Raw genomic sequence first — 121,896 nt, 5'->3', positions numbered from 1 at the left:
GCTGCATTTAGAAAACAGACTGAAAGCAGCAATTTTGTATGAGACAACTCATGCTGTACCTAACATAGTCCCAGTTTATGGTGGATAATTCAATCTGCTGTGCCTTGGGAATACCATAATTAACAGTGCAGTCCTATGCAGAGTGACAGCCCTCTGAGCCCATTGACTTCAGTGGATTTACAGTGCAATCCTAAAAACAGTTTCCTGGGAGTAAGCCCTATTGAGTAGACCTGAGTGGGATTCTGAGTAGTTTTACTTAGGACAGCACTGCCAGGTGGGTGTAACTCTTTTTAGGATTGGACTGGTAAAGATGGGTGTGTGTATGTTTGTGAGAGACAGAGACTGGTTGCAACATGTGAAAGAACTAAAGTGATGTCAGGTTCAAAATAACAATGAACAGGCAGGCAACAAGTTGGCCTTGACTAGATGGACCACTGATATAATCCAGTAGGGCACTTCTTATGTTTTATGTAAATTTTCATTGATACTATCCTTAATCAAGAGGAAACAAGTCAAAACCTTGCTCAGGTGGCTGATCTGAAGTTATGCCTGACCTTTGGGTTTTTTGGGCTACATACAGTAAGTGCCACTGACTGATGATGCCTTTGCAGTTGTAGGATCACCAGAACCAGTTCTGAGAGCCAGCCTTTATCACAAAGCTCTTCTGGCCAAAACCAAATGTTTCTCTGGGTTCTGCGCAGCTGTTGCATTCTGATATGCGGCTGCGGTTCATTTTCTACGCTCTCCCAGTCCAGGGGCAGCTGCACCTATGCCAGAAGGCACAGCATTCTTACTAATCAGGCAGCAGCAGCGTTCCCGTTCCCAGCAGAAGACTATAGCTATATCCCACCGAACCCACAGCGACAGCCTCTTTGACTTGCTAAAGGGCCACCTCCTTGGCCAGGCCACAACCCAACCCAGGATGCAGGTGGACTTTCCCTACCTACATATTCCGCATAATTCCCCTGTGCGTGCAACCCGGATCGCTCCCCACTCCCTCCGTTCGATTGTGTTGTGAGTGTCGTTGTCCGGCTATGCCTGAAATCTCCCGCTGAGGCCGTTCGTGCGCGCCTCCTTCCTCCAGCCGCCTTGCACTTCTTCTCTCGCCCCGGGCCTGAAGCAAGCTTCGTTGCAATGCGCGGCTGGAACGGCAGATGGAGCCGCCAGCCTGCCTTTGCTCGGCTCTCCAGCCTACGAGGAGGCAACTTCCCGGGCAGCTATCTGGGGTCCTCGGGCGCTTACCTTGCTCTCCGCTGACGCTTCCTGCACGGCTCCGGTTTCCCAATGGGGCGCACCGGCCGCTGCCGCCGAAGCTGAGCCCGGCACGCTCTCCTCGCCGCGGGGGTATGCCTGGCTGTGACGCGCAGGTTGTTACTGGGAGAAGCGACCTGGATTAGCCCCGGCCGAAGCGACGCTGTCGAGCTGACGCCCGCCTCGGCAGAAAAGCGATTCATGGGCTCGGCGGGGCAGAGGCAGCCGCTGCTTTCTGCCGCTGTTCGTCGCCGGCGCCCGCGGGTATGACTGGTGCTCTGCGGGGCAGGTGAGAGCCGCCGCGCCACCGACGGGGCATGGAGCAGCAGGAGGGCAACGACAGGAGCCTGGGGGGAGCCGCTGCCGCCTGTTCCAGCTCCCCGTCCTCCGCCAGCTCGGAGACCTCCATGTGTCTGGAGGCGGAGAAGGCGTCCGCGCTTGGGCGAAGGCACAGCCGCAAGAGGTTTACCGGGCTCAGGATCTTCGGGCGCAGGTAGGCGTGCAGTTGGGATTCGCGCTTGAAAAAGAGGGCCGGGTGGCGCTCGGAAGGTACGAAGCCCGTGGGGCGGGAAGCGACTGCTCTTAATGCAGAGGCGCCCCTGCTTCGTTCTGACCCGGGAGGTCGCTTGACATGAATTGGTCGCCTTGCCCTGCTCCCCGCCAGAGCCTCCCAGCGCTCTTGGGATGCTTTCCTCGAAGCAAGGGTTCCAGTCTGCGCGTGATTGTGAGCGCAGAATCAGGGCTGAGGAATGGAACGGATCAGTTAGCCGGGAGGACTTGGGGGGGGGGGGTTGGATCCTATACACGTGGTGAGAGAGGCGCTCAGGTTTCACTTCGGATTCCTGGTTATCTAAAGTTTAGATAGATCTTCCGGCTGTAAGCATCGGGATGATGGTCAAACCCGCCCCCCCCATTAACTTTAAATAAAGTATATTTAATTAATTCCTTGAGCTCATTGCGGCTCGCCTTCATTTTTCTTGTAAAATTGTGGAATACCTTCCAGTGGGAGTCAACCACTGATAGATAGTGGTCAAGTGCTTAACAAAAATATAGCCAGATGTTATTGTCTGTTGGTGTGAGAATAATCGCCTGTGAATTTGCACAGGCAAATGCCTCACTGTGACGTGAGGTAATCAGTGGGTGGGGTCAAGAGGAAATCCTAGAAGGAATTTGGCAGAATTTCTGACTGGGAGAAGGAGAAGGCGGCACGTGAGCAACTGTTTCTCAACAGCAGAGGGAAGCTGAGGCAATTTTCTGCTCGGATTTTCCAGAGACATTATCTGGATTTCCTTAGGACTGTCTCAGGACTTTGCTGTCTTTCAGAACACATTGTAGGTCTTCAGGTCCTGCACAACAGGACTGTGTGAAAAGAACTTTGATTTGTAATGTTTAATTGTGCAACTTTTATTGGGCATATTACATGTACAAAATAAATATAATATAAAAATGGATAGAATGGAGAGGCTGTGCTGCAGCAAGGGTTAAAATGGCACCTAGCAAAGAGTGTGGCCAGAGAACTGTGTGTGTAAAATTTAATTTAAAATGAGCATGAATGGTATTGCCTTAGCCATGTTTTAGGCAATGTATAGATGTGCATTTTGATTCTTATTTGCTACATGTATGTTTTCTCTGAATCAACCTTTATTTTCTCTCAGAGTATTTGTTGGTTTTATGTTGGATAGTTAGACATCTCTCTCTGCCTGCTTGCTCTGTGCTAATATGCAAGTTTTTGAAGAGAGTAAATGATGAGGTTAGAAAGGCCCAGTTATATTCACAGGTTATACACCAGTCATTCTTCTGATTGTGTTAATTTAGCATCTCTGCCTTGATATATGTATAAGGAGCTGGTGTCGTAGTTACAGTGATACACTAGGACAGGGGAAATGTGGCTTAAAGCTATACTCAGCAATGAACCTTACTGGGTGGGAACCTTCCCCTCTAAGACCAACTTACCTTGTATGATTGTTGTAAGGATATAATGGGGGTGTGGAACTATGTCAAGGTCACAAATCATCACATCATACCCACAAATGGGGCCAACGTTCAGCAGTCCTTTCAACAATTCCACAGTTAAGGTCTCCTATGCTTTTAACCCTGAACTCCTTGGAGGAAGTTAGGGATAAGCATGTAGTGTGTGTTTGAGTATGTGTGCCATCAAGTTGTACTCGACGTATGGTGACCCAGTAGAGCTTTCAACGCAAGATACATTCAGAGTTGGCTTGTGGTTGTCTGCCTCTGCATAGTGACCCTGGACTTCCTTGATGGTCTCCCATCTAAACACCTACCAGGAGTGACCCTCCTTAGCTTCCAGTATCTGACAAGGTTGAGCTACCTGGCCCATAAAGGTCAGGGCAATGTAATAAACATGTAATAAACAGATGCATATGGTAGTGGTAGCACTGCTTTGGATTCAACCACCTACGTGAAACTTAACTAGTTGCATTTGTCAAATCTTAAGGCGCCTTGAAGGCTGTGTGTGAAGATCTTGGTCCACTGGATGATCATCGATCTGTGAACCCTGGTAATTTGCTGCATTACTGATTTCTGTGCACCGGTAGATCCGATTCAGGAGCAGATAGGGGGTGGAGGCACATATGTTTTGTCTTATGGTTTGTCACAGCACAACATGAATCCAGCATGAAAGGGTGATTTTGGAGAAGTGCTAAGCAAATACTAAGCACACGCCACCAAACCAGCAGAACAGGTTCAGTTGTGGTGGGAGTTTTTAAAGAACAGTGCTTAAGACTTTCTCCTCTTTTCCCCTTCCTATTTCAAAAAGTATTAGGCTCTTTTCTCCTGTCTATATGGTAGATTTGATTGTCTGAGAATAACCAGAGTATCTATAATGACTAGGACAGAAGCAGAACTATTGGTGAAGCATTTCAGGTTAGGATAGTTCAAGAATGTATGTTATGCTATATATGCCCTATTGAGGGACATTACTTGTTAAGAGATTGAAGGGACACATTTTCTTTGTGAATCCTTGCAGTTCTAGTTTGCCTAGATTCTGAAGTATGTAGAATTTCAAACTCTTAATTTATTGCATTGGAGTAGTGATTCTCAAATAACGAGCATTTGTTGACTGCTTGTAGTAAGAGTTAACTTACATTTCACTAGCATTCTTGTTTTGCCATGTGTCAAGTTTGAACTAGAAGAGCTCCTCTCCGTATGCAGGCGTACCGAAGGAGGCAAAGTTGGCTGCAGCTGCCTGCTGTGTTTAGAAATGGCATCTTCCTTTTCTACCTGTACAGATGACAAACCATAATATCTGGCTAAAGCTACACTTGGAGGAATTAGTTGTAGGTGGAGGAAATATGGCTCCTAGATCTAAACAATAACAATGAGTTAGGTGGACATTTGTAGTAAAGAACAGAAACAGCAAAGAGATAAATTTCCAACAACAAAGAGCTGGTTAGCCATTTCCTGAGGCATAGCTAGATTTTTCCTTTTTGTCACATTCAAACTTAACCTTCATTTTTAAACTTAGACCTATCCCTTTTTGTCTAGACTCCCTCCTTTGAGGTTAACATGAGTTGAGAGAGCGCTCTTGAGAATTAGTTTCCTGTATAGGGACTATACTGCCCGTTCAGGTGCTCTCAAAGGATGAGAATTCTTGTTAAGTGTCTGTGATGCTGTGGATGGAAATCAAGGCCAGGCTGTTCTCTAGATAAAAATACATTTGATGTTGTGCTGCACAAGTGTTGCCTCCCTGGGCTGAACAGGGATCTCTGTGTGAGAAGCCATTGGTATAGATTGGAAGTAGGCTGTAATTTCAGCTCAGAGATGTCATTAGAGCCCCAGAAGACAGTGATGTGGTATCTGATTAAGCTGTCAACAGTATGTAATGGCAAATGCCTGGATTAGGTGGAAGTCTTGGTGCAGTTGGCCAACTTTGTGTGTAACCACACTGGGCAGTGTTTAAGCACAGGCTGAGCTCTGATCGCCATTGTGAATAGTGGGCAAAATACAAGTTAAAGTATTGGGTGGAACAGAAGTGCCATAGTTGTAGGTTGTGAGCCTTGTGCTAATCCAGCACATATCTTCCTATGAGAGTCCATTTCCAAGTTGATTATTAGTGTTGACCATTGACCAGAAGGTCCTGGTGTATCTATGAATCTCCTTGCAAAAATTTGAAGACATAATGGATGCTGGACCATTGATTGGAAGCTTACCCTGCCTGGCTGCATGAGTCTTCCAGCCTGTTTCTTGTCTGTAAGGTTTAAAAAAAATCATGAGATGAGTCCAGAAACCAGGAAGCTTTGAAGGTGTTGCCGACATTTCTTTATTTTCCAGAAACAAGCTTTTTGGATACAGCCAGTTCACTATCAACTTTAATTTCACAACCTTGAAAGCAGCCTTTAATGCATGCTTTTAAAAGTGGGGTTGTGGTGCAAGCTTGAACTGGTAGATTCATTAAGGAAACTTATTTGGCTAACCACCTAGGGCAAGTTTAATTGGACTCTGAATATATAGGGCCCATTTGATTATTTTTGAGGTCATTATGTGTTAATCTAATTGGATATGAAATAAAAACTTTTGATTATTCTCTCTAACAATGAGTGAGGCCTTTTTAAATTGCAAGTTGTCTCACACTGCTTTCAATATCGCAGGAAGGCTCCTTAGATTATGGTTTGGGCAATATGCAAATTCCTTTAAATGTAGTCTGTTAAATGCCAGTTGAATGATCAGATCAACTAAAAAAAATCTTTAATTGTTTGAGAGCCCTAATATTTCTTCCATCACAGCAGCAGAGTGTAGTATGGTTTGGTGGGGCATATTTGCTGTGGGGCCAAGCATGTGCCCTTCATCAGGGCCGTCATTTCCAGCTTATAATCATTATAGTGATGTCTGCTTTCATTGGGGTGGCTCTGTTGAGAAGGTAGCTTGTTCTTACTTGCTCCAGGGTTGTACAAATGCAGCCTTAAGAGGCTTAATTGATGGGGCAAGCCTAGCAACTGGCACTATATACTTCCATGGTTTGAGGTATAGGGAAAAGCTAGATGCACTGTTTCATTTTGGGGGGTGGGGGGGCAGGGAGAAGCCAGGCATGAAATCCATAAAAGGGAAGCGTGTCTGAGATATTGTACAGATGGTTTATGTTTGCATTTTGGAATGGCTGTTTGACATGGGTTTGGCAAGTTGGTTCCTTTAACAGTGGGTATTAGATAGTAGCTGTCCCTGGCACTAGCAGTCATCAATGCTGGTGTTAAATGCCCGCTGTGGTGTACTTAGGGTTATCATTTTATAGGGCCATGTACTCAAACTGGTAGATAAGATATTTTTCCCTTTTTTGCCCCTGCTACCTTGCAAGACTTAAGTATATATGGCAGAATTAGATAAACTGTCTCATGAAACAGGTTTGGGCCATTTCCAGTAAGGCTTTACAGGATTTACTTGGAAGAGCATGAACGTACTTCTGTGCATCAAGCACAAGGTAAAACACCATCTATGCCCTTTTTCTTGTCTGCTCATTTCTCTGGTTCCACTGTTGTAAACTGTGGCCATGCTTATTATACACTATCCTTTTCAGTTCTTTGCCAACTTGCTTACCTTTAGGAGTGCCACACTTTCTGAACACTGGTCTGTAAATTCATTCAGTTTTCTGTCTTGCAAAACGATCAACCAAAAATGCCAGCAGGCGATACCATAAAATGGCTGCAGGAGTGCTGATTACTGTGGCCTTCCTTTGCATATCTACAGACTTGGCCAAAGAGTTCAGGGAAGGTATTGGAAAAACAAGCTGGGCTAGGTGACAGATTTGGGGTTTGAGGTAGGTTCTTGATAAGCTTTACTTCTTTGATGCTTATCCAAAGATAAATGTGCAATAAGAAATTGTTCTGGAACCACCACCCTCTACGATAATTTCAATCAAGTGTATAAAATCATCTCTGCTAGAAATTCTGTTGGTAGGGTTGCCAGCCCCCAGGTAGTGGCTGGAGATCTCCCGGAATTACAACTGGTCTCCAGGCCACAGAGATCAGTTCATCTGGAGAAAAAGGCTGCTTTTGGGGGTGGACTCTATGGAATTATGCCATGCCAAGGTCCTTTCCCTCCCCAAACCGCACTTTCTCCAGGTTTCTTCAGATTTCACTCCCCAGATCTCCAGGAATTTCCAAACTTGGAGCTGGCAACCCTATCTGTCGGTCTTGGTACTTGGTTAGGAAAATGACTTGCTGTCATGTACAGTAAAATTGCTACCTCTCCTGAAATGCTTATTCAATCACTCTGGGGTGATTCCCTTCATCCCAAGGAATTTTTCACCTGCCTCTTTGTGCTGAATTCCAGACATATCTAAACAGCTGTGCTTTGCTTTGCTTCCCTCGAATCAGAGTGATAAAGTTAGAAGAGTTGTTTACTTTCTGTGAATGGCTGAGCATTTAAGAATGCCAGGCAGAAGTTACTGATCCCTGCAAGAAATACAATAGTGTCTCTGTACTAATGAGTAAGTGTCAATATATTTGTTACTGAGATTGCTAGATTAAATATGGAAGCAGAGCCTTTTCACCAGTTGAACTTAAGAGATTTTTGTAGCAATGGTTTATCCCTTCATGATAGCACTATAATAAAACAAGTTGCACTTGTTGAAATTCTCTTTCTATGAAAACTTATAAAAACTCTACTACCCAACTGAATCTGGCCATTTCAGACTACACAGGTTATGTGTAGTCTTGCAGTTTTTTTGCAAAACCCGTGGTGCTTCCTGCCTCTAAAGCTGTTCTTCCCTCCCTCCTGTCATTCACCTGGTCCCATGGTGTTGAAGGACAGCCAGGACAGTTACAGCACGATGATCAAGCCCCATAGATTCATCATACCTAAACAGCCCATTGAGAGAGCTTACATGACTGCAGAAACGGCAAAACCAACAGCGATGGAAGCAGAAAATGTGTCCACTCTGCAGGAATGAACAGTGATACATTCTAATAGCCCATTTCTGCTCTCTCTTCTGACTTTATGGAGATCACATAGCAGCTTTTGTGCAGGGTGCCTCCACCCCCCCCCCCAATTTTCTACTAGTTTTGTGGGGGAGGGAGTGAGAACAGCAGTAGCATGTGCCTCTGTGTAACCTGCTAATGTAATGCAGTGGATCAAGTTGCATGCAGTGGTGGTGGGAGCCCTTCTTTGGCTGCTTGGAGGCTATTTTTATTTGCCACAAGCAACAAGTCTGAGCTCCATATTTAATATTCTACAAATGGGCTACCTTGTGGAATGGCTTGCCTGAGGAGGTCAGGAGAGCTCCCACCCTCCTAGCTTTCCGTGAACAATGCAAAACTGAATTATTCAAAAAGGCTTTTGTATCGTAGGGTCTCAGATGCTTTGCCAATGAGTTAGGGACTATAGATTTCACCACTATGTTGCTGCTGTAGCACAGTGGTTAAGTGGTTCGGCTGCGAATCAGCACTCTACTGATTCAAATCCCACTACTGCCATGAGCTCAGTGGGTGGCCTTGGATAAGCCACTCCTTTCAGCTCCCTAGCTGTATTGTGGACATAATAATAACACCAACTTGTGGGGATAATAATAACACTAACTTGTTCACTGCTCTGCATGGGGTACTAATCTGTCTAGAAGAGTGGTATGGTGTAGTGGTTAAGAGCACGGGACTCTAATCTGGAGAGCCGAGTTTGATTCCCCACTCTTCCACTTGAAGCCAGGTGGGTGACCTTGGGCTAGTCACAGCTCTCTGGAGCTCTCTCAGCCCCACCCACCTCACAGGGTATTTTGTTGTGGGGATAATAATGGCATACTTTGTAAACCGCTCTGAGTGGGTGTTAAGTCATCCTGAAGGGCGGTAGATAAATTGAATGTTGTTGTTGTTGTATATAAGTGCAGTTATTATGTACTATCTGTTGATTTAAATATGTGCTCTTATAAGCTACTTGTGCTTGGCCGTGGTGGAGAGTGCCCTCAGGTTATAGCTGACTTATGGTGACTCATGTTGTCTAATGACAGCCCTAGAATTGCTTATGTTCTGTTTTAGCGTTTCTTCAACTCTGTATTGGATTCTTGATAATGTTATTTCTTTGTAAACTGTGTTATTTACCCTATGGCATTGTTTATGGAAATGCCCTTCATATTGACTGTACTAATCTCGCACTGTGTAATCCGCCTTGAGTCTCTGTGAGAAAGGCGGACTACAAATGACACATACAACAACAATCATCATCATCATCTGAAAGCTGGTGTCTTATACTAGCATCATGTCTCTGGTGCTCAGGTCTTCCTTGGTGAAAGAAAGAATTAATTGATGTAAAATCAGTTGGCTCCGGAATCTTTCCCATCGAGGCATAATCCAAGATACATGCTGTGTGCTGTCACAGCTCCAGGAGCCATAGGCTCTGCATATACCAGTTGAACTGCACAGTTATGTGATTAGGCCTCTACCTGTTAGGTAGATAGACATATGCATGCAGACAACAGTGTAGCAGACAGTTTTCTTCAGATTCATTCCTGACTCTGTCCTCATGGGCCACACAGACTACCAGTACCAGAATCCCTGTTTCTTCTCCGTTCAGACAAGGAGAGAGGGGAGAAAACACTTGGCATGATATCCCACTGCCATGGTAGCAGTGCAAAATAGCATCTGCGGTGCCCTGCTCGGGAAAACAATGACTCCTCTTCTGATTGAGAGATGAGGGTGGGTGGCAGGAAGAGGCAGCTTCCTCTAAACCCAGTGCAGCTGTAGGTTGGCCTCCTGTATTTTGACAACAGGCCTATTTCTGTACCTTGTAATTGTCCTAAGGCAAGTGTGCCATAATTGGCTCCAGCACTGATTGAGGGAAATGCATGGTGTGTGCATCTGGGTTGCAGCATGGTAATTCTTCTAATTGGGCTGATAGAGTGGCAGGTGGTGAGGATTAAATTGCTTTTTAGTTGGCATGGAGGTATATTATTTCACTTTAAAATAGGTACAGGGGGTGGGGGGCTTTTGTCTTTGAATGTATAAAATCATGGCATGTTGATGACCAGCACTGATAAAGCAGGTATTAGACTGAAGGGCTGAATACTAGCTTTGTATGGCTAGTTCTGAAGACGTGAGCTGTGACTCACAAACGCTCATACCCTACCACAAATTTTGTTACTTATAGGTGCTACTGGACTCTTGATCTTTTCTACTGCTACAAACTAACATGGCTACCCATCTTGATCTATCTCTTGTATGGGTAATAAGAGAGGAGGAGTTGGCAAATCTCTACATTTGCATTGATAACCTGAAAGTGAAGTGATTGTTTGATTCCCCAGGGGTATAGTTTAAATTATTGGAGGTACAATATTGATATGATATTGATGATAGCTTCTTACCTCCATCCAGTGCGGCTAAGAGTGTTACATTTGGATGTGGGAACCTCAGGTTTGAATGTCTGTTCAGCTATAGAGCTGAGTAGGCTGCCTTGGGTAAGTTGGTCTTCCTCTCTTTCGTTGCCCACCTCGCAAGGTTGTTGAGGTGAAAATAGCATTTGGAGCTTCTTAGGAGATGGACCAAGAGACCAGAGCTAAAACTATTATCTGAGCTTCTTTTCTTATGTCTTCATGTTGCTATAAATTTTCTTTCTTTCTTGGGTGCCCACTGTCACAAGGGAGGGCTCTTGCAGGAGAAAAGGACACGAATTGAACAAGAAGTTTGTCAGTGTAGCAAAGGCAAAGCTTTGTCTCCCTCCACTCCTTATTTACCTACATACCTCCTGCGATGCATAAAGTAATTTGGCTCTTAAGTGAAAGGTGGGTGGAGAACAGATATTCCCTGAATAGACCCAGGTTCCAGACAGTATTTCCTACTCCTGGGGTTCACTGCTGCTCATAAGGACCTAGTGAAACCAGAGCTAGATGTTGGCCTGGGAAAGAGAAAGGAGGAGGCAATTGCAGCCATACCTGCCTATTTTAAAATGTTGTGCATATAAGAGGAGGGTTGCAGCAGTTGCATAGTGTTTTCATGGCACATGCAGGGATCTTGAACAGTTGCATCTTCTGTGTAGACACCTTTTAATGTATGGTTTGTAATGGAAAGCAGGTGGATGAATAAGATGGAAACTCTGCACTCCATGTGCAGAGCTGTTTGCCAAGTTTGTTCTTTCTGCTCTGGTAGATTTCAGGCCTGACCTGCTACCATATTGCAAGGCTTTCTAGCAGGGTCATGTTGTCATAAATCGTACGGTGCCTGAGGATTAGATCTGGGCAACAACTCCTAAGCTACACTCCACACCCTTATTACATTTGCTGTGCTTTAAGGCACAAATGCAGCATGAGATTCAGAAAGGGAATATTATATGTGGCCCTAAAACACAAGACTATCTATACTTGCATCTGACTTGGCATGGCTGATACATCATTGGGACCTGTCGCTTGATAGGCATCTTTTACAGTGTGCTTCCTTTACGCTTGTGCACATTGTGGTCTAGATTGAGTGGCATGTATTTCTGCATATACATGAACCAGTAAAATACATTTTAAACTAATCATATATTTCATCTCCCTTAATTCCCTTTCCCTGTACCAATAGAATCTGGATTTGGCAAGCTTTTTTTTTTGCTTAATTCATCTGAATATTGGCCCATTTTATATAACTTATTCTGCGCGATTGTAAGGATTATGGGGCATGTAAAGGGCACTGAAACTCTACCCATGGACCATTGATCCACTGGGTTCAGGGAGGGGAAAAAAAGAAGGGAGCAGCCAAACCTGAAGCAAACACTTTGGATGGGGAGGTAGAGGAGGATTCTCTGGGATCAGCTGTGATATTAAAATCACATTCATGGTATAGTGCAACTGTCTGTGGGGGCAAAGAATAGAAAACAGTGGCTAGAGTTTTGTGGAAGTGGAAATTACTTTTCTGAACAGGCACTAGAAAAGGGATTGGAGGAAAACAGAAGTAGATTCTTGTGAACAACTTGGGTTTTGTACTGCACATTAGGCTGCCAATAGGGATGGAACAGTACGTAATTTTGAAAACAGTAAGGTGCTATGGTTCAGGCATGTGTGACAGTCATAGTCTGTGTGCCTCATCCTTAACTGTAATTTTTTGGTGTTAGCAAGTGACTCAGTAATGTGAGATATGTAGTCTGCATGCTTCTTTGTATGCAAGAAATGTCAGTGTGCATGCGAGAACCAGGAACTTAAGTGGATCACGTGGCTTCAAGGAAAGAGAGATAGATACAAAGGTTGTAGCCAGTGGAATAGTGGGTTTAAAGAAAAATACCTACAAAGCCTATGGATAGGAGGAGTTAGATCTATTTGTCTATTTATTTAATTAGGAAATTTATATGCTGCCTCTGCAGAGACCTGCTCAGGGTGGCTTACAAGTCAAAATGATACCACAATACCTCAGAAACAACAGGTTTGTATGCTGCCATTTTTCAAGGGAGACACAAAGAAAATGTGAAGGGTATGGGTTAGGGGCTAGAAGTGGAGGCCAGGAGCCTCGGGAGATGGGACCAAGTTTTACATATGTTTTTATATTTATGAGCCAAAACTTTAGCTGTTGGGTCACTAGTTGTGGTGGTGATGGTGTTGATGTTTTTTAAATTCAATATATATATAAAATTAAAAGCTTGCCATCCTCAGCAGGTTGAATTACACATCCAGCACCACATTCTGTTGCAAAGAACCCTGGGTATGCCATATTATGGAAGGCTGAACAGAGAGATGCCGTTAGTCATAGGGATCACATGCGAGGGAAGAGTGCTGTGTGTGGGCTGTCTCTGCGCCCCTCTGTATGACACACAGTGAGACGGTTTATAAGGAGATAGGGTGAGCTCTCTATATTTAGCCTCCAGCTCTACTCTTTTGGAGCTCCAGTTTCCTTTTGTGTTTGTGTTCCCAGGTGACCCATTGAGCTGACACTTAGCGCAACCTCCCCCTCCGCCTCTTCATTCTAGTTATGAGCTGAAGCCCTTCTGAAGGTTGTAGTTTCAAATGTGATCAGAGGGTGAATGTCATTGTCTCAGACAGCTATGCGTATCTGTCCCCTCGCCACACTTCCATATGAAATGGGTATGGGACTTTACCTCACCATATCCGCAGGGGTGTAGATAATGCTTGTGCATTTCATGTAAAAATTGTATCACTCACTACTAGTATGTGATCACTAGCCTTTGTGTCGAGAGCATTCAAGTAAACAAAAAAGGGGTTGGAGATTGGACCCAAGTCACTTTCATTTCAGCATTTAGCGAACAGCACAGAGATTGTGTATTCCATAACTATATTGTGTAAAATTACTCCTGAGTGCCAAACCACTGGAGTGTAGTGGCTAGAGTGTCTGACTAGAAACTGAGCAACTCAGGTTTGAATCCCCACTCTGCCATGCAAGCTTGCAGAGTTACCTTAGGTTCAGAGTTACTGGTGCAACCAACATAAGGTGGTTGTTACAATAAAATAGAAAGGGGAGAACAATGTTGGATCTCTGTTGTGGAGAAGAATGATGTATAATATGATGTCTAAATAATTCTGTGCGTTTTTTTTGCTTTTTTGTCCTGTAATCTGTATGCACAATTAACAAGTGTTTAAATCACTTCTTTTTTTCTCTTGGTGCAAAACATCTAAAATCCAGAGGTGTGAGCTCTTGCTTGATATGGGTAGTACAAAGGAAAATTTCTGATGTCTAAATTTTACTTTTGATTTAATGCAGGGTTAGATTATGGATCATGTCTGCCTGTGGAAGGAGATAGTCAAGTGGGATTGGATCATGTGAATCAATTCTGCAAACAGCTATCTTCCGTTGGTGTAAGGAATCTTTTGTGTTGGGGATGTTTCCTTGCACTGGTAGAAAGTACTGCTGCTAGCAAAGTGAATATGTGGGATCCAGCCAGTGTTCTCCAGGTTCTTGCAGTGGGCTAATCAGTCATTATTCACCATTTTGTTGTATTCTTGGTCAATATGCCCAGTGCATAATTTGACACAGACATCAATACTTTTTATACTTTCAAATGGCCCATAGCCAATCCTTATAGATCATTGAAAAACATGCTCAGAAAAAATGTATAGAAACCACTGTTAGTCCATAATCCAAATTCCAAAAACAAGTATAGTATCTTTTAATTAGAACTAATCAAAATACCCCCGTGGCGCAGAGTGGTAAGCTGCAGTACTGCAGCCCAAGCTCTGCTCACGACCTGAGTTCGATCCTGGCAGAAGCCGAGTTCAGGTAGCCAGCTCAAGGTTAACTCAGCTTTCCATTCTTCCAAAGTCAGTAAAATGAGTACCCGGTTTCCTGGGGGTAAAGTGTAGATGACTGAGAAAGTCAATGGCAAACCACCCTGTAAAAAAAGTCTGCCTAGAAAACGTCGTGATGCAACGTCCCCTCATGGGCCAGTAATGACTTGGTGCTTGCACAGTGGGCTTTTAATTGATTACACAGTATATACTGCTTGCCCCTTTGTTCTCTCTACTTTTATTTCTAGTTATGGTGGTGTTTGTTTTAAATTTGGGGAGGAGTATTCTGTTGCAACTTCTACTTTTTATTTTTTGTTTTAACTGATTATTTAAAACTTTTTATTGTTCACCTTGAAAGCTTAGATCAAACGGTAGGAAAAGAATATTTTAAATAAAATAAAAACGGGATTAAAATGTGTAATTTTAAAAAGTTGCAAGTTGCTATGAAATTTGGAGCTTCTTCCCTAGAATATGTAAGCCCAACTTGTGCTGCCTCCTCTGTGTGAGAAGCTTGTCCTTCTACTTCCTGTGATGTCCACTGATTGGCTGAAGTCTTATTTCCTGTGTTCTAAGACAAGAACCTTTCGTCAGGCTCATGTGCTTTGGAAAATGTTAAATATAGGAAAATCTGGGCATCCTGGGCAGACTTACACACCCCACTGTTCTGTCTCCTTTCCCATAATGGGTATATTTAGTGAGATGTTGTAATTGGTTTTGTATACTATTATTCTATTTTTTTCATGCTGTGTAAGTGCTCTCAAGGCTGGGCTTTTTTTCTGGGGAAAGAGGTGGGGGAATTCTCCCCTGGGGCAACTCCTGGCCAGAGGTGGCACCCCTGTCACTACATTCGCACATGCAAAGGGCACGCATGGTCCCATGACCGCACGATGACGTCACTTTCAGGAAGTGATATCATCTCGCATGGCGAGATACGGAAAGAAGGAAAGAGAGAGGGAGGAAGGAAGGAAAAGAAAGAAAGAAGGAAAGACATGGAAAGGAAGAGAAAGGAAGAATGAAGGAAATACATGGAAAGAAGGAAAGAGGAAGGAAGGAAGGCTTCAGCTGCGGAGGAATCCCCCTCCTTTCAGCTAAAGTTTAAAGCCCATTTTGGGCTTCCCCCAACCAGCTGAAGAGCGGGGGTTAAAGAGCTCCTTTCCCTCGCAAAAGCTGGTCAGGGCCACCTGAACACGTGACTACTTTGCAGAGCTGCCAGAATGCAGTTCTGGAGCATTCTTGCAGAAAAAAAGGCCTGTCAAGGTATTAACTCCTTAGAAAATTGCAGTGTATAGTTGATTTTGGATTGTACATCCAAATTTTGCCTTTTTTAAGAGTATGAATTTCAGCTCAAGCCTCCTTTTCTGATGAGGCATCTTTGTTAAAACTCTCAGAATTTCATTTATTTATTTATTTTAATTTATTTATATTCCATCTTTCTCTCCAGTGGGGACCCAAAGCAGCTTACATAGTTTTCTTCTCCTCCAATTAATTCTCACAACAACCCTGTGATGTAAATTAGGCTGAGAATGTATTACATGGTCACCCAACAAGTTTGCACGGCAGACTGGGGATTTGAACCTGGGTCTCCTAGGTCCTACTCCCGCACTCTAGCCACTACACCATGCTGCCTTTCATTTCATGCAGACAATGAAACAGAACTAATCATCCATGTTTTAGATAATTCTGTTGTGAGAGAGCCTGCCTCCTTATGCATTTATTGTGTAGTTTGGTAGGCAGTTGTAGAAAGTTGTATATTTCTTGTCGTTCTAAATCGACTGGTCAGGTTGTTCAGCACCAGAGTGGACTGTTCATTCCTTTTGATCAAAGAGCAGTGCTTTTGATTCAAGATCACTGCTAAAGATCATGACTGTGTGTTGTTGGAGTTAATCAGGCATTCCAGTTGTAGCTTCCTCTTCTCCCAGTCCCTACCATATGTCTGATGCTTACACTCACATCTGCTCCCCTTTTCTCTCGCAGACTTTTTGAAATGTTCTCTGTATGGCCTGCAGACCATCTCCTGCCATCACTAATGGTCGTTGCTGAGTTGTTAATGCACTTCTCTTTAAGCTATTCCTGGCAGTGCCAGCTAATGGCAAGCTTTAGTCATGATACAAATATGGTCAAAAACCTGGTCATGGGTGTATTCCAATAGACGCTGCCCTGGGGCCCTCTCCAGTGGGTGGAGAATGTTATCTAGAGGCCATTTCTTTTAATGATTCATCAGTGGGACTCTTCCAAGGTCTGGGGTGCAAACAGGGGACATATTTGTACTAGGAGTTTACAAGGGTAGGCATTCAAGCTGAAGTGGGCTTAATGCATATCTGACCTGCAGTACCCGTGCTGTAACACCTATCTCACAGTCAGCGTTTGGGCAAAACTGAAGGTGCTTCTCACTCAAGGAGCCAAAATATATGAGAACAGAATAAATTGTACATTCGAAATAATGTATAAAAGTATATTTTTATGTATTTTGTTTTAGTGTATTTTTTATATAGGTCTTTGGAGCAAGGACTGGATAAGTGGGAGATGCGACCCGCATGGCCGTTAGATTTGTCAGTGTGTAGAGCAATAAAAGAGGCATGGATCAGAGCATCAGGTCCCAGGCTCTTAATAAATGGATTGTTGTCCAGCTTGTTTCTGTTTTTCTAAACTTACAGTGGAGGCAGCTCAAACTTTTTATAGCTCTACAGCCACATGAACTAACATGAAAGCTGAGATTCACAAAATGTCACTTATACAGCGGTTATACAGATAAATAGCATACATGTCTTTCCAGGATATTAAGTGCTGTGATATAAAAATTAAATTGAGTTTTAGGGGGGCACCTTTCCCTGTTTCAGTTTAACTATGTTGCACTGCATGCAGAAGTGCCTGAATCAGTCAACGTATATGCTTCTTTATCTAAAAAAGGGGAGCAGACTCAAGTTGGCTAAATTTTAACGCATACACACTCTCAGACAGATTCGGCCTTTATAATCATGAGAACAGTAGTAGGAACAATTGGGTGGTAGGGTGCGGGTTAAAGGCAATTTTTGGAAGTATTTTTAAAAAATCTGTAGGGGAAAGACCTGAAAAGTAGATGGGAAGGTTGTGCATGGTGAAACAATCTGATTGCTCAAATCACATGCCCAAAAGAGGATGTGATTCTATAAGGAGCTTGAGAAGTCAATGGTCAGATGCAAAAGAGATGCAAACCGGTATAGCATCAAATAGAAACAGGTTAACTTGTACTATTGACATGGCCTCCTCCTATGTAGCTCTCAGGTGGAAATCAGTTTTGTATCCTAAATGTTAATCAGTGTTGCTCTGGGAAGACAGATGGAACTTGGAGTTGCAGGGGTGCAAAGGTCCCGTGGCTTGCCCCACTTCCTACACAGCTCACCATCCAAAGAAAGCCCTTGCCGTAAACAGCTCAGTTTGTTTACCTGCTGCTGGTGGTGACAACATCCCACTGAAAGTGCACTGAAAAGTCATGCAAATAGCCTTCCAGAAAGTTTGCCAGGGCTGGTGATTTGAACCTTAAATACTGCTCTTCCTCTGAGTAGGTTAAGATTTCTTGCATGAGGAGTTTTCTCCTTCAGGGAGGGTGCTCATGGAGAAAACTCTTTATACAGGAGATCTGAAAGGATTGTTGCTGCTTCTCTGATTAACAGTTTCATAGTACTTTTTTTAGAGTTGCCTCCTTTTTGAAGGCAGGGGGAGGGGGATTAGATTTTGATATTTGAGCTGCCTTGTTGTATGGGATGGCAGCTGTAGCCCCAATAGGCAACCACTTGCACGGATCAGAATTAGTGAAACTCTGTCTTCTCCAATCCTATTTGAGACTTCCTTATCTTCACTCTCCCTGGCCCCAGGAAATCCACTAGTGGAGTAGCTTCAGGCCTATGTGCTATGCTCTCATGAGCCAGCTCCTAGTGGTTTGAGGCCCTTGCCCTGAAGGAAGAGTGGGTGGGGGATGTCCCAGTATCTAGTACATATTTTTCTGTGTAGGCTGCCAAGTGTCAACCGCGTATACACTCACATGCTCCTCCAGCTCTTGCCCACAGCATAGGAGAGGGAGGGGAGCATGCCAAACCTTATTTTGCCTGCTTCATGTGAAAGTTCTCTCTCAGTTGGATTGTTAGTATTGTATCTTCTGTCAGTGGCTCTTGCCTTGAACTGGCCTGATTCTGCACTAAGCTTCTTTACTGTCACTATAAGGTCACCATCAAAAAGCATGGCTTACCCTAGAGTCTGGCTGAAATATTTGGCTTTCAGGCTCTTAGGGTGAAACAGAGTGTCTTTATCTGACTGTCTGTGAACTGGTGAAAGGCAGGTTTAAAGGCAGCATTGGTAACACTGGGGCAGCTCTAACATTTGAGAATTGAATCAGAATCCCTCTTAAAACAGTTCTCAGGGGGTCAGTGTACCTATATCCCTTCAGAGGCTGGAGGTGAGGTTGGTAAGGGAGTGAAAAGAGCTGTTTGCCAGGAGGCTCTGAAAATTAGTAGGACTTCTTTGATGCAGATGCTGTCCTATAGATAGTCTTCAGAATAATTAATTCTTCTGCACTGACCTTGTGTTAAGTTTTCATTTTTGAATAGTTCTGCTTCCTAGGGCATGTTTCTAAATAATCTGTAGAATTTGGTAGCAATGATTTGAGAGTTTTAAAGGAAAAGTGATAAAGCATATTGAAAATGGCAGCAGAGGATAACAGTTGAACAGTCCTGCTGGATCAGACCGGTGGTCCATCTAGTCCAGTATCCTGACTCACATAGTGGCTAGCTGATTACTCTGGAGAGAGAACAATGCATAAAGGCTGAGGCCTTCCCCAGTGTTGCCTCCTAGCAGTGGTATTCAGAAGTTGACTGCCTCTAAATGCGGAGGTTCCCTTCAGTCAACATGGCTAGTAGCTACTGATAGACATATCCTCCATGAATCTATTTAATTCCTTTGAAAAGCTCTCTCTGCATGGGACCATAACTGCATCCACCAGCTGCTCCCTTGAATGCAGGAAGCCTCTATTCATCACAGTCTTGGTTCTTATTCTCTGATAAATTCTTTGAGTGGGTCTGTAAGCTTTTTGACAAAAAACAATCAAAAATGTTCTGATTATGATTTATGCATTATTTTAGACATGTCTAGGTATCCAGGTTTCTGTATTAAATACGTTGTCTGTTTGGAAATTCTGCAGGCATGTCATTGATAGAATAATTAATGTACTTGCGGCTAGCTTTGCATGTGCTTGATAGATTTGACCACTTGGTCAAAACTGCTTTCAGAAGGCACCATCTCGTAGTGGCTGTGTTCCTATTGCAGCCCTGCTTCACATTGCACTGATGATGGCAGCTGACCAGGAGGAAGACAGGGAAATCACATTTTCACAGTAAAAAAAATTACTACATTTTGAGTGTTGGGAAATATGTTTTATGTTTACTTCAGTAGTCATGTTTCCTTCATTTATACCACACCGTTCTCTCCAGTGGGGAAGCAAAAGAACTTCCATCATTCTCCTATCCTCCATTTTACCCTCACAGCAACCTTATGAGGTAGGTTAGGCTGAGTGTTTGTGACTGGCCCAAGCTCATCCAGCAAGGACCCATGGCAGAGTGGAAAATCAAGTCTGAGTCTCTCAGGTCCTAGTTTAACAGTACACTACTCAGGTCGAGAACTAGGAGAATCACTACAGTTCTGCTGTCTGAGACAAAGACACATCTGCGTTCTGCCCACACCAGATGAATAACAGTTGTACATCCATTTTTAAAAGTCTGGAGATGCCCTGTAGCTATCCATTTAAGATCAACGTTTGCAAGAATGAAGCACCTATAGGGGGAGTCCTTTTCATGGCAGGTTGAAGAAAGATGGTCAGTGCCTCCCTCTCACATAATGCCTCAGCAATGACTGAAGTCTAGTGAGTGGGTATTAGGCCAAAACATTCTGGTATCAGTCGCCTTCAGAAACAGGCCTGTAAATTGCATGCAGGGTTATTTATTTATTTTATTTACATCATTTATAGTCTACCTTTCTTGCTGAGACTTAAGGCAGAGTACACGTGACTAAAGCTATTAGTCATCTTCTTGCACATTTTATGCTTTTATTTTTGTGTGAAGAATAAATCAGGAGTCCAGTGGACCTTAAAGACTAATAAAATTTATTCCAGCATGATAGCTTATCCTGCAATAAATTTTGTTCATCATTAAACTGCCACTGGACTCCAGTTTTATTTTGCTGCTACACACTTACATACCTATCCCTCTGGAATTAAATTTGCTTATGTCTAACTCCTGCTAGATGTTACTGTTTTCTGGTGGGATTCTGGAAACTAGTTTCCCCATAATAACTTAAAACCGTCACTCCTTTACTTTGTAAAAAGACTCAAAGATTGTTGAAAGCCTGGTCAGATGACTTTGTTTCTTGTGAATTCATAAAGCCAGATTTTTCCAAACATGCAATCTCTGGCAGCCTAGAAATGCCCTCTAGGTAATAGAGTGCCTTGACCATTTCCTCTACACTCATAGTGCAATCCTAAACAGAGTTACTCCAGTCTAAGCCCATTGAAACCAATGGGCTTAGACTGGAGTTACTCTGTTTAGGATTGCACTGTTAATCTCCTTGTGTGCTTTTCTTTTTGAGTCATTACTCTGCAGTCTTTGGAATGGTATACTTGAGTCTTTATCTTCTTTTTTTGCCCTTATAGGCACTGTTCTATCAGACAGGTGGTAATGTGTTCATTAGATCAATGGAAGATCCGCCTTTATGCACTGTTGCTTGCTTCACGGAGCGGGTGCCGGTGGCACCTTCACTGGATGCTCAGGATTCTGGGCCCAGGATCTGCCTGGCTTTGCTGTCCAGAGGAGTTTTGCTTTTGAGATGGCTCCTTGAGGAGCTGACTGATAAAAACAAATGGTCAGTTGCCTGTGTGGCTTGCAAATCACTGCATTTGGAAATGGTTGGATTAGAGCTACAGCAATTTCATATGATTGTTATTTCATGCAAGATAAGTTTTTTTAAAAATAAACTATGAATTGCCTCTACTTTGGCCTTGTAGCAAGCATACAGTTCACAACTCAGGTGGGAATTTCCTGCAAAATAATCTGAGGCTTGTGCTATGATTGACGATTGCTGTGTCTTGGTGAATATAAAAAAAGCCCTGCTGGGTTAGACCAATGGCCCATCTAGACCAACACTTTGACAAAGTGGTTGATGAACAGGACATAGAGGTCAAGACCTTCCCCTGAGGCTGCCTGCTAGGCCTGGTATTTATAGGTTTCCTGCTCCTGTATGAGGAGGTTCTCTTATTTCACCATGAGTCATAGCTGTTGATGGATCTGTCCTCCGTGGATTTATTTAATCCCTTTTTAAAGCCATGTATGTGTTTGACCACCACTACATCTACCAGCAGTGAATCCCACAATGTAATTAATTATTGAGTAAAGAAAGTACATCCTTTTGTCTGTCTTGAATATATTGCGCATCAACTTCAATGAGTGCCTCTGAGTTCTAATATTAGGGGAGAGGGAGAAAAAGTTCTACCTATCCTCTTCTGTCTGCCAGTTGAGGGGACCGGGCAAAAGTGCTGTTGCACAAAGCATCTTATCTTCTGGGTTCAAATGTTCTTTGGGTCCTGTGCTGAGAGGCAAAGCACTTTGGTCTTTTAGATAGAATTAGTGGGAAGGGCTTGTTTATAGAAGGTTTTTGTTTTTAACGTTGTAACTAGCTGCCTGATGTACCTTATCTGAGAAATTTGAATGTCATTTGCATGTTGAAGGAAACAAGTAAAGAATTAACCGAGATCTTGCTGTTTTTTTTTTACCTTCCTTTGTTTTGTAGGTGAGATCACTCACTCTTACTTTTGCGTATTAAACCAGCTCACTCTTACTTGTTTGTATTAAACGAATCCATCCTCCTTTGTTTAGATTTTGTATGCATGGGACTTTGGGGCTTGGCATTGTTTTTAAATAGCACCAAAGATGCAAAGCTTACTTAGTGCAAAATATGCCTGGTGCCTTGCCCCAGTGTATTTGAATGACAAATCAATATCTGTGCCTAGCTGCCAAGGTGAGCGTAGAGATCTTAGAGTCAGCCTTGTGTTGTGAACAGGAGAGGGGAAGCGTAATGCAGCTTCTCCTGTCAGATCTGCCACCTGACTCTCTTCACTGAGCTTTGCTGTGAGGTATCTGGGTCACACAGATATCAGGAGAGGTTTGAAATGCATTGACAGACTCATTGGCTAATACAACTACTTGTCTCTTGCTAGGTAGGGAGGTTACTCCACCTGGTGGTGAGAATAGCATCTGGCAACTCATTTGACTTTTATTTTATGTGCCAGTTTACTTGTCAGCGTATCATAGGATGTTCTTTATTCAATTCAGGATTTCCAAGTTGGATCCTCACGCAGAGGAAAAACCTTATGCAGTACCAAGGTTTGTTGAAATATCAAGTGAAGCTATAACCACCAAAAGATCTTTTAGCTGGTAGTTATAGTGGTAGTAATGAAGAAAAAAGCATACTTCATTTTTAAACTGACTTATGACAACCGTAATAATTAATGACCTCCAAAATGTCCAGTCATTAACAGCCTTGTTCATGCTATGTCTTCCTCTTTCCTTAGGGCCTTCCATTTTCCCTAGCATTGCTGTCTTTTCCAATGATCCTTGGCTTCTCATGATGTGACCAAAGTACAATAGTCTCAGTTTAGTCATTTTAGCTTCTAGGGAGAATTTTAAACACTATATAAATGTTTCACAGCACACATTCTTAGAAAAGGCATTCCTGTCTCTATGCGTGAAAAAGAGTGCCTATTCCAAGTCGGCAATCTGCCACCCACAGTTTTTGTAAGCCCTTGTTCTAAAAATATTTTTAAAGCTGCTGCCTAATGATTATGAAGACCTTTTATAGTCATCAAATGTTATTAGTAAATTAAGCTTACTAAAATTTGAAAGTCCAATCTTAAGGCAACTTTATTTGGTTCAGTTTCATTAAATGGAGAAATCAATTACATTTTCTATCCACATCTACTGAGGTTTTCTTTAAAGCTGATAACCTTGTAATGTTATTGGGTAATACTTTATATTATTCCCCCCCCATGATCTTATATGCTAATAGCCAAGTGGCCCTGATCTGAGGATACTTAAATCCAGAGATTGAAAGCATGAATGGACAAGACAGATCTTCCTACAGATCTGAAAAATGTCCCAGGTTTTCAGAAAAATCTGAAATCTTAAAAAAAAAACAATAACAACAATGGATTAGGGGACTTAAAAACCCAATATGACAAAAGGAGCACTAATAACTTTAACCAGATGCCCTCAGTGGCTGTTGCTAGGCAACCATAACAATTTAGCCAGTATTCCAGCCCTGGTTTCTGTCATTAAAAGACAGGGAATGGGCATGGTGCTTTCCATGGCACATGACTTGCATGATTCACCCAGGCCTGGCTTGCTTGCTACTGTTCAGCAGCATCCCCCGACAATAGCCAGTGTAGTGAAACGGCTAAAGTTTTAGAGTAGGATCTGGGAGATCAGGTTTGAATCACCATCATGCTATAGAAGCTCACTGGGTTTTTTTTTTATCCAATCACACACTGTCTGCTTAACTACCTCTCAGGGTTGTTATGAAGATAATAGGCAAGGACAATGATATAAGCTGCTTTGGATCCCCAAACAGTATATAAATTAAGTAAATTAATAAATATAGATGAAGGGGGGCAGAAAAAAGGTAAGTTGTTTAGTGGTTTTGAAGGAGAGAAGGACGTATGGAAAGGTGAGCCTAGGGAGGTTGCCAGAAGGAGAGAAAGAGGAAATAGTATGGGGAAGGGGATACAGGCATAGGTGTAAACTATGGGGGGGGCTGAGGGACTCAGATTTGGCCGCGGGGGGGGGGGCTGAGGCCCCTGGACAACTGATGAACTTCATGGGGGCTGAGGGGTTCAAGCCCCCATGGATTTGGCCAGGGAGGGGCAAGCAGTGACAAACTCACATGAGGGACTCAGTTATAATGGCAGATGAAACACAGGACTCCCCCCTTTCTGTTGTATCATATTACAATTTCCATGATTCTTTGGGATTTTTTCCTGTTTTTTGCTCTTATGTATTTCTATGTTTATTAAGAATTTATAATTTTTTTAAAAGTTTCAATTTATATAAACAATTTACAAATAAATGTTCCAGAAGAATTAAGAGACTCTGACGGAAGATATATGATTTTGAAAATCAGGCTCCTGGAAGGCAAGATTTACACACTAGCAACAAAATATGCGCCAAACAATGCAAGAGAAAATTTTTTATGAAAATGTTTTCCAATCCATTTTTGATTTTCAAGAAGATAATGATCTTTGGAAACATGAATGGGGCAGTGGATCTAAAAAAAAAAAAGATAGGTGAAAAAAAAATCAAAGAAAGCAAACTTCCCAAAAACGTGTTTAATTATATGGAAATGTTACAATTGGAAGATGCTTGGAGGATCAAAAATCTGAATACTGGAGACTATACTTTCTTTTCTAACAGAGACCAAACACATTCAAGGTCTGATATATGCTGGATATAAAAAAACCTGTTATTTATATTGTTTATTATGTTTACTCTTTCTTTTCTTTTTCTTTTGATGTAATTATAATTGTGCTATCATCTTTATTTTCTTTTTCTGTTCTGCTTATATTTATAAAAATAAATTTTATATAAAAAAGTATTTATACACTGCCTTAAAATATGGCTATAGCCCACCCTAAGTAGCTTAGTCCTTAACCGTGACTGGCTGCACCCACTTTCAATATAGCAACAGTCAGATTACAAAGCCTCTGTTGGGCATAATTACAACATAATTGCTTGGCTCCAGTTTACATTTGGAAAACAAAACAATGGCCCATAGACTGGAAACGCTCAGTCTACATTACAATTCCCCCCAAAGAGGATGCCAAAGAGTGCAGCAACTATCGAACTATCGTGTTAATTTCCCATGCAAGCAAAGTGATGCTCAAAATTCTAAAGCAAAGACTCTTACCATATATGGAACGAGAAATACCAAATTTCAAGCTGGATTCAGAAAAGGAAGAGGCACCAGAGATCACGATGCAAATTTACAATGGCTAACGGAACATATCAGGGAATTTCAGAAGAAAATGAGCCTGTGTTTTATAGATTACAGCAAAGCTTTTGTCTGTGTGGATCATGAAAAGCTAAGGAGATTGTTAAAAGAAATGGGGGTGCCACAACATCTGATTGTTTTGATGCACAACTTGTACTCTGGACAGGAGGCTACTGTCAGGACAGAACATGGGAAACCAGAATGGTTTCCAATTGGCAAAGGTGTCAGACAAGGATAATAACAATAATAACATTTGATTTATATACTGCCCTTCAGGACAACTTAATGCGCACTCAGAGCGGTTTACAAAGTATGTTACTACTATCCCTACAACAAAATACCCTGTGAGTTGGGTGGGGCTGAGAGAGCTCCAAAGAACTGTGACTAGCCCAAGGTCACCCACCTGGCTTCAAGTGGAGGAGTGGGGAATCAAACCCCGCTCTCCAAATTAGAGTCCTGCGCTCTTAACCACGACACCAAACTGGATTCACATTATCTCCCTACCTGTTCAACCTCTATGCAGAGTATATCATAAGGAAAGCTGGATTTGATCTAGAAGAAGGTGGAGTGAAAATTGATGGAAGGAACATTAACAATTTGAGATATGCAGATGATACCACGTTACTGGCAGAAAATAGTGAAGACTTGAAATGACTGCTGATGAAGATTAAAGGAGAAAGCACCAAAGTATGATTATAGCTGAACATCAAGAAGACAAAAGTAATGACTACCGAGGAATTACACAATTTTAAAGTTGACAATGAGGAAATTGAAATTGTCCAAGATTTTCTATTCCTTGGCTCAATCATCAACCAAAAGGGAGACTGCTGCAGTGAAGAAATCAGAAGAAGATTGAGACTTGGAAGAGCAGCTGTGAGGGGGCTAGATAAGATCCCTAAAGATAAAGATGTCTCTCTGGGAACCAAAATCAAGATAATCCAAACGGTGGTATTCCCCATTAGTTTAGTTTAGTTTATTCAGTGTTTAACCCGCCCTCCCCACAAGTGGGCTCAGGACGGGGTACAGCAGTCATAAAATACAATTACATAGCAGATTCTGCAATAAAATCCAGCAATTAAAATTATATATATATACAAAAACCTGATATAGTTGGCTACACATTCCTGCCCCCAGCATACAAAGAAGAGGTAGTCAGACACACAAGCTGTACTCGAATACCAGAGACCGGTGGGAGGCTCAATGATGGTCCTGACGCTGGCCTCAACCGTAAGCCTGGTGGAACATCTCCGTCTTGCAGGCCCGCCGAAATGATACAAGATTCTGGCAGGCCCGAGTGTCCTCAGACAGAGAGTTCCACCAGGTTGGGGCCAGGACTGAAAAGGCCCTGGCCCTGGTCGAGGCCAAACAAGCCTCCCTAGGGCTAGGGATTACCAGTAAGTTCTTACCCACTGAACGAAGCACTCTCCAGGGCACATACGGGGAGAGACAGTCCCTCAGGTATGCTGGTCCCAATCCATTTAGGGCTTTAAAGGTTAAAACCAACACCTTGAAATGGACCGGGATTCCACAGGGAGCCAGTGAAGCTGCTGTAGGATTGGTGTAATATGTGTCCTGTATGGAACACCCATCAGGACACGAGCAGCAGCATTCTGGACCTGTTGTAGTTTCTGGATCAGACCCAAGGGAAGCCCTGCGTAGAGTGAGTTACAGTAGTCTGACCTGGAGGTGACCGTTGCATGGATCACTGTCGTTAGGTCCCGGGCTGAGAGATAGGGGGCAAGTTGCCTGGCTTGCCGCAGGTGGAAAAAAGCAGTCCAGGCAACAGATGCGACTTGGGTCTCCATAGACAGGGAGGAATCCAAGATCACACCAAAACTTTTAACTGATGAGACGGGTACCAGCGGGGCCCTCCCAAAGGCTTGGAGATGGAACCTCGCATCCGACAGCCCAGGGCCCAAGTACAGGACCTCCCTCTTCGCGAGGTTCAACTTCAGTCTGCTCTGCTTCACCCAACCAGACACGGCCTCCAAAGCTCTCAGAAGGGCATCCGGGGCAGAGCCAGGTCGGCTGCCCATCAACAGATACAACTGTGTGTCATCTGCATACTGGTGACAACCCAGTCCGAAACTCCGCAGCAGCTGGGCGAGGGGGCGTATATAAAGATTGAACAACAGGGGGGAGAGTATCGCCCCCTGCAGGACGCCACATACCAGTGACTGGCCCGTGGACACCCTCTCCCCCAGCGCTACCCTCTGTCCCCGACTGTGGAGAAAAGAGACAAGCTACTGCAAGGCCGTCCCTCGGATCCTCACATTGGCGAGATGATGGGCCAACAACTCATGGTCGACCGTGTCGAACTCCACTGAGAGATCTAGCAATATCAACCGCGCCAACCCACCTCGATCCAGGTGTCTGCGGAGATTGTCTGTGAGGGCGACCAACACTGTCTCTGTCCCATGGTGTGGATGGAAACCGGACTGGTATGGGCCCAGGACAGAAGTCTCTTCCAGGAAAGCCTGCAGCTCTTCCACCACCACCCGCTCAATCACCTTTCCCAGGAACAGGAGGTTTGATACTGGACGAGTCTGTGGGGTCCAAAGATAGCTTTTTAAAGAGAGGCCTCACCACGGCTTCCTTCAATGCCCCAGTAAAAGCCCCATAGCTTAACGATGAATTAATAATATCCTCCAATTGGGCCTCCAGCCTATCGGCACTGGCTTTCACCAGCCACGACGGGCAGGGGTCCAGGGAACATGTAGTGGGCCTAACCAGCCGCAGGATCCTGTCCATGTCCTCCCAGGAGACCATTACTTTGTATGGATGTGAAAGTTGGACAGTGAAGAAAGATGACAGGAAGAAAATGAATTCATTTGAAATGTGGTGCTGGAGAAGAGTTTTGCGGGCACCATGGACAGCCAGAAAGACAAATAAGTGGGTACTAGATCAAATCAAGCCTGAATTCTCCCTAGACAAAACTGAGGCTATCGTAATTTGATCACATCGTGAGAAGGCAAGATTCTCTAGAAAAGTCAACAATGCTAGGAAAAGTAGAAGGCAATAGGAAAAGAGGAAGACCTAAAACGAGATGGCATGGCTCAGTAAAAGAAGCCATGTCCTCCAGTTTGCAGGATCTGAGCAAGTCTGTTAATGATAGGATGTTTTGGGGATCTTTCATTCATAGCAATATCAACAGCGCTGACCCGCCTCGATCCAGGTGTCTGCGAAGATCATCCATGAGGGCGACCAACACTGTCTCTGTCCCATGGCGTGGATGGAAACCAGACTGGTATGGGTTGGAGGCAATTTGACGGCACATAACAACAACAAGACTCCGCTGCTAACGCTGTCCCTTTCCTCAGGTTTCAGAACAGGAGAAACCAGAGAGTTAGAAAGATAAGACAGGTCGGGGCATGTGTTTACTGTTTACTCCTTTACTGCCCTGAACTATCCTTTGATGTGTAGATTGTTAATCTCAGAACTTCCTCCTCAGGAATAGATTGGTAGATAGAAATCTATCTTTCCACTTTCCTATCAAAGTATGGAATGCCTATAATAAAGAACTCTTACTTCTTTTCTAAAACTAAGGCAAGTATAAGTTTGTTATTTTCTCTTTCACATTCACACCAGCTGGCATGCTTCAACCACCCACCATCACGTTTTCTCTGCAATCAATGCTATTCTGTTAAGGAACAGTTTCTGTTCCTTTTAATAGGGAAAGGCGAGTCTCTTTTATTTTACGTTTCAGTTACTTCGTTATTACATTGTATTTTGGAAATGGAACACTGGGAAAGGGTAGAGCTTATGTTTCCTTGTTGAAATAGCTTTATTTGTTTGCTTGCTTGCTGTTTGGGGGGGGCTGGGTGTGGGAGAACAGTTAAGTTTTTTTTCATGGTATTGGGGGTGGGGGAGCTTCAGCCACTCTGAAGCTCCTCTTTCAATTTCCCTTCCATTATTAAATGGAGAGGGTGTACCTATTGCAGAAAAGGACAATTCCTAAAATGGCAGCCTGAGTTCTCTCTCTCTGAAACAATGAGAAAGCCCATCTGCATGAACAAGACTGGGGCGGGGGGCGGGATGCAGATCAGAGGCCTTTTTAAAATTTCCTTTTGCCCTGTCTGCAGCCTGGAGAGAACATTGGCAAGGAATGTGCACTTAACTATGTGATTTTGTTAATAATGTTTTCTAAATATCTGTGTTTTTAAGATGGAGTTTTAAAAGCACTGTGCTAAGAAAGCAAGGTCATGACTAGCACTGTTCTGAATTGCCTCAAAAAGTGCTTGTACTCACTTATAGGATATGAGTTTGAAATGAGAAGAAGGAGATTGCTACTACTCTGAACTCTGTACATTGCTCAGAAATCGAGTGTACAGCACCTGTTTTGTATTCTGCCCTAGTTCAGACTTCAACCATGCATTTACCAAACAGAGGCATCTGTGATGCCACAATTTAGTAAATTTCAGTACTAAGTCACCCTTACGAATAAGGCAGAATCAAGACTCCTGTAAATGAATGTCCAGGAAAACTTTAAAAAATGTTCCCCTACAGGCTTTTCTGTGTTGCCTTTCTTAGTGTCAAATTTGTGACCATTAGTTTGTCCTATACATATGGTATGTATATTTGTAGATCTTAAAGTGACTATGCTAAAAGTGAATTTCAAAAACAGGACACAGCAGGAGATCACTGAGATACCACTATAACCACTGGCCAACTTCCACATTTTCCTAGGTTTGGCCTAGCCCAGGGGCATTGTTAGAGAGTTCCCCATGGGTGCCCAGGTCCTCCCCATGTCCCCGCCTCCACAGATGGTGGCAATGGAAGTCACACCCTGTGATGTCATTGGCTTCTCCCTATGATGTCACTGGGCCCCTGGTTCTTTTAAGGACCGGATATACAATGCCTCTGGCCTAGCCCCAGCTCCCCCCCCCCTCAGGAAATTGGAAAGTCTACGCCCCTGGATACAGGGTAAAGAAAAGTATCTCTTGCAAGACCTTGCAGGTTCTCCAACATGCAACTGGACTCAGCTCAGCAGGCACCATGCAACTGAGCCATGGGAGAGAGGCTTCTTGGGAAGGGGGAGCTGAAGAAGGGGGCAGACAAGGAAGATGGAAAGGAAAGCAGGAATCAGGCCATGTGGGGACAGGGAAGGGAATGAAGACATGGTGGGGGAGGGGGAAATGAGAAGTCCTGCCCAAGTTCTTGCAGGTCTCTTTTTGTAACCTCTGTTTATCCAAAAAAGGAATTCAAAGGTGTTTCAGGCTACCACCATTCCTTGGTATTAATAGACCTACACTACCATTAGTGAGTGGAATCCATAAAAATCTCAGTCATTTATTTATATGATCACTTAGGAAATCTGTGTCTTGGTAGTTGCTGCTCTCTTTGTCCTCTGCTTCGTCCCTTGAACATCTAAAAACATTTGAGTCTCCGCTGAATTTAGTGGTGATTTTCACAGGGTAGCTGGTGGTTGTGTGACTGACTGTTGATTTTCTTGCTTTGGCAACTCTGGAATGGGAGAAGAGTGGTATTGCCTGCCCAGATAAAGGTGCTGTTGTTTGCTGTGTTCTTTTGCACTTCACTCCATATACACATGACTGGCATTAAAACTTTACTTATTCTGGTGAGTGCTGCTTGGTGAGTAGAACCCAAGTAAGGGTGCCTGGCCACTGATTCTCAGCTGCTCCATTTTTTTATTAATGCATATTAGTAATTGACTCATTGCAAAACAGTACAATTAGCATTGATGCTGAGACTCAAAAGTGATAGTTGTCAACTGTCCGGGAGGAAAATATCCTGCCCTTTTAATAGAAGTTTAATGTGTGGAAATGGACAACTATAGCTTTCGTGGCCTGGAAGTAAATAACAGCCAATTAAGCCTCTGTTAAAGAGACGGGACAGTAGCAACCCTACTTCTCTGGTCTTGGAAACCTCCCTTTCCTTTAGAAATGAGCACAAAACAGCATTTCACAAATAGCCAGTTCCAGCCTTCCTCTGCCTCTTTGAAGCAAGAGATGCTTAAGAAAAGCCTAGAAAGCATTACCTTTTTGTCTTCTGATCATCCATTCAGAAGTAGGTTAGGAGTACGCTTGGCTTGTGCAGCTACTGTTTCCCCCATGGCAGTCATTTTGTGATGGTGCCCACTACCCGTTTTCAAAATTACAAACGTGCCCATAGGCTTGAGAAGGTTGGAGACCCTAGCTTAGAACACAAAAGTCACTTGTAACTGGCTACAAGTTAAATGATTGCTGGCAACTCTTCAGCACGTGTGATAGATCTGTGATCCATGATGTAACTTTCTACGGCCCACTGGGTAAATCTGCTGTAGAAACCATATTAATACCACTTTTGAAAAATGTCGTTCTATTTTCATATGAATATTTCCTTCCATTTGCTGAGCATTTGGGCCTGGAAATGTCCTTGGCTTACAGCTGATTTAGAATAGTCTTCTACACAGAACTAGCTACATATTTTCTGTTTAGGATTTTTTTTGGCTAGTTTCTACTGAATGTTTTGTCACTGACTTAAACTCTGATTCAGTGTGTCATCACTCTGCTCTTGTTAGAGTTGTTTGCATTGCTACAGTGATTCACAGTTTGTACCAGAGGCAGAATACTCTGAGAATCCTTTTACTGCGCATAGTCTTCAGTCAAGAAGGACTAAAAAGAAAGGAGAGTTATTATACCTTACCACTGTCCTAAAACCATAGGTATAGTGCCAAACTTGTCATTTTCTATTGTTCCCGCACTAGTTACTTCACCAGTGTAGTGTGGTGGTTAGAGTGTCGGACTAGAATCTGAGAGACCAAGGCTCAAATCCCCACTCTCCTATGGAAGCTTGCTGGGTGACCTTGGGCCAGTCACACACTGCATTCTCAGCCTAACCTACCTGATAGGGTTGTAGTGAGGATAAAGTGGAGGAAAGTAGAGTGATGTATGCCACTTTAGATCCCCACTGAGAAAAAGGCACAGTATAAATAAATAAGATCTGGGAAGTGTGGTAGGTGAAATATTGCACTTCAAACACAAGAGGGCACATGTGATCCTCTGTGCTAGAGAAACTCAATCGTACTTAGTAAGGAGGTCTTTTCAGTCTTTAGGTATTTAAAATGTCCAAAGTGATAAACTCCAACATATCTCCCTGAGATTCAGTACTCTGGCCTCAACTCTCTTGCTGGTGTGTGCATTAAATTGTTAATATCACATCCTTGAGTATTGTTTCCCTTCAGATATTTACAAGCTAGTATATCTCTTGCCGCAGCTGGTAGAGAGAGGTCATTAACCAAACTCTTCCTTTGAGAAAGAGGCCCTGCAGGGCTTCCCTGGGAAGAGGGGAGGAGGCTGCTGTCTAGTACCTTTGTAGAACACAGCACGCCCCAGCATTCACTCATTAGCTTCTACCCTCTCTTTTTTTTTTGACACTCAGCCTTGCTCTCAGGGGAATTTCATTTAGGGGAAGCTATTAATGAGAACTTGCAGGCTTCCCTACTGAGAGCTCTCTTGTGCTGTACGAACACCGTTAACCCTGTGGCACAGGCTCTCCGTGGATTGTGCAAGCAAAGCTACCAGCCATTCTTAGCTAAAGAGGTGGTTGAAGCAATATAGGCCACAGGTGCTTGATGCTGGTTTTTCTGTTCTCCTCAAAATAAGTTTATGGAACATTTTCTCCCCAAAGCCAGATGCTGTTTATCCATATTTTGTCATGGCCTGATGTCCTTGGTGATGCTTGCTAGTGCTTTTTCCAATTCTGCTTTGCTAGAAACAGTACAAACCATTTTAGCTCACATAGCAGGTGTAGGAGAATCTTATGCAGACGTCGCTCCCACCTCTGAAAGCCTTGCACTCACCCCATTGGCTCTGGCAGTTATAGTTCAGGTAGGTGGGCGATCACCATGGACTGAAAATGAGTGTTGCAGGGATGGGATCTGATGCCCATGAACAGTGTTAAAATGTCCCAGGCTTAATCACCAAAACAGTGGTCTGAGGGCACATGAAGAAATTTGCCTGCTGAAGCTAGACAGGTCTGATCTGTGAGCTGTCTATATTGGATACATTTTGGGATAACTATACGTAGGCGGTTTTGATTTTCCTCCAAGGAAGAACAGGATTCATGTAATAATATTGTTGAAACATCCAAATTTCTTTCTCCTCGTGTTCCTGCTGTGTTTGCCTGGCAGCCTCTCAAGCAACAAGAGGTTTTATTTGTTTTGCCTTTACCTCCAGAGAGATCAGCTGCAGAGCTGTCACTTCTGAACCTAGGAGAGCAAAATTCTCACCCATCCTTATGTGGTGTGACTCACATATCTGTGCACCAAAGGGCAAGTTCTCTGGCTTTGTAACTTTGGAGATTTTCTTCTCATATTCTCTGCCCCTATAGCTAATTCCTTCTAAGCTCTGGATGCTTCCTACAAAATCTGTCTTCTCTGTCCTCGCTGCTACAATTCTCATTAAGGCGCTGTTGATTTCTAATCTTGGTAGTCTGTTTCTTTGAATCTAAATCTAGAAGGTTTGTTATTATATTGAGTGTACCCCCCCACCCCCAAATGCCTTGGTGCCTACCAGTGTTAATGGTGTGAGCTTTTTGTTTTCTGCCCTGTTAATCTATTATATTGGCAACTGCAACACACCACTGTAATAACGGTGCTATAAAGTAATATATTGTGTAATACAGGGGATATTGTACCCCTATGTTTAACTTGTCTTAAAAGATTTCTCTCTGCATAGATAAGCTAGAACCATACTGCTTTCTCTAAATGAAACCTATATGAAGGGGGCTATATGAACGTTAGTGCCAGAAATCAAGTCCTCTTCTAAAATCATGTTTGGTCCACACCTGCATTAACTGCCTTGGAAAAGTATTCTTGCATGTTAATTGTCTCCCTCGTGAAGAGTTTGCATTGAACAGTAACCGATTAGAGTCTCCACCCTCCCCCACATACTCCCAGTGAGCGTATAGTGGAACAGGAGTCCAGTTCTGGAATTTTTGTCATACCTGGAGCAACGATATCATTGACCAGAGTCCCTCATGGAGAGAGATGATTGCTTTAAATGTGAGCTCTTGCTGTCTCAGAAATAACATTCTGGAGGTTGCAATAGCTACATGTTTGGGTGTAGTAATATTCCAGGATTTAAAAACACCCACAGCTGGACATGGACTAGGATCTGCCTTTTTACAACATCCACTTGCAGAAGAAAAGTTGAAACCTGTTATTTTCTGCCTTAAAAAAACTTTCAGAAGGACTCTGAAAAGCTTCCTTGATCAATACAGACTCAAAGAGGTCCATTTGTTTCCTTTTCCTTGGCCACCTTCTCTTGAAACTGTATTGTCTTTTGTCCTTCCTACATAGCAAAAGCAGATTTTCTAAAAAAGTGCTCCAAGCTTTTTACATGGTTATAGGTCACTGGGACACATACTGCATCTCAGGTCTGGTCAGGTTGAAGACCAGTGTTTTAGATGGCTTTTTACAATGTCAAATTAACTGATAGGTCTATCAAATAACATCAACTATTGTTAGCTAAATAAGTTCTTTGTTCAGAATAGCTTACCTCTGAATAACAGTTGCTTGTGGTGAAAATAATAAAATGTGGCCATATATTGCATTTATACCATTTAAGCCCTTGTTTATTTCTGGCTTAGTCCTGGTTCTTGGAAGACTTGACTCAGATGTGTGGAGAACTTGGAATGCATTTATTTGAGGGGAGCACTAGTTAGTGCTAATAGTTTTGCTTGGACATTGGAAACTGAAACTTGTACTTCTTGAATGGGCTGTAGGTGACAACATAGCTGTACAGTATGCTATCCTGGCTACATTTTGGGAAAGGGACTCGCTCAGCCTCAGCAAGTCTGGGGCATGACACTCAACTGCATGGAAATCGAGACTGAACTTTTAAGGAAGTGTTTCTCCGTGTAAGAGTGGGAGAATGCAAACACTCTTTGAAAACTCATTACTCAGTTTCCAGATTCGGTACTCTTTGTGTGCTACCTGCAGTGTAGTGAATGAGCTCATACCATAATGGCAGGCTAGACTAGATTACTGGAGCTCCCAAGTAGTGGCATATATGGGGCTCTTTCCCCCCTCATCCTGATCTGGTTTTCCTTCCCTCAGTTCCTGTTTTTTCCTTCCCTCAGTTCCTGTAAGTTCCTGTTTTTTCTTGGAAACTCTTCATCATTCCACTTCTTTCTCTCCCATCTCCATCTTCACCAGTATTACTATTGACAGATGGGGTGTAAATTTGCTTCCTGATTGTTGTAGGATAAGAAAGAAGCCAAGGGAAATCACACAGGCTCATTTGCTTAGTTTTCACTAATATCCAACTGGTTATCCTTTTCGGGTTCCCTGCACGAAACTGGCTGAGGCTAGAAATTCTAGCCAGCTTGCAGGCGGGATAGCATATCTAGGGCCCTGCATTGGAGCGTTAAATTCTATCAAGATTTAACAGATGAAAATAAAAGCCATGTAGTAGCTTTTGTTTGGACCAACTGTTCAGGCATTCAAGTTCTCTTGATCGCTTTACCAAGCAAGCAGGATGTTAAAAACAAGAAATTAGGAGAGGGTAATAAGCACTCTGCCATGATAGCTTGCTGTTTGACCTTGGGCCTAGACATGCACTCTCAGTTGAGTCCACCACACTGAGTTGTTGGGAGAATAAAATGGAAAAGGAGAGAATGTTGTAAGCCAGTTTGGGTCCCCATTGGATACAAAAGTGGGTATAAATGAAGTGAATGTTACTCAAATGAGCTTCTATTGACTTTTTAACTTAGTTTATCATCTAGAATGAATTATGTCTGCTAGGATTTTTCTCTGCTCTTGGTCTGCTAATGGACCTGTGTGTTCCATTTGGTATTACTATTTATGTCATTTATTTATTTGTCATTTATAGTCTGCCTTTCTCACTGAGACTCAAGGCGAATTACATAGTGTGAGATTAGTACAATCAGTATCAAGGACATTTCCATACAGTATCAAGACATTTCCATAAACAATGTCATAAGATAAATAAATGCAAGTTTACAAAGACATATTAGACATTTTATCCACTACTGGTTTCTGTATTTTTAACTAGATGCTTTGTTGTTCTTCTTGGAAGCCTAAAGGGACAACCTGACATTTGCTAAAACCAGTACTGCTTCATTCAGATTTGCATAGCACTCTACACCGGATGCAGGCATCAGACCTTAATATCATAGCCTGAAGCATCTGTTCCTCCCCACCCCCAACATCCAGCCTGATGAAGAGTTCTGGAGAACTGAAAAGCTTGTCCACTGTTTTGTGTTAGTTTGGTAGGTCCTAATATAAAGTATTACATGGCTTTTGATTTGGGATTTTGCTTTGGACCAACATGGCTGTGTGTAACCACAACCAAAACCAGGGTATGAATATATAGGGCTTGAGGTGGAGTCTGGTAATCTAGAACAGGCCTTTTCAGTGGTTGTCTATGTAATTATTTGTCCAGAAACCTGCTATGCCCTCTCCTTCCTTGCCTATCAAGTTGCAACCAACTTATGGCAACTTCAGCAAGGAGCTTTCAAAGCAAATGAGAAGTGGAAGTAGTTGGCCATTGACTTCCTCTGCAGAGTCTTCCTTGATGGTCCCCCACCCACAGATTGACACTAACTAGATTCTGAGATCTAATAAGATGAAGCTTTACTGTTCTGTCTTCCCTCCCACCAGCACTTTATTAGGACCTTTTTATTTCAGAGGGTGTTTGAAGGTGGTCAATCAGATCTGCTAATACCGTTTTTAGTGGTTACAGTGTTGTTTGCTATCTCATTATCACCATTTGTTGCTACACTTATTTTATCTGCTGCTTTCTGCTTGCTTATTTCATTATATTAAATACATTTTTGGTGAGCTAAATTCAGTGCATGTATGTAATAGGATGATGAAATATAACTACTCTAAATTAAAGAAACAAATAAGTTAACCTAGCAGCACGATCTGGTGGACAAAGGCAAAGCCAGTGCAATCCACCAATGTTGCACAAGCTGAAAATGAGAATTATTAAAATACATGTGTGGATATGGCTTCAAATACACAAAAGCAGTGTGGCATAAGCCATATGGTTTACAACAATCTCTTACATTTATACCATTTAGAAGATATTAGTCCCATTTGACAGCTGAGGGACAGCAAAAACAACTAACACAAAATTAAAAACATAAGAGCCTGTTGTATCAGACCTGTGGTTCATCTATCTAGCATCCTGCCTTGCACAGTGGCCAGCCAGTTACTCTAGTGGACCAACAACTGGGCATAGAAGCTGAGGCCTTCCATTGGTGTTGTCTCCTAGCACTATTATTCATTAATCAGTGAATACATGGTATTAGTCTTCAAAGGTATATCATATAGCGCTTGGGAGTTGGAAGGAGGATGTAAAAAGAAATATAGCTGCTGCTTTGAAAGCGGGACATGAATGTAGGGTGTTCAGGGGATTTGCTGTCCAAACAATCTGGGCAGGTATGGTACTAGTGGGGATTTCCCCTGTGCCCCGGATTTCTTTACTTTTTAATTCTTTTTTACTTTATTGGTAGTCTGAGGCAGGTTACAAAATAAGGAAAATAATATAATACAGAAAACAGTACAAATACATGCCATGGACAGTGCAACATCTGGATAACAAAAATTAGGAAATAGTGCAATACAAACAAGGTAGTAATAATGACAGTTACCTTGTCACCAATCCCATTTACTACAACCCTGTTTCTTGAGGAAAAGTGCCCTCCTGAACAATTCTCTTTTACACATGCATCTATACACAGTGTTTCTTTCAGGTAATTATGGCTGTTAGAAATAATGGGAAATAGATCAGGATCAGTTCAGTGCATTGTCATTTTCAGGATTTCCCTGTTCTGCCTTTCTCGGACATCTTGGTATATGGTGCATTAAATTGAGGATGACAAGAGCCTAGCATGGGGAGTGCTCAGGATATATCTGCTGAATTTCCTTTGGGTATTGAACATGTCTGCAGAACCAAAGTAATGTGTTGGTTTCTTTCTGGTATGCACAGTGAAACAGGATGTGATGTAGTCTTTTTCTTAAGGCAATTGCAGTTCTGAGAAGGTTAAGAACTATGACTTTCCTTAAAAGTGCATTTGGGAGATATCCTTAGTAAATGTATTGCTTTCCAGACAGTCTTGCATACGTAAATGTTCTGAATTGTTTTTCCTAGGATACCAGTTGCAAATCCTATTCGGTTCTGCTTTAGGAACAATATGTTTAAAAATGGCTTTTCTCTGCTTGCCTCTGTTTCCATTGGAGTAAAGGGTTCAAGTTTTCTAACTTAGAGGAACAGTTCTTTTAAGCTTTTGAAATCATGCTGAACTCTTGCCAATTGCATCATTGAAGAGAAGAGAGGGATGAGGTGGTTACTTGCCATGTTAAGCCTGGAAAACACTTTGCTTTCACTAACCAGTGGTCCCAATTGTTAATGGTCCAACTTCAGTGTTAATGTTGCAGAGGTACTTAAATTTCTTTGTCTTCTTTGAATACCTTTAGGGCATTCAAAACATACTTGAAAACTGTAATTAAAAGAATAGAGACATCTTTTTGTGTGAGAAAACTTTGATTTTACTACTTTAACAGCTGGGGTTTTAAGAAAAATGCCTGCAATGGCAAGCTTTGTGTTTAAAGCCATGGAAATCATTATCCACAATGCACGTCATTTTCTCCATTGTCCTTGCTGCAGCTTCTTTCAGTCAGAAAAATCAAAACATTCCAATTACTGTTATTTGATTTACATTAGATGGGTTTGTCTGTTGCTTTCTCCTTGATGCTCGTTTTTCTTTTTGTCCTTCCCTCAAGCAGGCACTTGTTTACATGGTCATCTTCTATCCAAGCAAAGAAAGAGAGGTAATGATGACTACATTCAGTCAAGTGGAAGCTGTTTTATGCTCATATCAGTTCCACCTTGAGTTGGAATACTAACAATTTCTTCTGATGGCATAAACCTGTCGTTGTGAGGACCAGTGTGGTATCCTAGTTAGAGTGCTGGACTTTAACTGGAAAGATCCAGAGTGAGTTCCCCCATACTCATTGCCTTACAAGGTGGTTGTGATGATAAAATGGCAGGACGGAGCCCTACATATACTGCACAAGATCTCTGGATGAGTGACAGGATGCAGGTGTAATACTCATACGTGACAATTATTTATTTTTAATGTTATGTGTAGTCAGCCTTCCTTACTGAGACTCAAGGCAGATTATACAATATAAGTCAATACAATCAATGGCTGAGACATTCAGTAAATATACGGATGACAGAAATTTGAAAACAAGTAGATGTTCAACATAGCACTGAAGCAATGCTGAAACAAAACAAACAATTTGACAGGGCATATTAAACTATGTGGAACCTACCTAGTATGAGCAAATTTAAAGCAGCAGACAGTATGCAGTAGTATAGTTTACAGACCCTATCCCTTTAACCGAAGCATCTTTCTGAACCATTTCCTTCTAGCACAGCCCTCTTACCTGTGTAAAAAAAGCTCTCCTGAATAACTCAGTTTTACATAATTCATGGGAAACCAGGAGAGAGAGAGAGAGCTTTCCTGACCTCTTCAGGCAGGCCATTCCATAAGTTGGGGGCCACTGCAGAGAAAGAGTGTCTATGTGCTGTGTTGGTTTTGTCTATGTGCATGGGGTACCTGCAGAAGGCCCTGTTCGGATGAGCAAAGCTGCTGTGGTGGAGCATGGGGAGAGGTGGTCCCATAGACATGAGGGGCCAAGGTCATGAAGGGCTTGCATGTGATAAAGATTTATGAAGCATTTTCAGATTTCACTGTTGTATTTTCCTAACAACATTATTATAAGACAGTACTGAGACAGTAGAGCTTGCATATGCACCAAGTAAATTTGTGTCAGAGGAGAAATTAAGACCAGGGATTTCCCAAATTATGCTTGTTCGGTTAGTCACTCTGGTGTGCTACTTCTCTTTTGCCATTTAGTTATACAAGATTGCCAGCTTCCTGCCTTGGTAGAAGCACCATGCTATGAAAAAACTGTTTAGTTTCTGTTGCAGGGTGTAACTTACGTCTGTATAACAGTAACTGCTGCAGAGACATCTCTTAGTTTTGGTTAATGATATCCTGTATGAGGTTTAGAAGATAATCATCACTGGAGCAGTAGCAGGCTCTTGGTGTAGCACTTTAGAACTCCCCCCTCCAGTTTTTGATAGGGTTACCAAATATGTGAGAGTGTTAAGCCCAGGATGATGGTGGGCTGAGGTATTATAGGATGCTTGCCCTGAAGTTGCGTTTTGATCCTCCAGTCATGACTGAAATGGTTTAGATACAGATCTTTTTTCCTTCTTAAGCAGTAGCATATTTTGAATATAAACCAGGTTACTATGCCTGTGTAAATTGCCTTGAAATATTTGAAGGCTCACCTGCAAAGCAGTTGCTGCATTCTACTGTGTAACAATAAATAATTGTTTCCCACCTAAAAAATTTCTAGGAATGTAGGATGAGATTGAATAAATACATAGTGTGCTTATGCCAGCGTGGTGTAGTGGTTAGTGTTGGACTAGGATCTCTGAGATGAGGATTCAGATCCCTGGTCTGCCATTTAACTTGTTGGGTGACCTTGAGCCAGTCACAAGCTCTCGGCCTAACTACTTTACAAGGTAATAATAAAATGGAGGAGGGGAGAACTACGAATGCCCTGACTTCCTCTGAGGGGCAAGAAAAAATGTAAGAAATAAATGGTATTTAATATCTGAGGACTAACTAGTCTTCAAGTCTCATTTTTTTTCTTCAGACAAATGATTCTGTGTTAGGATGACTCAGCTCTTTATACAGCAAACACATTTATTATTGTAAATACTAGTATATATTTCATGTAGCAAACACAGGGTATGGAATATGGTAAGATGAAGGTACTGTATATCTGGGAATCCTGACTCAATATAGTTCTGGGTTCCTAGATATAAACACATCGGTATTGAAAGATGCATGTACATGCTTGCACAAGAAATATTAGCAGCCTCACTCTGCTCTGACTTGGATAGCTTGGGCAAGCCCAATCTAGTCAGATCTCGAAAGCTAAGCAGGTTTGGCCTTGATTAGTAATTGAACAGGAGATCTCAAAAAAAGACCAGGGTTGCTCCTCAGAGCCAGGTAATGGCAAACCAGCTCAGTTGGTCTCTTGCCTTGAAAACCCCAGCAGGGGTTGCCATGAGTTGGCTAGGACTTGACGGCACTTTCCACTACCAGCAGTTCAGACTAGCCTGTTCCTATTAGAACTGGGGAGCCAAGCAAGATCAGCACTTGAATAAGAGACCACCAAGGAAAATGAGGGTTGCCGTGTGGAGGAAGGCAATGGCAAACCACCCCTGCTTATCTCTTGCCTTGAAAACTTCAAGATGGGGTTGCCATAAATTGGTTGTGATTTGACAGCACACTTATCTTACAAGAAATATTAGTGTATATGTAGCAACCTCATTTGAGAGCAGTTTCACACTTGATGCTGCAGTTTCCTTTTCTTGCAAAGTCTAAAAATAATGATCTGGAATAATCATTAGAGTAATTTTAATTTTTATTTGTTTGAATGTGGGTTTTAAAAACTCATTTTATAAACTGGAGCGTTCATCACTGTTCACCGCAATCTTAAGTACTCTGTTCTTTTAGGCAACTTTCCAAACTATGAATGATTTCCCTATCACTTAGTAAAGAAATTTATCTTCATTAAATATTTAAATATGTTCCTTTCAGGGAGGCAAGTTAAGAAGAAAAATAAAGAGTAGATAGATAGGTTTATTGTTGAAGCCATAGGCCATAACATCCCTTCATATACACCAGCATATAAACAGTATGCCACAACTATGTCTTCCACCTGATTAAGACTACAAGGTCTGAGGCATTGTTCCACAGGTATTTTGTTTTAAAATCTGTCCTGTAATACTCAGGTAGCATAGTTTGAAAGCGAGCACTAGTAAATGCCTTTCTTAATGTAACATTAGAAAGGTCAGCTAAAGAGTGAGAGAAGAATTTGTTTTTCTTGATCTGAGGATACCACAAAGACCATTTAGATTGTCGGACTATACATATATCCCAAAGTGCATCTTTTTCAAAAAGCCACCTATGAATTTTGCTTGGGTCCTAAAACTTTGCAACCTCTAAGGAGGGCAAACAATATAACTACAAAACAAAGGAGAGCAAGTTGGACCACTGATTCCCTTCCTTGTCGTACCAAAACCAGTATTTTACCAGATAGTCTTTGGAAATTCTATCAAGTTTCTTGTAATATTTTAGTAGTTTCAAGTGGACTCTTGTTGTAATAGAGGGTAGTCCAACTTCTAACCTTAAGTGTTCAGCAGGAGTTCCCTGCGGGAGACCCAAGACATTCCTTAAAAACTTGTTCTTAATGATTTTCAGCTGATCAAGTATTTTATCTTTCCTCCCCCATATTTCAGCCCTGTACAAGAACTGTATGATGACTTTGCCCTGGAATACTTTGAGGGCCGGGGCTATTAACTGGTCACTCTTTGAATAGAATTTTTTTTAAATGCCTTAATGAGTCTGATGGCATCATAAAGACCAGCAGGCTTATTGAAATGTAAGCTTTCATGGTCTTGAGCCCATTTACTAAATACATGTATTGAAGCCTCATTTTGTGAAGTATATGCATAGCAGAGGGGAAAGAGAGAAAAGTTGTGGTGTTGGTTAAAAGGTTATTAAATACAACAGATACTTCAACTTGTCATTTCCGTGCAAAACTCAAAAAACAAGAGAAGTTCACTGATCATAATAGTTGTAATTACTGATGTCATGATTGCAATAAAATCTATTGATAAATTCTGAGTCAGCCATTGATTTTTGGAGTCTGACTTTGACTTCCTTTGTTGAACAATGGACTCTTTGAGATGAACAACAGGGTGTCCTGGTAGATTGAAACATTTCCCCACATGTTTCTGAAAGTTGCTATCTTGATGTCAAATGTGTGTGCATTTATTTAGTTAAGAGGAATATCTTTTAAACACACCTCTTTACCGGAAATAAATTTGTGCATGATGTCAGAAAATTTTCGTTGACTGACTTTTTTTTTTTTTTTGGAGAAAAGGTTGCAGAATGCCAAATGGAACAATAAAGCTTTAACAAAAAATATAGTATCAAGTTTACTCACAAATTGATTGCAGTATAATTATGTTGTTGCTCTAAAGTCCATGTGTGTACATTTCATAACCATTGAATAACAAACACAAGAGGTTTAGGATTACATCTTATTCATTTAGAATAGTGCAAAATGAGATAGATGTGTAGAGCAAAAAAATGCATTTGGGTTGCACAAGCAGCAAAGCTGGCTCCATCCATCTAGCCAACCCAAATGCCCCTCTGCTTCTGTGCTGCCCTCACTGGCTCCAGGACAGGCTGCAGAGTGCTCTGGAATCCACCTAAACCTAGGCCTGGACCTAGACAGGACTGGGAGGTTGTGTCAGGCACAAGCTATACCTATCGCCTCTTCCCACATGCCCCTGTCTTCCAGAAATAGAAATTCTGAGCTGCCTCCCCAGTCCTTCAGTACAGCGGCATAGCGTGGGTCGTGAGCACCCGGGGCAACTCCCAGCAGAAGTTGGTGCCTGTGGCACCATGCGTGTTTATGCTCTCGGGCCCCTGTATGATAACGTCACTTTTGGGAAGTGACAGCATCGCACAGGGCGTAGCCAGCCCCTCGCACGAGCGCTCCCTGATTTGGGGCCGCTTACCTCCTTACTCCTCCACTGCAGCCGTTCGCCCCTTACCCCACTGCTACAGCCACCTGTGCTGCCGCCGCCCGCTCAGTGCACTCCTTGGCCAGCAGCCACGGAAGGCCAGCTCGGTGCCCAATGAGCTGGTCGGCACAGCAGGCAGCCAGGATGGCGTGGGTGCCTCCTGGCTCCCATGGACATAGCACAGGTTCTCCTCAGCAGCCGGCACCCCCTAATAATTTTGCATTCGGCATGGTTGCCCCTCTGCCCTCCCCACACTATGCCACTACTTCAGTATGATTCATTCTGCATGTTATGTGTGTTTGTAAAAAGGAAAAGTAAGGCCTACTTACTGAACTTGCATCAAATGCAGCAGCCAACGCAGAAGCACCAGAGAGAAATAAGTTTGCTCTCTTTCAACAGAAAATTATCTGATAGAATTTGATTTGACTGCAATAGGTGGGGCTCTTAAATTTAACAAAATTAATGTAGGTAATGGAAACAGTACCGATAGCATAATAAGATTATTGGGGCCAACTAGAAACAGTATTATGCTATTGTTGCTGTTTGGATTTTTTCCTGGACCAAAATGGCTGCTTGCCTCCGTTAGTCAGAGAGAGAGACAGAAAGAGAGAGAGAGAGATTCTTGAAAGTGAGAGTGATGACTGATGGCATCGCGTATTTATGGAAAGCAGCAATATTGTGAAGTGTGAAAGGAAATGAGGCAGGGCGACTTTTTACTGGAGCAAAAGTAGTCAAAGGCTTATTGTTATGAATCAAAAGGAAAGACAATGTGAGAAATGGCAGATGAGAATTGACTGTTTTTCTTTCTGGGTTTTGTGAGATCTCTTTGAATCTGGGAATCTTCTGTAACCTTCCAACGGGCTTCTGAATGTAATGCCTCAAAACCAGAAATAAATGCCAGCGGGACAGCAAATGATGGACAATCCCACAAACACAGAAGCAAAACCCTGGGACAGGTAGTCCTGAAGTCTTTTCAAGAGCTGTGATGTGTGATTCAAGGCTTTTATAAAGTTTGTCAAGTCAGTAAATCATTTCCGAGTCAAATTGTATGTGTTTAAATTTCGAGTTGATGTGGACTAGCAAGGTATTCTGTACTTAATTCTGTCTGTTTGCTCTGAGCTGGCTTGTAGGGAGGGCAGACTTCAAATCAAATAAATAAAGTAATACAACTTTATTAACTGATTGTTTTGTTTCTCACTTTTCAAATCCCAGAAAGCAAGAACTCTCTAAGCTGCATATGTTTCTCTCTTGCTCACTTCCCACCCCTTTTGGAAGGAGCCGCCCGATAGCTGCTGTAGGAGGAAATGCCGTTGGTTATTTTTAAAAAAAACTGTCATGATTTGCAGCATGAGGAGGAGGCAGAGGGATAAACAGAGCCCACTCTCTCCAAACTAGGACTGAATCTCCTCAGGACTGGCAGCCTCTCCTCCTCTTATAGCCACTGCCGCAGGCTCTTCACCTGCAGGATTCCTCTCGTCAGCCTCGGATCAGGTCACAAGGGCTCTGCCTGTCCTTCCCTCTTCCTCCTCCACTGTTTAATCTTCTGTTTTTAGGCTTTGTCGTTGCATTGAAGAAGTGAGAAACTTTTGAGGGTGGGAAAGGAAACTTTGTATCTTTGTGTGAAATAACTTCATGCCATGACACTAGATACATAAAGAAATGTAGCCATCGTTAGGAGACCAGAATGAGATTCTTGGGGGTAAATGTTGTCAAAATCTGCTCAACTGTGATTTCGTGAGGCTTAGGAAGGGGTCAGGACTGTGGGGTTTGCAACTAAAGTTTGAATAAAGTGCAGTTTGGGCCTCCTGCATGTTCAGTTTGGGGAGAGAGCAAACCTCTGTCTTGTTGTGAACTGAGCCTTGGGAAAATGGAATCTGTAGGAGATAGCTACCCCCCCCCGCCCCGCTCCACCCTTTGATGCTGGGGAATATATCTGGCAGTGCAAATTTGGGTCTAGTTTCCAAGTTTTCTTTCGATGTGCCGTGGTCCTTGAGTGTCTCTTTAAGACATCAGAAAGTGCTGAGCTATGATTTCATGAGGTGGGGAAAGGAGACACAGATTGCTGCAGTTGCATTTGCATCCCACCTTTTTGTAGTCTTTAACTGTTTGTACACCCTTTCATTCACACTGAAAATCCTTGAGATGTCTGATGGAAGTAAAACCCTTAGACCATCATTTTGTTCTGGCCTGGCAGCTTGGGAACTTTCTATACAGGGGCTTGTTCACATGAACACCTCATCTGATTGAAATCAAAGCTGCATGTTAAGTCATTACATGAGGGCTACCACCTCAACAATTATTTGTGAATCAGACTGTAATGTGTCCCCCCCAAGCAGATGTGAGGCTTGCCAACAATGCACCAGTGTTACCTAGTTAAGTATCCTTACAAAGGATTCATTCTTGCAATATAGAAGGACCAAAGAAAGTTTTAAGGTGCTGTTTGGCTTGTAAACAGGGTCCTCAGCACTTCACTTTTTAAAAAATCTCTGTCCCCAGTCATCGGAGACATTGTAATGGCTCTCTGTCACTTTATCAGTGGCTCATGAGCCTGGGGCTCTAGCAGGGTGGTGGTGCACTGCTTTCTTGCAATCTACCTGTATTATCTGCAGAAAACTTTTTAAGAGACTCCTCCCCCTCCTCTCCATCCCTTATCATACCAAAAGATTTGTGAACCAACAGCTGCTTTCTTTGCACAGGTCCCTCAGGCTTAGACTGTCAAAGTAAATGTGTGTGAGATAAGAACTGTGAATTCCCATAGAAGGTGCACAGGGATTTGCTTCATCTTTAGATGGTTAACTTCTTGTACTAGCACTCTTGGACTTCTTATTGTACCCAAGGCATAGCAGCTTTTCTCTTTTAGCACTGCATGTGAAATGTATAGATTGTGCTTAAATACCTGAAGAACTGTATGATCCACTCAGGTTTACAGTCAAGGTACTCTCTCCTCTAATAAATATTTGAGACACTGTATGTGTAGCAGTAGTGTATAAACTAGTTATGAATTAATTTGCAAAGGAGCCAGCATCTGTGTTCCAGGCACCAGAAAGGGGAACCTCTTTAAATGGCTGTATGCAGTACCTCTTACTATTTGGCAAACGATGTGTCCAATGGCTAATTGTGTCAGGAGGCTTTCTCCATATCATGATTCAGGTGATTTTTCCTCAGTGCTTCCATAAATGCCAAGTTTGTGGTGATGGTGGGAGATAATTGCTGTGGAGAATAAGCCACATCTCACTACATGATAGCATCTGCCAAGTAGAGTGACTTAAAATTGTCTCCACATAGTTACCATTATATGTGCTCAGGCTCTAGGAAAAGTTGAAAATGGTTAGTTTTATTTAATCTTAGGAATAAAATGGTAAACATTTGCTTCCTTTATCTGGTTTGAAGGTTAGTGGGACCTTTGAAGCCTTACATAATTATATCAAGGGTTGGATGTGGCCTAGAGCCCACTGGTTGACCATCTGCAACTTAGATTATAGAACTTCATTCCAAACTGTTGCTTTTAGAAGGGTCAAGTTTAAGGCTGCCATATTCTTTCATGTGTAGAAGTAGGATAAGAGACATATCTAACTTCATATCTTTGTTGTGATGTTTGCCCTTTATCCTCTCTGGAGAGACCAACTAATTTTTTTTTCCACTAAGAGATCACTTTTTAAAAAAAATTCCAAACCTACTATGACCACTGTGATCTTGGCCTTCTTCATACAGTTTTGCTCCATTGTCAAACGTAAAAATGCTTTGAATCATCTTGTTAGTCCTAGAATAATGACAATTGACTTTTTTGCACATCTGATGATTGTCTTACAGCAACTTTTGTTTTTCAGTAGCATATTGGATCTGTTTCTGTGTTTATATTGTCCAATGGATGAGGAGAGAAGGCTAGCAGCATGAAGGAATGAGAGATTGGATGGAGAAGTTTGGTGGAAGAGAGGAAGTTAGTAGTAGGAAAATTGCTTTATGTTTTGTACTCCTACTAAGTAAACTTTCCATATAATGTAGGGACAAGGGATGTGTAGAGGTGGACAACATAAAGCCTGAGCAACCCACACCTTTGTGCCAGTGCATTTAGATATGTGAGTGCTTGAATTTTCTCAGAGTTTTAATTTTAGTGTTCACTGTTGTAGGCAGCCCTACTTGGCTACTACATTTGCACCATTTTAAAAAAATCTCTTGCTTCAGTGGAGTTATCTCATAGTCAAATGTCATTAGCTGGGTAATAACATCACTAGGTTATGACAAATTTAACTGTTCAGTCCAGCACAAGTATTAAGGTATTTGAGCATAGCATGAGTACTTATCTCTAAAGAAATGTTAGGTATGTAAGTTGCAACATCTTACGACAAGTGTAGGATGGTGGGCTGTGATTATTTAGTGGTAGAAGAAGAGTCCCTTTAGATGTGCCCCTTATCACCATTATCCTGCCATTGAAAGCAGGATACAGGACTGGGCTATGGCAAGTCTTGGTTCAAACTGAAACCTGGCCAGCACAAAATTGCTTAGTTGGCCTTGCCTAGTTACGGAGCAACCTGCTAACACTTACAGTTTAAAACTTAACAGTAAACTCATTTTAAAGTCTGTTTGCATAGCCTGGACAGTTATCCATGTGATGTTTGTGTGTGCATGAATGAAAAGAATGTTTGCCTTCTGCCAGATCTTAGTTGTAAGACTGCTCTTATACAAAACCACTGCTGTGTATAGTGAGCATGATATATAGATGCAGACCCAGGAGTCTTCATCCTTCGTCTGTTCTTTTCCTATTGTTATCTGGCGAGCTTTTATTACTCCGTGTCAGTAGTGAAATTAAGTTTGAAAAATATATGGTTGCTGGGCAGGCTGGAGCCAGAAGAGATAGAAGGAGATTAAGATGAGCTTTTTGCAGAGTCTTGAGAGAGGCTTCAGCTTGCAGAATGGCAGGTGGTTGCCAATGCAACAGCTCAGCACTTGTATTAGGCAGGAACTTGACTGGTGAATGAAGGCTCAGTTATGGCTCTGAACAGAAAAAGGAGAAATACTGTTACGGATTATGCTCCCTTGCCCTGTTGCATTTGATAGCTAGCTGTTGGTGATTGGAGTGGACGGGTGTGTAGTTGCCAGCAGCTAAAAATATTGATGCTGCACTTATAGTGTAGTGGCTGAGGTATCAATGCTGTTGACAAGCTATGCCTTGCTTCTGGGCACGCTGTGGTAGTATTACTTGGCCTTAGCAACAGAAATTGCATGAGGGAGATATTACAGAAGCTACTTAGAAAGTATTGGCATGACTGTCAGTGGTGAAAACTATGGATAGCAGTTGCAGGGCCAGATTTTCCTCCATCTCACTGAAGGCTAGGCAATCGAGTCCTACTAAGTGCCTGACTGGAGATTGCTGGTGGTCATTTGTAAGCTGCTTGGTGCTTTCCAAAGGGAGGGGGTGGATGAATAAATGCATAAGGAAAGGTATACATAAAACAATATGGAGCAAAAGCTAATCTTCATAAATACCTTATCCACAAAGCCAACAAAACCCCATTTAAAAGCTTTATATCTGTGAAGGATGCAAGCTCAAGAAAAGCTATCATTTTCCCCCAAAAAAAATAAATGGGAAGGCAGGGCAGGTGATAATGATGTTCCATAATCAAATGAGTGGGGTGGATCCAACCATCCTCCAAGGACCCATCGTCCAGCCTTAAGGGGCCTTCCTCCAATTTAGGAGGAAGTTGGAAGAAGGCTTCAAACTTTGCTCCGTGGAGTGGGAGGACAGGTGTAGGATCCACTCCAGTGGCTGTCTTTCCCCCCTCAGAAACTTTCTTCTACCTTCTCTACAGTCTTTGTATGCCTGTATTTGGGGGTTCTTGGTTACACAGGCTAAAAATCAAATTAACCAATCAAACCTCACTGTTGGAAGAACTCTGACAGGTCTACTAGCCTGACCTCTACAGTAAGTTGTGTTACTTTTAAGAGTTAACTGGCTTTCTTTTTTGAAAATCCATTTACTTGCTTAGTCAGAAGGTAATAGATGTGTACCTTGATAATCACATGTAGGGATTTAAAACATCTAGAAATTTTGAAGCCTTGGGAAAAATAGGAGAAATGTTAAATCTGTACACTGCTTTCTTATCAGTCATAACTTATTTTAACAACATAAATACATCTTATATACTAATAGCCAATTGACCCTGATTTGAGGATACTCCAGTTCGGGGATACTCCAAATGCCCCAGGTTTGCAGAAAAATCTGAAACTAAAAAAAAAAAACACTTGGGGGGATTAGAAAAACACAAAATGATAAAAGGAGCGCCTGTAGTTTTACTCAGATGCCCTCAGTAGTTGTTGCTAGGCAACCATAACTGTTTAGCCAGTATTCCAAGCTTGGTTTCAATCTGTAAAAGACAGGGGGATGGGGCAAGGTCCTTTCTAGGGCTGTTTTGGCCTTTGAGGGAGGACTCGTAAGGGCCAGTCTAGGGTTCCAAGTGCCTGCCAATGAGAGGCAAACTCCTGCTGATTGGCAGGAGGTGGTAAGTCGCCTGGTAATTGCCCACCACCAGCAGACAATCCAGGCAATCATGCTTCTGACTGGGGCAACTACATCACTTCTAGAAGTGACACCATTGTGTTGGCCGCCAGAAGTGTGTGACTGAATTTGGCCCCAAACAGGCCAGTTCTTAAAGAATCAACCGTGCACAAAGTGAGGGAGCAGTCTACAGCCAGCACAATGATATCACTTCCAGAAAACTGTTACTGGCCCTTCTCCCTGATCTTTGTGTTGTGTGATTACAAATTGTTTTTATACTTTTAAAAAGTTGATAATGCTTGCCAACTTAGGTGCCATATTTGGGTAGAAACGCAGCATACAAATGTTTTAAAATAAAAATAAATACAGCACATTTAAACCAATTTCAGACCTATATAACTGCCAGGATATCTTTCCAAAGACTATGGGTCTCTGTCGGTGGGAGAATCTCCAAGAACAAAGATTTCTCATCATTTTCACAATTTCAGTTTCAAAGAACCTGGGCCATGCCATAGGACTGTTTCTGTATTTTATATATAGGACTAAATACAGAGAGGCTCCTTGCATATGTACCACACCATGGAAGGGACCTGTGCATATGCACCTTAGACCTCTGTCTTTGGCTGGCCTGGTTTTGGCAATCTGAGACAGAACTTGCTTAGCTGCTGGCAAAAAAAATGAAGCATACATTGAGAATATGTTAACTTCGGTATTCTATCACCAGTAGTGTTTTCCTGGGCAGCAAGCCTGAGTGTGAGCAGACACACCTGTTCATCATGCAGGCCTTGGCATTTGTTTTCCTCAGTTCCTAAAATAGGACTCTGCTACTGCTAACACAGCCAGCTTGGTTGTTTCTTCCCACAAGATGTTGAGCAGTAAGATGAGTCAAGAGGCTATGTGACTCAAGGATCGTTCTATGCACTTACGGCTTTACATTCTTATGCCAGGTGGGTATGTGTGGTTTTTGATTCATATGAAATGTGCACTGGTACATGGCAAGAGAACTGGGCCTGATGAGTTACTCCAAGGGCAAGGATACGTTCCTGTGAGAAGTGCCTGTCTTCCTCTTCACCAAACCAGTGTGCTAATAGTCCCATAAGGTTTCCTACTCCTGACTGGTTGTAAATGGCCATTCTGCATTCTGCATCTGGTGAATCATGGGCCTTGGTCACTGCATCAAATGGAAACTTCTCCACCTTTCCTAATAAATTTGACCAACTGAGCACTGTCAAAGAGAGTGTGATTCAGTTGGCATATGCAGCTTGCATATACACTGATTAGGGGAATCTAGAAGATGGAATACAGATAAAGGATGGAGCTGCAACAACCCAGTTAGAATAGAGAGAGGATCTCTTTTGAGGGGGAAGGCAAGGCAGCTGCCTATATGAGAAAATACATCTTGAGATATCAGAAGTGTGTGGGAGTGAAGAGACTTGTATGGGTACACAAGCTGGAGGAAAGCTCTGGCATGTGAACTGTGCGGGAGTTGGAGTGAAACCTCTGACCCGCCTTCCCAAGTCTCAGCCTCTTCAGTGTTCTGATGGAAAGCGATAGTGAGCAGAGCCTACGAGGTCCTTGTGTCAATAGTGCAGATTATTAATAGCGCCTGTACTTTTAGTAGTTTCTTTATCCTAGGGAAGCTACTGGCTGGTGTTATAGGAAAAAACCTATCTGGTAGACTTCAGGGTCTCAACATATTCTCTAATAAACTGTCTTTTTGAATAGGGGGAGAAATGGTATGTCCTGCTGTGTTCTCTCTTTGTATTTTTATCCCACTCTTCCTGCAAGAAACTTGTAGAAATAATACATGGTCATCTCCATTTTATTCCCACAACAACCCTGTGAGGTAGGTCAGGCTGATAGTGACTGATCCAAGTCCCCCAGTGAACATCATGGCAGAGTAGGGATATGAACCTGGGTCTTTCAGGTCCTAATCCAATACTCTAACCACTGCACAGCATTGCCTCCCACGTTGGCTTCTGTTTCCCATTTGCAAATGAAGCCCAATGAAAACATAGGTACTGGCAGGACAAAATACTGCCCCCCCCCCCCGGTGTGACATTGCACATGCACAGTGTTTCTTCTAAATTGGGCCATCCCAGTCACAAATCTCTGGAGTGTGGAGTAGTGCCCTGCACTCACAATATTGTGGCCCTCCCCCACTTTTGCTGCTATTGTGAGCAGGCCCAGCTCTACCTAGTGGGCAATTATTAATGGATTTCCAAAATCAAACAGCAAACCGAGGTGGTGCTCTAGTAGCCCATTAACCGTGGGCACCAGCATCTCTGTTTTTGAGCGACAGTGCAGCAGAATGCTTTCTGCTGCACCACCAACTTCAGCAGTCACCCTGCATCCATGCACAGTTTCAGTGAGACATCATGCAGCGTTGCTCTGGTGAGGCCTTCTGACACCAGCCCACATCCTATTTAAATTAGGCCTAAATTCAAGCTATTAAATGGAATTTTATTTCTTAATGTAATGTAAGGGTAAACAGTGAAGAGAAAATTATAGGAATGTTCTCTTTCTGTCTAGTTCACTCTGCTACCAAAGGCATGGATGAAACATTGTTGACTGGAGGCAATCTTTGCAGGATGATTCAGGTGGCACTAGCACATTGCAGAGGGGTAGTTTAGATTTAAGATGCCTCGGTTCTTAGCCATCAGAAATCTCTCAGCTGGAGAAGATTTATTTATGCCCCCAAGGCTGTAAGGAGTAAGTCAGAAAGACTGAGGGGCTGGAATCTGAATCACTTGATTAGAGCAGTTGCACTTCCTGCTAAAAGCCCAAGCGGAAGGAACCTGCCCTGCGTGACTTGGCCTTCTGGCTTGTTATGCTGGGGTTTCAGCTGTCTTTTCTTAAGGAAATGTGCTCCATTAGTAAAGCTTATAGATAGTTAGCAGATCAAAGTTCCTGACCTTGTTAATAAGAGGATTATGCTTCCCTTGCAGAAGTGGAGAAACAGCAGAACCTGTTTCCTCTCTTCCTCCCAACTACCTTCCTCCTTATAGATTGCTGATTCTGTAAGAACTCTGTGTAGTGTATTTAAAGCATTACAAAGGCTTCAAACTAAAAGTGAGGCGAATGCGCTTCTTGTTCCTGTTGCAAAGATTTGATATAGATTAGCTTTATCAGTAAATATGGTACACTGTGTTGAGTGAGATACGATTCAGCTGTCATGTATGATAGCTTGACTTCACAAAAAAGTCACATGAGAAACACAGTCTGAGGGCCAAGCTACAAGTGACGAATGACACTTGAAAGGCAAGTGGATCGAGTGGAGCGCAAGTGAACAGGGAGAAATACACTTGCCGTTCAAGTGTCATTCGTCACTTGCAGCTTGGCCCTCAGAGATGCGGTGCTATCATCCCCATCATTTTGACTTTGTAGATTAAACTCTCAAGTCTGGGCAAAATTCAGAAAGGGCGTTGTTCAGAGGAATGCCTATGTCATTAAACTGAAGTATTTTGCCAATCATCTGGAGAGGTTTAACCTAGTCAGAGTAAATGTTGAACTTTAATTAATGTTTTGTGTTTATTATTTTTATTTTGTAAGCCTCTTTGGATAGGTTCCTGGAGATATGACATAAAAATGTTCCAAAGAAATAATAAGTCAAAGTTCTTTATGTGGGAAGCTGCCATGATAGTACTGCTTTTTTAATAAACCCCTCTCATGAAATCTACATGGTTTCTTCATAGGGCTGCCAGGTCCCCTGTCTCCTCCCTAAGCGAGAGATCTGGGGCCTGGCTCCTACCTTTGTGGTCCTTTCAAGGTGGTCCTTGCTTGCCCAATGATGTCACTTCTGGGAAGTGATGTCATTATGCAGGTCACAGGGCACCCTCGGAGTGCTCCTGCGCTCCCCGGGGGGCTGAATCAAGCCCGATTCAGTAAATTTGGCCCAAATGCGGCCGCTGAGGAGTGCAGAAGTGCACCTGTGCCCTGCAACAGCCCAAATCGAGCTTACTTTTTATACCCCCCCTCCTGGCCAGGTAAGCGGGGAGGGGGTGTATAGGGTGGGAACACGGGATTCCCCGTCCCTGGCAGGGGACTGGCATCCCTATTTCTCTGTGTTCAAAGAATAACAGTTTTGTTCACTGAGTGTGAGCAAATGCATTTGTTTCTATAATGAAACATAATTCTGAATAAGGAGAATTTACTCAGGATATGTTGTGTGAAGAGTTGCAGTGCTGCTTGGATAGCTGTGCTTGCCCAAATTCAAGACATGCTGCCGAATGCCTGTTTAGGAAATCACCTTTATTTAAAAAAAAACCTAATTCTCTAGTTCTTCAGGCATGATGAGTAATGTGCAAGCAGTATTCTGCCTGATACTTGAGTAAGAAGTTTCTGTTAAGGTAGATGTGGAGACGTTGCAAATAGAGAGCAAGGAAGAGGAAGGAAACACAGTTTCTTTATTTCCGTCTCTTTTTTTAAGTGACCAGAATCTTGGGTTAAGAGAGAGAATTCAAGGGCTGGAGTCTACTGGGTGGCATTAAAAAGTAAGTCTAATGCATATTATCCTGCTTTTCCTAACTTAGGTTAGGGGTGTGAAAGTGTGTATCTGACTGGCTGACTGTGGCCCAGATCACCCAGTGAGTTTGTTGTTCTCACCATGGGGGAAAATATACAGCATATTTCCCCCCGCGGTGGGAAAGTCTTTCTTTTTTTAAGGCTCTATTGAGAAAGGCACTTGAACCTTGCTTTGTGAGGGAATGTTTTCTCATCTGTCTGGAGGCTGTCTGAATGTGCATGCCGACGTGTGGAATCTGACATGAGATGGCGGGGAATCGCTTGACTGAGGGAGAGAGGATGTGGCTCTACTGGAGAATGGTGAGCTGATTTTCCCACACAGCAGCTGGGAGACCATTGCATCTATGTAGTCTGAGGCAAAGCATTATGGAAAACTCTGCAGGCCACCTGCATTTAAGAAGCAGAGAGCTCCATGTGACCACATATTTATGCATGTATTTCCTTTTGCAATAAATAGACTTTGTACATATATGCTACATTGCAAGTGCTGCTGTGTGATGCGTTAGTATACAGGTGTGTAGTGTAACTACATACATGTACACCAATAGCAGGAATGACTCAGCTGGAACTTTTTCTGATTTTGCATCCTTCATTTCTAGCTGCTAGCTTAGAATCTGGGCAACAACCCTACTTATGCTCTGTCTTCACTTTTTAAAAAACAAACAGTTTACTAAGTCAAAAGCATAATGGCCTCTCTTTCTGTAGAATGTTTTATATGGGCATCATCATCTATATGTTGTAGTGGGTTTGGTTGACTCCATTAAAATGTTCTAAATTATCCTGAGTAGTTTGGTGTTCAGATCTGAGAGCAGCGCTGAATATGCTAAGACTTAATCTTACTTGGTGCCTCTAACAGCAATTATAGAATTCAATAGTGATAAAAATACACTCTCAACATATTCAGAAGATCTGTTTTCCTTATTATTTCACAGTTTTGATCTCAGTTTTGGTATTGGAAGAGGTAGGGAATGAAGGGACCTTTACTCGTTTTTTAAAAAGCAGCATCAGTCACCACTGGCTTGCATTTTTTTTTAAAAAAAGACAACTCCAGTTTTAGTTATTAAATTTTGTCACGTTTCCATTGCATACTGTACATTCAAAAATAATCTAAAGTCCAAAAAAACTTTTATTCACATCAAGTATCTGATTCTGTGGCTTATGCACATTTATAAGCTCTAATGAAGAACTCTCAATAAAATTAAGCTTTCTGAAGTGGGAGAAGAACGTAGTACTGGGGTTATGACCGCTCCCCTGCAGCCCTGCTTCTGTGACTTTGAAACCATCCTGACACCAAAGTAAAGTTTTTCCTATCAAGTGTGAGGAAGCCTTCAAATGCTTAATTATTTCTTGTCAGCTGCTGTTAAATGTACAGAGGTTAGGATCAGAAATAAGGTAGCATCACATAGTCTGCAGGATTATTTAATAATTGTTAGCAAAATGTCTGTGATGGCACAGTCTACTTTGTAACTGACCAGCTGAAGTTTGGATACCGCATTGGAAATCTGGATTCTATCTGAAAACTTAACTTCTCATTTGCCCTAAAGGCCCAGTTCTAGATGTATAAGAGTGCAATACTGAACATATTTTCTGGAAAGTAAATAATTAAGTAAATGTATTTATTTACGTAATTTATACCCTGCCTTTCTCCTCAGTGGGATGTCAGTTACTTTCTCCGAAAGTAACTGACATCATTCTCCTCTCCTCCATTTTATCTCATAACAAGCCCGTGTGGTAGGTTAGGCTGAGAGTGTTCAATGAGACTTGTTTGGAATAAACATGATTAGGATTGGATTCAAGGCAGCAGTCCTATCCAGAATTACTTTGGCTTTACTCTCAAGGAGACGTGTGGGCTTTAAGCCTGAACTTTTTGTTAGCCAATGAGGAAGATGTTACGACTTTCCTCCTAGCTGAGGTAAATCTGAAAGCTAAGGAGGGGTGCTTTATTGAGAGTACTGCTGAGGGTACAAGTTTTTTGGGGGGGGCGGGGAGACAAAGAGCTACTCCTTCTATTTGGAATTTTCCCCGTATTAACCCAGGATCCATATTCTTTTGAAGCAGTATATGACACATCAGCGTGCTATATCTCTCTCCAACAGGTTTCGCTGACCTCTCAGCCCTCAGACAAAAAAATGTCAGTATGTTGATGTATAAATGATGACAGACTGTTCTTTCTGGAGATGAGAGTTATATTTTGAAAATGACCAGATTTGGATGGCTAGAATATGGCAACTCCATCTTAACTGCTGCATGCAAATCAAAGGATTCACGCTTCCTATGGAAAGTGACCTGATGGATGTTAATGCAGAGTAGCTTCCGAGTATTAACAAGCTTCTGAAAATGTAAGCCACAGCCTCACTACAGGGCATATGGTGTCTATCACTGCATTATGAACCCACCTGGTCACTGTGGTCATCTTCAGAGGCCCTGCTTTGGGTGCCCCTCTAGTCTGAGATTAGGCAGGTGGCAACCTGGTAGGCTGCCTCATTCATGGCACCAACACTCTGGAACCCTCTCCCCAGGGAGATTCAGCTGTTCCCTTCTGTTGCTCTCTTCTGACAGCAAGTCTTTTTTTTTGCTTGGTATTCCGTCAATGATCCCTCCCTGTGCCCAATGTTTTAATTGTTTGAAATTAATTGTTTAATTGTTGTTTTGTCTTTTGTATTTTTAAGCCAGTAACTGCAGGGATCTATCATCAATTTCTACCAGGTCCCTTCCCAAAATAGCAAACAAGGCTGATTCTTAAACTCCAACAATAACTTTTATTAAGAACAAAATGGCATGCACATACACTCGCAATTATGGGGTAAAAATAATTACACAGAGAGAGAGAGTCCTAGGAAGCTTAGCCAGAAATTGGGAATAGAGAGAGAGCAGGAACAAATATATCTACCTATCCTGAAGAGGGGGGTCCAGTCCGTGAGGGAAGAGAGTAGCTTCGAATGCCAGCATCCTTGGCAAGGAGAGCAAGAGGCTTGGGCAAACCTCAAGGGAACAGCGCATGTGGATCCAGAAGTGTGTACAAAGCGAGAGAGGCTTAGGGAAGTGACCCTAAGGGAGCAACCAGGAAGCATGCATGATTTGAATGAGGCCAGGGCCCTACCTTTATAGGTAAAATGTGCCCTGAGGTGGAAGAGTCCACCTAGCTGTTAGAACAAAGGCTCCAATGGTCAGATCCTGGGTTTGACAAAAGGATTGATCACCTTGATCGGTAGCTGCTGGGGTGTGTGAAAGCAAATGCAAAACATGTTCTAGCACTGCACAAAAGGAATAGTTTGTTAGTGAATTCCACCAGAGCTAAGTTGATGGATTTTAGGTGGGGACTGTAGTTTCCCAGGAAAAACTGTATATACTTATGAATGTCATTTGATTATCTCCTCAATCAAGGACAGGAGATCTCATCACGGAAGAAGGGAAAGGAATGTGTTAAGTGAGGATGACTCTGCGAGACCTTTGTTGCGCTGGACTCCTATGGGGCTGACGGGACTGCAAATCCAGTCGCCACTTAATCACTCTGCATTCCTGTGCAGCATCCCATGCATGCCGCGTTCTCCCGGGTGGGACTCAGCAACTGTTGGAGGCTCTCTGGTGGCAATACAGCAACCATTTTAACTCCAGAGGCCTGGTGATATTTTTAATATCACAAGCAACCATATTAAAATGGCGGAGGCCGAGCTGACCGCTTACATGCCAATAAGGAGAAAAGAGTCATTTGCTCTACTTTTTTCTTTGTTCTCAACCTAGGAGTGCTTGAAACACAAACTAGAGTTTACTATTGACCCTGCACAAGGAGTTGGATCCTTCTGCATATGTAGAATTCTTCATTTCTGGGTATCCATAGAGCTCTGATGTTGCTTTTCAGACCCACTATGTTATCCTTTGATCTCCCCTTCACTGGCCTGCCTCTAACTACTTATTTTAATTTGTTGTTTTTCAAATAAACTGTCTTGATCCTCCATGTGCTGTGAAGGGTCTTGAATATGGGGTGAGCTGACATGATTCTTGTATTTGGGCCCATCTCTGGAGTGACTTTTAAAATAGGATTAGAGAAGTAAGCTGAATGGCTTTCTCCCAGCACCTCATTAAGATTACTGCTGTCTTGTCAGCTCCTGTTGATTTGCAAGTGAACATGTGTGCATGTGTGTAAAACTTGTGATAAGGTATAGCAAATACAAAAAAACCCTGGTACCTATGCATAGCCAGTTGACATGAAGAATTTGATTCACTGACGTGGATGTCCCCTCGTGCTTCAGAACTTTTTCAGGACGCATGTGTGGCTACAAGTAAGATCTGTATATCAGCTATTGGAACACTATTATCAGATACGCAGCAATTTTTGCTTCTTTCATGCCACAAAGCAATTCTGATTTAGCTCCAAACACAATGTTTACAGAGCTGGTCTTCAGAACTTAGAACATGATGAACATCATGCAACTTATTTGTTATTTACTTATTGATTAAACTATTTTTACTGCTCCTTTCCTCTTGGCTCAACTTGTGTTCATGTAGATTTACATGTCGTGTTAGATCACTAGTTGAACCTCTCTTTTTCTACTTACTGTGAGATGGAACTGCATGCTTTGGGCACCTGGCTTGGGTTCAAGAGTTAAATGCTGCTTGCTGTTTGAGCCTGAAAACTTGACATAGGGCTAGTAGTGGCCTAAAATAAAGGTCTGATGTTTAGGGGGCAGGGCTTGTGGGACCCAGTTTTGTTTGAATTCCTGGGTGGGGCAGGCGGGGTATCTCATTATCACTGCAGTTAGGTCTTGAAGAATAAGTTAGATAGGAAGGATGAACTCTTAATTTAACCTCCTGGTTTCTCTGTTAACAGCCCCCATTTGCTATGGAAACCTTTTTCAGAAAGCACTTCAGAAAGAAGAATGTGTCATCAGGGTCCTGCCGTAGCAGCGTGGTGGCCCTGCCTGCCAGCAAAGCAAGGCGACGCTCTGTGGTGGGCCAGGCCTCTGCCATGCTAGTACAACGCCGGCGCAGATCCAGTGCCCAGCTGAAAGGGCTGTCATGCTTGGGTTCCCGGCGCAAACCTAGGTCGAGTGCCCGGAGGCGATCCAGCACCACCGCCCCTCATCTCAGCCCTAGATTTTCTGTCCAGAAGAAGCGTGGGGGCCAAATGCGCACCATAGACGCTCATCTTTTAGGCCCCTCCATGCTGCTGGCCAGCCTCATCCAAGTATGTAAGGAAGAGGAAAGGAGGCAGACACCTTGTCCTGAGGGCTCCAGCCCAGAAACTCCTGAGGAGGGGCTAGAGGAGAGTGACCAGAGTGAGGAAGCAGCCTCCTCAGGCTCTGAAGGAGCTAGCTTGACAGCAGATCAGGAGAGGAAGGAGCTGCAGAGAGAGCTTTCACTGTCTACCTGTCCCCCCATGCAGGACTCTGCTGGCTTGAGGCCTCTCCTCCGAGGCCCTTGCTGCCTGCGCCGCAGCTCCTCCCACCTCCTACCTGCAGAGTTTGTACACGGCAAAGCAACCTATGGGCTTCAAGGCCGCTACAGATGTTTGAGCCAACAGCGACGCTCGAGTGAAACTCCCAAGCCAGGTGCTTTGCTTCAGACTGCCAAAATGCGGAGAGCTGCCAGGAGGTGGAAGGTGCCTGCTGGAACCAGGTGGCTGTCGGCAACTGCACACACGTTCCTTGGAAAGGATTCTGTCCATAGTAGCTGTCTAACTGACTTCTGTGATGGCTGCAGTGCCCAACTGCCGTATGTAATCTCTAAGAGAGGGATATTTATGTTTTGTGTATTAGGTGGAGTCTGGGGAAACTGGCGTCAGAAATCTAGCTTAAGGGTCAGTGTTGATGAAACCACTTCCACACTAGGTCAGGGTTTATAAATGGTATAATAGGTGTTTAGATGGAGGTGAGAGTTGAGAGGAGAGGACCAACACACCAGAGCATAACAAAAACACTCATCCAAATTCATTTTATTGTGGGAACTGCATGGCCAGAGCTGTGTTTTTTCTCATAGCATAATTAATGAACATTTTGCAACATTTCTCTCTCACTCTTTGCACAAGGAGCTCCTAATAAGGTTGGTTGGTCTACAAGAGAATAAATTGCCCAAGGCCACCCAGTCAGCTTTGGTCATTTTAACTTGGAGTTTCCACGTGCTGCACTCCAACCACTAGACTTTACTGGTTCGTTAACCATCTAGCTCTTCACTTCCTTTTCTTATGTGCCGTTTCCTGCTTTTCTCAGATGACGGTGTCAGGAGGTTGATGAGAAAGAGAAGTGAACAAGGGATTTTCATTTGGTGCTTGAGGTGCCCCAAACGAAAGACAGAAATCTTCATGCATCTTCCTGCAGAGCCCAATTGGCAGATAGAGAGGTTCCTCAGCACCCTGGCCCATAGTGGCCAGTGGTAGTAGAAGGTGGAGAAGATAGAATGTCTTCAGGTGTGTACTCAGAAATGACTAGCTGGGTATTTAGTATCTCTTAATGCATTTTAATCATTCTTTTTACCCACACGGAGAAGGGTTGAAGAGTGACAAGGACGAGTTATGACGAGTTATTTCACTACACATTTATGAGTGGAGTATTGATTCGTATCTTTTTGTGAGGAGAAAAAATGGTTAATTTTGATTCATCTGTGGTATGAATATTTAATTCTGACCCACCCACCCCACAACTGTATTGTTTGAGAATCAGCAGTGAAACCTGGGCTGATTTCTCAGAAGTCACAAGACTGGATAATTGTACCTTTTCATCTTTTATTAATTTGAGAGAATGGGAGTCTTCCTATGGTGTCTTCCTTTCAGAGGAGAGAGTCAGGACCATTCCACAGTTGAAGACTGCCAGCAGAAAACTGCTTTTGATTTTGAACCAGACCACTGCAGATGTTTTCTTCTCAGGTTGTATTTGCGGTAGCATGGTATGAAACGCTCTATCCACATAGCTGCTGCTGGCAAACAGCTTGCTGTGGATTAGCCATTGCCCTGTGGTCTGTGTTTTAAGTGGCTGTACATCATAGGCTGGATTTCCTGCCCATAGGATAGGTGGACAGCGGGACCATTAGCTACTGCTGAGTAAGTATTGCCTGTTCTGTGGTTTGGGAGGATTTCTGTGCTGCTTCCAGGGCCAATGCTAACTCATAAAATGTCTCTCTCCCCGCCCCGTTCTGACCCTTTTTAGCATTCCACTTTCCAAGGAGCAGTGAATGTTGCTTTTTTATTTTTACTACCACTATTATCTGATAAAATATTTATACAGCCACACTTCTTCCTGTCTTTCAGAAAAGCCATTGCCAAATCTGGTCTCCAGCATATGGTAGCACAGCCAATCCCTACGCTAGCCCTGAGAAGGGACTCAGAGAGGGAAATTCGCAGTACTGTCGACTGGAGTGTAAGTTTTTTCTCTTCCTCCTGGGTGAAGGAAGTGGAAGACTGATGAGTTCCTTGTACCTTTGACACAGCAACATGCATCTTATATCCAGTGTAGGTGCGTAGGCCTGCAGTGCAAGGCAGGTCTTCTGGCTGGGGTGCAGGCATTTCTCCTGGAGCCCAGGTGCTTCCCATGGTCCTGATTCCCAGCCAACAATTGGAAAGCTGCCATGTAGATGAATCTGTACATCTCAATGAAAGGGCAAATGTGAGCCAGATCTTGCAGCTCTTCGTCTTTTGCCATATGAATATACACCCAGGAGAGCTTTTTCCATCCATAAGTGAAATTATATGCAACAGAAATAGGAGGCCATTCTACCCTTCCTGTCAGAAAGCACCATAGCTTTCGGGTACTTTGTCTGCTAGATCAAATCCTATCAGCTGTGCATGCAGTAAACAGCCCTGCCATAGCTAAGAGAAATCTGTCAGCCCTGGGTTCATCTCAGTGGCAGCCATAGGCAGATGCTGAGAAGAGGAAACTCATAACAGGAAGGCACAACACCACGTACACACAGAATGGCTTGGCTGTGGGATCCAGCCATGAGGAAGCTGCCCTGGCATAGTCAATTGTATTTTGTTTGTCTTTATTTTTATCTTTTTATGGAAACGTGAGATAAAAGTCTTATAAAATAAATAAGCTAAATACATAAACTAGTACTAATTCATATTTTTGGGTGGGTTGGAGAGTATAATTTTGATTACCTCCTGGAAAGATGGACTGTAAGTGAAAATCACAGACAGGCCCCAGAGTGCAAGACTCTGTGACTACTAAAGAATAATACCACTGACTCTTGTCTTTCAGGAGGCTGCAATTTATGGGGATCACATCTGGTTTGAAACCAATGTCTCTGGGGACTTCTGCTATGTAGGAGAACAAAACTGTGTAGCAAAAATGCTGGTAAGTCTTCATAAGAGGCTGTTACGGACTGCTCTTTATGGAGGTTTTCATCTGCTTTGGCTTTGAGCATCTACAAAAATTTGTGCTTTAATCATTCTTTCCCCATCCTTAACATGCTCCTTCCCAAACTTGGTTTTTAGAAAAAGTGTAGTCCGAGCATGTTACCACACAGTCTGCATGGATGGAAAGGTACACATTTTCTTGTTCTGCAAAGGTTTTGCCTGCACTGGTGCTGTTTTCTTGCCATCAGTGCCTTGCAGCTGCCATTTCTTCCATTGCATCACTTGACAGCATTAAAAAATTGGTAATTGCTCTGGCATTCTAGTGCTATAGTAAGAGAGTACACAGAAAGCCCGTAAGTGGAAGCTGTGTTGCCAAACTTGCCAATGTGTTTCCCTGCATTTGCAGTGATGAAAGCAGCATGTATAATCTTCTCTGTGAGGGAGCAGCTACTCACTAGTAAACTAGTAGTGCAATCCTAAACAGAGTTATTCTTCTGAGCCCTTCAGTAGAGTTACAAGGGTGTAACTTACTTGGGAATGCACTGCTGGTGGTTAGTAATGTATATGAGACAGCATCACCATCTAGTGGAGAAATTAGGCATCCTCCTAATTCATCTGTCTCAGGGATTTTTTTTAGAATCATAGCAATAACGATTTTTGCTTTGGGTGGGGGGGAGAAATTATCACCAAGAAGAAGAAGGCCTTCTTGCTTTTATTTGTAACAATGTTAAGCTAAGTCACCAGCATTGCTAGTTTAAAAAATCTAGCAGAGCTAGGGAAGATTTCTGCCTGATGCTCTGGATAATTGCTGACCGTTCCTGTCCTTTGTGTGTCTACATACTTATTGCTCAGTGTCTGGTGAGGCTTAATCTTTCTTCCTCGATCCAACTTAAAAGAATGTTTGACAATTGTTTTTCCACAGTTGTACAATGAAAATAAAACTTATAAGTTGTGCAACCTCCCCCTAAACAGAATAATTTTTTTTAATAGTTGAATTGAGCCTTACTGGCACAACTCTGATATTTAGAAACAGAATGCTATATAATGTACAATATAGTGTTCTTGATTGCCTCTGGAGAGACAGGCTTTCCAGGAATGAAAGCTTTATTTTGTCTTGTGGTACTGGAGTTGACACAACTCTTCTTGATGCAAGTTTGTCAAAAAAATCAGCTTGTAAACCTCTTTTTATTGCACTGTATGTATTTTTAAACATTTATCTGAGTTTTTAAAATGTCTCACTTCTGAAATCCAGCTCAGGCATGTGTAAGTGGAATAGAAACAAATCTGTCCAACCATTTCTAACACTAAATTCATCTTGGGGAGGTTGAGAGTGGTGATCATTCAGTAACCTGGGAGTGTTAAAGAGACAAGCTTCTGAGAACCAAAGACGAACCAATACAGCAGGAGCCAATGCCCTCTCCAGCGTCCAATGAACCCAACGTGCTTGAGAACTGCTTAGAGATGGCAACTCTCCCGGCTCGCCCTCATGCCAGTAGTGGTGGATCCACGGAATCCAGACAGCTTCTCTACAATTTCTCGACAAGGAAATCCTGTAAAGAACGATGCCGGTGTCCACAAGAATTCTAATGTGGGGGAGCGGTCTGCTTGGGAGAAATTTCCATCATGTAACAATAACTGTGTTCTTCTGGACACTGCTGGGGAGCTAAATAAGATCACAGCTGCTGATTGACAATTAAAGCTCCTATCTTGGAACTTGGGGGGCTGGTGCAATGTGTTATATGACTCAGAGTTTTAACTTTTTACATTATCATTCAGTAACCTGTATATACAATGTGTGTGTCAGTTCCTGATTTCTGTTTGTTCTTGCATGACTAAGAGGCAATGCACCCCATGCGCACAAGTCAATTGCCTTCTTCAGTGGGAGAACTCAAGAGAAAGAGAAAGCTTTACTGGCAGCATGCCTGTCCTACATTTGCATTTGTTCAAGCCCTCTTTCCTTCTGTATAAATGAAGACATGCAGCCTTTCCAATTATACAGTAGTTGCTGAAGACCTCTTTTTGTTTTTGTCCTTCACAGCAAAAACCAATGTCCAAGCGCAAGTGTGCAGCCTGCAAGATTGTAGTTCACACACCATGCATAGAACAGCTAGAGAAAGTGAGTAGAATTCTTGCAAACTGCACCTGGTTCAGAATGCATATTATTTATTTATGTCATTTATAGTCCAACTTTCTCCTTGAGAGTCAAGGCAGATTACACAGTGTGTGTTAGTACAGTTGATTTCAAAGGCATTTCAATAAACAATGTAATAGGACAAATTTGCAAAAATTTAAAGCCAGCAAAAATCCAATACAAGTTAAAGAAATGCTGAAACAGAGAATAAGCAATTCTAAGACTGACATATTAAACAACATAGAAACTGCACAGTAGTATCATACTTAAAGCAACAGGCAGTCTGTAGTAGCAAAGTATGTAGTCCTTATCACTTTACTGATACATCTCTTTGCAACCAGTTCCTCAAGCAAAGCCCTCCTATCTGAGTCAAAAGCTTGAATAATTCAGTTTTGCATAGGTTATGTAGAGTGGGAGTTTTCCTGACCTTTTCAAGTAGGCTGTTCCATAAGGTGGGGGCCACCACTGGTCTACTTTTGATTCAGGTTTATTTCCAGGTCCAATTTAAAGTGCTGGATTTGAGTTTTCAGTATGTAAATGACTTGAGACTGTGCCTTCTCTACCATAAACCTACCTGTATATTTAAGGCCCCTGGAGATGTCTTGTGTCATATCCGACCACCATCAAAAGTTCCATGGGTGGCCAACAGAACAGAAGCTTCAGGGTGGTGGCACCAAGACATTAGATTTCTGTTCCCTGGAAAGTGCATTAGGCCTTTTTCTTCTTAATTTTCAAAAGATGGGTGAAGATAATCCAATTTTCCATGAACCTATGATGTGAAATAACGGTGGAGATATTCTCTTCATACTTAATTTGAGTTTCTGCTGACATTAAATTTTTTCACTGCAGTTGCTCTGCTGGTTTAGCCTTTACTAGTTGATTGTTTGTGTTTAATTATTTTATCTTGTATTTTATTGAATTACAATATGATTTTAAGATTGTGAGCACTGAGATGGTTTTAATGGATATAAAGCTGGATGTAAGTACTTAAATTCTGGTCAAGCTGCCCTGCTCTGCTTGCATGTGAATAGACCTGGTGGGAGCAATTCATAAGCTCTCTCCCTTTCAGATCTTCCTTGTGCACACGAAATGCAACCAAGTTTGAGTTTAGAGGGGTCATAGTTAAACGATTAAGTACATGGCTTCAGTAAATGAAGTTACAGACTCATTCCCTGGAGTGTCTAGTTAAAAGGATCTTTGTTAGCAGGATTGTGAAAGACCTGTACCTGAGACATTGGAGAGCTGTTGCTACTCTGTGATTGGGCTATCTTAACCAGTAGTCTGATTAAGTGTTAGGCAGCTTCATCTGTTCAGTTACTAATCTACAGAAACAAGGAGGTATCGTATGGCAACATAAAAATTAGCTGATTTATTGTAGCATCCATGGGCTAGAGACCACTTTGTGCATCTGTTGAAGTTGGACTCCAGCTCATGAATGCTTCTGCTGCAATAAATATTCGCTTTTAAGGACATAGAGGTTTATTAAAAATTATGCATGGGGTAGAGAGAGAAAGTGAACAAAGAGAACTTTTCTCCTGGCAGACTACTAGAATTCACAGGCACCCAAAGAAGTTGATTGGCAGTCTATTCAGAGCAGAGAAAAGGAAGACCTAATTCACTTAATAAGTGAATTACTTGTGAACTACTTTGTGTTGTTCACAGCAACAAGAAGTAGTGGTGGGTGCTTGTTTAATTGACTTTTTAAATGAAAGGGATTAGACAAATTCATGGAGGCTAGGTCCATCAATGGTAATTAGCCGCAATGAGTAAATGGCACCAACGTATTCTGAGGTGATAACCTCTGAATGCCAGTCGTGGGATGGGAGAGCAGCAATACGGGGAAGCTTTGGCTTTTGTCTACCTTCTTGGATCGTATGGTTGGCTACTGTGCAGGGCTGGTGCAAGGGTTTACCATCCTCGCGGCCGGCTGGCTGGCTGGGCACCCCTGCGTGATGACATCACGCGTGATGACATCACGGGAGCGCACGCGCCGCTGCTGGCCCAATTGCTGTGGCGGGTGGCCTCCGAGCTCTCCTGCTCGGTTGCCTGCGCTGCCGCAGATGTCTGCCCGCGGTGGCTGTGCCTGGCCGGGGGCTTGTGTTGGCGGCGGCAGCGGCGTGGGGTGGGAGGGATAGGAGGCTGGTGCTTTGTGGCGCGCGCTCCCACGCGATGCGCCTCCTCCGGCGCTCCCTCCGGCACCCCGCACCTGCGGCCACCGCCTACCTGGCCTCAATAGGCCTGCCGCCCCTGCTACTGTGTGGAGCAGGACGCTGGGCTAGATGGACCACTGCTACTGTTAAGGTCTTAAGCTGCCTGGTGCCGCATGTGGTGCTGCCGTTGCTGTGGCTGTAACACAGCTGTGGCCATGATTGAGAAGATTCAGTTATTCACTGATATGAGTTCCATCACAAAAAGTATACCCACCCCCTACTCTTTTTTAAATCTACAGATAAATTTCCGCTGCAAACCTTCCTTCAAGGAATCTGGATCAAGGAACGTCCGAGAGGTAAGAAAGTCATGTGAACTGCTCATGGTATAGTAGCATAAAGGAACTGTCTGCATATACAGCTGGATACAAGTAGGTTCAAAATGCCTGGCCTCAAGTTGTATATCAGCCTTGAGAAACTAAAATGCAATCCTGAAGTGAGACATGTTTGAGCAATAGAATAAGAGATGTGGGGACCAATTCCTCCTCAACGTTTCTTTAAGACTCTGCATGTTGTTGTAGCGTTAATGAGAAATCATTGTTTTTGACTGCAGTCCTTTGCACACTTACCTACAAGTAAGTCCTATTGAATACTGTAGGATTTACTGCTAAGAAAACCTGCTCAGACTTGCTCTCTTCTGATATCTGTTACCCAAGGTTTGTTAATACCTCGAGCTGATGGCACTTCTGAAGGGATGAATGCGTGCTTCGGAGTGCACAGCCACCATACAGACCCATCTTGAGAACTGTTATTAGTTAAGACGTTCATATATTGCAGTGACAAGAACTGAAAGTGGCTTCTTATTACAAAGTTTTGCCACTAATCCTTCATCACATATATACTTAATAGCCCGGTGACTCCGATCTGCAAATACTTGTGGATGAGGGCCACTCGGAAACACAACGGAGGCTTCTGCAACCTGGCACAACCCCCCACCCCCCACCCCGGGTTGCAGGAAAATACAGAAAGTACAAAAGATGCATTGGGGGGCTTAAAACACTCACCCCCCCCCAAAAAAGAAAAAAGCACACCACTGCTTACCTGCCTGCTCTTACAGCATGCCCCAGAGCAGCCTTGCAAGGCCCAGGCAGCAATGGCATGCCAACTGGCATCTGGAATGGGGGAGTGCACTCCATCCCCTCCCTTCTGCTCCAGGACACATGGAGCAGGTAGAGAAGGCAAAGAGCGCTAGAACTGCTCCTATCTCTTCTGCTTGTGGCAGCTCAAAAATCCTGGAAAGCACAGCAGAAAAACTGATGGTGGGAGGAGAGGTGACTCCCTGGACCCTCCCCCCTTTCATACTCCACAACAAAAGATTATATTTTACAAGCAATTTTTGCTCCTTAAAAATTTTCACAATACCCTGATTTGCACAGCCAATGCAGACTGAGGCCTTGCGGCAATTTTTAAACTTCTAAAATTGCCTGTAAAATGTCATCAGGAGCAGCAGAAGCAGGGAGAGGATACACTGTGATTTACAGGGAGGAAGGGAAGGAGCATGCTTGGGGGAATTACAAAGATGGAGTGCAAGAGAGTTGTGGGTGACTAGCTGGGGGCAAGAGAGTTACAGGGAAGGTTGTGTGGGTGGTAGGAGTCACTTTTTTCATCCCCACCCCCTCCAAACACTCTTCCCCCTCCCTCTCAAGGACCCTCACCAATTACCCTTGTTCTTTAGCTACCTTCCCTCCCCATCCCCTTCCCCACCCACCCCGAAGACCCTTCTCCTTTGGAGGAGGTCCAAAGGGGAATGGTGTTTGGAAGGGAGGAGGCTGTGAGGGAAGGGTCTGGAAACTTCATGTGAGTCCCTGGAATCCCTGCCCTGCAATTTTTGTTCCCCCACCCCTACTTGCACTTTACTATTTATTTATTTATTTCCCCCTATCCTAGGGGATAGGGGAAAATAAAATATTTATTTTCCCCTAGCCCAGGGAGTGTGTAGCACTTGTTCTGGGGTATTTAGTTTTCCAGAGAAACATCCTCTCTTATTTAGTGCATTTACTGACAATGCCAGCAGTTCTTTGCTCATTGCTATGTTTAATGGTTGCTTTTGTAAGTATTCCAAACCCATTGTTAAAGTTTGATATCTCTATCCATGGTCCTGAAGAGGGTGGAGCCTTTATTTTACTCAAAGCTAAAGTAGATTTGCTGCGGGGAGATCCATGCAGGTTGCCTCTATTTTGTTGGTATGTTTCCCTCCCACCAGGGCAACCCAGTTCTTGTGGATTGTTTTGGGGTGTGGAGAGTAGCATGGGAGAAAAGTGTAAAAGCTTTCCTCTTCGGCTCTCCCTGCACAAATCATAGCTCTGATCTAAAATACCCCCAACTTTTGGTTACCCATTTATTTATTTATATTTTTATTTATTTTACTTTTTTATATCCCATCTTTTACCCCAGTGGTGACACAAAGTGGCTTACATTATTCTCTCCAAACAACTGTGGGGTAGGTTAGGTGGAGAGTATGCGACTATCTCAAGGTCACCCAGCAAGATTTCACGGTAGAGCAAGAAATCACACTTGGGTTGTCCAGATCTGAATCCGTCACTCTAGCCACTACACTACACTTGATCTTAGCCAAAAGGCCGAGAAGCAATTACACTGGCGTAAATTAAAAATGCTCATATCTCCTAGTGTCATGTCCAGTTTGGCCCTCAGAAAAACATGTACATCATAATGTGTGAGTGTTGGAACAAGTACCTGACAGTGAGCAAAGATAGACAGTGGAGTATATTTGAATTTGATGGGGCAAAGAATATAGTTTTCAATAATACTGGCTTTATTCGTGTTAAAAAAACGTAATTTTGTCCTTGTCAAAAGCACAATGAATGCTTTCTGAGAGGGAAACCTAGTTCTAACCTCTTCTGCCCTCCTTTTAAACTAGTATGTTGCTTTGAGACTGCCTCTCAGAGACAGGTGGGAGGTGAAGGGATGACTTTCTTCTGAGTAATTAGGTGATTCTGGAGAGCATGACTACTCTGTACGCCAGCATACAGGTGTGCTCAAGGGAGAGTGTAAATCTCTTTTCCTTCTCCCCCCCCCCCCCACTCCTCTTGAACTTGTTTGCATGTTTCTTTGTAGCCTACAATAGTGCGGCACCATTGGGTACACCGGAGGCGCCAGGAAGGGAAATGTCGACAGTGTGGAAAGGTGAGGAATAAGTGTATATAGGCACACATCCCTTGAAGATCCAGATCAAGAAATGCATACCTTGTTCTGTGACTGATATGTCACTCAAGCTGATACTTCAGAATTAAGAGGCATCCAGTAAACCATAAAGCCACTGAGGCTTTAAGAAGTAGCCAAAGATACTTCTGACTAACTTTCTCCCATAGTTAAGCATCCACTGCTTAATACTGATATGAAAATAGCCATAATAGTCCATTCTTTAAAAAAAAAAAACACCCTTCTGTGGCATTATAAAGACTAAGGTTTTTATCATGGTGTGACCTTTCATAGATAGGAACTGTGTGTGCTTTGGTTGAAATATTTTATTAATTAAGGTGCCACAGGAGGAGGCTTTGTTGTTCTATTTACTTAATAGACCATGAATTTCTTGCTGTAATATATAAGGAAAGTAGATAGTGAAGTGACACACAACTTCCTCCTCTTCTCTGTAGGGGTTCCAGCAGAAATTTGCCTTTCACAGCAAGGAGATTGTAGCCATCAGCTGTTCCTGGTGTAAGCAAGCAGTGAGTGCAGCACGGACCTGTTTGCTAAAATGTCTTCCTGTTTTAGACACATGCACTTCCCCTCCCACACAAACACATACACGTGTACTTTCTAAACTTTGCCTTATTAGTCCTTAAAGATAGTCCAGAGAGAGAGTTGCCATCCTTATTTCCATTTTACAAATAAACAAGCAAGGTTTGGTGACGGTACTTCTTAATTTTATAGTTTTATTATTATTATTACTATTATTTTATTTACCCCACTTTTCTCTCCAATGAGGACATGAACTGTCTTACAAAAATTACAGTTTAAATAAAGAGAGCTAACAGGAGTACAACTAATGGCATCCTGAGGCGGTCCTCCATCCACTGGGCTGGCTCACTGAACGCTACAGGCTGTGAGCCAAAGGCCCTTTTTCTCATGCCTCTTGCATGAGGAAAACCTAATTGTTATGGGTCTGTCAGAGATGTTCTAAACAATCCCAAAGAGTTTCTGACTGTGCCCAAGATTACATATCTAAAACTTCCTCCAGACCATCCAGAATCGGGGATACTAAGTGAGTGACTGAAACCGCATCTCAGATGTCCAGGCTAGGCCACCATCTTACCCACTCAATGTTTCCCTAATTACCTTTTCCTCGCTGTTACAATGTGGTGGTAGAGTGAACTACTGCAGATGTACAGGACTGTTTCAATGCCAAATGTCCAGTTTAAGCAGCCAAGGGCACCAGCCCACCACCTGGGGTAGGGCTCACCTGGCCCCAGCAGGCTGTGGCATGGAAGGAAGTGATGGGTGTAGCTTGTGGTTATTATACCCTCTGGAGCTTACCTTGAACCCTGTCAGCAGCAACATAGGAGGAGGGGACAAACAGTGTAACCTGCACCTTAGAATTATTTACACAGAACATTCAAAAATATGACCCCTCCCCCACCTACAGTCTGAAGTGATTCAGCCCATTCTGCTGTCTCAGAATTGTACCATCCAGTGTCCAGCTTATTCCATTTCATGTATTAGCCAGGTCCAGAGGCTGACAGGAGGCTGCGGTGCCCTTTGACAGCCATAGCCACTGATTGGTTATGTTGTTTCCCTTCCCTTTCAGTATCACAGTAAAGTTTCATGCTTCATGCTGCAGCACATTGAGGAGCCCTGCTCTCTTGGGGCACATGCTGCAGTTGTTGTCCCTCCCACCTGGATTCTGCGGGTCCGGCACCCCCAAGTATGTTGGTCCCCTTGAGTTTTTCTCTTTAAATTCAGTGATCCTGCGTAAGCCAGCTCCTCCAATACATGGCTCTTCTTTTCACTAGAATCCTCTCAAGTCAAGTAAGAAAAAAAAAAGGACCTCATTCAAGCGGAAATCCAGCAAGAAGGGACCTGAGGTCAGTGATGAAGGAGAGTTGGGAAGTGAGGGAGGGATTCACAGTGCAAAGGAAGCAATAGAGAAAGTACTGAACAATGATTTCCAATATTTTACTCACAAATGTTGTTAATGTATTATAGAAAGCAGATGCTTCTGATTCAAATGTGTATTCTGCTAAATTTAATTTTTAGATCACACCAAAAAACCCATGAATATTGTCATCTTATTTAAAAACAAAATGCTAACATTTTAACCAAAAGGGAAAATATGGAATTAAATAAATTGGATGACATAGTCTCAGTATATCAGAATCCTAAAGATTGAGTTGTCTGAATTTTCCATCAGTTTCATAGAAATAAGCACATATAGAAGCACATATATAAACATTTGTATTGCAGAAATTATTTATAGGGAAAAGTGCAACTTTGGTTGAAACTCAGAGTCAGAATACAATGGTTTAAGAACAAATAATTGAGTATTAATATAAATACAAGAACCTTGAATCCAAGGACAGTGCATGTAAATTACTGTTAAAAACAGCTGTGACAAATCCATTACGAGTCCTGGAACAACTGGAATCCTAGTTTAATTATGACAGGCTCCTGGTTTAGTTTCTTCCTAGTTGTAGAAAGACTAATCTTTATTAATCACCAACATACATTTTTATTGCATGGTTGTCAACGCCCTGTTTACATGAACTTCTTTCAAGTAAAACTGTAATAGGAGTCGCATGGCATAATAATGACAAACAGATTTATTGTCAACTGCAACTGCCATTCAACTCCTTTGTTGTATCAAGAACAAAAAATTAACTTGGCTGTTCCTCTGGGATTCATACAAGTGAACCACTAGTTTCTGACTGCTAGCTGATATTCATGCAACAAAATCAGGGCTTTTTTTCAGGGGGAACGTGGGGGAACGGAGTTCCGGAACCTCTTGAAAATGTTCACATGGCTGGTGGCCCCGCCCCCTGATCTCCAGACAGAGGGGAGTTGAGATTGCCAAGCAGCGAGGAGGGCAATCTCAACTCCCCTCTGTCTGGAGATCAGGGGGCGGGGCCACCAGCCATGTGACCATTTTGTCCAAGGGGAACCCACTGAGTTCCACCACCTCTTTCCCCAGAAAAAAAGCCCTGAACAAAATTATGTATTGATGATCACCACAGACAAGTCTTTCCATTGAAAGATTTTATTGGGCTGTTCTTAAAACTAAGAGAGAATGTTAATTAACTATTTTTAAAACTATAGAGTGAATAAACCCTAAATAATTCTATTCTATGGAGTTCAGAATATCTTCACTGCTTTACTTGGTAAACGCTGAGGCAGGGTAGCTCAAAACCATTACTTCGTAAGACTGAAGAAAAAATTCAAAGGAGAAAAAGATAAAAATTTCTTTACATTTTATGTTACACCTTATGATTTGAATAGATAGAAGAACCTGTGAGCCTACCATTTTTCATTATTTTCATTCTGTTTCCCTAGTCTATAATAAGAAATGAACATAAAACACCAGCCCTTTTTTAAAAAACATGCCCAAAACACTGTTCATTTTACCAACCAGGACAAATCACATACACATTTGTCCAGTTTGCATAGGTTTTTCCAGTAGATATTACAGAATATGCTTCATTAAAAAAAATCTGAATTCCATAGGCAAGAATTCTATTTCATTGGCATCCAAGGATATGGGTCTCTTTTTCAGGAGGGGCGATGGAAACCCTTTGTCATCAAGCCCATCCCAGCACCACTCATGAAGCCACTTTTGGTGTTTGTGAACCCCAAGAGTGGCGGAAATCAGGTAGGTTTGTTTTTTACTAGCATTCTGTTCTGTTGACTACAGACCATGTGCTGACCTGTTCTCTCAGCACCGGCACTTTTGCAATTCATTTCCTATGTCCTTGCCTTATTTTCTTTCTCCATACTTCTAGGGAACAAAGATCTTCCAGTCATTCATGTGGTACCTCAACCCTCGACAAGTTTTTGATCTCAGCCAAGAGGGCCCCAAAGAGGCGTGAGTACCATGTAGGCATGAGTACCATATATCCCAAAGAGGCATGAGTACTAATTCCCATCTCTGTTCGTGGTATAAGCTGCAAGGACTAGGAAAGATCTCCTGCACTCTCTGTTAAATTTGTATCCTGCCCTTGGCTCACAGAGCACAGAATGGCATTTTAGTGTCATAACAACAAATGGTCTCGGGAGTCCCTGATATGGTGGCACTGTTTAGATTAAGTGATTATAGAGTCAGACCAGGATGGGAAATAACTGAAGACTCTATGTTAAGCCTCTCTGAACTGTGTACAATAATAGCAGGATAGAAAGAATAAACAATTCTGTGGGGTATGAGAACGGAGTACGTTAAGAGAGAGTGACTTTACTGAGGTCACTGGCTGTCCTTCAGGGTTGAAAGTGGGTTTTCCTGATCCAGTCAAATTATTTAGCTACTGCATAGGTTTTCAGATGGGCATCAAGCACAGAATGAAACAAAATCAGGTTTTGAAATTAAAGATAAACATCAAGTAAGGATTTTCTCACCTGTGGCATCCATTTCATGCTTCCTATGGGGTGTTTTAGCAGGAAGATTCTACTTTGAATGACAAAGGACATTTCATATTTGCATACTGCCAGTCTTCTGATAATGCAGGGAGGTTGTGTGTAGTGAACAGACAGAGCAGGTTAGCTTGACCAAACTTTAAAATTCAGCTAGTAAAAGTTAATGACTTGCCATACATTGCCTCTGTGGCTCCTCTATGACTTCTATACTTCCAAAGACCCTAGGGGAATGAAATCTGATTTTTTTTCACTCCATGGATAGAGTTATGATTCACACAGTTTATTCTGTTCTTGCTCATTAAAGTTCTCCTCATTCTGGCTTCTGTGCAGTTTGGAGATGTATCGTAAAGTGCATAACTTACGGATTCTGGCATGTGGGGGAGATGGTACGGTAAGTGGTCCTGAATGGGGTGTACACCAAAAAAAAAAAATGGGTGATCCAGATCCAGGTTTCAGGGATACCAAAATTTGGTATTCCTGAAATTCAGATCTGATTCTCAAATCTAGTTAGGGAATCCCAAATTTATCTAGCCATTATTCCCAATGGGGAAACCTGGGGCTGGGAAGCATTTTTCAAGCAAACTCCACCAAAGTTACAGGGGACTTACTCCTTCCTTTCCACTAAAGACCCTCCCCCCCCCAAATTTCAGGAAGATTGGACCCCAGGGTCTGATTCTATGGGTCCCTGAATAAGCTGCTCCCATCTACTCTCCATTGTTTCCTATTGGGGAAACATTTCCAAGGCTTTCCTTGCAAAAGGAGTCCTTAAACAAAGGCAGTCCCTGGCCAAAAGCCAGTCCCAAATGCAAGTCCAATTCCCAATGCAAGCTGAACCAACAAAGCCCAACAGAACCAAAGTGAAGCAAGGGAACCAATGACAAATCACAGAATCTGAATGTCAGACCAGACTACCCCCAATGCAAAGGAGTAAAGAATCCTTACTGAAGTGGGGGGAGGCACGCCAGAACTGCATCTTGAAGGTCTCTTGGAGCTCGGGCTGGGGTGGAGGGGCAGGATGGGAATCCACTCTGCCTGCTGCCTCCTGTCCCCCACCAGCCTCTTGCAGCTGTCCTCTCACGGTGTGAGGCTTGTCGCCCTCTCGTTTGCTGGGCTGGCTGCCTCAGTGTCCCTTGCCAGCTTCACGTTGCTATCCTACCATGGTGCAAGGCTTGCATTCCTCTTGCTCACTGGGCTGGCTGCTGCTTTGTCCCCTACTAACCTCATGCCATTCTCCTGCCGTGGCATGAGTCTTATCTCCACTTCATGTCACGAATGCTGCCCTCTCACTCGCAGCTGCTCCATTTACTTTTTCTGTGACCAAATAATCCAGTCCATCACAAAGGAGTTCCCCAGTTCCAGTCTGGGATTCTTTAATGTGACCTGATATAGCTGGATTATGCATAATCTGACTAATTTACCAGTTCACAGATCCGGGATCACATACCCCAAGCCATGAACCCTTTAGGTCTTGGTGATCTTTGGTGGAACTAGACTGGAACAACAGAGCCTGGATCTGTGCCCACTGATCTTTTGGGGATATGGTGGTTTGTGGGGCAACTGTCAGTGTTCTTCATGCTGCCTTTCGTGCAGGGGCTGGAAACTACTTAAAAATCACATTGATATAGTGCTGTGAGAACAAAGGTGGGAGGAAGAGGCTCAAATGAGCATTCAGCCCTCTGGGTTTGTTACAGTCTTTAAAAAGAACCAGAATGAATTATATAAATCTTCCACTTGTGGAATGGAAAAGATACATGCTAGGTTATGAGGTTTGTGCATGCATTGTGTTCCTTTAAGCATGTATCATGTATTTTCAGAACTGCATGTTTAACCATATGCTTAACTTGTTAACACACACGTGAAGCTGACATGAAGTCTGGCCATTTGTCTGTCAAGGTTAGTGTTATCTGCTCCAGGGTCTCAGGTGGATGCATTTCATATCACCTACTACATAATTATTTTAACCGTAGATGCTGGAAACTAAACCAGGGGCATTCTACCTACAAAGCAGATACTCTATTACTAAGCCACAGGCCCTCAGAGACTGTTTCTCACACTTGTCTGTGTACCTGACAGGAACACTGACATAATAAACGCATGCTGTGAAAGGACAGAGGTGATATTAACTTTGTGTTCTCCCACAAAATGTCATACTTGCTACTGTAAAAATAACTCTACCTTCCATGTTTAGTAGTAAAGGACAGAAGCAAAAACTCTCAGCATGTTTATCAATTTCTGACTGAATCTATGCTCTTTCCTGGCTGAATAGGTGGGATGGATTCTCTCTATCCTGGACCAGTTACGCCTGAATCCTCCACCACCTGTGGCCATTCTTCCTCTAGGGACAGGGAATGACCTGGCAAGAACACTGAACTGGGGCGGGGTAAGAGTTTTGATGGTTACCAATTCAATGTCTGTCTGTGTTCCAAGTCAACACTGTGCATATAATCTGATAAATTGAGGTAATACATGTTGAATATCATTCCCTCATGTCTTAACCCACAGGGTTACACAGACGAACCTCTTTCAAAGATCCTATCACATGTGGAAGAGGGGGAGATTGTGCAGCTTGACCGCTGGAATCTACAGGTAGAACCAAACTTTGAAGCATATACTGAAGAGAAGGACGAGACAGCTACAGACAAAGTGAGTTCCACAATGCCAACATCACTAAACATAGCATTAAAAACTTTGCTGATCAGTCACCTCCTGCAAACACAGTATGTTCACTGCCCATTTCTGAGGCTTATCTCACTTGGTTAATTGTAGTTAAAATTAGAGATAAATGTTAGGGCAGGGGAAAATACATGTTTCTGAACTTCCTTGTTAACTTTATTAGAGATTTTTGTGTGAATTAGAAAGCAAGTGGGACACCAGCCATTACAGAATAACTACAAAAAGTATACCCTTCAAGTGTTACAGCATCACTGCACACGTGTGAACATGAGGAAATGACTTGCTTGTTTGTGCAGGGGATGGGAACAGGGTTCCTTACTAAATGAGGTGGTTGTGAGAAACTGTGAGGAGTGTGGTTCAGCAGGAAAAGGACAACAGAAACAGAAATATGGAGTTTATTGAGGGATTGGGTACAGTATTAAGGAGAGGGGGAAGAACTTAACCTGAGTAAATACTAGCAGATTAAAACAAAGCACAAGCAAATAGCACGTTTTCTAACAACACTTGGAAAATATCAGCAGAGCTGTCCCACTTGGAGCAGGAGTTACCTCTAAGCTTAAGGTGTAGAAGAGAAGTGAGTGTAGTCTTTCTAACTAGCAGAGAGAACCAGAGTGCCAGTTCTCTGTGTGGTACAGTGCAAACTGGAAGATAAGAGGAGATAGATTAAAGATGCGGAGCAAAGATACACCTTTCCTATTCTGTGTAGCAATCAGGAGGAAGAAGGAAGGATCCAATACATGGGAAGCCTGCTGCAGTCCATGGGAAGCTCAGAAGAGAGTAGACCAACTATGGGGCTGGGTAGCAGGTAGGATTCAGAGACCAGCTACAAAAGTTTGGGGACTGAGAGGCGGCTTTTATGCATCTCTAGTTGCATTGAGAGGAGATCAGTGTCTCTGCTGTAACAGAATTGGGTCCAGGCTAGAAAGTTTGGATCTAATTGGAAGATTTGAATTTTAGGGGAATGGACAGTAGAGAGAACTCTAAATATGAGCCTGAGTTAAAAGTGTGTGAAAAGTATGGAAAAGTCAGCCTGGGATAATGAGTTTACCTGACAGCTCAGGCCTATTGGACAAAGGCTGTATAGTGGCTTAATTGATTTAACTTAGTGGCAAGCCTGATTACCAAAGGCCAGGAGATGGCTGATGTCCTGGCCTCACTTATGATTAAGTTTTCACGGAACTTTGCATTGTAAGGTAGATTCCTTAATGGTCCTGGAAGGTCAATTATTGCTCAGAAAGCTCTAATCTTTAACCATGGCCTGAATTTTGATGACCCTCAGGAAGCCAAAGAATAGAACTATTGTTAAGAATGTGTCCAGGCCCCGAGAAGAACCTGACTACATACCTATCAGTGAGTCAGCTTTTCTGTTCCTGCAGCCTGGTCTCCATTTCTCATTTTGATTTCAAACATAGTCTCTCTCCCTCCTGCAGTCCCAGACAGCATATGGCCTGAGAAGTCGTGGAAGTGACCAGAAAACATGGCTCCTGCCCCAGGTTGCTTTCAGGATTACAGCTGAGCACACGTGTATTTGTTGGGGGCAGAAGCTACTGCATTCAGGCTAATCAGGATCACTTAGTTTCATAGCCTCTGAGAGTCATAATTAGCCAAACGGGCCAATTTCTGAGTACAATTTGGGATAACCTGGTTTGCAGGGAAATAATCAGAGGGATGGGGTGCTTACTGGGGTTTCACTCGTTAGAAACAGCAGAGAGATACAGGAAGGGGTAAGAGCAGGGGAATCCTCAACAAAGCTAGTTAGTCCCCCCCCCCCCTGGAATCATACTAAAACCATTTGTACTACTAAAACTATCACACTTATTACTAAATTCTTATTCAACTTATCAAAGAATCATCAGGAGTGCCTGCACAACTAATCATAAATGTACAAGTAATTCCAATCAAAAACATGCGCTAGAAAATCACACAGAGAAAATCTTTCAGCAAAATGTCTGGTTGAGGAAGCAAGTCAACCTAGCCAGAGTTCATAGTAGAGTTCTTTCAGAACAGCAGAGATTTGTACAGGGACAGCAAAACAGAAGGTATGAAATGAAGTCATTCCTGTGGCAGCAATGTTGGGAACAGTGGGCAAAATTGAATCAGGGATCCTCAGCTGTCTTGGAGCATTTAAGATCCAGATGACATTAATGGTCAGTGATTGCCTACCATGCACAAGATAATACAGGAAGAAGAAAAGCCTTTGTCTTCCCACCTGGTGGGGTTTGATTTCATTAGTCCTGCTTTGCACCTGGCATAACAGATCATTTTCAGGGAGAAAGAGCTACATGATAGTGGATTACCAGGAGTTTGGGGCCTGTGCTTTTTAAAACATGAATTAAGGCGCTCTCAAATAATTAAGGGTGCCATGAATGCCACCAAAAACTTAGTACCCGGAAAGCTGTGCAATTCTGAATTGAACTGCAGACATGCTAACTTAAGTCCACCCTGTTTCTACCTAATTGGTTGCAATTGGTGAGGTGTGTAAAGTTTGTATTCTTGTCCTGTTCATTTTATTTGCTCAGAGTTGCACTGCATAAGTAGCCTTATGGTTGCATATGTGCAGCAACTACAGATTACACATCCTGTAATGCCTGTGATTAAGGTATGCATGTAAGAAGCCATCTAAAGCCTGTTGTAAATATAAGAAGTATGGCAGTGCAGAGAGCTAAGCCAAAATGTGTTATGTCTGTCGTCTAGGTGGTGGTGGTCCTCAAGATTATGCATGCCGCTCAACCTATCTATCATGTTCTTTGGGGGACAAATCAAATGTTACATAAAGCTGCATGCAACTTTAATCCACTAGCCCTTTAAAATGATAAAATGAACAGCACTAGGGTTGCAAGAATAGTCTTCACGCTTTTTTCATTTCCTTCCATCCTTCATTTCCTGAGAGAGAGAGTTTCTGTTCACTGGGCTTTGCTTTATTAGGTTACAAGCATCTGTAGATGGGTTTGACAGTCACCTCACCTTCAGACTTCATGTTCTTCTTTTGGTCTATTTCAGCTCCCTCTTGATGTCTTCAACAATTACTTCAGCCTTGGCTTTGATGCCCGGGTTACACTCGAGTTCCATGAGTCCCGAGGTAAGTGACAAGAGTGAAATAGGTCTGGTGCTCTCCGTGTTCCAGGGAAGGAAGAATGACATCCTCTGGGAAGGTGGTCATTAATACGCACAGAAAGAGAGGAAGGGGAGAGACAGTGACAAAGAATTGGAGGCAAATAACTAGAAAATCCATTAGAGACTCAGTGTATCCTTAGCACTATACACCTGTAGTATATGGTGCAATATATTGTCATGAATGCAGTGAGGGAGGGACAACAATTCTCATGTGGAGGAGAGGATATGGAGGGGGGCAGTTGTTGCACATTCTTTTCCAAAGCAGTGGGGTGTTTGTAGAGAGAAGGCTTTGCTGCCAACTGTAACTCCTGCCTAGGAGCACACAACTGATTTCTACCTTCTTTCTCCAGAGGCCAATCCAGAGAAATTTAACAGCCGATTTCGGAATAAAATGTTCTATGCTGGGGTGAGTTCATCAGGAAATTCTGTCGTGAACAGTCAAGAATTACTACTTTTGTTCTCATCCCTGAAATCATTGAAATCATTGAAATATGTATAGCATCTGAGGCAGGTTTCATTGTATAACAGTTTTCATCACAGATATGTTTCTGGAATGATTCACATGGAAAAAGGCAAGTACAAGATGTTATGCTGGAAATGAGCATGTTTTTTTCAGTTCTATCATAATAATTTTTACGCGCGCGCACACACACACAGACACAGAGACCATTGCCCTTTTTTATCAAAGCTTTGTATGTAGGTTTGTGGATGTGCCTTCCAAAATTCCAATGGATCCTTACTAAACCAGCATTTTCTTGCTATTTTTTCTAATCCCATGTTTTTTCATCTTCACACGAGAATTGCAATATTTGCTGGCTTTCTTCTTAAATTGAGGGATATATTCCTATTTACTTCCTGGTTTAGCATCTGATTGAATGTATGTAACTTACACTTATATTGCACACCAAGTTTACTAAGCCTCGTGTGCAAGAGACTTGCAAAATGGCCCTTATCCTCACTGTATCAGGGGTTGCAAATAATGTCAATGAAGTAGGGAACAATTGTGGGGGAGGGGCTGATGTGGGTCTGCCTACATCATTGCCATTTAAATGGGACCTTGTTATGTATATTGTAACTTTTTAGGGGTCCTTTCCAGTGGATCTTCTGGGGGCAACAACTGTAGTCCTTGATAGATTATACAGTGTTGATAACCGTTTTAAAATCTCATTGTAAGCCACCCTAAGTCCATCATAGCTGAAATGTTAAAAATGACTAAAATAAATAAGCGCATCTGTTTCAGCTGAAGTATAAGAAAGGGCCAAAATACATTGCCTTTTTCCCAGACCTCCTTTTACAGTTTATGCTTAGAGTAGGTTAATTTCATGAGAAGGGGCTGTGGCTCAGTGGCAGAGCATCTTCTTTTCATGCAGAATCCCAGGTTCAGTCCTTGGCATCTCCAGTTAAAAGTATCAGGAAGTGAACAGTCTTCTAACTAAAACCCTGGAGAGCCATTGGCTGTTGGAATAGACAGTATTTATCTTGATAGATGAATGGTCTGATTCAGTATGGGCTAGCTTCTTGTATTCCCCTCTGTTTGCTAACTTGGTTTCTCTTTTGCTGGCAGACAGCTTTCTCTGACTTTCTTATGGGGAGCTCCAAAGACTTAGCAAAACACATCAAAGTGGTGGTGAGTGTGCAGCAAGTTTGATAACTTCTTGGAGAGCATTGGCAAGACAAAGATATCAGCTGGGATGAGGTGGGGGGTGTTGGCAACTAGCCTTCACATGTTAACATGGAAGGCATTGAGAAGAAGTTATCCCTGGGTCTTTCTATAGAGAGGTGTTTGTGTTTCATCTCCATTACAGCTAGCCCTTGCACTTGGCTGCTTCCTTTTACTTATTTATTTTTAATTAGTGCGATGGGACAGACTTGACCCCTAAGATCCAAGACCTGAAGCCCCAATGCCTAGTCTTCCTGAATATTCCAAGGTGAGTAGCCTCTCTTAGAACTTAGAAAGCTCAGTGATCCCCTGCCAATATTTCTCATTCTCTGTCCCCCTCCATCTTTTTCTTTCCTTGCCTTTGATTCAAGGAAGGCTGCCATTTTATTTCCAACATCCCTTTTCTTTCCTCATATCTGTGTGAAGGTACTGTGCAGGCACTATGCCTTGGGGCAACCCTGGGGAACACCATGACTTTGAGCCACAGCGCCATGACGATGGCTGCCTTGAGGTCATTGGCTTCACCATGACATCCCTGGTAAGTTGGCGCTGTCACTAGTGGCTTGTGAATAGAGTGTGAGAATGGCCCTCATTCCTCAGAAAGGCTCGTTTCTTAGCTCCCTCTGTGGCAACACTTGCCTGGAGCAACAGGTAATCCTGGCTTCTGCAACATTTCACAATACTTAAAAAAACTTAACTAGATACTTACAATGCCGAACAATAAAGGATACTGGCAACCTTTATGGAACAACCTTTTCAGCAATTCTCAGCTTGCTTGGAGGCTCCATCAGGCATAAGACTGTGTGTTCTGTGTCCCCTGTGAGCTCCTTGTCAATGCTGTAATACATGTTTTACATGTCTGAGTCCCTGTTCAGTCCTTAGTATCTTCAGCTAAAGGATCTTGGGCATCAGGGCTGAGAATTACTGTTTGGAGTTCAAGGAGAACCGCAGCCAGTTAAAGGGGACTGTGCCTGATTTTAGGCAGATTGGTTCAGGTTCAGGCTAGACACCTGAAGATCCATGATCAGGTCTTTCCAGAATTTTAGAACACTAGTAGAAGTGGTGCAAAATTCTGATTTTTAGATTGAGGTCAGGGGTGGGGGTACAGGAAAAGGATGGGGGTTTAACTCTTTTTCGCCATGCAGTTTTGCTGATTGAAACCAGTCTCCCTGAATACACAATTATTAGTCATACAAAGAAAAAAGCTGAGCAGCCTAGCTCCTTCCACCTTTAAGAACAGTGCCAGGGGATCTATTTTGTTTGCCAAATCCACATTGGGTGTAGTTAATCCCTCCAATTCAGGTCGCATGTGGATTCGATTTATATTTTCAAAATTTATCTGGAAGTATCTGGTCATGGATTTCCCAGTGCCTTATCTGCTTTGACCCTCATTATAAAGCAACTTCGTAGGTAACTGATAGTGGGAGGCACCATGGGCCTGGGCTTAACTTCTTTGCCACTCTGTATGGGGTCATATTTTCTTGGCTCATTCTTGTCTGGTGACTGAACAGAGTGCTGTTCAGATGTGAGAAACCCTGTTGACATTAGCCATTGTGGTCTTTCATACTCTTTTTTCTCTACAGGCAGCATTGCAGGTGGGTGGCCATGGAGAGCGGTTGCACCAGTGCCGGGAGGTGCTGCTTACCACATCCAAGGCAATTCCCATGCAAGTGGATGGAGAGCCCTGTAAACTGGGTCCCTCCTGCATTCACATTTCCCTGCGCAACCAGGCCAACATGGTGCAGAAGACCAAGAGGCGCAACTCTATGCCCCCACTTAATGAGTACGTTCTGTCTTACGTGGGGTATCCCCAAGGCTTTGATACAAGGCATGAAGGTGTCAACTAGGAATGTACACCCAAAAAAATCTGGGAAATCCAAATCTGGGATTCAGAGATCCCAAAAATCTGGGATTCTTGAAATCTGGGAAAGTTTATCTGATTCAGTTAAGAAAGAGCATAGAATCCCTGATTTATTCCGCCATTGTTTCTTATGGGGGAAGGGGCCCTGAGGGTGACATTTTTTAAACAAACTCCACTAAAGTTGCCGAGAACCTACTCCTTCCTGTCCTCTAAAGACCTCCCAAGTTTCAGGAAGATTGGACCCCAGGATCCAATTCTGTGGGCCCCTGAAGAAGGTACCTCCAGCAATTCTCCATTTTTCCTATGGGGGAAACATTACCAAGCAGGCTCTCGGGCAGAAACACACAGGGACAAGGCTGCCAGTGGCCAAAGGCACACTCAAATGCAAGAGGAAGCCCAACAGAACCAAACTGTAGCAAGGGAATGAATGGAATCACCCCAGAACCAAAGTGAATCAAGGGGACCAACATCAAACCAGAGAATCATGTCAAAACAGAGAGTTCCACCCAAGCCAAACTGAAGCAAGAGACACTGTTGCAACTTAGCTCAACTGAACCAATGTCACTGACAAGTGTCCAACCTGTGTCAGGCGTCACTTGTGGCTTGGCTCACTCACAGAAGCCAGGCAGAAAAGGAAAGCTACTGGCCACTAATTCCCCTCTCCCTGCCTCATTCCCCCTCTCTCCTTCCTCTGCCTCACTCCCCCCTCACTCCTCTCACTCCTCTTTTGGGGAAAAATGTGAGAGAAACCCAGGAAATAGCCAGCCAGAGGCTGAAGCCACATTTTCCAGATTTACCTGGATTTATCCGGGGGTCTGAATCTGTGTTTCTGAATTGGATCTGGGGTGATTTGATATGGGAAAGACAGATTTAGCCAGATCAGCAAAAATTCAGTTCCAAATATAAATCTCTACATTGTAGTGAGCCTTTGCTTTGCTAACTTTGCAGCTTCCTGGACCTTTAGTAAGAACACCTTTTGAGATCTCAAGATTCAGCTTAGTTGGATTTGTATCTTGTTACATCTCAAAGGTTTAGGGTGAATTTACAGTGTTTCTAAAGCCATCCAGAAGCAAACTCCAAAGCTATACAATGTATAAAACTGAAAGTAAAACCTTGTAAAGTACAATAGAATTAGAATATAAACCAATAACATACAGATTTCTTCCACTTTCTCTACCACGGGCATACAAGCACAACTTTCTCTTTTCAAAAACTGTTTTCTCTGGAAGTGCTCAGTATTTTATGAGGTCTGGAGGCAAGCAGGTGGATAAAGAATGGAAGGGAGCAGGCACATGTGTGTTCTCAGAGGAAGTACAGTTTCTCCATTGCCCTCCTTTAAAAAATGAAAAAATAGAGGATTGCTACAGAGAATCCTAAAAATTTATTATCAGTACAAGATCTTGGGCTTCCTTCATTGTCGTAACTGTGTGGGATGAGAAGATGGATTAGTAATCTATTACCTACTACATTCAAGGCATGGTGGAAAAAATGTCTGGAGGGAGTTTGTGTCTTCCCTGGCACTCATTCCCATCTAGGCAATCCTATCCTCCTGCTTGGAATGGAATCTCAATATTCTTCCACTTTGCATTTCTGTTAGAGTTTTAGTAATGTTGGTCTCATCTTCCTTTCTGTGCCAGTGTTGAGCCTATACAGAACTCTGCCCATATTATTAATGGAAGGATGGTGGTTGGAGTTGCACAATGGGAGCACAGCCAGAGATGGAATTTGGACAAGGGGGATATCCTGAGGCAGTTTTGTGTCAGTTTTTCTCCCCAAAGGCTTATTGCAGTGTCCTGTTGCCTTCTGAGATTTTTGTCAGCCCAGAGTTTCCCCATCTTCTCCTCTTCACCCAAAGTAGAGTCATCTTGACCTTTTTAATTAGTCGATCCTAATTACCCCATCTCTCTTCCTTCTTGCTGTGCATACAGACAGCACCCAGTCCCAGAACGGCTACGAATCCGTGTCAGCCGAGTTGGCATGCATGATTATGAGGCACTTCACTATGACAAAGAGAAGCTCAAGGAGGCCTGTGAGTAGCTAGCTTTCCTAATCTGAGTTGCCAGGTCCTGTTTGGGGAAGTGGATAAAGTGGACTGCAGGAGCAGGTATTAAAACCGCTCCTCTCTTGATCAGCTACTGGCCTTTAAGAGCCTGCTGAAATGTGAAAACAATGGAGAAGTTTGTTGAACCCTAGAAACTAACACACTTATTGTTGCTTATGCATTTGTGAACCAGTATCTGCTTTGTATTATATTCAGATGTGCTGATGACAACACAGTAGTGTCCTTTCATGACTATCTGTACTGTTTCTTAATGCACACATCAGATGTGTGAAAGAGCCTCTCATATTGGAGTGTTCCACTCTTCAGAAGGAAACACCTCTGTAAGAGAGAAGGCTTCTGGTCTGGCATTTATACCTATCCCGTATTCCATGCTCCTCCAAGGAGTTCAAAGTGGTGTCGTTGGTTTTCCTCTGCCTGTGATTAGGCAGAGATCATCCATCAAGATTCATGGCTGAGTAGGGATTTGAATCTGATTTCCCCAGATGAGTCCAGTGCTCCAGTCATTGCATCATGTTGACATGTTAAGTTCCTGTATGTACAGATTTGGTTGAGGAGGCACTTTCAAGCAAATAGTTTCCCATGAGTGAGAGGTGATTCAGCTTTGTAAAAGCATTGCTTATCACCTGCGTGGTGGCATGTCTGAATTGCTTGCTAGCCACAAGAGAAACTTGGCTGGCTAGGTTATTATTAATGAACTTAGCAGGCAGAAGAATGTTTCCTAATAGGTGTTTTCATTTTTCAGCTGTACCTTTGGGAATTATTGTTGTGCCTGGAGATAGTGACCTGGAGATGTGCCGAACTCACATTGAGAGGCTGCAAGAGGTGAGATACTCTGGGATTCATTCTCCTGTTGACAGAAGAATTCTTTGGGGGCGGGGAGGTAAGATGACAGCAACTATGGTATAAATTTACAACAGTCCCACTGTAGTATCTGTATTTCTCTGTGTCTATTCTGCTTATGAATTTTTAACTATTGTTGCTCCCAACTCAAATTTCAATGTACAAATTAATGGGAAGTAGTTAAATTACTTCTTAAGGCAGGGTTCACAGTGGGGCTTGACCTTCTCACTCATGTAATCAAAGAGTTGAAGTACAGTCCAAGCTACTCTTTCATAAGTGGAACCCATGAATAGAGACAGGAGTAAAAAAAAACCCTGAACATTATACACACTGTATTATGGGCAAAAGGGAATTAGAATGGAATAGCTCCTGGTATAATGAAAGGAGGAAAATTGGGGGCCAGACAGGAGAACTTGAGTGCTTATTCCTTTATATGTTCATTACAAATGTTAAACTTCGGTTCCATTTGTAATAAATATTTTATTGGCTCATTCCTCAGGCTTAGAGGGAATCTAAATTAGTAACAACTTTGCCTAGTATTTTATTTGTACAGATTTCTGTCCTGCAATCCTCAGTGCTGTGCTGCTTCCATTTTTGAGAAGAGTTTGCATCTTACCTGGCCATTTTGTATAAATGGAGACTAAAATTAAAAACAGTTGTTTTTAGTTGAAAAGTGCTGTTGGTTTCCTGCATTGACTCAAGCAACGATGCATGGAGAAAGACACTGTGTAGTGCTTGGGTACCAAGGAAATTAAGTAGGTAGACAGTATGTCTGTAGGCCAATCTCTCTCTCTCGCTCTGTCTCCTGCCTTTCTGATTCTCTCATTGTTTAGTATCTGGGGTCAGCCAGATAAAGAAGCAATGAATATGGATATTGTTTAGAGTCCTTCCAGCTTAGTTCTGGTGGTGAAGAAAATTGTAAAAAGAAACTGGATAAAGTATTTGCACTTGGAAGGGGAGGAATAGCTTGATGCACATCGTAAAACCAGAAATATTGGGCTGGAGTAGCACATGAAATCATAGCACAGAATTTCGTTGTCTTTCCCCATCCTTCAGATCTTTTCAGTGTGCTTGAGATCGAGCATTTACCTGCAGGGGTTTGTAGACCCATTGGTTAGATTGAATAAACTAACTTGGGTGCAGAGAAGACTGCCTGCTCAAAGAGCAAGGGCACCTTGCAAATGCTCTCACAAGGGAGAGATGCAAGCACACCAACTGTTGTGGTAACCCAGCTCCTTCCCTTTCCACAGGATTTCCCTTCATGCTCTTCTACTGTTCAAAGCCTATTCCCTCAGGTGTGTATTTTCTCTCTCTCACCTTAGCTTGAACCACTTTTTCCCTGTGTTGTGCATGGTGTGCTTGCCATTGAAGTTCAGTGCGTCTTTTGTTAAAAACCATCTTCATGTGCTGTATCTCTCTGCCTACCCTGCTTCTATCTTATTGTCAGCCTGAGCTTCCTAATGCAGGATCAAGCCATAAGAGATTTGTGAAAGAGGGGGCTGGGTGGAAGAGGACTTGAGATGTCTGATTCCTTTTGCTGCTCTTGATGCAGGAAGGAGATGGAGCCAAACCAAAGACACTGTCGTGCCAGAAGCTGTCCCCTAAGTGGTGTTTCCTGGACTGTGAGTATATACAGAAATGTCTGTGTGCATGTAGTGGATATATGCATTTAGAGATTAGTGGTAAACAGGCAGGAGATGATGCATCAAAAGTTCCACTGAGTAATGTTACCATCTTGGAGAAGTTTGTTGCCAGTGACAAGGATGCTGTCAGAACACCCAAAGTACACCCAAGCACCTGTAGGTAGTTTAAGCTGACAAACTGAACCAAGCACCCCAGCAACCCCCCCCCCCCAAAGAAGAACATCCAACAATAATTGAAACCAATCCAAACTTCTATAGCTACAGAAAATAGAACCCAGCAAAAAAATTTTTTAAAAAACACCAAGCAAAGACAGAAAAAGCCCAGTGAGTCTGTGACTCTCAAACCAGGCAACTGCAGTAATAGAAATCCACTGGGCAGCAGTATCCAGTCCACAAGTCCAAAGCAGGCCAGGCCCAGGCCAGACCACAGAGAGAAAGTCCACAGCCAGCAGCAGGCATCCAGTGTCTCAGATCTCTCCAGGCAGTCAGAGCACACACTGCATAAAATGGAGGCTGCTCTGAGGCAACTCCTATTTAACTCCTTGCAGGGCAGTTTTAAAAAGGCACTCTCCTTCTAGAGAATCCCATTGGCCAGAAAAGGAGAGGTCCTACAAGGATTGGCCATTCACTCCTCCCTCCATTCTCCTTACCCCTCCCTTCTGCCTCTGCCTCACCCCTCTCCCATCTGGGAAAAAAGGTGGGAAACAGTGTTTCTTTGCTGTTCCTTAGCAAAGGAATAGCCCAGCTGCAATTCCCAAAGTTTACCAAATTAACCTGAATTAATTCAGTAAGATTAAATTCAGGAATACTGAATCTGATTTGGTATTCCCTTTTGAGTTTGGTAATACCAAATTTTAATGAATCAGGTAAAAGTTGGTATTTTTAACGGAATGCCAAGCCCGAATTACACATCCCTAGCAACCAATAACCAAAACAGTTTACAAAGGCAGTGTGGAAAGGGCTTCTGTCCTTCTTTTCTTCATGTGCAAAAATAAAAAAAATCATTGGAAGAACTTGCAACAGTTTTTGTTGGCTATTAAACTTGCATTTTTTTTAACCAATAAGGCAAAGAGAACTTTTAGACTAGGGAAGAGTGTGTATGTGGGTCAGCAAGGAACTGAGTGCAAAATCATGTCTAGCCCTGAAAAAAATAAAGTGAAGTTTCTGATTTTTATATTAATGATATCCACAAGATCCCAGGTAGCTTCCCAAAATGTTTACAGGCCTGCAGACTAACTAAACATGAAGCTCCAGGTTCATTCTTTGCTATCAGCTCAAAGAGTGTATAAGCATCACAGTTCCTGTCATGAGAATAATTGGCAGGTTATTGGGGCTCATTATGTTAGGACCAAAAGAGGGGCAGTAGGGAAACCACCAAATAATATCTCAGTCTTTCACTCCAATTTCAAGCATGGTAGAGGAGACCTCAGGCCAGGTAGAGCACATTCTGTCTTTCCCCGGCAGGAGACACTGCAGGAGACACTACTTGGGTATTATGAAGTCTTTGTCTCTTGTCATTTCTTCACATCAAACTGAACAGTCTTTCGACTTCATGATGAATCCCATTTTTCTCCAGCAGGTGGCTATGCAAGAGAAGGAGTGAGGAAAATGGGACAGGTTTAGCTTTATCCACACAGATCCAATATCAGCTTCTAGGACCAATGAATACATTGCATTCAGAGTTTCCCTTTGTAAATCAAATTCAATTATAGTGTTTGCACCGAGAGTATAATGAGAAAAGGAAGTCTGACTGGTTGGAGTCCCCCTCCTTCACTTTTGCTGGGGCCTGTGACCCAACTGGCTGTGTTTGGGCAAGAATCCCCCTTCCCCCCATGCTCAGAGGGGCAGCAGAGCCTTGTTTACAAACACAGCTTTGTTCCCATTCTTTTCTCAGACCCTCTCCCCCACTTTCTCCCTCTCCCACCTGAGGAGCTGATGCTGTGTTCTGGACTGCACACTTCACTTTTACTAGCACATTCTTGCTGCTTCTCATTTTTGGTTTGAGCAAGACTCAGTGGGGGGGGGGGCTCTCCCACAGACTGAGACAATGGAGGCTTTTGTGCACTTGTAGCAGTGCAGGAAAGATTTCCCAAACACACAGCTTTCTGGGGCTGTTGAGCTTAGTGAACCTCAAGGCCAGTAAGGCCTCCCTCCACCCAGGTTGCAGTAAACACCAAAGAGGATAAGGATAGCATCTGTTCTTGTGGAATTTAGTACTGACCCAGGGAGAACACAAAAAGAAACAGTTATGTGGGCATAAGTCATACCAAGATTTGGAGCTGAGCTGGGAGGGATTTTGCTCCAGAACTCTTTCATACTGCCTAAAGAATTATCTCCCTCCTACCTCCAGACTATTTTTCTTCTCATCTTACTTGGCTTCTCCAAGTTTCCTGTTCCGTTTTCTAATTTTTTGTTTGTTTTCTATGGCACCTAGCCCTTATCTCAAGAAAGGGGGTGAGTGGAGCTGACTTTGAATCAGTTTTAGCTGGTAAATTGCAATTTTTTCTCCCAAACAACTCCTTATTCTATATACAATGGAGAATTTACCCATCATATGTACGTCGTCTCTGATAATGAGGAAAAGTGTGAGTTTACTGTTACTGCTACTGCTTTTTGTGTACGGTGGTTCTGGTTTCCCGCTGAGATTGAACACTGTCTTGTATACACAACGTATGAGGGACTTGTTCCCAGATATTACTGCTGCAGATTATTTTCTCCTTTTTGTCAGTTTCCCAGCAGCATGTTCCAAATTGTGGAAAATGGGTTGATGAAAAAAGGCTTGAGTGGCATTCAAGGGCAACACAGGCTCATTAAATAGTTGAATTACTGGCCTTCATCAACTGTAAATCTCTCCCTGGGACAGGATAAACGAGGCTCTTTCACTCTTCTAATCTGCTCTGGCTTGTGTCATGGACACCCCTCCCTCCTCCTACCATTCCTTCTCTATTCCCAGGAAGAATTCCCAAGTCTTTGTAGGGCCCAACCATAGCAACCACAGCCTTGCCACAAGGCTTCTTTAGCCTTATGAGGGATCACAGTAGATGGACTTCCATTAATGCAACACTTAATGTAGGTGTAGTCTTCCATCCCTTTTTCTCTTTGACCTCTCGAGCTCTCAAACACTGTTCATATGTTGAAAAGGAAAAGATTATTGGGCCTGAAAGCATGCTTACTTTATGCCCCCCTCCACTTTAAACAGTGCGCCCCAATATCTCCTGTATCTCATAGGAATGCTTTTTAGCACTGTAGGATAATACAGCTCCGTTGTCACATGGAGGTCAAAGGCAACAGATCATTTATTTGATTCCTAGGATCTCACTGGCTTGGTTCAGGCATTATGGCAAATCACAGTGAGTGAGCCATGCAGCTCCTCAGTCTTTTGAGCGTTCTCCTGCCTTCTCTCCCTCACTTTCCCCTAACACCACACATGACCAGCTAATGGAAGAGTTCAGTTTTCTTGGCAGCAGACCATAGTTTGTCATTCTGTCTGAACTGGTGATCTGTGGCGTTTGCTTTCAGAATTCCAAACCACTCCAGCGCTGTTCAAATGTGTAGTTTAATTTAAAGTTAATCTCCATGCACTCACAGGGATAGATACATATGAGGTTGATCTTTTTCAGGTCTGCCACTTATTTAAACTGGCTGTTAGAGATTGGGTGCAGCAGCCTAAGGTGTTGCATTCTTTTTGGAAAAAATTATAGACTCTACTTGTGTAAAGGGGAAAAGCCTGAAGGGAGTTTTGGAATAAGTATCATTCTTCCTCTTGAAATGGATAGAAAGAAGGGAGCCTGAAATGCACTGATCTATTGCTTGTGTGAGTGGATGGATGTCCTTCCTGCCATGTAGATGTGGCTCCAGACACTGCAGGAGAGGCCTGGAAACTTGCACATGGCTTGGACAGGTAGTAGGAAGCAGGCCAAAGGCAGCTGCCTCATCTTCCCAATTTAGGTGATAAACATGTATGTGGGCTGTACCACCTGAATCTAAATTAGGAGCTTGTGCAATTGTCAGCTCCTCCACATGACAAACTAGCCAGTCAGGAAACAGGGTTCTGGGTTTGTCCTCGGCCTGACATGCCTGTTTTCTGTGTACAAGATTTTTTTAAAATAGAGGAGCATTGAATTACGTGAGCCCCCAGCTGGTACTTGAGATAAGTCAAGCCAAACATAACAGGACCTCCCCCCCAGAGAGAACTAGGCTAGGAGTGTCTTTGGTACTCTAAAATTATATTTTTTGTTAATCTTTTCACTTATAAACTGAAAAGCTACAAAGAGCAATGAAGATATCTTTAACCAGTAAATAGTTCAAATACCAGGATGTTCCATCCTATCGATTGTATTTACTTAAACTGTGTAATCCATCTTGAGTCTCAGTGAGAAAAGGCAGACTATAAATTATATAAATAAAATAAGATCTAGAAGTGATATTAGACAGTTAGTAGAATACTTTTTATGTACTGAGAGAGGCCTTGTCAATTTAAGCAAAGGGCAGAAAACTGAAATGTATAGTAGGATGCATACTGGGGGTTGACTCATGATTCATTATCCAAAAAACTAATGTTTAAGGTCTGAAGAGAGACGTTTGCAGCTCCTTAATGTTGAAAACCTATGTTGGAAAATATGTGGATGTTGCCTGCTAAGGTCTGTAAACCCAGGAGCCTGTATATTTTTTATTTACTTATATCTCACTTTTCTCCCTGATCTGGATACATCATTCTCTATTCCTCTACCTTATCCTCACAACAACAACCTTGTGAGGTTGAGCTGAGAGATTGTGATGGGACTATGATCACCCAGTGAGCTTCCATGGCAGAGTGGGAATTTAAACCTCATTGTCTCCGGTCCTTGTCTGACACTCTAACCACTACACCTAAAAATATGACCTGTTTAGTTCTTTGCACTTCCTGTCACTACCGGAAAAAAGATGAAAATCTAAACAGCCTGTCTGGGGTCTGAGGCTTAGCCCCCAGACTTGCCTAGAGGAACAGGTGGGGGACAGCTGGGAGGCAGTTACTCTGCCGCCCCGTCAGACCAGGTCCCAAACTTGCCAGCAACAGAGGTAAAGAAGCACCCAAGCCTCAGAGGGCTAGAAGGGGCAGGTGGAAGCCAGCTAGCCCCACCCTCCGCTGGGAGGCTGTGAGTCCAGGCAGGGAAAGTGAGGACAACCAGGAGGGGATCAGACCAGAGGGAGAAAGCCCAGGAAGCGGGGACAGCCAGCCAGCAGCCTTACCTGCAGTAGAGGAAGGACAGCAGAGTGCCACGCCCCAGCCTTCAGGCAGGCTAGAAGGAATCAGCCAGAACCAGGTGGGGCTGAGAGCAAAGTAGTCACAGGTGGGGCTGCCTGAGGCCCTTAACAGAGAAAGCCAAGGCAGCCAGCAAAGCAGCCACAGGTGTGGCTGCCTATGACAGAGAAGGGTGTCGCTCTGGTGCTGGGAGTGTGGCTGGCAGGTGGAGCCAGGAATGGGTGAAGGGATATAAGGGAAGTCCACCCACTGGACGTGGGAGGGCGAGCGAGGGTGGAGGGATGGAAGCCACGGAAGGCTGGAAGTAGAAGGATGCCGCTGGGACCCTGACAGGTTGAGCAGGTGCGCGAGTGGTAGAGAGGGAGCAAGGGTGATGTATACCTCCCCTCCTTCCACAGAGCGGAGACATGGGCAGTCCCTGTCCACAGCCAAGGACCGCAGTTCAGGCACACTGACGCCCTGTGCAGCTACGTCCCGGCCAAAGCCTGACACAACCAATGTAATATGCTTGAGAGCCAGTATGGTATAATGGCTAGAGTGCAGGATGTTAATCAAAAAGACCCAGCTTCAGATCTCCACTTTTCAAATGCTTATTTATTTTTGGATTACCTCATCTGGAATATTCCTTATCATAAAAGTGGATCAGAATTTTTTAATATGCCACCTGAATACACTCTGGAAAAATAAATTAAAAAGCTTCCCACATCTTTTTAAATGACAGCTGGTTATATGGGCCAGGAAGTAGCTTAAGGAACCATAAAAGGAAAGTACTTTATATTGCTGAGTATGTACATTAGTGCCAACAGTGAAGGCAGAACTCAGAAGGCTAGCTGGTTCATCCAGCGTGCATCAATAGATAGAAATTAGTTTATATTTTAACAATTTAAAATATAAATTTTGATTTAAAATGAAAATGCCCAGATTTCCATAACAGTCTTTAATGCTTGGATTATTGTATTGCAAAGGGGCAAGATGTCCTATACCTGCCACTGCAGAGGAAGCCCCTGAACATCTGCAGAGCAGATTTGAGAAGCTTCCCTCTGCTACTTTGCATTCAAAAAAGTACTTTGCATTTCTGATGGCATAGTGATTTTTTACAAACAAAATTAAAAGTTTCAATTATCTATCTGGTCTCTTATCTGCTGCACTTGCTCTGTGAGTATAGTTGATCATTGACACTTGCATGCAGGCCCGTTGCTGCTGAAATGAAGGACCCTTTCCAACTTACATGTTTATAGCATTCTAAATGCATTTGTTGCACAGGATCCAGTCATGTTCCTTCAAAGAAGTACTTCAGTTCCATTGAAGGGGTAAAGCACTTCTCAAGACACAAGTGGGTCCCTTTTCCAAGAAGCAGTTCTTCCCCTCCCCCACCCCAATTAAATTCTTATTGCAAGTACTTTGTAGAGTGCAGTTGTATGACTGTTGCAGGCATCCAGGGCATGCCCTTCAGCAGCACAGGGGGGCACAAGTGGGAAAGGCAACAGGAGTCGGCGGCATTTCTTGACAAGAGCAGGAGGGCCTGTGGGTTCAGCTGCAAGGTAGTCAGGCCTACTCTTCTGCCTGCCCCTGCACTGCTGTTTGCTTCCCTAACTGGTAGACCTACCAGCAAAACCACAAGGAAAGAGATGGAGTTGCATTTTAGAGTCAGGAGAACAGCCATATTTTTTACAGTTACTGGGTTTTTCAACCTCAGTGGGAGCAGTTGAGGACATGGAAGATCGAGAGAAAATGTGGATGCATAGAGGCTAACTTGACACTTGACTATGCTATTTGCTTCCATGGGTTACAGAAAAATAGGGAGGGCTTATTTTATAATATTCATGTTTTGAATATGAATGAATTTGTAAAATTTTCACTCAAACTAAAGGCTTTTTAAAAATCCTAGGCTGTATGTGCAATAGAGTGGCCCTTTTGGCTTTAACTTCTAGCATGCTATGACATCCCCTCATCCTTACCCAACAGAGTAGGATTCCTAGGTGCCCGCCAGTGGTGAGCAAACTCCCAGGGGTTTGCCACCTTGCCCGCTGACCCGCCAGTGGTCAGCGGGAGGTGGCAAGCTCCTGGAGGTTGCCCGCCATCAGCAGGTACTTCAGAAACACGTGCTGCGTGCACGTTCCCAACAGGTTTGGCAATGTCACTTCTGGAAGTGACGTCGTTGTGCTGCCCGCAGAAGCGTTCCTGCACTTTGTTTGGGGCCAATTCAGCCCTGCATGGAGTGTGGGAGCTCTCCTGTGGCCAGCGCGATGATGTTACTTCTAGCGGTGATATCAGCACGCAGGCGCACAAAGAAGACCTCACCACCAGCACGAGGTAAGTACCAGGTTCTCCTCCCTTCTGGTGGGAGGATATAGGGACATGGCAACTCTATACCAGAGGAGTTTTTAAAATTTCAAAAATAACTATTTACTTTAGAGAGGAAAGGTAGGGGAAATCAAGGGTTTAAAATTTCTGAGGTAATTCAACACACACACACACACACACTCTCACTCTCTCTCTCTCTCTCTCTCTCTCTCTCTCTCTCTCTCTCTCTCTCTCTCTCTCTCTCTCTCTCTCTCTCTCTCTCTCTCTCTGAAGTAAAATCCGGCTTCAGTTCGTACGCTCTTCACAGATACTTAAAGGCTTCTATTTTGAGTTTACTTATTTTTCACCAAGCAGTCTAGTATACTTTCTTTTAGTATTCTAGTTCTCTTCTGGAGCTAGGAGTGCTGGGACCCATTTTCTAGTACCCCACTCTCCTTCTCTTCATACACTAGTGCATTCCTTCAGTTGTTAACTGTATCTGAAAGTTTCCACAGTCAGTTTCCAACCACACTCGACCAGGGATCTCTCCACTTTTCAGAGCCACTTCCCTATTTCACTGGGTAGGGGAAATCTTATCTCCTTAAAAGATCTACCCCTTTCTTTGGCCTGCTTGGGAGTTTGCATGTACTTCCCAAACCTCCTTGGCCAACTGTTCCCAGTTCTCCTGCAGGTGGTAAAACTGCTCTGCTCTTGTTAGGACTCAGGGCCAAGCTACAAGTGACGAATGACACAGGTTGGACACTTGTCAGCTTCCCTCAAGTTTTGATGGGAAATGTAGGCATCCTGGTCTTGCAGCTTGGCTCTCCGACTGCTGTCCAATGGACTTTTCAACTGTCACTTGTCCAACATTCCGCCAAGCTGCCTACATTTCCCACCAAAACTTGAGGGAAACTGACAAGTGTCCAACCTGTGTCATTCGTCACTTGTAGTTTGGCCCTCAGTCTCTCAACTCTTCACACTCTTATCTCTCTCTGCTAGGACTGAAAAAAAGACCCTCCTCTTTCCAACTCATGCTACCCAATCAGATGCCTTGGAGTAGTCTTTCTCTCAGAGCTTTCTGATTCTGTGAGAAATTAACCTTAACAGTCCTGCAGCTTTGTGTGTACAGCCCTGCCAGGCTTATATAAAATGTGCAGTCTGTCACACATGCTTTGAAATCTTCTGATGCCATCATGTGTCTGTCTCTTAGTTCAGCCCTTTGGAGTTGCAAAATGGTCCTTAAGTGCATTTAATATAGGTCCCTGGTTGTGATTGGAACCATTGTCATGAATTAGTCTTGCTTTCTCCTCCTCTTTTATTGGTCTAGTGATCTGAATAACTGAAAGTAACTAATGAACTAAGCCCTCCAGCAAGAAGTCTCTAGTTCAGATTTTGCCTCAGCCGTGCCCTAGAGCTGCATTGAGTCCTGGCAACCAACTGCAATTAACTCCAACATAGCTACCCATCTGAAACTATCTAATTTGTTCCTGTTCTTCTGTGCCCTTGCTCCTCTCTCCTTCTCCTCTAGTGTGCAGAGCTTGACTGAACGCTTTCCAGCTTGGTCAAGCTCCAGTTCACTGAGATGTCCAAGCAGAAACCTCAGAGAACTAGAGTTTGTTTATTCCACACAAACTTCACTGAGATGTCCAAGCAGAAACCTCAGAGAACTAGAGTTTGTTTATTCCACACAAACTAGGATTCTAAATCGGTTAGAACTCTTAACAGTGCAATCCTAAACAGTTTAAGCCCATTGATTTCAGTGGGCCTAGACTGGATCTGCTTAGGATAGCACTGTAAGCCTTGATTAGAGTCCCAGCTTGTGCAGAATTAACAATTCCCATTCACAGAGGTTCCTGCTTTCATGTGTCACAGTGGATTTCAGTTTGATGAAGCCAGGAAGTGTTTGGTCAAGTTTCATGCTACAGAGGAGGAGCAAAAGGGGTATGTGTGAGCACAGCAAGAACAAATTGTATTCATGCCCAGTCATAGTTCAGTTACAGCTTGTTGTAATATCTGAAGGCAGCCTAGGGGATTTTAAATATGACTTGATTCTCTCTGTCTCAACCCTACATGTAATTCAGGCATGATCTTAGTGATCTGATTTTCAGGGTTGCAGTGAGTATCACATGAAACATTGAGTGGTTTAAAACATTATCTAAATACTAAGTATTTCTTTTTCTCTCTTGCAGCAACTACAGCAGATCGGTTTTACAGAATAGACCGTGCACAGGTAAGCTCCAGTTTGCTTTCGGAGGAAGCTAAGAATGGCTGCATGCTTCTATGGAAATGAACATGCGTACAGCCTACAGCTTGGTTTCTGTTCCTTGTGATTATATTTATGGAATAAAGCAGTTTGCTCTTGAGGTCAGAGGTTCATGTTTCCTGCAGTCAGAAAGTCCTAGACCTTTTCTTGATCATCTTTTCATTCTTGATCCACTCATGTGGAAGCAACATTTAGGGCAAAATGTCAGTACATGTCTAAAGAAGAATGTCTGGGAAGGTTTGTAAAGGCTTCTTTGCATATTGGAGACTGTAGTAAACATGGTGGCTTTGTCTCATATGAAACCTAATATTTCTCTGTATGTATTGGGTTGGATCCAGCAGTAAATTTCCAATAGTGTGAAAAGGGGTGTTTTTCACAAATTTCTCCCCTCCCACTGCAACTCTCCAGTTCACTCCTTATATTGGTCTTGAGTGTCCCATCTCCCAGGAGCCACATTTTGGGGAGCTTTTCTAGCTGCAGTGGGAGGGGGAAAGCTAAAAAGCCCCATTCTGCTGAGGGAAATTCATTCGTTCTGTGGAAATTATTACTGAGTCTAACCTGTTTTTTATCTCAAGTCTATTTCAGTATTTCACAAATCACAGTTGTAGGCAAAAGAGTCCTGTTTTTTAATGCGGCTAAAGACCTCAAATTCTGCGCTGTGAATACATTAATTAAATATATGGTTATGTCTCAATTTTCATAGCATACACAATTTGTACACTTACACTTTCCAAAATATACATTGTCTATTAGTTTAGACGGAGGCAAGGAAAGTTTTGGTTTGGTTTTCTTTTACAGAGTAAGAAGCAAGAGAGTGAGGACAAAAGATCTCATAGAACAGACAAACTGGGATTAGTATGTATGCAGAGTGGCCATCCCCGTCTGGCACACACTCTATTTTGCTACTCTTTGGGAAGAAATACAACTCCATTTCTTTTCCCATAACCATCAGTATTAGAATCTTTCTATCTTAAAATGGAAAACCTCTGGATTCTCTGGATTTTGTTCACGTAACTGGGTTTCATGTTAGCATCCACACTGCATATTCCATAGTAATAATACAGATTGAGACCCTTAGTAAATTATATGTCAGTGAACAATGTGAGTCTGTACAACTTCTGTACACTCAGCACCTTTGGATGTGACCCCATGGCTGTATTTAGATGCGGCAGCAAGCCAACATTAAGCTGAAATGTGTGTGAGCCCATGTTGTTGCTATGTTCTCCAACCCCCTCCCTTCTTCTGTAGACTGTTTTGATGAGAAATTAACTCTGGCTATCTGTGACAAATGTAAGTTAACCACAATGAATTTTTTGGCTTGCGATGTCTGAATGTATAAAAATTTCAAGTTCCTGAAAGGGCATTGCTAGTCAAATGTCAGTGCTTTGTTTGACCATATCTCACTATCACTTATGAAAAGAAACTAGTTGCAGAACAACTTCCTGTCTAGAAGATAAATGGACATAGTGCATGAATCCTGTTTCTGAATGGATTTACCTGTACTTTTCAGGAGCATCTGAACTATGTGACAGAGATCTCTCAGGAAGAGCTGTTTGTGTTGGACCCAGAGCTAGTGCTTACCCAGACAGTGGGCACGTCTCCTGCCATGCCTGACCTTGTTGATGTGCCCTCAACACCCTCAAGGCAACACCTTGCTGTCCCAACTTCATCACCATCCATACCAGTCTCCAGGTGAGGCTGTCTCCTTGGGGCCTGGAGGTAAGAAAGGCCAGGCTAGCTTGTAGAAGGACCGAAGGAGGAGTAGAAGGCTAGCTTAAGAAAATGTTCAGGGTGGAGGATAAGTTTAAGTGGGCAGGCATTGACTGCCCCTTATACACTCCTCATGTGTCATACCCCTTATTAGAGGGCATTGATTTGTTAAGATCAGATGTAGATGTAGCTTATCTATTGCAGACTTCATGAGATGGGAAATTTACTCGGAACTGTACAGTTGGTAAATCTGATAATGTACTAAGCCCACACTGCAGTTTAGTGAGTGGTATGCTGGTACATGAAAGAAAGGTGCATGCAAGATGGAGCTAGTATGATGTAAGTGAGAGAACCCAGGTAGTTTCTTTCCTGGCCCTTTCAAGCCAGACACATAGGCCCAAACTACATGTTATATTTAACACATGATGCCATCGGGGATTGGCAGGAGGATACCAGCGGCAAGCTCCCTGTAGGAGCTCAATTCAGAAGTGCCACATGGGCCTGAATTGGAATGGGACCATAGTTTTCCCAACCCAAAATGGCCTCTGTGATGGTGGGGAGGCTGCACATACAAGCATTCAGTACATGTGCAGCCCTCCAGTGGACCAAATAATGCTCCCCAGGCTGCTTTGGGCTGAGAAAACAATGACGGGGGAGGGAAGGCTGGAGACTCCTCCCTCATGCCATGGTCTCACTCTAAACTGGGACCTTTGAACAAAGATTCCATCTGTCCCCCCACCATATGACCCTGATCCAAACCAAATATCATAACAAAGCAAATAACTTGGCTTCTTGATACTATAAATAGAATAGTAATTGTTTATTAAGTAAAAAACAGTAAAGAAAGGGACAGGATTATTAAAGAATAGATTTTCTTAATTTATTATTTACACTGTGCAGATTCTAATAGGATACAGAGCAAATAAAATGAACAAGCCATATCAGAAAAACTCCCCAACCATGGGACCTAGCCAGAATACTAAAGTCAATTTAAAAAATACTTAAAATATTTCTACTCATCCAGAACAAAAAAGCAAATGTACAACACTGTAAAATACTTAACTGAGGATGGAGAATTGGGGAGATATGAAAAGTCTGTCTATTCTCTATAGAGAGGAGGCATGTTAACTGAGTCCCTAGATGGTGACTTTTTTTTATGGTGGCAGAAGTTTCTTTTTTGGTTTTGCCACAAGAGACTAACAGGGCTACTCCCCTAAAATCTGTGTCTACTACTGTCGGCTTTCAAAATTATGTACTCCGTTTGTGCCAAGATTTCACTACAGCTTAGCCCAAGAGTTGTTTTCAGCATAAGCTGAGTCCTGGAAGAAAAATACTTCTGGGCATGAACAGAACACTTTCCCCTCAGTACTGGTAAATTGCAGTTTCCTTTCTTCCCACACAGTTAGTGGCATACTGCAGAAAAGCAGTGGAATCACAGAATTATATTTTGTAATCCTTCTGTAAAAATGTGGATAAGGTGTGCTACATGTGCTGAAGCTTTCATAAGGATAAGGGGTTTGCTGGATCAAACCAAAGTCTGTTCAGTCCAACATCCAATTGGCCAGCCAGATGCTTCTGGGAATCCCACCAGCAGGAGATAAAAGCAACATCTACTTCATCACAGTTGCTCTCAACATCTGGCTTTCAGACACATGCTGCCTCTGATCATGAAGGTTCTATTTAGCCATCATAGCTAATGGCTGCTGATGGCCTGTACACCTGTGTGTGTCTGTTCAATTCATTTTTAAAGTTTTCTGAACCGGTGGATGTCACTTTTTATAATAATTTATACAAAAGATTAATTATGCAGCATGTGATGTAAAATTTCCATTTGACTATCCTGAACCTACTGCCAATCAAGTTCACTGTGGATGAATTGTAATAGTGAGGCAAAAAAACTCACTTCATTGTCTTCACATCATTCATTAGTTTATAAGCCTATCTATATAAACCTTCATATTGTGTAAAATAATTAGGGGCAGCTTTCCTCAAGTCTTTCTATCCAAGCTGAGGCCCTCCTCTTCTAGTTATTAAAGACTTTTGAAATTCCTCTTGTTTTCATTGTATCAGCCCTGATTATTTCCATATCATCTACTGAGTTTTCACAGCCTGTGCCTTTCAATATTTCTCTCTAGATATATGTTTAACTTTGTAATTTTATACTTACACACACACATCTCTCTCTGCAATGGAAAGGACTAGAGACTTGCTTCTTTTAAATGAAAGTTGGTAAGTCAGAGAACCTGATATACCTGGGCGTCTAGAATTTTGTCATCCCCCCCCCCCCATCTTTTCTCGACAACTCTTCCTGTGGCACTTCTGAATTAAGTTATCACTTCAAGGAACTTGAAGCTGCCATACGGCTGCAAATCCCCATGGGGATTAAATCTTAAATGTAATGTGTGTTTGGACCATAGAGAGGAGTTGCTTGGGGAAAATTTGAGCAGCTGAAGACAGCTGCGTCAGGAAGGGTTTGACCTCTTAGTTTTGAATCTCTTATCTTTTATTTCCAGCTCAGAAATGGGGAGCTGCCACCCCCTCCAAGGTGAGAGTATTTTGTTCGCAAGATGAGCTTCCAGCATATTTTCTCTAATCTCTCTTTTCAGGTAGCTCCTTGTCATTGCTCTGTGTTTCGTCTTCATCCTCTTCTATTTCTCACTTCTTACAACCTCTGTGAAACATCCAACCTGTGCCAACAGAGTATTTATACATGGTTCATCTGAGGACTTTAGTAAATTCTACCCACACAGGCAGTACCCTAAATTATTTGGGATGAGAGGGTGATGTGCCTTGAGTTTTAATAAGGATGTTGGATGATAAATAAAAGTAAAAATAAATACTGTTGTTTCAGTTACTGTGGAAGTAGTCCAGATAAGCACAGTCCTCCACGGTAGTTGAGATTTCCAGAATATCCGTCATACATTTTCCATACCAGGTGTCCGGGGTCTGAGGCGCAGCCCCTGGACTTGCCAGGAGGAGGGGACAGGAGACAGCCTGGAGACAGCCACCCCAGCAGACACCCAGGGCCAGAACCTGCCAGCACCGGAGGGAGGGAAAGAAGCACCCAAGCCTCAGAGGGTTAGATGGGGCAGGTGGAGGCCAGCTAGCCCCACCCTCCAGTGGGAGTCTAGGAGCCCAGGCAGGGAGAGTGAGGACAACCAAGAGGAGGCCAGACCAGAGGGGGAGGGCACAGGAAGCAGGGACAGCCAGCCAGCAGCTAACCAGACCAAAACCTTACCAGCTGTAGAGGGAAGGCAGTCAAAGCACCACATGGCCATGCCCCAACCTGCAGGCAGGCTAGAAGGGATTAGCCAGAACCAGGTGGGGCAGGAAGGCAAGCAGCCACAGGTGGAGCTGCCTGAGGCAATTAGCAGGGAAGGCCCACAGCCAGCAGAGGAGGCGCAGGTGTGACTGCTCAGAACAGCCAGCAGAACAACCCAGGTGGAGCTGCCTGAGGCACTCTACAGGAAAAGCTTGGCAGGCAGCCAAGAATGCACAGGTGTGCCTGCCCCAAGCAGCCAGCTCAGTAGAGAAAGCTTGTCAGCCAGCCAAGGAGGAACAGGTGTGACTGCCCAGGGCAGCTTGCAGAGCAAACCCAGGTGCAGCTGCCTGAGTCATCCAAGGGCGTGGCTAGAGAGCAGGAGGGTGCATGGCTGTCAGGTGGAGCAGGGAATTGGTGAAGGGATAAAAGGGAAGTCCACCAACAGGGTGGGGTGGGTTGTGTAGGAGTGATGGAGTGGAGTAGTAGAAAGCGAGAGATTTTGAAGATGCAAGGAGGAAGGTTGGTGAAGAAGGAGAAGGAGAGAAGGGCAAGTGGTGGCGGGGTCAGGTTGAGCAGGCCAGCGAGGGGACTGAGAGGGTGTCAGGGTGATATATACCGCTCCTCCTTCCACAGAGCAGGGTCCTGCAATATCCCTGATGCCCCCCTGGGGTCAGAGCCTAGCACTTCAGTGCCCCACGCCATAGCATCCAAGGCAAAACCTGGCACCAGGATACATTCTGGGTTTCCATCTGACAATATCACAGTTGACATTAAAACTTGCTAGGAGTTTGGAGATAGAAAACATGATTGCAGCATCTGCAATAAAGTACATTTATACATACCAGTGTAAAGTGGGCCTGCTACAACTGAGTTTGCATTACTGCTCCTCATGAGAGTGAAGCTTCGAAAGGAACAAGCCCAAATTTGGAAACAAGAAAACCTGAGCACAGTTTGATAGGAAACTTAGCTTTGGCATTGAACAGGTTGCAATTGGACATGCTACAGAGGAGAGGCAACAGGCCAGGATGGAGTTGTGCAGTGTGTTGACATGCAAGAGCATTAGAAGTTAAGTGTCTTCATCTTTCCAAAACTGAGTGCTGTAGGGGCCCTGATCAAGAAATTCCTCGGAGGGGGGATGCAGCTGGAAGACTTGACTAGCCGGGTGAAATTTGACATCCATTGGCTTTACAGGCCACTTTTCCTCAGCTCATTTACAGTCTGTCAGGAAATACCATTATGGTGGAGACTTAATCTCCCACCTGTGGAGACTTGGGATGTATGGCTGGGGGGTGGGGGACTTAGTTAGTCTCTGCCAGGCACCATTGAGGGCTCTAAGAGGTCTGAGCACAAGGTCAGGGGCCTCTCTTGGCTGAGCAAATGGAAAGTGTGTCCTGGTGCTTCAACAGAGCTTAAATCCTGGAAGTGTGAATGAATCACTGACAGAGGCATCCCCAGCCGCCATCTCATTGGGGGCCCTGCTTTCTCCTGCCTCTGCTCACCCTTCCAGTATATTACTTTGTCATGCTGACCATTCCTTTCATGTGGGCTTGAAGTAATCTTTGTCAGACTCACCTGCTTGAAAAGTCTGTTCCTCTTTCCCCTCACCACATGTTCATGGTTCCAACACACACACAGCCAAGGTTAATTCCATCATTCCTCACTGAAATCTTTTGATAGGCAGCTTTTGGTCCCTTCCATGCTCCTTGTTCTCACAGACTGAGTATTGAAGTAAAAGGAAACGGGAGAAGACAGCACACATGTAGCAGATTCACAAATGGTTCATAGTAAAAACCACATGTGCATGCACACTCACATATACATGCTTTACAAAGAGGATGAGAAGGTCAGTAGGAAAGAACATTGAAATGAAGCTACTGCATACTAAGTAGGGGCTGGATTAACATGCATCATGCTGCTTTCACAATATCAAATCTTTGTGTTGCACGCATTCTCCATTCTTTTTCTCCCTCCTCCCAGATGCCAGGCAGCCCCAGTAAAAACTCACTGCAGTAGGCCGGGGCAGCTAAGATACCTGTGGTCAGTTTTGCAATCAGTAATTGACTGCCTCATTACTATCTGAGCATGTTAGTAGTTTGATGCACAGGATGGAAATCTCTCTCGAGCCCTAATGGATGTCACCCTAGGGTTATTAACTAGTTCATGTCCCTGCCCAGTGTAGTGGTCTGGCCTTCCATTATTTTGTCTGCCTAGACAGCCTTTCTACACTGGTGCACATGCACACCTTACTTCCACCCTTTCTCCTGCTTGGTTTTGTAATCCTGATCTATGTCTCCTTGCAGATGATGCTTTGATAGATGCTGCCAAGAATAACGATTTCCTCAAGGTAACAGCTACCATGTGCCAAACCCCAAGTGCAAAGCTGGGGAAGGGGTGGTGCCCTTTGTTACAGCATTGCTGCCTTCCTCCATCCTTCTAGTGTTGAATACAATCGTATTTGTCAGTTTTCCTTCTGCAACCCTGCAGCATTGCTGGCCATTTAATACCAACTTTTACCTGTAGGCTCCATCACCAAATGACCTGACACCCACCCACCCACAGAATATGATTCAAGTATGGCCCTTCTAGTGCCAGGTGGATTTCCTATTGGGCTTACCAAAAGAAGACATCTGTTGCAGTCAGGATGGTACAAAGGCATTTTTTGCTGCTTAGGTAGAATTGTGTTGAATTGTCCATCAGATTACCTAGACTAGGTGTGCAGTAAGAATTGTTTCTGCAAGTCAGTAGCCTTTTGAATGTATCTTGATAGTGAATCTCATCTGCAAGATCTGTAATGTGCTACACACTCATCCCACATCCATCTGAACTGAAGTCAGGAGTGTTGTTGGCATAGGCCTGTTGTGCATGCCACACTGCATCTGCTTGGAGAGAAATGATGCAAGTAGCCAAGGGATTGTAGTGATTTCTCACGTGGTGAGATTTCCCAGTTACATTTTAAAAATCCTCAATTCTTCGAAGCCTCTCTGTGAGTATAGTTATGCACCCATGTGAGTCTCCGTGACTCCTGAGGCCTGCCAGGAGTCCTGGCTACTGGAGAGTATCTTCTTCTGAAGGAATGAGGGGCAGAACACTCTTTGTTGGAGCTCTGTCTTTGTCAAACGCCCTCCCTAGGGAGATCTACTTTTGTCCAGCGTTACTATATTTTGAATAAGAAAACATTCCTATCTGGTAAAGTTTTGTTTTACTGCTTCTGTGTAATGCAGTGTTCTAATTGAGTGGTTTATAATGGTTAAAAATTGTAATGGATTGTTCTTGGTATTGCTTGGTTGTTTTTATCTTTCCATAAACTGCCTTGATTTAAGGTTTTCCGCAACAAAATCTATAGTATTACCTCATCTTGCACTACCCTGTCTTTCTGTAGTTCAGAGAAGTACACCGTGCTGGAAGTAGCTTGATGGGGCGAGATCACACTGGCCAAACTGTCCTGCATCATGCAGTCAAATCAGGGAGCAAGGAGATTGTCAAATACATCATTGAAAATGGTGAGTCAGACCAGAATATATACAGTTGCAATTTTTTCGGATGAGTGGGATGACCATTAGCATGTGAATAAAATATTGGGGCAATCTAATAAGCAGTAGAGATGGTTCACTTCTTGAAACCTGAACACTCTGTGTGGCTTTGAGCCAAGGCCTCAGGCAGGGACTGTGGCTCAGTGTTAGTGGTTGCATGCTTAGCATGTAGAAGGTGCTGGGTTCAATCCCTGGCATCTCCAGTTAAAAGGATCAGGTGGGAGGTAGGGTTGCCAGCTCTGGGTTGGGAAATTCCTAGAGATTTGGGGGATGGAGCCTGGAGAGGCTGGGGTTTGGGGAGGGGGGTTTAGCAGGTATAATGCCATACAGTCCAGATTCCAAAGCAACCATTTTCTCCAGAGGAACTGATCTCTGTCTCCTGGAGATCAGTAGTAATTCCAGGAGATATCCAGCTACTACCTAGAGGCTGGCAACCTTAGTGGGAAAGACCTCTATCTGAGGCTCTGGAGAGGTGCTGCCAATCTGAGTAGACAGTACTTACCTTCTTGGAACAATGGTCAGAGTCAGTATAAGGCATCTTCATGTGTTCACAGGTGATATCATTTGAGTCTCGGTTTTCTCTCTATTAAAAGGGATAGATAATGGCCTAACCATTGGCACTGAGCAAATGAGAATACTGGGCTGCATGTTCATACTGAGAATTCTGCATATCAGTTTTGACCCCAACAGGAAACTGGGTGCAAAAAAGTCCTAGATTATGACGGTAGGGTGAGGATAATGTGGGGAGTGTGTTTGCACGCATAGAAAATACTGAGAGGAAAAGGAGGACTTGTCCCCAAGCACTCCAGTGCTACTTGCTCCAGAAAGAAAGGAGAGCAACTGCATGCAGATCCCGCCCCCCCCCCCCCCCGGTGCTCGTATGCACATAGGTGCTGCTTTCACTTGCCTTCCTGGTTTTCATTCTAGTGATCACCGGAAGCCCCTCTCCTATATCATGAGCAGCCACTGGTGTCTCCTTCTCCCCACAAAAGGGTTTTCTATTAAGTCCTCGCCCACCACTGAAACTGATGCCTCTAAGGGCATGCCTTTTATTGTATTTATTGTATTTTATGGATGATGTGAGCCACCCTGAGCCCATTCGTGGAGAGGGCGGGGTATAAATAAATAAATAATGCCTCTAAGTGCATTGTTGGAGCAACAAACCAGGGCTACAATATAGTCAAAAATGAGTGTAATCTAATTACTCATAGTACAAAGTACAAAAGTGCCATAAATACATACATAAATACAAGCCAATTTATACAGAGTCAACTTCAAGTGCATAAATACAAAATTCAAGTAAGTAGCAAATATATAATAGTTATGACTGTCCGGAGCAAATCTTATCAATTAAAGTGCAAATGCTGAAATTGACAAAGAAGAATCGGTAGGTGGGAGCTTGTGCCAATGATACATTAACAGTCCATGGAGTCAAAACATATATAGAAGAAAACGCCAACGGGGACTTGCAGGCAAATAACAATAACCCGTTTCGTGAGGATCACTCCTCACTTCCTCCTGGGCGTGTAACAATTCAGACTGTGCATACTGTGAAAAAATATATAATTGACAATAAACACCCATACATTCAACTTTAATAAACATTTAAACAACAAGCCAAAAACTCACAGCATGAAGGTAGCACAACAAACTTTCCCACCGTTCCTCCAACACGTGATTCACGGACATATACCCATAAGGATAGCTATTTGCTACAGATATAACCACCAGAGGAGGAGTCAGAAATGGCGAGGGAAAACCTTTGCAAGAGTCGAAAAACTTACAGGGTTCTTTTAGAGGATCATAGAAAACAAGATTCTTTTGGAGATTCATAGAAAACAGGAAAAGTTGATATCCGAATTCAAACCATGCGGAGACAGAGAGTGTACCTGGAAAATCCATTTGGATTCCAAACGTAATAATAATTTAGCCTGATTGGAAGCAAAAGGACAATCCAGCATGTCAATTACTGAGACTTTAAAGTCATGAGAAAGATGTTTCAGCTCATGAAAGTGGTTAACAAGGGGTGCCTCCCAAACTAAATTCCTAATTCTAGATAGGTGTTCTTGTATCCTGGTTCTTAAAGGGCGGGTGGTGCTCCCTACATATAGTAAAGGGCATTTACACTGGATGACATAAATTACGTTTTCAGACTTACAGTTTGAAAAAAAGGGTCTGAAACGATGGTCAGGTAATATCTGTTCTGCCTTAACCATAAGGCTGCACACATTACATGAGCCGCACGCAAAATGGCCCTTCGGCAGATTGTTAAAAGCCGGGTTGCTAGAGAATTCCGATCTGATCACCATGTCCCCAATAGACCGCGTGCGTCTGAAACCAACTGACAGCCCTGATTCACATCCGCGGATGTCGCTAATAAGGTGCCAGTGTTGTCTAATAATAGATGTTATTTTGGGGGCCAATGGGGTATATTCAAGGCCCCATTTAATTTTATTGTCCCCCCTCCTATGCCTAGGCGTTAATAGGGCAGCCCGATCCGTAGCGTCTGAGCTTAATTTAGCCCGTTCAATCACACGCCAGGGGTAGCCTCTTGCTGCGAAACTCGCTCCTAACTCCTGGCCACTGGAGTGATAAGAGTGGGAATTAGTAGAATTCCATTTTAAACGTAGGAATTGACCCAGGGGGATGTTATCTTTAAGATTCCTAGGATGGAAGGACTGGTAGTGTAGATAAGAACACCGGTCCGTTGGTTTCTTAAAGGGGCGGACTGCCAATCTATTAAGTTCACGGTAAATGGTGACATCTAGATAGTCCAAATTGCTGGAACTCCCATTCCAAGTAAACTTGATATCCGGGTGCAAGGAATTAAACCAATGCCCAAGTTCATCGGCAACCTCACCACATTTTAGAAGGACAATGACGTCATCAATGTACCGCCTGTATAGAATAATCTGATCTTTAAAGGGATTTTTTTCGTTGTTAAACACCCATTTGTTCTCTAGTGCGGACATGAAGATATTCGCAATACTGGGAGCCGCAGCGCATCCCATGGCCACCCCCTTCAGCTGGAAAAAATAGTTTTCATTAAACCTAAACTAATTCTTTTCTAAAATGATATCCAGGATATTTAGAAGGAATGGGGTAGAGGGTTGTTGTACTTCACGCTGTAGAAGGGCATCGTGTACCACCAATCTTGCCTCCTCGTGTGGAATAGAAGTATATAATGACCTAACGTCAAGTGACATCAGGTATACTGTTGGTGGAACCTCTATAGATTCAATAAGGGAAATTAATGCCATAGTGTCTTTTAGATAGGCAGGCGTGCCCATAACTAAAGGTTGTAAGAAATGGTCTAGGTATCGTGAGAGAGGTTCAAGGATGGAATTAGAACCAGAAATGATCGGACGACCCGGGGGAGGGCGTTCAGTTTTATGGATTTTTGGAAGTGTATAAAACACTGGTATTCTAGGTGACGGATTAATTAAAGCATCTCTGGTTTTCTTATCTATTTCGTTATCTGATAGACCTTCATCTAGTACAATTCTAATAACTCGTTGAATCTGTACCGTAGGATTATAAGGTACTTGCTTATATTCCATCTCGTTTCCCAATTGTCTCTCACACTCCTGCACATAATCTACAGTATTCTGGACAACTATGCCACCCCCTTTATCCGCCTTTTTAATAACGATGTCCCTGTCGTTTTGAAGCCCTTGCAAAGCCTCCCATTCCATTTTTGAGAGATTATACCTTTTGTAACAATTTGTGGATTCTAATTTTGTTACATCTCGCAGGACCACTCTTTCAAAACTCTCAATCATCGGGTCTGACACTGTCGGACAGAAAGATGATTTATAGGTGACTCCAGAGGCAGGGGAAGGTTCACCTGGCCCAAAAAAACTCCTCAGTTTAATCAAGCGCACCAGTTTGAAAAGATCTATTCTAGTACGAAATGCACTATAACCAGGGGTGGGGACAAAACCAATACCTTTATTCAAAGCTGCTAATTCAAAACCAGTGAGAGCCCGTGAAGAAAGGTTAAAGACTAGGTTTTCTTGTATGGACATCTCTGGCGGTAAGGGCCCCTGCCTAAAAAAGGCTTAGGTAAAGTATTACGTGGCCTAAGATTACGTGTACTCGAACCCTCGTCCCCAGAGGTGTCAGTCTCTGAGGGTTCCGTAGTTTCCAACTCAGAGTTGGAAGCAATATTTGGGGCCCAGGAGACTTTTTTGCGTGGTCTCAAAAATCTGTCCTCTTTCCATTGATAAATTCTGCCAGAGGTATAGTCTCTCCTATCCCGCTCAAATTTACGGACTTTAAGTTCCTTAAGTTTTTCTTTGCTTTCCTCAATGCGACGTGCAATATCCTGTGTGCGCTGGTCGAACTCTGCCTGAGAAACCTTAGATTTAAGTTCCAATCCAGCTTTATCAATATCTGCTGTCAAGATATCCGCTTGGGCATTAGAAGTCTTAATTAAAAGGAGCATCAAATCAAATGCACACTTATTAAGTATCGCTGCCCATCTGGATTTAAACTCCTCATCCTCTTTAAACATCCCGGGTGGCTTATGAATACGCAAACCACGCGGGATGAATCTATGCAGGGAATAATCCGTTAAAGAAGCCGCATTAAGTTGGAGGCGGCATCTTTTTAATTCAAGCTGCTCTAAGGCAGACCAGTCTTCCAGCGGTATTTGTGAATCAGACCCTAAAAGGGTAGAGTTATTAGACAAAATTGCATCCCTCTCCTCGGTGGAGAAAGCAAAGCACTCGGCTAAATCTGCCATACTGCCCAATATTGGTAACGCCAAACTAACAAGGGCAACCCTAGTACAAATAAGCTGGAGCAACAAACCAGGGCTACAATATAGTCAAAAATGAGTGTAATCTAATGGCAAATGCAGTAAATACTGCACCGTTGCATCCTAAGTACTGTATAATTTGCAAACAAAGATGACTAAAATGTTTGTTAACACAGGGAAGCAGCCATGGGTTTGATGCTGCAGAAATATTTCAGAGATAACTCTGAAAAATATGCAGCCTCGGCACTTCTATGAGCATTTATGAGCATTTATAGGAATGACTGGAAAGAAACTGTGCTTTCTATCTTAGTGGAATGGATTCAAAGTGGCAATGCCTTCGGCAAACAAGCTGGTCTCATTCATAGCTTTGTTTTGTCTCTCTTTCCCCAGCTCCTGCAGAGATTCTGGATGTGGCAGAAGAAGAGAAGTAAGTTCCTTTCTAGTCACAGTATTAATTACTAGCCTATTCTGCCCACCTCCTCAAAGGCAAGGCACGTCTGGCTCCCTTCTTCACCCCAACCCTCCTATCCATGCTCTAGCTCCCTCTACTGGCAGGTCAGTGATGCAACTGTTCATTTGTACTAGGGTATGAGGAGGGAGGAGCAGTGCCCTCCTTCTCATGATTAAGATACATTTGCAGGGCAGATTAACAGTTCTGTTGCCCTGCTTGCAGAAGACCCTGACCTGGATGGCTCAGACTAGCCCAATCTCATCAGATCTTGGAAGCTAAACAGGGTTAGCCCTGGTTAGTATTTGGATGACAGATCAGTTAGGAATCCAGGGTTGCAATGCAGAGGCAGGCAATGGCAAACTACCTCTACCTCTAGAGGAGTTAGCCGTGTTAGTCTGTAGTAGCAAAATCAAAAAGAGTCCAGTAGCACCTTTAAGACTAACCAATTTTATTGTAGCATAAGCTTTCGAGAATCAAGTTCTCTTCGTCAGATGCCTGATCAAAACTGGCCCAGTTTTGATCAGGCATCTGATGAAGAGAACTTGATTCTCGAAAGCTTATGCTACAATAAAATTGGTTAGTCTTAAAGGTGCTACTGGACTCTTTTTGATTTTACCTCTACCTCTGTTTGTGTCTTGCCTCAAAAACACTATGAGGTCACCATAAGTTGGCTGCAGCTTGATGCTGCTTTACACACACACTAACAGAAGCATGCCCAAAGAAGGGCATGCTGGGTACTTGTGGGAAGCAAATACCAAGGAGACAAGTTAGACTTAGGTGCTCCTATCCATCTCCCTTGCCTCAGTTCTTACTTGCTGTTTCCTTTCCTTCTGTACTCCCCAGCTAGATTAGATAATTTAGAGAAGAGAAAATGGCCGGAGTTGTGATGTAGAAGAGAGCCTCCCTCAGTCCTTCTACTCTTTATGATGTGGGCTGGGGGTGAAGAGACTAAGCAACCGTGACCATCCACAAATGTGTGCATAGCACTCTCCCATCTTTTGGTCTCACTGAGCCAATGTGTGCACTCATGTATGATAAACTGTGGTATGGGCTGGCTTGATCCTGGCCCAGCCCCTCTGTTACAACTACTGCTTGCCTTTGGAGAAGGGCTAGAGAGGTGTGTGTGATATTCTTAACCTGCTCCTTCCAGTGGTGAGACCAGTTTGCACCAGGCTGCAGCCCTTCGCCAACGCACCATCTGCCATTACATTGTAGAGGCTGGGGCTTCCCTGATGAAAACAGACCTGCAGGTAAGTGCTTGCTCTGAGAGAAAGAAGCGTTGGGAAACAGGTCCAATTCATACACCCAGCAGGTAAAGCATTTTCTAATTGTACAACTTCAAACTGTGCGGCTCTCCTTGCCCTGGGGGAAATTATCCTGGAAAACAGAAAAATAGATGTGGAGAGAGGGGTTGAGCTTGGTTTCTCTCTGACACTCATTTTCTATGTATAGGGAGTTTTTTTGGAGGGGAGCATGTAAACATTCCATATGCATATTCATATGTGAGAAAATGGCAAAAGATAGTCCCCCCCCCAAAAAAAAGTTCACTACTTGGTTCTCTGTTTGTACTCCTCTGACAGAGGTGTAGTACATGCTAACTCTAGCTTCAGAACTGGGGAAGGAATGTACAATATGTATATGAAAGAAGCAGCAGCTGTATTTTCTAGGTATGGATTACAGCATTTAACCCTCCAGAAGGGTTAAATTAGCCTCTTCTGCTGTTGTTTTTTTCCCCTAAATGAGAGGCCAGAATGTCTCATTTCCCCTATTCCCATTCCCTGAGGTCACTGCAAGGACAGTCTTGCTGCAAACTTAGCCTCTCCCAGCTGCAAAGTATCAAGCCTGCTAGATAGGAGGGAGGGCCTAGGTAAAAAGGAGGGCATTTAAGAACAGTCAGCTCCAGTAAAAGTGCAACAGTGGGGCGGGATTCTGTTTTCTGCTGTAAATGCCATTAAGTGGGTAGAATGGGGGGGGGTTTAGTGGAGTATGTAAATATTCAGAGTGAGTGAGTGTGCATGCATGTACACAGCCACCAAAAAGGATAGGAAGACTGTCTCCCCACCACCACCACCACCACCACCAAATCTCCTTTAGAGTCAGAAAATCACAACATCTTCGATTCCATCAGTTGTGATGCAGTCCATACAAGCAGAGATACAGAAAAGAAATTGAGGTCATCCTCTGATGCTAGCTCTTGGGAGTTTCCTGTAGGTAACGGGGGGAGAAAGCAAACGTGTACATACTGACCAATAAGATATGGATAGTCTTGTTTTGGTTCAAGGTGGCTGTGCCCTGGAGCTGAGCCATATGCTCAGACAGTGAGATGTATCATGTCATGTTTCCCAGAGGCTCCTGGGGCCTGTGCGTTCACTTGACCAGTTTCAATGCTAATGAGACTGTAAAAGCTTTGGCACATTTCAGACAAGCAATAAAACCCTCTGCCAGCTGCACCAGCATGTTTTATAGTCAAATTTTGGCAGATTCCTTGCTCTCCTAACCTTTTAGCCAATGGCCTGGGCATTGTGATTCAGCCAAAATAAAAGAAACTTTGGCTGGTAATGGGAAAGCAAGGGCTCAGGTGAGAGAGGAAGGTGGGATTATGAGTATGGGCAGCATCACAAAGCCTGCAGACATTTCTGCATAGTACAGAATATGGCCTTTTCTCTGTCTTTAGTTGTGAGCCCAAATCACAGCCACTGCCAAAGGAAAATCAGGGCCCTGGGACTTGTCATCAGGTTTCTGTGACATTTGCTGGTTTGCTCTTGTTCATACAAATGTAGTGAACCATGCTGATCTGACTCTTCTCCCATCAAATAGTAGCATGGTTCAGAAGCATAAGTGAAGCATGGCCATTGCTGCCTAGACAGAACCAGACTCCATAATAATGTGGCTGGGGAGCATTAGATAAAAGTAACCTGTGTGTTATGCGCATGTGTGTGCTTACCCTAATGTGATTTAATCTTTCAAAATGTGGAAAATAACTGTATCAAATCTCTGCAGGCCACCCCCCCCCCCAAATTCAAACTCTTTCAGTTTCCATCCTGAAAATGAGCCCTCGAGGAAGAGTCCTTGTGTGCACCTATTGTGTGTGAACCTGTGGCTCAGCTTTGTGGGTGGATTTGTACATGCCCTTCACTTCTGCCTTCGTCTCTCCATCCTTTGGGGAGATGGGGCAGTGGAACTTGTGCTTGTCTCTGCAGTTGCATTTGTGTGACAGAGCCTCTGTGTGTCCAGATCATTGTGTGCTTCTATGAAATACAGCTGCCAATTGTCCACGGACTCAGGATCCCTTCCTGCCTCACTGTGACTGCCTTCTCCCTGCTAGGATGCTAGAGCCAGTGTGGGAGGCTTCTTCTGTCCCGCTTTCAATGGAGGCGGCAGAGAGCCAGGTTTCCTTGGTCTTTCTCAGCAGTGAGCTTGTTCTGCACTGTGGAGTGTGGGGGTAGTTAATGAAGGGGAGGGAAAAGTTGGTGGAATGAGCGAGGGAGAGGGGGGGAGACATGGCTGAAAGCTGTTAACAGATTTGCTTTTTATTGAGTGCAGGAGTTCATTAGTGGACGCAGTCCAGATGGCTGCAATAAGTTCGTGAAATGTGAGCCTCCTCGGGGATCAGGAGCGCTAGCGAGGCTGTGGGGGTGGGAGGTGGAGGGGATGGTATTTCAGGGCACTCCCCAGGCGCACACCTCACCCCTACCCACTCCCACTCCTTTTGCTTATATTATCCTGGCTTCCACAGAGCAAGAAAGTAAGCTGGCTGTAGCAGCTATTTCATTGTACAGCTATGCAAACTTCTCCCCTTTTTTGTTTACACAGTCACAAGTGGGGCTATACAAATATACAGCTCTTTATTTTCCTAGCAAATGTTGTGCTGTATGTGGGGGAGGGCAACAGTTTATCTAGCTGTTGTCTGCTAATCTCCCAACAACCCCAAGTATCCCTTTCCAGCACACTTCCCTTGTTTTCCAGCCTTGCCCCTTCTCCCTCCCTCCCTCCCTCCCTTTCTATTGAGGCAATGCAATCACAGACATTTCTAAGGAGCCTGTGTCTGCTCATAGCTACCTTTGCACATTTATTCTAACTACAAATATTCTGGGTTAAGCCATAGATCGTCCAGCAGAGTCTTCCTTGAGGCCCTCTCTGGCTTCTCTCAGTGTCTCCCATCCCTTTATAAAAAGTTACACTTACAATTGCTGAAGTTTTTAAATTAGGAACACAGAATGCAACATATGCATGAGCATCTTCATTTATGACATGTATCATTTCAAAACGCGTTAACATTCTTTGCTGTCTGCATTTTCAAGCTTTCGGATGCAATGTTGGATTGTAGATTGAAGAAAGCAGTGCAGATCTAGAATGGGGCTTCCAAGTTGAAATAGGATGTGATTTCTGCACTCAACAATCTCCCCTTCCTTATATTTTGTCCCCCATCCTTGTACATTTCTCAGAGCCTCTTCTGGTGCATTCCCAAGAGGAACTGGACCTGAGTAGAATCCTATAACACGCAGCATCCAAGTAGTTATCTGTCCTCTTATCAGGAGCCATGCCTTTCTATAGGTCAAGTAAGGTCTGCTACTTGTTGGGTGACCACAAAACTACAGGTACCTCATGCAAAATGGCATCACATAGTTCACATACAGTAACATTTTTAGCACTGTGGTAATTTCCCTAGCAAGTTTTCCAAAAATTGGCTTTGACTTTCCTATAGCTCATGGAAACACTTGGCACCTGTGCGGAAAAAGTCACTTGAGTAGCAGTGATGATGGCAAGTTTGAAGGCTGACTTGGTGGAATACCTTTGACCTGCCAGCTTTTTATATCTGAACTTGATGTAGCAGTATCTAGTATGAAGAAGGGGCTAAAAGGCCTCCATGTGGCCCAGAAAGTTTCTGCTTTGAACTCTCCTGTTTCTTATTGTTCTTTCTCTTCCTGCAGGGAGATACACCCAAGCACAAAGCTGAGAAGGCAAATGATCCTGACCTGGCTGCCTACCTCGAAAACCGACAGCACTATCAGATGATCCAACGGGAAGATCAGGAAACAGCAGTGTAGTACTTAAGTGTGCCTTATCCCTGCCTAGGGGAGCAGGAGCAGAGTGGCACAGGAGCCAGGCCAGCCTTTCCTTGAATATCCAGCATGGAGAGGATCAAGAGCTACATTTGGGCTTGGCCATTGGACTCTTATTTATTAATGTAGTGGGTTTGAGCAGTGCTGACTCCCCGTCCCCCCACCACATTCCATGGATGGACTCTGCTGCTGAATGTTGCCTCGTTTTCTGACGGGGTCATATAGAGGGTCATTTCTGTTCCCTTAAAGCATGGGGAAAGAAGATCTTATTCTTCCAACCACTGCTGGAGACCCTCCTTATGATGCCCCTGCACCTGGTGTGTGAGGTCTCCAAGGGGCAGTGTCTGCAGCCCATTCTGGTTTTCTGTCAGCCAGTTCCAGCCACCCCTGATTCCCAGCAGCAAGTGCTGCCTTTCTCAACAGTTCTGCCACTGGCAATGCACATTGCCCAGGTATATCTTGTTAATGGAAATTGCTGGTCCAATTCATGAGACAGAACGTCTTTTCGGCAGCCTGCCTTTTATCTACACATCACAGCATTCAGCTGCTTGTGTGGACCTTGGCAAGCAGTCACATGGACAAGTATTTGAAGCAAACCACGGATCAGTCTTGCATCTTTTCTTTCACAACACATCATCCCCTGTTCCCATTGTTTCATTTCCCTTATCCATGGCCTCCATACTGCATGTAACCTTTGCGGGGTGCTTACATAAGAAGGAGGGAAGACCCTGGTAAATCCCTTCCCTCCAAGGTGACTGTTGAGTCTGCTATGCTATAAATAGTGACTGTGAGCAAAGTGCCTGTTTGCCCATCTTTGTTCCTCTCAAGTTTGTTTTTCTCTACTCTCATGTACCACTTCTCTTCTAATACTTGCTTGTTTGGAAGAACAACTTCCCTAGCTGTGAATGTTGTAAAAGCTGGTGTGGAGACAGCCAGAGAGTTACCTGTAAAGGGTGTTCAAATCTCACCCTGAAAGAAGGCCATCTGCTGTTGTCACAGCTAGGGACTAAGGGCAGTCTTCTGGTTCTCTTTGTACTAGTAAAGGGGAATCCCTTTTTGGTGTTGTTCCTTTAATACACAAAGATAAACAGACCTGAATCTGTCAACTAGTACTAATTGTATACTGTATCCATTTATCCAAGAGTGAAGAGCTAGAGGTGCTAACGGTAAGAGTGAAGGAAAAATATCTGCATAATCCCCTAATTCCTGATCACAGTAATCTTGGGAATTTATTCCTGGGTCCAGACCAAATTCGCATACACATGCACACCTGTGAATGGGAAAATCAGCCTCCCATTGCTCCAAATGTATCCTGAATCATTTCAGCTTACTGTTCCATTCCTTCATAGCAAGCAGATGCCTGTTACTCGGCCTGGAGCACTGCAAGCAGTTCCTGCTTCTCTTCCTAAATTCCTTGCTTATTCAAGTCTTATCAGTCCTAACTCCTCAGTCCTTTTGTTTTACTAAAGAAAAAAATGTTGGAGGAACTCATACTCTGCAGTGATCCAGCATAGGCAGAGTCCCATTTTCAGCTACATTTTAACCAAAATATTATGTAACATTTACATCTACCAAGCCTGCACATCTCTAGATGTTAAAATGGCTCATTTCCGCCATCCTCAAAATGTATTGAGCCAGTAGCCAGCTGGCCTGGCACAGGCTCCACATGGAGTGACAGCAATAACCATGGAGACTTGTAGCTGAGTGGTTTGCAGTCCTATAAGCAGCCAATCCTGTCAAATGATTAGGGAGCTGAGAGCTCTGCTTAGACTTAGGAAGTCTATAGAAAGATCTTAACTTTCCCATTTGAGGGCAAGAACGTTTGAACCACCATTACACTTGCAACTTTGTTGTGAAACCATTGGGAGATTAATGGCTTCCTCTGGGAGAATGACAGCCTTGGAAGGCAAGAGAGTACTAAGTATCAGTGGTTTGCAAAAGAACCGCTTCTTTATGGAATATATTTGACATCGGCACATCTTTAAAAGGTGTGATAGTCACAGGTAAGCTGAAGGGGCAGGAAAGTTTGCAGATTAGTCAGTGTTATAGATACAGGAGTTTGAATTTGGGGGGATGAGCTGCGGAGATTTGTTACAGTTATTTTCCACATTTTGAAAGATTCAATCAATTAGGGTAAGAAACTACCTACTGTTCATCCAGCTATCACTCCTCATTAGAGACTTGTGTGTATGTGGAATCTTGCCTTTCTTAAAGACTATCACATTAACTCTCTGTATTGAATACTCCTATAATTAGTGTTGAGAGTCCTTGAGATGCTTGGCTGTATACGTCTGTGACCATATATCCAATTGAATCCTTTTGGAATTTTACTCTTCCATTTGACTGTGTCCTGTTCCCCACCTAGAGCGTCATTCAACTAAGATTACATAAAAGCAGTTACACACCATATTCTTGGGTGATTGGTGAGCAGTCATAAACCAGAAGCTTATTCAAATACTGACATTTCCATGATACTTTTATCTTTTCCCATTTTCCTCTCCAGATTATAAAACACCTGAGACTTTTAAGGCAACTAAACATAGCACAGCCTCACAGTCACAGTATTCATATGTCTGCCACTAAAGATGGTTCCTAGTTCTCATTTTGGATAATGGATACTACAGCTCAAGTGCATGATGGTATTCTCATGCTATAAACAGTCAAGCAAGGCCCTGCCACAAAGCTATGGCAGGGCATACACTTAGGTCTTTTTAAAATTGTGAAAATTGCTTTCCTAAAGCTGGATGTTCAGGCCAGTCTCCTGGAAGAATTTATGCACCGTAAGCCTGCTGTCGTCTTATTCTTTCTTTTATATGCTCCTCTGAAACTTTGTACAGGTAGTTCGAAAGCACACTGTTTCCCCATCTCCTGTGTATGTGTGTTTGTGCACGCGTGCGTATCTGAAGCAGAGTTGCTGTGCAATTCAAACCTTGGTTTATTTTTATTCCAAGAGGGAGGTGTGGTTCTGAGGGTGGATTTTATTCCCTGTGCAATACCTACTTCTCCTCTTCTAGATCCTGTATTAGAACACTTTGGACTGACTATATTTTTTGTAACTGTGTTGGAAGCTTGTGCTTCCGTTGCTTTTCTCTTTCACAATTTAAATGTTTTGTTGGGTTTTGCCATTAAAATATAAGGATGGATATTTTATTTCTTCTCTTTTGAATGTGATAATGTTCATCATAGACCTTTTGTGCCCTGAGTAAAAGCCCAGCACTTGTCCCATCTGCACTTGTTCTGGCTTGTAAAGGGGGACTCTTGGGTTGTCACTTTATGTCAAAGTGGGTAAATACAGATCATACCAGTCCCTGTCTCCATTATCTGTACCTCCTCTGTGTTTCTAACTACTCAAATTCAGCCACTGAAAATCCCAAATCCCCCCCAGGCTTGCAAACGTTGTCAGCTGTGTGCTTGGCTCTCCTGAGAGGTTCTCATGTTTTGCAATATGAATGTTACTTGTGTTTGGAGGGGAAAGCATGTCAAGGGCCATGTGCTTTTATATTTCAGGGGAGCCATTGTAGGTAGCAGTTTCCCCAAGATCAAAATATACATTTGTGTGACTACTGTCATTATATCTCATAATAAATTGGCTGACCCTTGTGTGGATGGATGGAGGAGGGGAGAACAATGTTGAAAGTTGCTTTGGGGTAAAAATAAATTATGGAAGTTGCTCAGCAGGGCCATCTGTCAACATGGTGAGGTGCCTACATACTCGGAAGAATCCCCAGATTTGCAAAAAGGAAAAAAAAAAGACTGACCAAAGGAAGGCAGGGGAAAGAAGAACCCAAAATTCCCAATGTGGACTGAAAATGCTTTTAAAATGAATTTTGACAGCAGCTAACAATGCTTAAAGGGAAAAGAAGGGGAAGGAGAAACAAGCCTCTACTAGCCCCTGAGACCTTACTGAATTCAGAAGGCAAAAATGGGATCTCATCCCTGCACTGTACCTCAACCCTTCAATTCCTCACAGGCCCTCAACTTGTTACATCATACAGCTCAGTAGTAGTAAGTTCTAGCAAACAACAGAATTTTCTGCACTGTCAGAAAAAACATTTATTACGGCAGTCATTTTGTTGCCATGTGCCTACTTCATCAGAGAACTGTGAGATATACAGGTAGATGTAAAAGATGGAATGATTAGAAATTTT

General features: G+C 43.2%; 1 protein-coding gene across 6 annotated transcripts; it reads left to right on the top strand.

Annotated features, from left to right (window-relative positions):
* Positions 1-1,393: 1,393 nt before the first annotated feature.
* DGKZ (diacylglycerol kinase zeta) lies at positions 1,394-120,898 on the top strand. Of its 6 annotated transcripts, XM_054970451.1 has the most exons (33): positions 1,735-1,744; positions 59,958-60,841; positions 62,370-62,478; positions 63,319-63,414; positions 65,455-65,532; positions 67,997-68,053; positions 70,830-70,898; positions 71,369-71,440; positions 72,520-72,636; positions 72,725-72,796; positions 74,479-74,574; positions 74,705-74,787; positions 75,660-75,720; positions 77,596-77,709; positions 77,832-77,972; positions 81,003-81,081; positions 81,467-81,522; positions 82,681-82,743; positions 82,971-83,044; positions 83,203-83,314; positions 84,360-84,559; positions 86,566-86,666; positions 87,442-87,521; positions 88,790-88,834; positions 89,092-89,161; positions 98,897-98,937; positions 100,481-100,662; positions 103,194-103,225; positions 106,243-106,286; positions 107,322-107,442; positions 112,625-112,661; positions 113,836-113,935; positions 117,617-120,898. In XM_054970451.1, exons 2-33 carry the CDS (start codon positions 59,970-59,972, stop codon positions 117,731-117,733), a joined length of 3,591 nt encoding a protein of 1,196 aa, XP_054826426.1. In that variant the 5' UTR covers positions 1,735-1,744; positions 59,958-59,969; the 3' UTR covers positions 117,734-120,898. The 6 variants fall into 6 exon arrangements, 5 of the variants coding, with proteins under 5 accessions (XP_054826428.1, XP_054826429.1, XP_054826426.1 ...); XM_054970453.1 differs by lacking the exon at positions 59,958-60,841 and having other exon boundaries at positions 1,394-1,744; XM_054970455.1 differs by lacking the exons at positions 1,735-1,744; positions 59,958-60,841 and adding an exon at positions 61,008-61,532.
* Positions 120,899-121,896: the final 998 nt, after the last annotated feature.

This window comes from Eublepharis macularius, chromosome 2 (genome assembly GCF_028583425.1).
Source record: "Eublepharis macularius isolate TG4126 chromosome 2, MPM_Emac_v1.0, whole genome shotgun sequence".
Classification (NCBI taxonomy): Eukaryota; Metazoa; Chordata; class Lepidosauria; order Squamata; family Eublepharidae; genus Eublepharis; species Eublepharis macularius.
This window is presented reverse-complemented; position numbering and strand designations above follow the sequence as displayed.

Coding starts and splice junctions, on each gene's coding strand:
- DGKZ (XM_054970451.1), top strand. CDS start 59,970: ATGGAAACCTTTTTCAGAAAGCACTTCAGAAAGAAGAATGTGTCATCA. Junction 83,315..84,359: donor GCTTCACCATGACATCCCTG/GTAAGTTGGCGC, acceptor TTTTCTCTACAG/GCAGCATTGCAGGTGGGTGG. Junction 100,663..103,193: donor CCATCCATACCAGTCTCCAG/GTGAGGCTGTCT, acceptor TTTTATTTCCAG/CTCAGAAATGGGGAGCTGCC.